Genomic DNA, 144,179 nt, shown 5'->3' with positions numbered 1-144,179 from the left:
TGGTATCACTTATAGTGTGTGTTGTTGATTATAGAAGGAAACTGTGTCCTAGAGATACTAGGTTGATAATGTCCTCAAGAGGAGCTCATAAGGATTGTCATGTTAAACCCTGCAGGTGGACTTAGTCCGACATGATGATAAGGTTGAGTGGTACTACTCTTGGATTAAGATATTAATTAAATGAGTTGTCAGTAACTCACTTAATTAGTGGACATTCGATATCTTAAACACAGGGAGACTAACACACTCATAATAAGAAGGAGCCCAAAAATGTAATTTGGGATTGGTGCGGTAGTTCAATAATAGTTCTCTAGTGGAATGAATTATTATTGATAAAATTAAGTTGTGTGTTCGGGACGAACACGGGATGGTTAATTTTATCGGGAGACCAAAACCAATTCCTCCTCTCGGTCCCTATCATAGCCTCTTATTTATAGAGTACTATATTCACCTATACCCACCCTCTATACCCACCTAAAGGGGGCCGGCCAAGCTAGCTTGGGAACCAAGCTAGGGCCGGCCTAAGCATGGTTTAAGGTGGCCGACCCTAGCCTGAACCCAAGCTAGAGGGGCCGGCCATATTAAATTAAAAAGGATTTTAATTTTAATTTTTATTATGTGGAAGATATAATTTATTAAAGAGAATTAAAATTAAAAATATCTCTCTTGTAAAAGATCTACAAAAGATTAAAGAAAGAGATTAGATCTCTTTCCTTATTTGTAGATTGGTGAGATATTTTATTTTCTCTTTAAAAATTATTCACATATTGTTAAATTAAAGTTATAGAAATTTCTTTTTATTAACCATAAAGAGATTTTTGAAGAGAAATTTTATTTTTAAAATTTCCGGAAACAAATTAGGAAGTTTTAATTTGTTGATTAAAACTTGTCTAATTTATTTCTCCATGTGGTGGCCGGCCAATATAGTTTAATTTGGGAAATTTTATTTTATTTTTCTCAATTAAATCATGTCAAGGAAATTAAGGAAATTTTATTGTAATTAAATTTCCTAATTTGCCTAGGCCAAGGAATATAAAAGAAGGGGTGGGGGTGCCTTCATGAGGTGAACCTCTATTATTTCTCTCCCTCTTTTTGTTCCTTGTTGTGACCGGCCATCATCATCCTCTCCCTCTCTTCCTCTTGTGGTGGCCGAACCTCTCTCTCCCCTTGGAGCTCTCGTGGTGACCGGATACTACTTGGAGAAGAAGAAGAAGAAGGAGAGAAAGCTAGCATCTCTTGGAGCTTGGTTGGTGTTTTGATTTTCTTCCTTGGTGAAGCTTCCTTATTGTTGGCCGAACCTAGCTAGGAGGAGAAGAAGGTGGTTGGTGGTTTCTTATCTCGGAAGATCGTTGCCCACACAATGTCCGAGGTTAGAAGAGGAATACGGTAGAAGATCAAGACGTCTTTCTAGAAGGTATAACTAGTAATTTTTCCTTTCCGCATCATACTAGTTATTTATGGAAATAATACCAAATACAAGAGGCTTACGTTCTAGTATTTCGAATATGTTTTTCGAAGTTGTATTTTTTTTTGTTTTATTTTTCCTTGTGATTTGATTGTTCTTTTCGGTTAACCTAAAGTTATTTTAGGAAATTAAATATTAGATTTCTATAAAAGGTTTTGTCTAGTCGGTGGTGGTTGCTCCCATATCCAAGAAGGCCATGTGCCTCGCCACGTCAGTACTGTGAACCAATTATGGAAATTAATATTTAATGGAATTAATAACTTAAGGTGATTTGGGTCGAACGTGTTAAGTTCCGCAGGAGATCCAAGTCAAAACCTAAAAGAATAAATAGATTAAGTTTTGGATCAAACATGTTAAGTTCCGCAGGCGATCCAAAATTTAATTTAAAAGAACACATGGTAGCTAGGAAAAGGTTCAGACCTTTGTACAAAATTTTTGTACAGTGGAACCTATAGGTTTTCCGAGTAGCAACCAACAATTACATTGAACTTGAACATCCCATCAAATACATAGTCTCTTCCTACAAATATTTTATTCTTAGATAATACAACTCTGTCTGACTCAAAAATAATGTGAAAATCATGCTTGCTTAACAATAATATGGGCACTAGATTCTTTCAAATCTCCGGAACATACAACACATTATTAGAGTTAGGTCATTGCCCGAGGTCATCTTCAGCATCACTTTTCCTTGGCCCATGATGTCCAAGGTTGCTGAGTTCCCCATGAATAGTTTGTCTCCAGTGACTTCTTCGAAGTTGTGGAGCAGCTCCTTGTTGCAGCACACATATCTGGTGGCTCCAATATTGATCCATCATTGTTATGGGTTTGAACTGACCAGGTTCAGTTCTAAGACCACTGCGCAGAGGTCGTCCATTTCTGGTCCCTCATTCAGGTTGGCCTCCTGCTTCTTCTTCGACTTCCTGCACTCCGAAGATTTGTGATCCACTCGGTCAAAGATGAATTACTTCCTAGAAAACTTCTTCTTACCGATGCCTCCTCTGGGTCCCATCTTAGAAGATTTGAGGTTCTTCCATTTCGAGCTTTGAACGTCTTCGACCATGTTGGCTTTCATAGTAGCCTGAGAGAACAGTTTTCTCTCTGAACTCTTGTTGTCTTCTTCGATGCGAAGTCAAACAATGAGTTCCTCCACATTCATCTCCTTCTGCTTGTGCTTCAGGTAGTTCTTGAAATCCTTCCAGCTGGGAGGCAACTTCTCAATGATAGCAGTCACCTGGAAGGTTTCACTTAAAACCATCCCTTCTGAGTGGATCTTGTGCAAGATCACCCGAAGCTCCTGGACTTGGCTGATCACCGTCTTGGAGTCAACCATTTTATAATCTAGGAATCGTCCCACGATGAACTTCTTGGCCTCTGCATCCTCCATCTTGTACATTTTGTCCAGGGACTCCCACAACTCCTTAGCCATTCTCTTCATGTTATACATAGCATATAGCGAGCCGGCAAGGCAGTTGAGGATGCAGTTTTGGCAAAGGAACTCAGAATAAGTCCATGCCTCCACTGCACTGATTGTTTGCGCATCAACATCTTCAGCATGTTTGGGAGGGTCCTCGGTCAAGAACCGAGCCAGATTGAGCGTGGTCAGGTAGAAGAGCATCTTCTGCTGTCATCTCTTGAAGTTCAGTCCACCGAACTTCTCTAGCTTTTTCCCATGACTGATTGACACAGTTCCCATGAGGGGAGGGGGCCTGCACGTGTTGAGTCTGTTGCACCTCAACATTCTGTTCTGTAGTCATCTCAACAGAATCGAATCTGTTTCAAGATCGTTAGATAAAATAATCTGTCGCTGGATATTTTTGGGGACTTAGTTAAATTTACAATTACACAGAATTTAAATTCACTTAACTATTGAAATGACATGAGCTGATAATCTCAGGCTGCCAGTAAGAGTTGGTGTCTGCCAAGTGCTTAACGTAGGCTTCACAGTGGTCGATCGGGTGAGTTAGCTGCTGATCGAGCGAAATAGGCTAAGGCCGACTGAGCGAATCGAAGGCTTCTGCCAATCAAAAGTAGAGGCTTAGGCCGACCGAATGAAGAGTTCGACTGAGTGAAGAGGCTGGCCGAATGAAGAGTTCGACCGAGCAAAGAGGTCGACCGAGAGAAGAGTCCGACTGAGAGAAGAGGACGACCGAATGAAGAGTTAGATCGAGCAAAGAGGTCAATCGAGCGAAGAGTCTGACTGAGCGAAGCTTAAGGCTGACCGAGCGAAGAGTCCGACCAAGCGAAGAGGCTGACCGAGCGAAGAGTCCGATCGAGCGAAGCTTAAGGCCGACCGAGCGAAGAGTCCGACCGAGCAAATCGAAGGCTTTTGCCGAGTGAGTTGCTACCGAGCGAGTCGAAGGTTTCTGTCGAGCGAGTTGAAGGTTTCTGCCGAGAGAGTTGCTGAGTGAACTGAGGCCTGCGATGAACGTAGTTTCCTTGAAATAGATTCGCCCCATGTTCGGTTGTGCTTCGAGGCTTTTGTGGGTCGTCTATTTCCCAGGATACAATGGTGAACCGTGATTCCCACCAAGCATTGATGGTCACGACGAACTGAGTGGTACCCGAACCATCACGGGCACTCCACCGAGCAAAAGTTGCACGAAAGAGGAGGAGAGAACGTAGGTGGAGAGCTTCTGTTGCTTTTTTATGTGCATAACCTTTTGCCTGTGATCACAGCCACGTAATATAGGAGCTCAGACCACTGGCAGCGTTAATGATCATTATTTGCCAGCTATGTAATGCCAACGTTTCACTTGGCTGCAATAATCTTTCTTTAATGCATCAGTTACACAAGCAGTAAAAAGATTTACGTGGAATTTCGCTTGGGCAAATTTTTCCCTGACCAGTCTAACATTCGGTGCGCAGGTCGTGCCCGCACATGAGTCAACATGGTTCAGTGCAATCTAGGCCTTAGATTTGTACCCCTCCCCCTCGCATGAGAGAGAGCCTCCCCATGTATTTGTTCACATCCTCAATGTATGTGAATTAATATAAAACAACCAACATGTCATAAAACTCCCAATGTGGGACTAAAGTCCCATTCACAATGGAGCCTCTTTTTTATTCCACCTCTTCTCCATTCACATCACTTATATCCAACAAAAAATATATTGAGATTTCTAGCCCTTATTTGAAGAAGATATTTTATCAAAGAAGGCAACCTTCATTCGAGCCTGGTAGACGGAACCCTTGGTTCAATTTACTTGGGATAGTAGAAATAGTGAAAAATGCTAGGATTGAGGGGAAGGAGAAATGATCGGAAGAGGATCACAATCCCACATAACAGTCGGGTGGAGTTAGGTGTTAACTTGTGAAGGGGGATCCTAAAGTTGCGAGAAACTTCAGAGAAGAAAGGGTGGGGAGGAAAGCAAAGACAACCTAGAAAGTGATCTTTAAATAGGGCAAAAAAAACCTGGAGGAGGCAAATGGGGGTGGTCATAGACATTGGGGATGATTATCCTATGGTCCTTAGGGATCTCGAAGGTTAACCTAATCTGGCCTAGGTCACCTCCATTGATGTTGGGGCTAATGGAGGTGTACCAGAGGCCGAGGATATGAGGAGGAGTCTCTTGGGCCTTGTAAAATGAAGGAGAAGAGGAAGCAAAAACACTAGGGGTTAGTCAAAAAAAAGTAAAGGGAACTTATAAGAGAGGGCGAAAGGGCAGGGGAAGAAAATCACCGGTGTCAAAAGACCAAAGCGGTTGAGGAAGGGAATGAGTAGCGAATGATTTTTTTTGAAAATCCAAAACCTTAAAAATCCTAAGACCTTCAATCCCTGGTCGTACGTTGAAGCCCAACAATCGTCTATCACATCAGATTATAATAGTAACCTGTCATTTTAGATGTCCTCCTTTTTGCATGCATAAGCCATGTGGTGGAAAGATATAGGAGGCATTTATTAGGGATGAGAAAAGAGTAATCATCATTATTATAAATACTCGTACGTGTATTATTGCGCATTTATTGTAGAGGACACGTCTCTCTCTGAGGAGCCAGTGTAATGGCTGAGAGTACAAATGATAGGACGACATCAGTCTGAGCGGAACAGCCGATTGGAGTTCGCAAGAAGATGCTAACATGCAGCACTCTAGTCAGTCAGACCTACAACCTCCTTCAACTAGATTTGAAGGAGAGGTTTGTAATGAGACGAATAGGGTGGGACCCCTAAATAGGGTATTGAAGTCAAGCATGTTAGTTGATATGGTTGTAAAAGTCCGGATGAGTACTTGAGCGACCCAGCTTTGAGCTCGCCCATAGAGAAGGAGCAGAAGGATTAGTGATAACTTATATTTTGATGCACTGTTTTGGCTCTTATACTTAGCATTTTTACTCTCTCATATGCTTAATTCCATATTTATATCATGTTTTATGAGTTGAGTTTTATTTGGAGCGTTGATGTAATTTTTCATATATTTTCTAATATTTTATCTAAAAATGTGCATCTTATTTGTAGGGAAGCAATCTGGAAGATCTGGACCATCCATAGAGATCATCCTCATCCAAAGAAGAGAGGAGCCCGATTTTAAAAGCTCAATTAAAAAGCCTAATCCAAAATCCCACTCTTAAACCCCAATTTCAATCTCTCTTATTGGACCCGGATCTTTTCCTTTACCCAAAACCTTAACCCGACCCACTAAGAAACGGATCCCCTTCATCTCACGGGGACAGCACAGGAGCAGACCATCTTCTCGGGTTCACGATCTTCTCCTCAGCTAAGGTTCGCGATAAATTCCCCCTTTCTTCTTCCTCACCACCGGCCGGCGACATCTTCTCTTCCCTTGCCACCTGTCGGCCAGCCCTTTCCACCTTCTCCTTCTAGATCCAAGCGGTGACGATAGAAAGCATCCTTGGCGGAAGCTGTGAGCGATGGCAACGACAGCAACCTTCTTCACCTCACCCGAGGGGTTCTCCGGTGTGATCTCCACCATCCAGTTTCCTTCTAGCAGCTTCATCACCTAGGGTTCAGGCGGCGGAGCAAGGAGGTAGCGACGGCGGTTCATTCGATTTCACAACGTAATCCCATAGGCAGTCAACTTCCAGTGGAGAGGTTCTTTGTTGGAAGATTTGTATCATCGTCGTTGTTGTAGAAGTAAGCAGCAAATGACTGGAGCTATTGTTCATTGGTTTTGGGGGTTCCAGAGCCGGGTCCTTGCATGACGGCTAGGGTAGTCCTTGGAGCTGGAAGTGGATGTGTGAATTGTGGTTGGATTATCTTAGTTTTATTGATGTTGTTAATTTAGATTGAATGCTTGTATTGAGTTTAATTCCATGTTTGAATTGCACTAATTTTGCTTAATTTGTTTCATGCATAGTAGGTGTTCGGTGAAATATATTTTTAAATAGTTAGGATCAATTTGAGGCATTCTACTTTGTTTAATTCTTTCTTGTCTTGTTCTTCAAATTTCTTTAAGTTCTACTTCTTCATTTGAATGCAATTAGGATAGATTAGCTTAGGTTTCATTTCATGCTTTATGTTTAATTTTATGCTTTACTTCATGTTGTCTTTTATTTTCTACAATTGTAGTTAGGTTATGTTTAGCTTTATTACTTGCATTGTCTTTCATTTATTAGATTAGGTTTCATTTAATGCTTTGTTATTTCCTTCCTGAGTTTAATTGTGTTGATGGTTAAACCATAACGAAGAGTGACAATGCGTTGTAGATTAATTGTTAACACTTAGTTAGATTTCATTCCAGCACTAGATTAGTTTCCTACTTGCTTTACTTTTCATTTGTTAGCTTTAGAATTAAAATCCAAAACCCCCCATTTTCATATTAAAATCCCTAAAAATAGGAATAACATACAATTCTAGATTACCATCCTATCGTTGCTTTCGTTGGGAGACGACCTGAGTCATTTCTATACTTCATTAGTGTAGTTAGAGGGGGTTCAGAACTTAATTTTTTTTTTGATATCGGTCACAATGAAATAAAAAAATTGGCATCGTTGCCAGGGATGTGTGATATAGCGAATCTGTCACATCCGCTAATCAAATTAACAATGTATTATTCACTGAACCCCTTAATTAAACAATAATGTTGTAGTAACGAGCCCAGGATCGATCCGAGGAACCAACGGTAGAATGTAATTTAGGATTGTCTTTTATTCATATTTTTTTGGGGTTTTCGATATAAAAATGGAGTTGGGGGTTTAAGCTTTAAATCTAAATCTAACAGAGGAAAAACACAGCAATTAAGAAATTAATCTAAAGCAAGCGTGAAACATAACTATGTGCCAATGAACAAATCATTACGCATTGTCACACTACGTTGTGATAAATCCATCAACACACATCAAACTAAGGATGAAATTACGAGACTCAAATAAATCTGATCTAAAGCAAGATGTAAACCTAATTTAGCACTTAAACACTAAACAATTAACCAAGCACAAATAAAACTTAAACTAAGCTTCAACAAGGAAAGAAATGCTAACTACTTGCATAAAAATATAACGAACATTAAAAGAAATCTGTCTAAGCTATAAAACAGTAAGAAAAAGAACTAAAATGAAATAAAATGGTAAACCAATCCATTCTCACAATCAATTCCACAAGTTTCACACTCAAGCCGTCACACAAGAGTGCCAAAGTCGAAACCACCCAACTTTGGACCTCAATGGATCGTCTCAGTTGCGTATCAGCTCAAGGAAGGTTCAACAACACCGACGGACCACCCCCGACGAGCTGAAACAACCCTAAACCCAAGAAAATGCCGAAAATCTGGAAATCTGCCATCCTTGACCTCTGAATCTGGAATGGGAGCTACGGATTGCGAATTGTGGTCGGATGAAGCTCAACAACGCCGGAGGACCACCGCCTAGCGTTTCTGATGGGAATCGGAGCTCAGATTTGGAAGAACACCTCCAAATCTGAGGTGAACAGAGGTATCGAAGAAATGGAGATTGCGCCGGAGGGAACACCCAAATCGGTTCCAGAGAATCGGGATGAAGCTGCTGGGACGTCCTTCACCGAGGTTGAAGCTCGGGAGAATGATCGGAGAAGAGAAAGGGGACGAAATCCGGAGAAAACCACGCCGGGATGAAGCTACTGTGCGTGGAGGAATCGACGAAGAAGCTGAGTACTGTAGCTTCTCATTTAAATCAGATCTGGATCTGTAATGGACGGTTGAGATGATTTCAGGCTAAATCAACGGTGAAAAGTCATCCAAAATCTGATCCGAAGGTACTGATGTTGATCTAGGGTCTGGATCTACCCTCCCATAGTTCGGATCGACAAGATCATCACTGGATGGCCCAGATCGGCCCAGTCTTTATTGAACGGTCCAGATTAAGTCGGGCTGGATCAATAGCTAGATGAACTCAGATCTGCATCAAAACTTCTGGATCTTCATCAATGGCTCAGATCTGCTCCCCATTAAGTTGGATCGGCCAGATCTTCAACGGATGGTCCAGATCTGTCGTATTCTTGATGAACGACCCATAATGCTCAATGGCTAGATCTTCTCGTTTGAACTCCGATTTGAGCCCAATTTCGGTCCAAATAGATCCAAATCCAAGATCCTTTGATGCCTACAAAATAAGAATAAAATATTAGCATCAAATAACACCAAAAATAATATAATTTGTAATTAAGTCCAAAAATACACACTATGCACAAAATGTGATGTAACCATGATTTTAACCTATGAAATCAACATCAAACCATGCATATATGAATCAAAATAATGCAATAAAATCATGGTTATTAAATCCCCCACACTTAGCCTTGAACGTCCCGTGCAAGTAAAGAAAACTAAAAATCATCTCCATAGAAAATTTCCTAGCAATACCTAAAAGATAGTAAAAAGTGTTTAACTAAGATCATCTTAAAATCACTAACAATCATGAATACAATTCAAACAATAATCAATAGGTATGGTAGTTTCAATCCAATTGAAAAATTAAGCAAGTTGCATCTCACAAGGGATTTACCTATTCTAACTCTCACACTCAAACATGTATATAAGTGGAACTCACTCAATGCAACTCACAACATTTCACTACCATAGGCTTGCTTATTTTCTAATTCTCCACCACTATAAACATAGCATACATGAATCAAAAGGATATTATCAACAAGAATTGAAATGGAAGCAAGAAGAGCAATCGAAATGAATGAAATAGGCAAAAGAAAAGAATTTAGTGAAAAATTGAGGAGATAAGAGTATTTGAGGAATATACTTGATGAGTTGACTAATTTTGATGTGTAAAGAGATAAATACCATTTGTCATCACCAATTCAAAATATCAAGCTAACTCCCCTTCAATTTGATGGCAAACAAATAATCTTGATACTCTATCTCCACACTTGATACTCTCTTTTCTTGCCACTGTTTTTTTTTTCACTTCCAGCACTTTGAAGCTAACACAATTCAATATCACCTTATAGAGAAAAGCTCCCTCCCCCACACTTAAAATCTTGGCCGTCTCGGGCAATGAAACAAAACATTCTATCCACTTACTTGAAACTCTTCTAGCCACTGCTTTCCTTTTCATTCTGCATATTTCATTTTTTGTTTCCTTTCTCTGTTTTTGATTGATTTTTTTTTTAGATTCGAATTCCAGAATAAGCCAATTTCATCACTGAACTAACAAACCAAATTCAGATATCTAATTCCCAGTAGCAGTTTCAGAAAACTGCCAAAACCTTCTAACAATTCTGCCATTCTAATTGTGTAATTTAAGTTTATGATGTGCAGCTATTTCTGTAAATGGTTCTGGTTCTGTAATCTGCAACCAAAGTTTCCAGTATCAGGATTTCACAGCTGGATTGGTGTAGAGATAGGAACTTGACTCAGCATTCTTGCAGCAAACAAATTCAAAGATCTAAGGATTCAAGTTCAGCAATTTAACAAGCTCATAATCATCTACAGAATTCACACAATCGCAGCAACAAATATTCAAGATTTTAGTTGGCAGAATAAAGGAAAATGGGCTGTCTTAACTGCAGTGGAGCTGGACAATTCCAGCAATCAGAACTTAAGAACTTAAGAAAACAATTTCAGCAAAACTAAGGTGAGCTTACAGGAATCAGATCTATTAATAGCTGTTACCACTTCTTAATGCATTGGCAATTCTTCATCAGTTATTAAATGCTCCCCTAATGATTCTGAATTGTGGCGAGCTGAAATACTACCTCTGAAAACCTGAATTCCAAAATCCTCTAGCTATAAATTCAAAATTCTATCGGCACTGCACTGCACTGCAATCTAATAAGGCTTAATTTCTTGTTTTGGCATCAACAAATTAGTATACTTAGGAGAGAATATCGTTTGCAATGTAACAATTTTGAAAATCAGCAGAAATCAGAATCTTAGTTCTGTTTGCAGAAATCAGCTTCAACATCAAAATTTGGCACACTAGAACTTAAGAACAGCTTAAAGGATTTGCACTAAACATGTACTTGTTGATACATTGGTTTCATTTTCTGCAAATACTGCCGCAATTTCAAGTTTGGATTCTGGTTTTTCAGAGCTAAGCTTCAGCGTTCAAAAATTCCAGATTAGCATACAATTTAGTTTCTCAATGATTTGAAAATTCAGAGAGGAAGTTGGCACAGCACAAAATTGAACATTTGTGCATTTAAGATCTCATCCCTTTCCTGTTTTATAACTACTTCACACTAACTGAAAGTGATGTGTTTTCCAACAAATGCAGAATCACACAGAAAATTCATATCTTCAACACAGATTCAGAAATCTGTATTCAAATTCAGACTTTGATTTCCTGTCCAATAGCAACCCTTTTCCATGTTACTTTCCCAGCTAAAACTCAACAGCCAGAGTCCTATTCCACCTCAGCCCTTTGCAGCTATCAACACTGAAGTCCCTGAAGACATTCTCTGATCAACAACTGATTTTACAGGTTGGCACCATTACATTACTGCATTTCAGCAATTCTAACATCAGATTACATATACTGTTTTAACTGAAAACTTCTCCTTTCATTGTCTTCCTTCTGCAATTTTGTTTTCATATTCCTATCTTCTACAAATTTGAATTGCAAAACATATTTAAAATTCAATTTCAATGAAGCTAGAGTTGCTGTCATGGAAGACATAATACAAAACTGGGCACAATTCTGGGCACAAATTCAATCCATCTCGAACAATAAAACTCATTAAGATCAATCAGAAGTAATACATCAGTTTCCAAATCTGATCTGTAGCTTCTGTTTTAATTTTCTGTTTAGCTTGAGTTCAGTTCATATCTAATCAGCAACTAGCTTGAAAATTTGGCACAAACTTGCTCATTTCTTGAACATTTCTCACTGTAGCAACTAACAACATTCTTCAGTCTCAGAAATAAGAACTTAAGCAGCAACTCAAAAGAAAGGTGAATTCTGCCTTTCAAAAATTCCAACTTCAGTTATTCAGCAAATTTGCATTGATTCAGCTTCAGCTTCTAGATATGCAGCTAGGTAACAATTCCCAAGTTCAGTGTATCAAATTTAAATGTGCCATTCAGATCTTAACATAAGACTTCAGCTTCAATGAAATTGCAGAAGCTATACAGCAAGATCCAATATTTGAATCTCTTTCTAAGCATTTCAACTCACTGAATGCAGCTGGCTCATTCCAAAAATTAGCAACTTTTGCATTTTGCACTTATTCCACAGTAAGTTTGAACCATATCCAGCTCAAGTTACTCCATCAAAAATTGCAGATTCATAAATCTGACCTAACCACAGAATGGGCAGATTTCTTGAAGTGTTTTGTAGTTACAAGTTCTCCCAACTGCAGCAGAAAAATCAGATAAAGCTATAGGAGCAACCTCTTAGTGTGTTGACATGGAAGATTGCAATAATTGTTTTTTTTGGAGCTCATGAATTCCAACTAATTGAGTTACTCAATTAATTGAGAGCTGCTTCAAAGAGTTTGGTACAAGAGATGATTCCTGCACATATTAGATGGCCCAACATTTAATCCCTTCAAATTCTCAATTCACAGAACCTTATTACAGATTCTGTCCAGCAGGTTGTGAAGAAATGGAAAGGAAGTGAACAACATCTAGATAATCACAGTAGTCTTTACATCCCATTCTAAACCAATCTACAGCATCTAGATTTAGCAATCACTTCAATCTGAATTCCTGCATTTCTGCATAGATTGAGGTTCTGAAAATTTCAGCTGGAATTCTGGATTCTGGAAATCAGGAATTCAGAATTCAATTCATCTAGAATTCAGCTATAATCGACATAGTTCCAACAACTTCAACTGATTCTGATTTCTCATTTATGTTTCTTGTTTCTTGCACATCAGATTTTTTTTTCCTCTGAATTCTTGCAATCTAATAGCTTCTCTTTTCTGATTTCTTCAATGCACTTTTCAGCAGATTTTCTTCAATTCCATGTGATGGATAGTTCCAATATCCTGCTGCTCCAGAATTTCAGCAACCGTTAAGTTGCTTAACTGACATTTCAGAAGGTGTTTTCATGGTTCCAAATCCAGTCAATCCAACAAGTTAATAACCAAATCAGTGGATTTTATCTTTCTGTGGCTTTTCTTCATATAAAAACTAATGTGCAGCTGACCAATTCCAGAAATCAGCACTCTTTCTCAGCAAATCAAATTCAGCAAACCTACCTTCATCACCACTATTTCCTTGTAAAGATTGAAGCACACAATTTGTCATTGAGCATACAATACATTTGCTTGAATTTCTCCATGATTTGAGAGTTTAAAGAGAAAGTTGGCACAAAAGTGGCACAAACCAGTGTACACAATTTTCAGCTTCAATACATGTTATTCTTCTAGCTTCTACATTGCTTTTCCACTGCACCTGAATTGCAACATTGTTTATCCTCCCATAGAGCATTTCTTTGAATTGACTCCTTTTCTTCTCTTGCTCATTTCAGTCACTTCTTCAATTTCAGAAATTAACTTCTAGAATTTTCATGGAGAAGTTGCAAATTGAATTTGCCACGTGTACTTGATTCTCAATTTGATACACTTCCTTTGTGCCACTCATTTCAGCTTTCTTCATCGTTCAGGTCATAAGTTTTGCAATTCCTGCACTGAAAACACAGATTGAGGTTGCAGCAATACAGTTCCCATCTTGCTGATTTATGAAACTTCATGATACTGATTTATGTTCAACTGAAAAGGACATATTTCTCCTTTTTTTTCTTTGCACATTTAGAACGTTTAAAATTCTGCACAGCAGCAGCAAAGGCAAAGCAATCCACACTTCATCAGCTACAGCTCTTGCATTCAATCTCTGATTTTACCACCTCCTGCCCATTTACTAATTCCTTATCACTTGGCAGCTCTCAGCCATTTACAGATCTGTAGGCTGCTTTCAAGTTTCTGAATTCTCAGCAAGCTGCTTTCAAGGTTCTTCTGTAATTTCAGTTTTAAGCATCACAATTTCAGTATGGAACTGAAATAGTAAAAACTTTGGCAAAAACTTGTATCAAGCATGTCACTGCAGCTTGCACAAAATTCCAGCAATTCATGGCATTTTGTTTCAAAGACAGAAACTCAAGTCTTGAAGATTCAGTTATTATTACTGTCCAGATTTCTTATCAGCATTCTGATGTCTCGACTACTTCTCAACACATCCAAAAGCTCAACTTCAGGACTAACTCTAATTTTTGAATTATGAGCTCAAGAATTCCAATTTTAGCAACTTCCTTTTATGTATTTCTGTTAAAAGACATCAGTAACTTTTTTTTTTCTTTTCTTCTCTTGTTTCAAACTTTTCTTGCATTTCTCCTTGAAAGCAAATGGATTTGCGAGAACAAGAACTTCACTTAAACTCTTCTGATTAAAGATTTGCAAGAAAACTTGGCACAAAATCCTGCATTTAGCACTGCAAACTAAATTTCAGCATTCAAAAACTTCTTAAGATGTTGAGTGTATCTCCATAGTATCAACTTCCAAAATTCCAAACTATTGAAACTTGCTCTTTCCAAGAATAGACTCAAAGAACAATTAGATTTAGCATTCAATGCAAAGAACCATCCAAAACCTTCAACATCTTCAAATGTATACTAATTCTCCCCCACACTTAAACCTTGGTCATCTTGCACAATCTAACTCATCAAGAATTCAACCAATACTCTCAACGAAATAATGACAAGCAAAGGGAATCAAGAATTAGAATGCTAAATGAAAATGTTTCAAGAAAATTGTGGAGAAAGAAATTAGAAATTAGGATGGCACAAGAATGACAAAATCCTTCATCTCTATGCATACAAATGCTATTGTGATTTTGAAAAGAAGTTAAGCAAGTTCTAGAGTTTCAATTGCTATGAGTGCATGCCACACAAAAATAAAATAGAGTATAGGATTAAAGTGGTCCTCTCTAGGTATTTTTATATGCTAACAAGCTCAATTGATCAAATTGGAATCCACTACCATTTTAACCAATATCATGTAAGAAAAGCATCCAATCATGCCAAGTGACCTAAAGTTGATGATTAAATTTAAGAGAATTTTACCATCTTAAAAGTATCACTAGAAAAATTCATGGAGAATTTTATTCAAATGACATGCTATGTATACTAAACAAAATGCAAAGTATGAAAATAAAATGCAAAATGCAAAGTATAAAACTAAAGAACGTATAAAGAATTTATTAGAGAAAAACTAAACATAAAGCATGAATTAAAATGCAAGAGCAAGCAAAATTGGAACTAACTCCCCTTTCATTCCCGGTGGTTGAAGAAGGTTTAGAAGAAGGAGCCACCCCGGAAGTTGAGTAATCATGGTTCCAATCAAATCCTTCTTATTACTCATTTTTCCTTTCAAAACTCTCTCCGGAGGTCGTAGGCGGTTCAGTTTTAATACCCACTCCGGAAGCTCATGTTCTCCTACCACATCAATAAAAGAAAATACCTCCCACACGCATGTGGGGTAAAAAGAAAATAGGCGAATATTAGTGTGGGTAAAAGATATTTCAAGAAATGATTCACATCTAATAAAATCAATAAATGGTACCTCTATAAAATTCTCTGAAAAATTACACAAAATACTCACCTTGTCATCTTGAGAGGTACCTGGAGTGGTGTTTGTTACCTCTTTCTCCTCAAATATGCTCAGACTCCAGTTCTGGCGAATGTTCAACTTCATGTAGTGATTCTTGGGTGCTTGGCTCCATAGCACAAGTCCCTACACTTACATCCTCAATTCCTGGTGATTCTTGAGGTAATGCTTCCAGTAAGCATTCCCCTACACTTAAATCATCAATACCTGCATCATTAATAACATCTAGAGCAAGATCATTAGTAGTAGAATCAAAAATAGGTTCAACTACATCATCACAACAATAAAAAGTAGATAAAGAATCTAGTGAAGAAGTAGATGCAGTGTCAGGCCTGACAAGATCTCCACAATCCATCTCCTCACTGGCTCTTTGTTTTTGTAACTGGTTGATGGATGATGCAATTTGATCTAACTGACTCTGTATGTTTTGTATCCTTGAAAATTGTTGCTCTTGATGCTTACTCATTTGATGCATAACTTCATTGAATTTCCACATTGATTCTTCAATTTGTTCTTGTGCATCCTCATACCTATTCCGCTGCTCCATAGGTATGTAGGACTGATAGAACTGAGTCTGAGGCTGATAAAAATAATTCTCCATCCCATCTCCAAAATACTGATGATATGGATCCATGGTCACATGAATTTCCTGTTCTTACACTGAAACACTAGCAAATAAAATCAAAAGACTCAGGAACAAATAAAATCAACACATGAATATATAATCATGAAAGCAATCAAAACAACAATCCTAAAATTACTAAACATTGCATATTACAATTTCTCCCCGGCAACGGCGCCAAAATTTGATATAGCGAATCTGTCACATCCGCTAATCAAATTAACAATGTATTATTCACTGAACCCCTTAATTAAATAATAATGTTGTAGTAACGAGCCCAGGATCGATCTGAGGAACCAACGGTAGAATGTAATTTAGGATTGTCTTTTATTCCTATTTTTTTTGGGGTTTTCGATATAAAAATGGAGTTGGGGGTTTAAGCTTTAAATCTAAATCTAACAGAGGAAAAACACAGCAATTAAGAAATTAATCTAAAGCAAGAGTGAGACATAACTATGTGCCAATGAACAAATCATTACGCATTGTCACACTACGTTGTGATAAATCCATCAACACACATCAAACTAAGGATGAAATTACGAGAATCAAATAAATCTGATCTAAAGCAAGATGTAAACCTAATTTAGCACTTAAACACTAAACAATTAACCAAGCACAAATAAAACTTAAACTAAGCTTCAACAAGGAAAGAAATGCTAACTACTTGCATAAAAATATAACGAACATTAAAAGAAATCTGTCTAAGCTATAAAACAGTAAGAAAAAGAACTAAAATGAAATAAAATGGTAAACCAATCCATTCTCACAATCAATTCCACAAGTTTCACACTCAAGCCATCACACAAGAGTGCCAAAGTCGAAACCACCCAACTTTGGACCTCAATGGATCGTCTCAGCTGCGTATCAGCTCAAGGAAGGTTCAACAACACCGACGGACCACCCCCGACGAGCTGAAACAACCCTAAACCCAAGAAAATGCTGAAAATCTGGAAATCTGCCATCCTTGACCTCTGAATCTGGAATGGGAGCTACGGATTGTGAATTGTGGTCGGATGAAGCTCAACAACGCCGGAGGACCATCGCCTAGCGTTTCTGATGGGAATCGGAGCTCAGATTTGGAAGAACACCTCCAAATCTGAGGTGAACAGAGGTATCGAAGAAATGGAGATTGCGCCGGAGGGAACACCCAAATCGGTTCCAGAGAATCGGGATGAAGCTGCTGGGACGTCCTTCACCGAGGTTGAACCTCGGGAGAATGATCGGAGAAGAGAAAGGGGCCGAAATCCGGAGAAAACCGCGCCGGGACGAAGCTATTGTGCGTGGAGGAATCGAAGAAGAAGCTGAGTACTGTAGCTTCTCATTTAAATCAGATCTGGAATGGACGGTTGAGATGATTCCGGGCTAAATCAACGGTGAAAAGTCATCCAAAATCTTATCCGAAGGTACTGATGTTGATCTAGGATCTGGATCTACCCTCCCGTAGGTCGGATCGACAAGATCATCACTGGATGGCCCAGATCGGCCCAGTATTTGTTGAACGGTCCAGATTAAGTCGGGCTGGATCAATAGCTAGATGAACTCAGATCTGCATCAAAACTTCTGGATCTTCATCAATGGCTCAGATCTACTCCCCATTAAGTTGGATCGACCAGATCTTCAACGGATGGTCCAGATCTGTCCTATTCTTGATGAACGGCCCATAATGCTCAATGGCTAGATTTTCTCGTTTGAACTCCGATTTGAGCCCAATTTCGGTCCAAATAGATACAAATCCAAGATCCTTTGATGCCTACAAAATAAGAATCAAATATTAGCATCAAATAACACCAAAAATAATATAATTTACAATTAAGTCAAAAAATACACACTATGCACAAAATGTGATGTAACCATGATTTTAACCTATGAAATCAACATCAAACCATGCATATATGAATCAAAATAATGCAGTAAAATCATGGTTATCAATGTGTTGCGGTGTTTGGTGATCTTAGGATTATTTTTTCTATTTTCTCTTTTATTTCTATTTCCTTTGTGGTTGCAAAAATTTAAAAACATTGTTAGGGTTTAATTATTTCATTTCTTGTATGCATGTATTCTATCTTGTATATTTTCTTGTGTCTTTTGATTGCATTTGCATGAGTGTTTCAGGTAAGACCAGGAAATTTTTTCTATATCATTAGCAGTTCCAGAGTTTTAGTGTGATCAGGACTTCATATTTGTTAAGTAAAATGGAGAACGACACTGAAAAGACTCTCAGAGAACTTTGGGTATCAGACTTGTCAGATGATTCCTTTTGCATCAGATATTCTGATTTAGAGGCAGACTTCGAGTTATGGAAAATTGTTCATTTATTACCGAAGTTTCATGGATTATTTGGTGAGGATCCCAACTGACATCTACAAGAATTGGATATGGTGTGCTCTACATGGAACCCATTTGGCATATTAGGAGATGATGTTTGACTTAGAGCATTTCCATTTTCAGTAGCAGATTCAGCAAAAGATTGGTTGTATTATCTCCCATCCAACTCTATCACTAGCTGGATCGAGATGAATAAAGTATTTCTGGCGAGGTTCTTTCCTGATTCTTGGATTGTAGCTATTTGGAGGAGTATTTGTGGAATCTAACAATTCATTGGAGAACTGTTTCAAGAATATTGGGAGAGATTTAAAGGACTTGTTGCTAATTACCCTCAGCACGAAATAATCGATCAACTACTGATTATGTAGTTCTATGAGGGATTGTGTCCCATGGACAGGAGTATAGTTGATGCAGCTAGTGAAGAAGCTCTAGTTAACAAGACATCTAGTCAGGTCATGGAACTTATTGAGATTATGACTGTAAATTATCAGCAGTATGAGACTAAACCGATGATTGCTAAAGATGTTCATTCCTTTGCCAGTGTATTCTTGACCAGGATCCCGTATCACCAGCCTAATCCTCAGTATTATCAGACTTATCAGCAGGATAAACATAATTTATTTGCATAAATAGGGTTTGGGAGCATACAACAAGGGACTTCCAAGTGGCCCCAGTATTATCAGCCTTACTTTCAGCATCATCAGCCTAAGCAACATTTTAGGGAGCAGTCACAACTATTTTGGCAACATCAAAAAGCACAATTTCAAGAAAGAACACATTCATCGACATAATTACAATTGCTATCAGATCAACCTACTGCATCAATTCTCGAGGAGATGGATTGTAGAGTTTGTGATATTTTTGACTTTTATTTTGCTACTTTACATGACTCTTCTAGTTTTTTTTTCATTGTGATGCTGTAGTTGATCCTGATAATATTTTTGTTGATGATATTATTGTGCTAGATAGTCTTGATGTTGTAGGTGTTGTTGATGATGATGGAAGTGTAGGGGAGACCCAAAAATCGCTTCCTTTGACTATTCCACCACCAGTTGAGCCTACTTTTGTACTTTTTGATGATGGAAGTGTAGGGGAGACCCTAGAATCACTTCCATTGATTGCACTTGATCTAGAGCCAGATCCTTTACCTGATCAAGATGATTCCACATTCACTGTCTTAGAGCCTCTAGGTACCTATCAAAATGGTAAGGTCAATGTTTCTTCTGAATGCTTAGAAAATTCCATGAAGATAATTCATTTTAATTATATTGAATGTGACACATCTTTTGATTCATGCTCTGTTTATATTGATATTGTTTATAGTCCATCTCACATTACATGTGTGTAAGAATTGCATCTTTCTCTTTTTAGTGCATAGGATTTCTACAGATATTTCATTGGCAGTCAATCACATAAGGATTCATTCTACCATTTGAAGAAGACCCTAACACTGTATGTAATAATGAAGCTTCTGGAGTGGACACTCCAACTAAACCGTCTTCGGCCATCGGAGAAAATTTTTGAGGAGTCGATGGTGGAGGGAGCAGTCCTTGCTTCACTTACATTCATTCCACTTCTAGGTTGAGAATGTTCCCAAGAGAAGCTCATAAGGATTGTCATGTTAAACCCTGCAGGTGAACTTAATTCGACATGACAATGAAGTTGAGTGGTACTACTCTTGGAGCTAGATATTAATTAAGTGAGTTGCCAGTAACTTACTTAATTAGTGGGCATTTGTTATCTTAAACACAGGGAGACTAACACACTCATGATAAGAAGGAGCTCATAATGTAATTTGGGATTGGTGTTGTAGTGCGATAATAACTCTCTAGTAGAATGAGTTATTATCGATGAACTTGAGTTGTGTGTTCGGGGCGAACACGGGATACTCAAGCTCATCGGAAGGCCAAAACCAATTTCTCCTCAAGGTCCCTGTCGTAGCCTCATTATAGCCTCAAGTCCATCCAAATATATGTTGGAGTGTATACTAAAAGCCTAGCTTTTGTATAAACATTTATAAGAATCACATTGGTCAAGTGTCTACATTTATATATACCAAATGTAGATGTTCAATTAGTTTATATTATAGATAACATAGTGTGTGGTGTCACACACAGAAGATCGTGTTATCGGTTCTTTATAAATTATAAACAGTAGCTCACGACTGAGATGGAAAGGAACAAACCATCGGAAAAGTCATAGTGTAATTAGGTATTAGTTTATCTTGACTAATAAATTACACTGATACACTCCAAGTGTATTGAGTAGGACCATTTTAGGTAAGTTCTTTTTGTACTGACTTTATAAAAGAACTAGACCTTAGTTATTATAGAAGTGTGTGCTCTTAATCCTAATATAATAACAAACACATATATTTAGTATTTATTTCTTTGACTTATCAATGGGTGAGATTTAGCTCGATAAATCAATAAGCCTGATAAGTTGAGAAATGATATTACTTATAGTGTGTGTTGTTGATTATAGAAGAAACTGTGTCCTAGTAATCTAGGTTGAGAATGACCCCAAGAGGAGCTCATAAGGATTGTCATGTTAAATCCTACAGGTGGACTTAGTCCGACATGACGATAAGGTTGAGTGGTACTACTCTTGGACTAAGATATTAATTATGTGAGTTGTCAGTAACTCATTTAATTAGTGGACATTCATTATCTTAAACACAGGGAGACTAACACACTCATAATAAGAAGGAGCCCAAAATGTAATTTGGGATTGGTGCGGTAGTTCAATAATAGTTCTTTAGTGGAAGGAATTATTATTGATGAAATTAAGTTATGTGATCGGGGCGAACACAGGATGCTTAATTTCATCAGGAGACCAAAACCAATTCCTCCTCTCGGTCCCTATCGTAGTCTCTTAATTATAGAGTACTATACCCACATATACCCACCTTCTTACCCATCCTATAGGGGCCGGCCAAGCTAGCTTGGAGTCCAAGCTAGGGCCGGCCAAAAGCATGGTTCATGGGTTCATGAGGTGGCCGGCCCTAGCTTGAACCCAAGCTTAGGTGGTCGACCCTATTAAAATAAAAAGGAATTTTATTTTTTAAAATTTTTCTTATGTGGATTCCATGGTTTTAAAAGAGAGTTTAAAATTTAAATCTTTCCTTTTATAATTTTCTACAAAAGATTAAGAAAAGATTTGAAATCTTTCCTTATTTGTAGATTGAAAGGTAGATTTTAATTTTAAGAAAATTTTCCTTTTTTAACCATGTTATTTAAAAGAGAGTTTAAAATTAAATATTCTCTTTTATTAGTTTCTACAAAAGATTAAGAAAAGATTTGATATCTTTCCTTATTTGTAGATTGAAAGGAGATTTTAATTTTTAGAGATAACTTTCCTTTTTGGAAATCATCCACATGTTTAAAAGAAAGATTTTAATTTATAAAATTTCCTTTTTACAAACCACCATGAAGGGAAAAATTATTGGAGAAATTTTTTATAAATTTTTGGAGACAAATTAAGACGTTTTAATTCTTATTATAATTAAAACTCTCCTTGTTTATAGCTTATAGATGTGGCCGACCATGTAATGTTAGAAGAGGAAATTATTTTTAATTAAATTTTCCTTTTCATGGCAAAAGAATTAAGGAAGCTTTTATTTAAATTTCCTTATTTGCCAAGACCAAGGATTATAAAAGAGGGGGTAGAGGTGCCTTCATGGCTAACGACTCTATTCTTTTTCTTCCTCCCTCTCTTCCTTGGTGGTGTGGCCGACCCCTCTTTTTCTCTCCTCTCCTTATTGTGACTGAAACTTCTTCATTGGTGGAGTTCTCCTGGTGGCCGGATCAAGCAAGGAGAAGAAGGAGAGAAAGGAAGCCTAGTCTCTAGCATCCCTTGGTTCATTGGTGGTGGCCGAACCTATCCATCAAGAAGGACTCTTGGTGGCTGAAACCTAGAAGGAAGAAGAAGGTGCTTGGTGGTTCTCATCTCGAAAGATCGTTGCCCACACAACGTCCGAGGTTAGAAGAGGAATACGGTAGAAGATCAAGAGGTCATTAAAGTTTACAAAGGAAGGTATAATTAGTAATTAATTTCCGCATCATACTAGTTGTATTTCTTTTGTATGAATTCCAAACACAAGAGGCATTAGATCTAATTTTTCGAATTAGTTTTTCGAATTTGTGATTCGATTGTTCTTTTTGGTTAACCTAGAGTTATTTAAGGAAATTAAATATTAGCTTTCCTTAAAAGGCTTTGTCTAGGCGGTGGTGGTTGCTCCCATATCCAAGAAGGTCATGAGCCTCGCCATGCAGTCCTGGAAGCTAATTTTGGAAATTAATATTTAATGGAATTAATAACATAGGTGGATTTGAATCAATAGTGTTAAGTTCCGCTTGCGATTTAAATCTAAACCATTAAGAACAAATAAGTTAAATTTGGAATCAATGATGTTAAGTTCCGTCTGTGATTCCTAATTTAACTTCTAAAGAACATAATAGGTTATTTAAGGAAAGGTTCGACACTTGTACAAAAATTTTTATATAGTGGAACCGGTACATTTTCCTAGGACTAACCAACAATATAAGCCCATCTTGGTGTCCAAGAAAGGGGTCGGTCCAATGCTTGGTGACCAAGCAAGGGCCGGCCACATCCTCTTCTATAGGGGCCGGCCCTATTGCTTGGTGACCAAGCTAGTAGGGGTCGACCACAATAATTCAAACAAGGAGGGTTGTTTTGAATTTTAAAATCTTCTCTTTGTAGAAAACTATAAGTTTTAAAAGAGATATTTTAATTTTTTAAAACTTTCCTTATTTGAATTAGGTCACATGTTTTAATAGAGAGTTTTAAAAGTTTTGAAACTTTCCTTTTTTGACCATCCTCATGGTTTAAGAAAAAGGAAGATAAGTTTTAAAATTTAAATTTTCTATCACCATGTTAAAAAAGGAAATTTTATAAGAGAAGTTTTAAATTTTAAAACATGGTTTTAATTTTTATAACTTTCCTTTTTTAACTCTTACTTTAGGAAAGAGAGCTTGTAAAATTTTATAAGAGTTTTTCTTCTTGTAAAATTTTATAAAAAATAATATTCCTTTGCTCTTATGCGGGCCAGCCACCCTTGCTTGGTGCCCAAGCAAGGTGGTCGGCCATATTAAAAAATAAAATCATCAAATTTATTTTTGGTGATTGATTCAATCAAGAGGAAAGAAAAGGAAAATTAAAAGGGAAAAGGAAAAGCTAGAGGAATATTTTAATTTTTGTAAAAATTCTTCTCTTATTTGCCTTGGGCAAGTATTATAAAAGGAGGGGTGAGGAGGCTTCATGAGACATAATTCTTATTCTATTAGAGGAGATCTCTTGGTGGTTGGTCCTCTCTCTTCTCCTTTTCCCTTTGCTCTCTTCTCCTTGGCGGTGGTGGTGGCCGGATTTTAGAGGAAGAGAAAGAAAGCTTTTGGGTGGTGTTCATCTTGGAGGATCATCGCCCACACGACGTCTAAGGCGAGGCGAGGAATACGACAGAAGATCTCGAGGTCATTAGTTTACAAAGAGAAGGTATAATTAGCAATTATTTTCCGCATCATGCTAGTTATTTCTTTTTATAAGAATTCCAAACACAAGAGGCATTAGATCTAGTTTTCGAATTAGTTTTTCAAGCTTGTGTTTTCTTCTTTTTAGAATTTGTGATTCAATTGTTCTTTTTGGTTAACCTAGAGTTATTTAAGGAAATTAAATATTAGCTTTCCTTAAAAGGCTTTGTCTAGGCGGTGGTGGTTGCTCCCATATCCAAGAAGGTCATGTGCCTCGCCATGCAGTCCTGGAAGCCAATTTTGGAAATTAATATTTAATGGAATTAATAACATAGGTGGATTTGAATCAATAGTGTTAAGTTCCGCTTGCGATTCAAATCTAAACCATTAAGAACATATAAGTTAAATTTGGAATCAATGATGTTAAGTTCCGTCTGCGATTCCTAATTTAACTTCTAAAGAACACAATAGGTTATTTAAGGAAAGGTTTGACACTTGTACAAAAAAATTTCGTACGGTGGAACCGATACATTTTCCTAGGACTAACCAACACTATTCACATAGTTTTGGGGGTTCCGAAGCCGGACCCTTGCGTGACAGCTAGGGTAGTCCTCGGAGCTGGAAGTGGGTGTGTGAATTGTCGTTGGATTAACTTAGTTTTATTGATGTTTGTTAATTTAGATTGAATGCTTGTATTGAGTTTAATTCCATGTTTGAATTGCACTAATTTTGCTTAATTTGTTTCATGCATAGTAGGTGTTCAGTGAAATATCTTTTTAAATAGTTAGGATCAATTTGATGCATTCTACTTTGTTTAATTCTTGCTTGTCTTGTTCTTCCAATTTCTTTAAGTTCTACTTCTTCATTTGAATACAATTAGGATAGATTAGCTTAGGTTTCATTTCATGCTTTATATTTTGTTTTTTGCTTTACTTCATGTTGTCTTTTATTTTCTACAATTATAGTTAGGTTAGGTTTTGTTAGTTAGAGCCCTAGAGTCAATCATTTGATGATTGTTGTATGGACTCATTGTATCATATTTCTTATGTATATAAAGACATTTGTTTATGGTTATTATGCTTACTTGTATTAGTGCCAAATAACTAAGTATAATAGCGTCCTTGAGTAGAAGGTTCTTACCTATATCAATCGATTGGTTGAATCGATAGTGAGATGATATAGGGAACACTACTCTTAATCATTCCTAGTCAAGCATTAACATTCAGGGACAATGTTAATGCGACGAGACTAGCATGTAGGTCAACTCGATGACTTGATCTCACAAGTCATGGATATGGAGAAATCAAGTTGACACATGGGTATGTATTGGAGAATGTATACTGAATGACCCGCCATGAGAAAGTATCATGGATCGTTATATGAGTGTCATATACTTTCTCATGTAACTATTAGTATGCCTATTAGTCTTTGGACCTGAAGTCACCATGGTTCCCTACATAAGGAGTTACATACTTTGACTTCGTCAAACGTCACCCGTAACTGGGTGGACTATAAAGACAATTACTGGGTATGTAACAAATTATGTGGAGGGATATGAGTGATGTAGATGAGATCTATCCCTCCTATATGATGGGAGTGACATCATTATTCTTGATATAGTGAGACCACTAAGTGCATGGTCATGCCCAAATGAGTCAATATGAGATGTTGAGCTCATTTAATTGAGTGAGTCTACTTGGGATTCAAGATTTAGTTTGATTAGAGAATGACACGGTCTATGCCTCATATTGACAATCTAGATATCAAGGATAGAAGGACATTGTCATATATTGTGAAGAGTCACAATTAGTAGTCACAAGGTGATGTTGGATCTCAACATTCTTGTAACTTGAGTAGTAATGATGTGTTGCTAGATACCGCTCATTACTTATGCTTCTAAAAGGGTTTAGGAGCATTGCCAACGTTACAAGAACCTATAGGGTCACACACAAAGGGCAATTAGATGGAGATTAGGTTCATTTGATGAACTAAGAGGATTAGGTTCATGTGATGAACCAAATTGGATTAAGAGTAATCCAAAGTAAACTAATTGAGTTGGACTCAATTTGGTTCATGTGTTAAATGAGTCTAATTTGGACTTAGCCTCATTGAGCCAATTTAATTCAATGAATAGAGATTCATTAAATTAAAATTACCTTGAACCAATGGTTAGATTTGATCAACCATGGGAGAGAAGTGGTCAAGTTTGACTTGACTTGAGAGGAAGATGAAAGGTCAAGTTTGACTTGACCATTGCCACCTCATTTGTGAGTTGGCATTAAGTGGGCTAATGATGATATACCACATCATCAAGATTAGCACATGTGTGTGCCACATCATGAGGGAGATCAAGAGTTGTGACTCTTGATATCCCATGGGGTTTAAAAGCCCCTTCTTGAAGTGGTCGGCCACTTATCACAAGTGAGAGTTTCATTTTGCTTTGTGTAACCTCCTTCTTCTTCCTCTCTACCTTTCTTCTCTCCCTCTCCTCCACCATTGCTGATCCTCTAAGGTTGCTAGCACATCTTTAGAGGTTCTCTCCATTGATTTGTTCGTGCGGATACACATAGAGGGTTGTACACTTGACATCCTTGAGATCCGGCGAACCTTGGACGAGCGGGATACGCGAAGGGCTTCACTACAAAGGTATAAGTCTCTTCCTTGTAGATCTAGTGTAGATCTAGGCTAGAAAAACATGTACACGAAGTTTTTACGAAATTTTATAACTTCTCACGGATCCGGTGGCATGGGATTCGGGGTTTTCGCAACGCAAAAAGCGGTTTTTGCGGCCTGAAAAACCCAACAGTTGTATCAGAGCCACGTGCGAAGTGTGTACGTGTTTTATTTGTATTTTTATGAAAAATATCAGTTCTGTAACTTTCTGTAAATTTATGTTTTTTGTGTTTTTATGGGTATTTTTCTCGTAGAAGCGAAGCAACAAGTGTTTGAACACTTGTAGGTTTCGACTACCAAGAAACACCTTCCGAATCAGCAAGGTCTCGCCCAAAATATTTTGGGACAGCGGGCTAAGGCGCTGTAGGATCGCTTAGGAACACTCGTGATGGTTATATCGCGAGTAGGGGTGCTGCCCCTAACCCCGCAAGGGGCTTCGTTCCGCGATTGCGCCCGAAAATCGCTAATCGGGACCGCCGGGAAGTTGCGACTCATAAAATCATAAAAATATTAGAAAAATTACAGAAATTTATGGAAATTACATAATTTAGAATCATGTATCATTTTGTGATGGTCATGGCCCAAAGAACCTAATTTGATTGGAAATATATGTTGTAATTCATAATATGGCCTGTGCGCCATTTTGTGTGTTTGTGAGTGTTGTACTTGATTTGCGACCTGCGCGTCGTGCCCTTCTATTTATATTCCTGTTGTAAAATAGTTTTTAGACTCGAATGTAACTTGAGTTTCACCTTTTGTAATATACAAAATTGGAGCGGTGGAAGGTCCACTCGAGACGGAGTTACGAGGAGGGTGCGAGCAACACATGACGGTCAAAGGGAGGAGCTTGAGGAAGCTATTGACCCTAGGTTGACCAACCGATCTTCTCATTGGCTTGAGAAGATTGTAGTAGGGTCATGACTATTCACAAAATTTAATTAATTGCTTGTGTGTGTGTATGTGATGCATGCTAGATTAGTAATTAATTAGTGCCTTAACGATTAGATTAGATCTAAATCGCGCACATGATGCACCTCCACGATTAGATTAGATCTAAATCGCGTATATGATACACATCGTCGATTAGATTAGATCTCAATTGAGTTAACTCGAAATGCCTACCATGTCGTGATACCCATCACTACCTCGACCACATGTTGTTGTTAAATCTGCCAAAGTAGAGCAACACATATTATCTTGGTAGGGTGCGGAGGGACAATCTTGGTCCCGCCTATCAACGCATGGGTGAGTACAACTCAATTAGATTGAGTAACTAGTTAACTCAATTGGATCGAGTTTAACTATAGGCATTTTCCAATAGTTGGTAGATAGGTCAAAATCACATTTATATTAATTCTTGGGCGATTTAGCCAAAGCTAACTCAAGTTTTAATATATATGCGGATCTTGATCCTATAAACAAGAGTTGCATAGAGATGTAATTGGTAATTAGTTACCTACCGATCATACTAAGTCTTGGGCGATTTAGCCAAAGCTAACTCAAGGCGTAGTATGATGTGGATCTTGTCCCACTTGAATTGTAGAATTCAGTGGGAGCATCATTTAATTAAAGGCCTAAATTAGATGATTAATTGGAATATGATATTTATTTTTCTGCATTTTTCTGTTGTAGATTACCATGTCGTCAAACACGAACTCCTTCTCCCTGTGTTCTGTCCTCGATAAGGACAAGCTCAATGGAGCTAACTTCCTGGACTGGTACAGGAACCTGAGAGTAGTTCTCACACAAGAACGAAAACTGTACGTCCTGGAGCAGCCCATTCATGAGGCACCTCCTGTCACTGCCACGCGAGCTGATCATGATGCTTACAAGAAGCATCAAGATGACGCATTAGATGTGTCATGTCTTATGCTCGCGACCATGAACTCTGAGCTTCAGAAGCAACACGAGTTGATGAGCGCTTATGATATGGTTGAACATCTTCGTCAACTATATCAAGGACAAGCGAGGCACGAGAGATTCGAGATCTCTAAGGCACTGTTTCAGTGCAAGATGCAAGATGAGACTCCCGTAGGCCCCTATGTACTCAAAATGATTGGGTACATAGAAAACCTACAGAGGTTGGGATTCCCGCTTGGCCAAGAGCTGGCCACTGACCTAATCTTGCAATCCTTGCTAGATAGCTATAGTCAATTCGTTCTAAATTATAACATGAACGAAATTGACAAGCCACTGCCCGAGCTACTTAGTATGTTAAGAACTGTCGAGCTCAACCTTAAGAAGGTTAAGCCCAACTCTATTCTGATGGTTCAGAAACACAAGGGCAAGGGCAAGACCAAAGGTAAGGGAAAGTCCCAAGCCAAGGATAAAGGCAAGGCACTGAAACCCAAAGGAGGGGTTGCCAAGGATGCTACCTGCTTCCACTGCGATCAGACCGGGCACTGGAAGAGGAACTGCAAAGTGTACCTAGAAGATCTTAAGAAGAAGAGAAGTGAGACTTCCACTTCAGGTATATATGTTATAGAAGTCAATTTATCTATTTCTTCATCATGGGTATTAGATACCAGATGTGCTTCTCACATTTGTACTAATGTGCAGGCACTAAGAAATAGCAGAGCATTGACGAAGGGCGAGGTGGACCTACGAGTAGGCAATGGAGCACGGGTTGCTGCTGTTACTGTAGGAACTTATTCTCTATCTCTGCCCTCTGGGCTTGTACTAGAATTGGATGATTGTTGTTATGTGTCTGCTTTGACTAAGAACATTATATCAGTTTCTTGTTTAGACAAGAAAGGCTTTTCATTTATAATAAAGAACAAATGTTGTTCAGTTTATTTAAATGATATGTTCTATTGTAGTGCACCTCTGATGAACGGACTCTATATTCTAGACCTTGAGAACCCTATCTATAACATAAGTACCAAACGTTTCAAGTCAAATGACATAAACCAAACCTATATCTGGCACTGTCGCTTAGGTCATATAAATGACAAATGCTTATCCCAGCTCCATAAACATGGTTTGCTGGACTCATTTGATTTTGAATCATATGAGACATGCGAGTCATGCCTACTGGGCAAGATGACCAAGACTCCCTTTAATGGACACAGCAAGAGAGCGACTGACTTGTTAGGACTTAGATATAGTGATGTATGTGGACCTTTCAATGTCGCTACTAGGGGTGGTTATAAGTACTTCATTACATTTACTGATGATTTCAGTAGATATGGTTATGTGTATATGATGACACATAAGTCAGAATTCTTTGAAAAGTTCAAGGAATTCAAGAATGAAGTATAAAACCAGCTTGTCAAGAGTATTAAGATACTTCGATCAGATCGAGGTGGTAAATACCTTAGCCATGAGTTTCGTGACTATCTAGCTGAGTGTGAGATTCTATCTCAACTCACTCCTCCTGGAACACCACAGTGGAATGATGTATCTGAAAGGAGGAATCACACCTTATTAGATATGGTATGGTCTATGATGAGTCACACAGATCTTCCCATGTATCTTTGGGGATATGCTCTAGACACAACAGCCTTCATTCTCAACCGAGTTCCATCTAAAGCTGTAATAAATACACCATATAAGATATGGACTGGGAGAGATGCTCAGGTGTCTTTTATGAGGATTTGGGGTTGTGAGACTTACGTTCGATGTCAAGTCTTGGAAAAATTAGGACCCAAATCCGATAAGTGCTATTTTATTGGATATCCCAAGGAAACGAAGGGATATTACTTCTACATTCCCAGTCAACACAAGATAGTTGTGGCTAAGACTGGGGTATTTCTAGAAAGGGATTTTGTTTCTAGAAAGACTAGTGGGAGTACGTTCGATCTTGAAGAAGTTTAAGATGTGAACCATAGCACTGAAGCCTCGATGGAAGTTGAACTGGAACCACAAAGTGTTGTGGATGATGTTGTTCCACAAGAAGTTGAGGAACAACAACCGGTTCAAGTAGACCTACCTCTTCGCAGGTCTAATAGGGTACGTCGTCAGCCTGAGAGATATTCATTTCTCTTATCTGACCATGATGACGTTGTGCTCATTGAGGATGAGCCTACCTCCTATCAGGAAGCTGTGATGAGACCAGATTTCGAGAAATGGCTAGAGGCCATGAGATCTGAGATGGAATCCATGTACACTAACCAAGTATGGACTTTAGTTGATCCACCTGAAGGGGTCAAACCCATTGGGTGTAAGTGGGTCTTTAAGAGAAAGACTGACATGGATGGACTTATTTATAAGGGTCACTTGCTAGCAAAAGGTTTCAAGCAAATTCATACTATTGACTATGATGAAACCTTTTCTCCAGTAGCGATGTTTAAATCTATTCGGATCATGCTTGCTATTGCAGCGTGCCACGATTATGAGATCTGGCAGATGGATGTCAAAACCGTGTTTCTGAATGGAAACCTGCTCGAGGATGTGTACATGACACAACCCGAGAGTTTTTTAGATCCACAACATACTGGCAGAGTATGCAAGCTGCATAGGTCCATTTATGGACTAAAGCAAGCTTCTCGGAGCTGGAATCTTTGATTCGATGATGCAATCAAATAGTTTGGTTTCATCAAGAATGAAGATGAACCTTGTGTAGGTCCCTTTGAAGGCCGGCAAGAGGGGAGGGGTGAATTTCCCTACAAAATAAAACTCGAACCTTTCTCGGATTTCAATTATATAATGAACACTTGTAATAAATAAGTAAAAGAGACTAAGTAAAGAAAAGCAGACACCAGAGTTTTACTTGGTTTGCAATCAGGGGATTGTTAATCCAAGGAATGTAAGCGCACTATCTGATTCTCCTCTGGGCGGAGTAGCCTCTTTACAACGTTGACAGCACAAATGAAAAGAACAGAATTGAAAGCACAGAAGGAATTGATTACAAGTTCGTTGTTATGAATGTGCAGACCAGTATTATATTTATAGTACTGGTCCGAGCGCCTGGAAGGAGTTCCGGACGCCCTGGAGGGGATAAAATTCTATCCCCAACGATCAGATCACGTTTGACGCGATCCTGGTCAAAATCCAGCTCCGGGCGCCCGGAGGGGTTCCTGGCGCCCGGACCTCTTAAGTCAACTTTGTTGACTTTTTGTGGTCCGGTTCCACTGCTCCGGTTTAGCTCGTTTCGGTCCGGGTCTGTTCGCTCCGGCTCCGTTAGCTTGGGTGATCTCGGCCTTCCGGAATAGGGCTCACCCGAACCCATGTTCCGGCCTTCTCCTCGAGCAGCCTTCCTTCCCGGTTTCTCGTCCCTCGAGCGTCGTGCACGCTCTTCTCGTCCACCGGTGTACTCTTCCGCGGACACCTCGTCCCTCAGACGCACCAAGCCCGTCGGCTCTCTCCCGTGCCGTCCTTCTCGCTAGCCGCGTCTTCCGCTCGATTTCCTGTGTTCCTAAGCTCCTGCACACTTAGACACAAGGGTTAAACAAACGCAGGACCTAACTTAGCTTGTTTGATCACATCAAAATACCTTGGGGTTCCAACAATCTCCCCCTTTTTGATGTGAGCAACCCAAGTTAAGTTAGAGTAAACATATGCAATAAAAACAATTTATATTCAAATAAGTCCAAGTATTTTAAAAAAAAATTATCTAACCTCCCCCTAGACTTAACATACTTCTCCCCCTTTGATCACATAAAAATTGGAGTTATAAACAAGTCTAAGGTAAATTCAAACAAAAATTTTGAGTGTAAAATATTTAAAAATGTCTAAGTAAAGACACTTTGCAGAATTTTTCGTTCAAGAAAAATTTAAGTAAAATATTTTTCAGAAAAAAAAAATTCTAAGTTAATATTCATAAGAAACAATTCTAAGTCAACTTTAAGAAAAATTATAAGGCAATATTATAAAAAAAATTCTAAGATAACTTTCATAAAAATATTTCTAAGTCAATTTTCATAAAAATTTCTAAGATAATAAAAAAATTTCTAAGTCAAGTTGAAAATTTTACCTATTTTCTAACACAAATTGAATAACTCTTTTAAAGCATTAAGTAATTTAAATTAATGCTTTTTCAGTTAGTCAATTAAACTTTTCATTTCGATACTTGGCTTCCAGGTCGTGGCGAGGCACTAGGCCTTCTTGGTTATTGGAGCAACAACCACTTCCTTAGACAAAACCTCATAATGAAATTAGTTGTTTAATTTTCTTGCTGAAAATGCTAAGTCTGACTTTAATTTTAAATTAAACAGGTTTTTGGAACCCAGTAGAGGTTCCTACCTACAGGATTAACCAAGTATTTCCTAGGTATATAGATTTTTGATATATTTCTAATTTGACTTTGATGAAATCTATAATACCAATTTAAACCTCTATAATTTCTAAAAGTAGAAATATTTGAACCATTAGATTTTTTTCAATCTTTCTATTTCTTCTTTTAGCTTTTCATTCTCAATTTTCAACTTTTCAAAATCCTCTATAAGACATGATTTTGCCAAAATTCTCTTTATTTCTAAAATTTCATTTTCTACTTTGGCATTTTTATTTTCTAATTTATACATGGATTTAGTCATTGCCTTAATACCAGAGTAAAGTTCATCAGGGGGTAAGAGGCATACCTCACTTACCATATCAGACTTAAAGCCTGAATCTCCCCCTGCTTCGCTACTTCCATCCGAGGTCGCTCCCCCTTCATCGATGCTGGGATCTGATGTACTTCGTCCTTCATAGCTTGTCATCAGTGCTATCCCGGCATATTCTTGAGCTTCTGATTCGGATGAAGAAGTGTCGTCCCAAGTTGCTTTTAGGTTGTATTTCTTGGGTGTCTTCATTTTGACCTTCTTGAGTTCTGGGCAGTCTTCCCTTAGGTGTCCCTCCTTCTGACACTGGTAGCGCCGTACCTTTCTTCTACCTTTTTGATTCTTTTTATTCTGCATTTTAAATTTATTAGATCTAAAAAACTTTTTAAAGTTTCTTACCACGTACGCTTCTTGATCGTCTTCGGAGTCTGACTCAGGTTCATCCTTGTTGGTTGCGTTCAGCGCCATAGTCTGGGTTGTGTCCTTTGATATCTCTGCATATCTAGTTTCGTGTAATTCAAGGGTAGAAAACAATTCTTCTAAAGTACTTACCTCCAGGTCTTTTGAGATGTAATAAGCATCGACGATTGATGTCCACTCCGGAGTTCTTGGAAACGCGTTGAGCGCGTAGCGTATAGTGTCCCGGTTTGTTACAGTTTCACCAAGGTTTTCGAGACCAGTAACTAGTTCTTTTTCCTTTGCATGTAGACCGGCTACTTTCTCACCTTTCTCCAGACGGATATTCATCAGTTTGTTGAGGAGGATGTCCCTTCTAGCGAGCTTTGCTTCGGACGTGCCTTCGTGGAGTTCCAAGAACTTCTCCCAAAGTTCTTTAGCAGATAAATAGTTTCCGATGCGGTTGACCTCTTGAGGCGGTAACACGCTCAGCAGGTGATGTTCCGCACGGCTGTTTGCTACCGACTCATTCTGCTCCTTCTTTGTCCAATCGCTCTCTTCTTTTTCTTTTCCATCTTTATCTATTGGAGCTACAAAACCATATTTCATAATAAACCAAATTTCAAAATCTATTTTTAGGAATACCTCCATACGACGCTTCTAGTCTGCGAAGTTCCCCTCGAATTTTGGTGGGACGATACTTGGTCCAGCCATCTTGTTGCTTCGATCGGCGGTTAATCCTCCTGAAGCGCCTTGCTCTGATACCACTTGTAGGTCCCTTTGAAGGCCGGCAAGAGGGGAGGGGTGAATTGCCCTACAAAATAAAACTCGAACCTTTCTCGGATTTCAACTATATAATGAACACTTGTAATAAATAAGTAAAAGAGACTAAGTAAAGAAACACAGACACCAGAGTTTTACTTGGTTTGCAATCAGGGGATTGCTAATCCAAGGAATGTAAGCGCACTATCTGATTCTCCTCTGGGCGGAGTAGCCTCTTTACAACGTTGACAGCACAAATGAAAAGAACAGAATTGAAAGCACAGAAGGAATTGATTACAAGTTCGTTGTTATGAATGTGCAGACCAGTATTATATTTATAGTACTGGTCCGGGCGCTTGGAAGGAGTTCCGGGCGCCCTGGAGGGGATAAAATTCTATCCCCAACGATCAGATCGCGTTTGACGCAATCCTAGTCAAAATCCAGCTCCGGGCGCCCGGAGGGGTTCCGGGCGCCCGGACCCTCAATAGCGCCCGGACCTCTTAAGTCAACTTTATTGACTTTTTGTGGTCCGGTTCCACTGCTCCGGTTTAGCTCATTTCAGTCCGGGTCTGTTCGCTCCGGCTCCGTTAGCTTGGGTGATCTCGGCCTTCCGGAATAGGGCTCACCCGAACTTATATTCCGGTCTTCTCCTCGAGCAACCTTCCTTCCCGGTTTCTTGTCCCTCGAGCGTCGCGCACGCTCTTCTCATCCACCAGTGTACTCTTCTGCGGACACCTCGTCCCTCGGACGCACCGAGCCCGTCGGCTCTCTCCCGTGCCGTCCTTCTCGCTAGCCACGTCTTCCGCTCGACTTCCTGTGTTCCTATGCTCCTGCACACTTAGACACAAGGGTTAAACAAACGCAGGACCTAACTTAGCTTGTTTGATCACATCAAAATACCTTGGGGTTCCAACACCTTGTGTCTACAAGAAGGTTGTTGGGAGCACAGTTGTCTTCCTTATATTGTATGTGGATGACATACTACTCATTGGGAAAGACATCCTTTTGTTGCAGTCTGTCAAGACTTGGCTAAGGACTTATTTCTCAATGAAGGACTTAGGTGAAGCATCCTGCATTCTAGGCATACAGATCTATAGAGATAGATCTAAGAGATTGCTTGGCCTAAGTCAGAGTACATACATTGACAAGGTACTACTACGGTTTTCCATGCAGAACTCCAAGAAGAGATTTCTGCCGATGTCACATGGTGTGAGTCTTTCGAAGACTCAAGGTCCCTCATCTAAAGAGGAGAGAGACCGCATGGATCAGATCCCTTATGCTTCAGCCATAGGATCTATCATGTACGCTATGCTATGTACTCGTCCTGATGTCTCATATACTTTGAGCATGACGAGCAGATATCAGTCAAATCCAGGTGAAAGTCACTAGATAGCGGTCAAGAATATTCTTAAGTACTTAAGAAGGACTAAAGAATATTTCTTAATATATGGAGGCGATGACGAGCTAGCTGTAAAGGGTTATAGTGATGCTAGCTTCCAAACTGACCAAGATGATTATCGATCACAGTCTGGGTTCGTGTTTTGCATAAATGGTGGTTCTGTGAGCTGGAAGAGTTCGAAGCAGGACACAGTTGCTGATTCTACAACAGAAGCCGAGTATATTGTTGCATCAGAAGCGGCAAAGGAGGCAGTTTAGATCCGCAAGTTCATTACTGAGCTTGGGGTGGTTCCTAGCATAGCTGATCTGATTGAGCTCTATTGTGATAACAATGGAGCAATTGCACAGGCTAAGAGACCTCGCTCACACCAGCGGACCAAACACATACTACGGCACTTCCATCTCATTCGAGAGATTATCGATAGAGGAGATGTGAAGATTTGCAGAGTACCCACTGAGGCTAACATCGCAGATCCCTTGACCAAGGCTTTGGCACAGAGAAAGCATGATGATCACACTAGGTCATTAGGCCTTAGAGCCTATACTGATTAGCACTAGTGCTAATGGGAGATTGTTAGTTAAAGCCCTAGAGCCAATCATTTGATGATTGTTGTATGGAGTCATTGTATCATATTTCTTATGTATATAAAGGCATTTGTTTATGGTTATTATGCTTACTTGTATTAGTGCCAAATAACTAAGTATAATAGCGTCCTTGAGTAGAAGGTTCTTACATATATCAATCGATTGGTTGAATCGATAGTGAGATGATATAGGGAACACTACTCTTAATCATTTCTAGTCAAGCATTAACATTCAGGGATAATGTTAATGCGACGAGACTAGCATGTAGGTCAACTCGATGACTTGATCTCACAAGTCATGGATATGGAGATATTAAGTTGGCACATGGGTATGCAATGGAGAATGTATACTGAATGACCCACCATGAGAAAGTATCATGGATCGTTATATGAGTGTCAAATACTTTCTCATGTGGCTATTAGTATGACTATTAGTCCTTGGGCCTGAAGTCACCATGGTTCCCTACATAAGGAGTTACATACTTTGACTTCGTCAAACGTCACCCGTAATTGGTTGGACTATAAAGGCGATTACTGGGTATGTAACAAATTATGTGGAGGGATATGAGTGATGTAGATGTGATATATCCCTCTTATATGACGGAAGTGACATCATTATTCTTGATAGAGTGAGACCACTAAGTGCATGACCATGTCCAAATGAGTCAATATGAGATGTTGAGCTCATTTAATTGAGTGAGTCTACTTGGGATTCAAGATTTAGTTTGATTAGAGGATGACACGGTCTATGCCTCATATTGATCAATCTAGATGTCAAGGATAGAAGGACATTGTCATATATTATGAAGAGTCACAATTAGTAGTCACAAGGTGATGTTGGATCTCAACATTCTTGTAACTTGAGTAGTAATGATGTGTTGCTAGATACCGCTCATTACTTATGCTTCTAAAAGGGTTTAGGAGCATTACTAACGTTACAAGTACCTATAGGGTCACACACAAAGGATAATTAGATGGAGATTAGGTGCATTTGATGAACCAAGAGGATTAGGTTCATGTGATGAACTAAATTGGATTAAGAGTAATCCAAAGTAAACTAATTGAGTTGGACTCAATTTGGTTCATGTGTTAAATGAGTCTAATTTGGACTTAGACTCATTGAGCCAATTTAATTCAATGAATAGAGATTTATTAAATTAAAATTGACTTGAATCAATGGTTAGATTTGATCAACCATGGGAGAGAAGTGGTCAAGTTTGACTTGACTTGAGAGGAAGATGAAAGGTCATGTTTGACTTGACCATTGCCACCTCATTTGTGAGTTGGCATTAAGTGGGCTAATGATGATATGTCACATCATCAAGATTAGCACATGTGTGTGCCACATCATGAGGGAGATCAAGAGTTGTGACTCTTGATATCCCATGGGGTTTAAAAGCCCCTTCTTGAAGTGGTCGGCCACTTAACACAAGTGAGAGTTTCATTTTGCTTTGTGTAACCTCCTTCTTCTTCCTCTCTACCTTTCTTCTCTCCCTCTCCTCCACCATTGCTGATCCTCTAAGGTGGCTAGCACATCTTTATAGGTTCTCTCCATCGATTTGTTCGTGTGGATACACATAGAGGGTTTTACACTTGACAACCTTGAGATCCGGCGAACCTTGGACGAGCAGGATACGCGAAGGGCTTCGCTACAAAGGTATAAGTCTCTTCTTTGTAGATCTAGGCTAGATAAATATGTACACGAAGTTTTTATAAAATTTTATAACTTCGCACGGATCCGGTGGCATGAGATTCGGGGTTTCCGCAACGCAAAAAGCGGTTTTTGCGGTCCGAAAAACCCAACAGGTTTAGCTTTATTACTTGCATTGTCTTTCATTTATTAGATTAGGTTTCATTTAATGCTTTGCTATTTCCTTCCTTAGTTTAATTGTGTTGATGGTTAAACCATAACGTAGAGTGACAATGCGTTGTGGATTAATTGCTGACACTTAGTTAGATTTCATTCCAACACTAGATTAGTTTCCTACTTTCTTTGCTTTTCATTTGTTAGTTTTAGAATTAAAATCCAAAACCCCCATTTTCATATTAAAAGCCCCAAAAATAAAAATAACATACAAACCTAGATTACCATCCTATCGTTGATTTCATTGGGAGACGACCTGAGTCATTTCTATACTGCATTAGTGTAATTAGAGAGGGTTTAGAACTTAAAATTCTTTTGATATCGGTCACAACGAAAATCAATTAGCCTAACCCCCTCAAGGAGAGAGAGAGGGTAAGGGTATAATTCTAGGAGTCCTAGTCGGATACTTGTAAAAATCACTCAAACAACCATGGGTGGGTACACCCCCAAGGTCTTCCAAGGAGCTTATTGATGGTTCCCATGTACAACTCCGAGCGAATGTGGTCCATCAGTCGGCTCGTGGATCCAATGGACTTGACCTCTCTCCTCATGTTCGATCGGACTTTCTGACCCATTAGGTCTAGGGCTCCCCAGATTCGATCGGACTTCGAAAAAATTGGGATGGATAGAAAAGCATCACCGAAAGCTCATTAGTGCCCCCAAACCCCAAAAGGTTGATCCCTCATTCACCATTGAGAAACGGCAACCAACAACCTATTAGACCGTCTAGCCCATCATCCCGATATTTCTTTTAATGCCATGTATAACGGTCATTAGAGGATTACTGGAATATTCTCTGTAGCTAGTATAGTAGACGTTTCCACTCGTTATACGTAGAAACTGGTTGGTGCAATTTAGACAAGATGACAGTATGATAGTATGGTTGACCTTATTATAGCAATACATCTCGTTATGTATGCTAAAAGAAACAACACTATATGGGGGGGGGGGGGCGGGGGGCGGTGGGGTCCTTTCTTCACCAAGGGGGGGCTCTCCAAGAGTTCTTCATTTACAATTATTCTGCCTCCCATCTAACTTGAGCATTGGAGTAACTCCGCTAGGACCCCCTCCTTGGCCCGTCTATTGACGTTTTCTTCTCACTTTGCTCTCTGTGATGTGGCAGACTTGTTGGTGGCTTTGGACTCTTCCCGTTCGAGGTCTTCTTATGGTCAGCGCACATATCATCTCATTAGCTGTCCATCTTCATTGACTTTAGATAGAAACAAATGTTCTACGGATTATGACTTAGTTTGATCGAGCTCAACATCTTTCAGTTGGGTAGTTTTCTCCTCTGCATCCTTGAGAAGGAGAATGTGATCCTCTTGGGAGAGACTAGTTTTAGAGAGAAACTTGGCCTTGGACGCCTTCTCCCTCTCCATGGTCCAATTGTAGTCTAAACTGAGATCATGACTAAATCCTGGTGTTTGTAAGATATGATCTAATTAATAATACTATTTTATATTATACAAACTCCATTTTATAGGTTACATTTTATTTTTGGACAAATGTATTTTGCAGGGTTAAAATGCATAAATAAGACTCAGATGAATAGTATATGAGGTGCCTCGGAGGTTAGCGGAGGCACCTTAGAGCTGCATGGAGACACCCTCACATAGATAAACTTCAAGGATAGAAGGTTTCTGCTTGAAGGCGCCTGGAGCGCATTGGAGGTACCTCGAAGTGCTTGGAGGCACGCTCGCATGGATAGAAATCGCAGGCTTCAGAGATGATAGAGGCCGAAAATTCAGAGATCAAGTTTGAGGTTGAAGGTGCCCTGAATACTCTATAAAAGCACTATTCAGTCAGCCACCAAGTAAGATCTTCTATACTAGCTCAAACGATCATTCTGCTACTCCGTCTTCACATTGCGGCTATACTACTACTCTACTACGCATGACCGCTACCGAAAGACTAACATAAACACACAAGCGCATTCGAATTTTCATTTTTTTTGTTGGTAATGAATTTTTATTTGTGTATATTTATTATATCTGTAAAAGGAAGTATAGGCTGTTACACTTTCCTATATTCCTTTGTACACTATTACTCTTCTAGGAGTTTACCAGTAGAGAATTTAGTGGATTTCTCATCGATATGTCCAAGGGGCCTGTGTCTTGGAGTAGGATTCGCTGAAGGCTCTGAACCAAGTAACTGACTGCATTCTTGTGTTTGTTATTATTTTTCTTTTCGCACTTAGTTTATCTTTCCGTTGCACATTCACTTTCCTTTTAATTTCAAAAAATTAAGTTTTTTTAAATATACATGATTTACCCCCCTCTCTTATGTGACCAACGGTCCTACAAGTGGTATCATAGCAAGACTGCTCTGAATTGGTACAACCACCAATCAAGGTTTGTTTTTTTTACTTTTGCTTCGCTCTTTGTTGTTTCAGTTTTAATTTTTTTAATTTATCTGAATTGGTACAATTACCTCTTCAAATAAGCTTTTCCTTGTGAATTCTTCAGATTGCTCGAAATTGGACGAAGATACAATTTCCATTCGATGAAGGTACAATTACCTGAAGACTGACATTGACCAGTGATTTTCCATTCGACGAAGATACACAGTGCCAATAGATGAAGCAACAAAAGTACCACTTGACCTAGAAAATTAGAGCCTAGAAATGAAGAAGAAGATCCAAATCGACTCGGATACAAATCCAACTGAATAAATAAAACCTTTATTTCATTAATAAGTCAAATTAAAAATTAAACTAAAGCATGAGTTCCAAAAGCATGTCTAATCAAGAAAATATAACTTAACAAATTTTATGTATCTAAAAATAAAATTCACTATATAAAAGCAAAACAACATAATTCCTTAAATAAATCTAATAAACTAAAACAATCAATTAATCCAGACTCGGGGTATAAGTCTAACTCAAATAAAAAGCTTAAATCCCAAGATCAAAGCTATAATCAAGTATATTACAACTACAAAATAAATCGACATAAACCTAATAAAAAACTTAGCACAAAATATAAGTTCAATAATTTAGGGAGAGACACCAAATTAGTTGACACCTCAAAAACTCAACCTATCCATTTGGGTATTTGAGACTAGATTGAAAAAGATAGTTTGATCCTTGTCCAACATAGTGCCCGAGTAGGGCAAGATGATAGTACATTAGGGAAGCTTGATTAAGGAGTTAGGTAGGGTAAGGCATACCCGACTTGGTCTACTTAGCTGAGTGAAACTAACTGAAGCTACCTCGCCACATCCTAGACTAGTTAGACCAAGGTTTATCAATAGGGAGATTAAATGTCCAATTCCTTAAAAAAGTTTATCTAAAAGTGGTTGTTGTTCCGATATCCAAGAAGGTCTCTGTACCTCTCCATAGCTTAGAAGCCAATTTTTGAAATATATAATTAATTAACTAACAGTCAAATCTAAATCTAACACAACATCAAATCATCTTCAAAATTTAATTAACTCATCTCACAAACTATAGGAATACCTTAGTTGAACAATTAGACCAGGTGAGATGATTAAAATTAAAATAAAATATAAATTAAATTAAATTAAAATTAAATTAAATTTAAAAATAAATTAAATAAAATTAACAATAAAACATAAACTTAATTTTAAAACTTAATTAAACCTAACTTAAGCTTAATCATGTTATTAAAATTAATAACGACTCCCACTTTTTTAGAAATTCAAGTGGATATTGAATAGTGATTATTCCATACATGTAACTTGAGATCACACTAAATTCACTAAACTAGCACACAAGAGCTTAAGAATTGTTGCTTTTGGAAACAACGACAAACTTAAGGTAATTGGGATAGGTAATATTGAACTCGAATCTAATTTTGCTATTCGAAAAGTATTACTTATCGATAATTTTAAGTTCAATTTACCTAAACTGTGTGATTCTGGTTATAAGGTTAAGTTTTTATCCTCTGAAAATCTTGCTCCCCTAAATCTTGCTCCCCTAAATTTACTAGACTTACAAGAATATGGAATTAGCCTTGAAGGAAATGGAGATTTGAAGTTTGAGCATGCTCATACTTTAGGGCTCTGATACCAATTGTAGGATCGAAAAGAATTTAGATATCTCCACAATAGCATGATATTGTCCACTTTGGGCCTAAGCCCTCATGGTTTTACTCTTGGGCTCTCCCCAAAAGGCCTCATGCCAATGGAGATATCTTTTCTCTTATAAACCCATGATCTTTCCCATGTGTTTCCAATATGGGACTATGTTTGCAACCTTGCAACCCCAACAATCCCCCCCTCAAACAAAGGACCATAGGCTTCCCACGTCCGATCCTCGACCCACCAGGTCTTCCTGCCCCTCGGTCCACCCGACCTACTAGGACTTCCTTGCCTAGTCGCAACTAGGACTTCCTGCCTGGTGTCTGGTCCTCTTGATCCGAACATAGGAGCCCCTATTTTTTTTGTTCGAGGTCAATATTGTACCCACATGGCTCAATCAGATCATAGCTCTTGTGCACAGTCGGCGGTTAAGCCTTCTGGCAGTCCGGGCTCTGATACCAATTGTAGGATCGAAAAGAATTTAGATATCTCCACAATAGCATGATATTGTCCACTTTGGGCCTAAGCCCTCATGGTTTTACTCTTGGGCTCTCCCCAAAAGGCCTCATGCCAATGGAGATATCTTTTCTCTTATAAACCCATGATCTTTCCCATGTGTTTCCAATATGGGACTATGTTTGCAACCTTGCAACCCCAACAATATTGTTGGTGCAGTGAGCACCAGATGATCGAACCTGAGTTTTGATTATGGCAAAGGGCTCAAAGTTAAGTGGTGGTGTTATCTAACAAAGTTCATGGAGCTTGCAGGAAAGTCCTAAGTGATACTTAGGCAAAAGTCCTAGCTGCGGTTAGGCAGGTGAAAACCCTAGGGGGTGAAAACCCTAGGTCATAGGGGGTGGTAACCCTATGCGGAAAGTCTTGGCAGGTCGATGGCTTCAGGCAAAAGTCCTAGGGGGTGGTAACCCTAGGTGAAAAGTCCTGGTGTCGCGAACCAGGTGAAAGACTGGACTAGCCGGGAAGCGGATGTCCAGCAGAAAGTCCAGAAGCGTCGAGTGCTGAGCAAAAGTCCAGTCGATCTGGAGGATCGTACTGGCAACATGTAATCTCTCCTGAGGGGAGTAGGTAAGGACGCGTTCCCCGTAGAGGGAACAGTAGGCGTCGGGTCGACCTAGGGTTTCCGGTTGGAAACCCGAAGTCAGACTCGGATAGTCCGTTGACTGTCAAACTTCATATTTATCATATTTCTATTATGTTTTATCTGCTAACTTTGTGCTGCAGGGTATATTTGGGATTAATGTATCTTGCAGGGACCAAAGTGCAAAGATTAACCTCGGATGAACAGTACCGAGGCGCCTCCATGGAGCTTGGAGGCGCCTCGGGTGCAAAACCTGAAGTTGGCTGCGAAGTGGGGCTGGAGGCGCCTTCATAGGGATTGAAGGCGCCTTGGAGCCTTGATGAAGGCGCCTTCAGGTTGGGATAAGCAAACAGTCAACGGAGGTTATCACAGCGCAGGAACAGGGATAAGTTTTGGGGTTCAAGGCGCCTTGACTGGCACTGGAGGCGCCTTGAACGTCCAATAAAAGGACATCTCGACCAGCAGCTTGAGATATCTTCTTCCAAGTGAACTGGTTGCTACAAGCTGCCTACGAGACGATCCCGAAGTGCTGCAACGACACCTCGACACCCCGGAGCTTCAGATTTAGTCTTTTGGTGTCGGTATAATCTTTTACTGCTTTGAATTGTAATTAGTTTGTAATAGTTTTTGCGAGCTTATAGTTGTTGCCCATGGAAAGCGATCAAGGATCGCGGGCCTTCGAGTAGGAGTCGATCAAGGCTCCGAACGAAGTAAATTCTCCTGTCTTTGTGTGCTTGTTTTCTTTATTCCGCTGCGTTTTAACTCTTACGATTCCGATAATCGTTGAAAATAGCCACGAGCGCTATTCACCCCCCCCCCCTCTAGCGCGTCTCGATCCAACAATAAGGTTAAGTTTTTATCCTCTGAATGTCTAATTAAGCACACAAATAATCCTAATATAAGACTTCAAGGGTTTAGAAAGGACAATATCTATGTAATTAACCTAACCAATTCCTCACTTAAGTGTCACTTGACACAAAAAGAGGAGACCTACCTATGACATAGAAGACTGTCTCACACTCACTTTAGAAACCTCACTAAACTAAATGGTCTAGTTAGAGGATTACCAAAATTATCTAACTTAGACTCAACAATTTATAATGTCGGTCAATAAGGAAAACAAACAAAATCAATCCAAAAACCAACTAATCATACTCAAATCAATTCAATACTTGAATTTTTACACTTAGACTTATTTGACTCACATGGAGTTAAATCAATTAATAGAACCTTATATTGTCTGGTAATAATCGATGATTATTCAAGATTCACCTAATAAAATTCTAAGAAATAAAGATGAAATATTTAAAATTTTTAGTAATTTTTGTAAATAAATAGAAAATGAAAAAGACCTAAAAATTAAAAGAATTAGGAGTGATAATGATGGTGAATTTTAAAACCATAAATTGAACAAATTCTACTTAGAAAATGGTTATCACCATAAATCTTCATGTCCTAAAACATCTTAACAAAATGGAATAGTGGGAAAAAAACATAACTCTACAAGAAGTCACTAGGACAATGTTTAATGAATACCAACTACCCAATATTTTGGGGTAGAAGTTGTAAGTACAACCTACTATGCACAAAATAGAATAAATATAAATAAAAAATATAATAAATATAAATAAAAATATAATAAAATCCTGTTTAAAATCTACTATAATAAAATACCTAATATTAAATATTTTAAAGTATTTTGATGTTCAGTTTATATATTAATATAAGAGAACACTTAGAAAAGTTTACTTCAAAAGTTAAAAATAAAATTTCTATAAGATATTCCCTAAATAGTAGAAGTTAGAGTTTACATAATAGTACACTAAGAATTAAATAAACAACAAATCTAAATTTTGATGAAAAATTTAACTCTAAGGAACCTAACTTAAATCAAACTCAATATCAACCAATTGATTTTATTAGGGCTAAAAATGATCTAGGGGGAGTTAGTAAAATATAAAGCATATAGAAGAATAAGAAGATTAGCAACAACAAGAAAATATACAAGATGATCAACAAGAACAAGAAAATCTACAAGACCAAACTGACTTAAGAACAACAAGAATTAATTCAGGCCATCCAGTTAACCAAATACTAGGTGATCCAGACCTAAGGATTCAAACTATATCATCTTTTAGAAACCTAAGTCAAATTACATTAATTTCTAAAATTAAACCCAAATAGTAGAAGAATCTCTACTTGACCCAAACTAGATTATAGCTTTGCAAGAAGAATTAAGAAATAATGTCTGGGACTTAGTATAATTGCCCAAAAATAAAAAATTCATAGAAACAAAATAAGTTTTTAGAAATAAACTAAATGAAAAGGGGGAAACTGTTACAAACAAGCTAAATTAGTAGATAAAGGATTCAGTCAAATAGAGGGACTTGACTATAATGAAACATATGCCCCAATAGCTAGACTTGAATATATTAGAATGCTACCAAGCTATGCAGCCCATAAAGGATTCAAAGTTTATCAAATGGATGTTAAATCAATTTTCTTGAACAGACTAATCAAGGAAGAAGTCTATTAAGTCAACTACCTGGATTTGAAAGCTTAGATCATCCTGACTATATGTTTAAACTAAAGAAAGCATTATATGTAAAATACGACACCCAAATGATAATAAAACAATAAGGTTATTTGAGGAATAACCTTAATAGAATTTTTAAGAATTTTTAGAAAATTTTCTGAGAAATTTTCGAAACTTGTATGTCGAGTTTAAGAGGATCAATTATTGGACCAAGGGAAAGCCTGTTTAGAATACCAATAAGTGGGAGTTGATTGAGGAATGTACCTAGGGTTTGATTAAGAAAAACCTAAGTTAATTTCTTTTTATTTCCTCCTCCTCTTTTCTCCTCCCGACTCCTCGCGTGCGCCGACCCATCCTCACAGTGCCCTAGCCGACTCTCCTCCCCAACTCGACGGCAAACCCCTCTCCTTCCCCGATTTCCTCCTCACCGGCTGATCTCTTCCCCTCCTCTGCGTCACCGGCGCGGATCAGGCTACTAGCCTCTCCCTTGCGTCGTCGCCTCAGCCAATGACGCCCTTAGAACCTTGAAGCCGCAGCACCGCCTCCTCTTCTCATCGCGGACGCTAAGCACTCGCCAGAAATCAAAGCCACCACCGTCTACTTCCTCTACCCTAGCGTTGATCGCCTCCCTCTGCCCTAGCTCCCGATCGCCGCCGACCTTCTCCCCAGCCAGGATCGAGAGCTCCGACACCGACAGCTACGAGCCCGGATCGCCGTAGTCAGCGGCTGAGTCTGAGATGCAGGTGCCCTGTGATTGCAGCCGCCCACCCTTCTCCACAAAACCGTGTGAAGCCGACCATCGTCCACGCAAGCACCGCGGACACTGCTCTACCGACGACAGCCACCGCCTGTGCCCTAACCCAAATTCAATGAGGCCATTGCCCTTTCTTTTCCCTCTTTGCCACGAGATGCCACAGCCCATATCTTTGATGGTTCCACTAGTCACCGTGAGTAGTCGCTACTCATCGGAGAACAAGAAACGAAAGGTAACCAAATTATTAACCTAAGCATTATTGGTCTATCTTAATTCTGTTTAGAATTTGAGACTGTTAAATTAGGAGGAGAAGGAAAGGTGAGCAGCAAGTTTCTTCGGCTACGAGTCCTACAACAGAGCATTGAGATTTGGGTGAGTTATTGGAATTGATTCAAGTTTATTTATCCTAAGTTGATTATGGAATGCTTAGGGTTAAGGTTGGATTAACTCAAGTTTAGGTGGTGAATTGTTTTATCGAGACCTAAACATATATTGGGGGTTAAGCGATGATCATATTTTGATTGGAGTTACCCTATATAGGTTTCAGGATTTTATTTAGCTATTTGCTATATGTGTAATTAGCTAAATATATTTATGTAATCGCAGGGCATTGATTCGAGACGGACATTGATTCGAGACGGACGTCTCGACGTAGGATTTCTGGTCACAATCGACTGATAAAGACGGGTACTTCTGACTTATCTCTTTGATATAGTTGTTTTAGATATGCATAATAGTATATAGCTAGTAGCAATGATTATGTTTACATTTGCTTTGGTATGTCATTATTTGATTCTTGTAATATGACTATATTCGTATCTGTTATACATTCATGCTTATATCATCTTGATTGTTTCCATGTGTACTCCTGCTCTTAGAAATAATGGCATACATTGACCTACGGTGTAGTAGACTTGTTATTTGTCATATCTGATTTGTGTACTTAGATTTATGATTCCTAGATCATTGTATGAGTTATTTCCTTTTTAGTACATTTTATATGCAGGTGTATACTGTTAGTATCTACATGTTTAGTATCATGCACCATCTTGCATGATTGCATGCTAAGCGATTGTCAACTCCATTATTGTTGAGCACATCACCAGTTACATGATTTGCACACATAACCACTCATCGATTAGTGGTACATCAGGCAGGGTGTGTGCAGTTTGCTCTGTCAGGGCTCCGCTGGTTCGCTCATAGGTAGCGATGACTACAGCGTGTAGCGGGCAAGGATCCCTCCCTTTGACTATGATACAAGGAGATGAGAGCTTAGGCTCCCCCACTATGTTTGGGGTAGGAGGGTAGGTGTACTCCGACAACATCCTATCCACTCGGTCACTCAGGAGCAGTGATGACAGAGTGCACAGTTGTCATAGCCCTACTCACTCGGTCTCACCATCGCGTGTGAGATGGTTGACTGGCGTCTGGGGTGACTGTTGGTTGCTACTCGGAAAACCTAATGGTTCCACTGTACAAAAATTTTGTAAAAAGGTCTGAACCTTTTCCTAGCTACCATGTATTCTTTTAAATTAAACTTGGATCGCCTGCGGAACTTAACACGTTTGATCCAAAGTTTAATGTATTTGTTCTTTTAGGTTTAGACTCGGATCTCCTGCGGAACTTAACACGTTCGATCCAAATCTCCTAGGTTATTAATTTCATTAAATATTAATTTCCAAAATTGGCTTCCAGTACTGACGTGGCGAGACACATGGCCTTCTTGGATATGGGAACAACCACCACCGACTAGACAAAGCCTTTTAAGGAAAGTTAATATCTAATTTCCTTAAATAACTTTAGGTCAACCGAAAAGAATAATCAAATCACAAGGAAAAGAAAAAAAAATAAAAGAACATAACATCGAAAACAAATTCGAAATACTAGAATAACATGCCTCTTGTATTTGGTATTATTTCCAAAAATAACTAGTATGATGCGGAAAGGAAAAATACTAGTTATACCTTTTAGAAAGACCTCTTGATCTTCTACCGTATTCCTCTTCTAACCTCGGACGTTGTGTGGGCAACGATCTTCCGAGATGAGAACCACCAAGCACCTTCTTCTTCCTTACGAGTTTCGGCCATCAAAACTTCTCCTAGGATGAAGAGGTTCGGCCACCACCACCATGCTCCAAGGGATGCTAGAAACAAAACTTTCTTTCTCTCCTTCTTCTTCTTCTTCTCTAAACTTGATCCGGCCACCATATGAATCTCCACAAGAAGGATGAGGTTCGGCCATCAAAGAGAAGAGAGGAGGAGAGGATGGTCGGCCACACCAAGGAAGAAAAAGAGGGAGAAAATAGAATAGAGTTGTTCGCCATGAAGCCTTCTCTACCCCCTCTTTTATAATCCTTGGTCTTGGCTGTTGATACAGTCTGACCTGGCTGTTATTTTGATGTTGACACGGATTTAAGTTTGTATCAGATGTTAATTAAACTCGGTTTGATTAATGATCAAGGTTGATCAAGTGGAAGGGAAAAGTCCAAGTTGGAAACTTGGCACGCGAAGTCGGAGAGGGCTCGGTAGCTCATTCTCCGGACTAGGTCGGAGAGGGCTCGGTAGCTCGTTCTCTGGACCGGACGAAGTCGGAGAGGGCTCGGTAGCTCGTTCTCCAGACTAGGTCAGAGAGGGCTCGGTAGCTCGTTCTCTGGACCTGATGAAGTCGGAGAGGGCTCGGTAGCTCGTTCTCCGGACTAGGTCAGAGAGGGCTCGGTAGCTCGTTCTCTGAACCAGACTAGGTCAGAGAGGGCTCGAGAGCTCGTTCTCTGAACCGGACTAGGTCAGAGAGGGCTCGGGAGATCGTTCTCTGGACCAGATTAGGTCAGAGAGGGCTCGGTAGCTTGTTCTCGGACCAATCCTAGTATCACATAGGCGTTGGATCGGTCAACAGACCGATCCAGTGATACTTTGGATGACTTATCGGTCCGCAGACCGATCTAGTTAGACTAAATTCTCTGATCGGTCTGGTGACCGATCAGGAAACACTCAGTAGCACACTGAGTGTAATCTAATCGGTCTGTAGACCGATCAGGAAACACTCATTAGCACACTGAGTGCAATCTGATCGGTCTGTAGACCGATCAGGAGAAAATGCCGCAGAAGAAAAAGGGTGGTGGATCGGTCTATGGACCGATCCACATCCAATCTGATTGGTCGCCACGACCGATCAGACCATCCTCAGACCGATCAGGCTGTTGTCTGATCGGTCCAAGGATTTGTGATCGGGCAGCTGACCGATCCACAGTTAAGATCATTGTGCATGCGCTTTCTCTGATATTTTCTGATTCGCACTTCTTTTTGCCCATATCTGTTTAACCTTCTGCTGTGAGTCTTTTGGAGATACAGGTTGCAGGTACCATATCAGCGCTTAGTTTCAAATTAAGCCTTATCAAAGGAATGAGACAAAGGATCTTTCCACTGTTTTCTCTGCGTCAAATGCATTTGAAGCAGCAACGGCTACAGGTTGCGATTGGCTGTGTTTCTGGCAGTGATCAGGCGGCGATTGGCTTAACTCCTGGTGATTGGTTCAAGCTCAGAGGCACCAGTGAAGACCGTGGTTCTATTGGTGTGAGCTCAGAGAATCAGAAGAGGAAGAGAAGCGATTGGCGACGTCGTAGCTTGCAGCAGGGATTCGGTGCAGGTTGGCAGCGATCCGGTGCAGGCTGATCGAATGCAGAGACATAAGAAGCAGTGTATGCTGGAGAGAAGAATAGAACAAGAAGCAAGAAAAACGCTGTGTGTTTCGGTTGAGAGCTTGCTGTGTTCTTGGACTCTGTCTTCATCATCTCCGTGGCTGTGAGCTTACTTCGATTTTCTTTGAGCCACTGTGATCTGTAAGTCTTGTGTGCTTCATCTTAAATCTGTTCGAAGACTTTGTTGAGAGGTTTCTCCACCGAGAAGGAGAGCTTCATTAGCCGGAGTCATCCGGGGTGTGATCTACCGAAGATCAAGGACTCGTCCACCTTACGGACACGCCGAGGAGTAGGGGCAAGTTATCCCCGAACCTCGTAAATCTGTGTGTTAGTGTGCTTGTTTCCTCTTTGTTTTAGTTTCCTAATTCCGCTGTGCTAACAAGTTTCTTTGTAGAAATTTGTGTTTAAGTTTTTAAGAGGCTATTCACCCCCCCTCTAGCCATCTAAGATCCTAACAAGTGGTATCAGAGCGAGGTTCTCTTCATCTGGACTAACATCCTAAGGAGCAAGAAGATGGCCATGAAGGAAGGATTCAGCACCAACAGACCACCCTTCTTCGATGGAGCAGATTTCCAGTATTGGAAGAGCCGCATGGAGTATTACCTCAAGACTGATATCTCCATGTGGTTCTCGGTCAAAGAAGGATTCACACCACCGAAGGACGAAGAAGGTAAGGAACTCGATTCATCAAGGTGGTCTACCGAACAAACTCGTAAAGGACAAGCCGATGCCAAGGCGGTAGTCACCTTACAATGTGGGATTGCCAAGGACCAACTCGTCAAGGTAGGTCCATTCTCGAGTGCAAAAGATTTATGGAACAAGCTTATCGAGCTCCAAGAAGGAACTCGAGATTCTCGGATAGCCAAGAGGGACCTATTCTTGAATCAACTACAAAATCTCACCATGAAGGAAAACAAAACGGTAAGTGAACTACATGGGAGGTTCAAAGAGATCATCAATGGTCTCCATTCCGTGGATGAACGCGTGGAGAATCGCGATCTTGTAAGGTACGCTCTAAAAGCCTTTCCGAGGAGTGCCTTGTGGTCATCTATGGTAGATGCCTACAAGGTCTCTAAGGATCTTTCAATTGTAAAGTTAGATGAATTCTTATGTGAAATGGAACTTCATGAATTTGCTAACAAAGGTCAAAAGGAGAAAGGTATAGCTTTGGTTGCAGGAGAAAAGAGCAAGGATGGGAGAAGAAAGAAAGAAAAGAAGAAGGAGAAAGAGATTCCTTTATCTTCATCCTCCTCCGAGTCCGATGATGAAGGTGGATCATCATCAAGCGAGATGGCAAATTTTGTGAGGAGGATCATGAGAAGAAGCAGGAGATACAAAGGTAAAACTGTAGATCAAAATATTGATAAGTCTAACGTTACTTGCTATGAGTGTAGCAAGAAAGGACACTATCGGAGCGAGTGTCCAAAGCTAAAGAAGGAGGAAAGGGCCAATAAAAAGAAAGCCCTCAAAGCCACATGGGATGAATCTTCCTCAAGCTCATCGGAGGAGGAAGAGAATAAGGAGAAGAGTACTCGGCAATTGGCACTCATGGCAAGGGAGGAGTCCGAGTCCGAAAGTGATGACTCAAGCACTTCAGCCGCGGCTTCATCATCTTCGGATGATGAAGAGGTAACCTCTTCTCACTTAGAAAAATGCTATAAGACTATTACACATTTGTCTACCTTGCTTAAAAAATCAAAAACAGAAAATAAATCATTAAAAGAAGAAGTAGAAAACTTGAGGGCCCTTAGGGAAGATGAGGTTGATGACCTACATCTAGAGGTCCTTGAGGATGAGAACAAGGCCTTGAAGGGTGAGGTTGAGAAACTCAAGAAAATGCTTGAAAAATTCTCAACTAGCTCTAAGACCCTAGACATGATTCTAAATGCTCAAAGGGCGGTCTACAACAAGGCTGGATTAGGATACCAACCTAAGGAGTCTAGCTTTATTTCTTTAGTGACAAGAACCCAATTTCATAGATCGCATGTTTCTAGGGTTCATGAGACTAGGAAGAAGGTAACAAAGGCATGGGTGCCTAAGTCTTTCATTGTAGATGCATTAGGTCCCAAGATTTGGGTACCTAAAATATCTATCTTTCGTGTCTTGTAGGCATTGGTAAAGGGGGAGCGTCTATTAACTTGGTTTGTTGATAGTGGATGCTCCAAGCACATGACCGGGGATAAGTCACTATTTTCTACCATTCAAAACAAAAATAGAGGTAATGTGTCATTTGGTAACAATGGTAGTCTTAAGGTTATAGGAGTTGGAGACACTCATATATCCGAATATCTCCAAATCAAGAATGTCCTTCTAGTCAAGGGGATGACTTTTAATCTCCTAAGTGTCAGTCAATTGTGTGATACGGGTTACACAATTGAGTTTCATTCAAGTCAATGTCTAGTCAAAAACATTGACACACTTGACACGGTACTAGTAGGCACAAGGGTAGATAACATTTATCAAGTTTCTTTTAAAAGTGCTACTAATGCTCTTGCTAAGTGTTTCATGTCAAAAGAAGAAGAATCGTGGCTTTGGCATAGGAGGTTGGCTCATGTGAACATGAAGAATATCCGGAAGCTGGTCAACAAAGGGTTAGTGCGAGGCTTACCAAGCATCAAGTACCAAAAGACCAAATTGCGTGATGCATGTCAGAAGGGTAAGCAAACTAAAGCACCTCATAAAGGTAAAAGCGTTGTAAGTACAACTACTGCCTTAGACTTATTACATATGGATTTGTTTGATTGCAGTAATATTATTTCATTAAATGGAAGTAGATACTGTTTAGTGATTATTGATGACTTTACTAGGTATACATGGACTTTCTTTTTGAAAACTAAGGATCAAACCATAGATATTTTTATTTCCTTTTGTAGAAGAACTGAAAATGAAAAATCAACAACAATTAAAACCATTAGGAGTGATCATGGTGGGGAATTTCAAAATCATAGGTTTTTAGAATTCTGTCAAGAAAAGGGATATAGGCATGAGTTCTCTACTCCAAGGACCCCACAGCAAAATGGGGTTGTGGAGAGAAAGAACCGAGTCTTACAAGAGGTTGCACGAAGTATGCTCAATGAGTACTCACTACCGAGTTACTTATGGGCTGAAGCTGTAAATATAGCTTGCTATGTGCAAAACCGAATCCTGATACATAGGTTTTTAGGAAAGACTCCCCATGAACTTTGGTTTGGAAAACTCCCTACAATTAAACATCTTAGGGTGTTTGGTTGTAAGGTGTTTATCTTGAACACCAAGGACCATCTTGGAAAATTTTCGGCCAAGGCTGATGAAGGGATACTGGTCGGGTACTCGCTCACCAGCAAAGCCTATCGAGTCTACAACAATAGGACTAAATTGATTGAAGAGTCCTTTGATGTAGCTTTTGAAGAAATCCCTAACTTAAATGATCAATCAAGGGATGTAGGAGATATTCAATTTGAACTTAGAAGGCTAAGTTTGAATGATCGAAATATTGAAAGAGTCGAAGTTGACTCTGATGATGATGAGCAAAGGCAACAAAGAACTCAATCTGATCCTTTGCCTGATATTGAGTCCTTGCCTGTGCCTAGTGAGACCATTCATGAGGCACCACCAACACCAAGACAATCTAGGATAGCCACTAGTCATCCCCAAGATCAAATTGTGGGAGACATCCAACAAGGGGTTAGGACTAGGTCATTCTTTAGAAATGAGTCTAATGAAGTCGCATTGATTTCAGAGATTGAACCAAAATTAGTTGATGAGACATTGCGCGATCCTGATTGGATCATAGCTATGCAAGATGAGTTAGGTCAATTTGAAAGGAGCCAAGTGTGGGACTTAGTTCCTAGACCTAAGAAGACCACCATTATTGGAACTAAATGGGTCTTCAAAAATAAGTTAAACCAAAAGGGAGAAGTCGTAAGAAACAAGGCGAGACTTGTAGCCAAGGGCTATAGTCAAGTCGAAGGCCTCGATTATGATGAGACTTATGCTCCCGTGGCACGATTAGAGTCCATTCGTTTAATGCTAGCTTTTGCTGCACATAGAGGTTTCAAGCTCTATCAAATGGATGTTAAATCTGCCTTCTTAAATGGCTTTATTAAAGAAGAAGTCTATGTTGAACAACCACCGGGGTTTGTGAATACCGAAGTTCCAAACCATGTGTACAAGCTCAAGAAAGCACTTTATGGGCTTAAACAAGCACCACGAGCTTGGTACGAAAGGTTGTCAACATATTTACTAGAAAAGGGTTTTGTAAGAGGCCAAATAGACCCAACACTATTTCTGCGTAGAGATGGTGAAAATATTTTTGTAGCCCAAGTGTATGTCGATGACATAATTTGTGGCTCAAATAACAAGGGCTATTTGAATGAATTTATCACTCACATGGAAAGTGAGTTTGAGATGAGTCTAGTAGGAGAATTGACATTCTTCCTTGGACTTGAAATCAAACAAACTCGAGATGGAATTTATGTCCATCAGACGAAATACACTCAAGAGATGCTCAAAAAATTCAAAATGAATGACTCTAAGGAAGTATTCACTCCAATGGCGACAAACACTCGTCTTGACAATGATGAGAGTGGGAAACCAGTTGATCTAACGCAATATAGAAGCATGATCGGTAGTCTTCTATATCTCACAGCTAGTCGACCGGACATACTTTTTGCTGTGGGCATGTGCGCTAGATATCAAGTTTGTGCCAAGGAATCTCATTTAACTGCAGTTAAGAGAATTTTAAGATATCTCAAGGGCACAATTAGAGTAGGTCTTTGGTACCCTCGTACTGAGTCTTTTGACTTGATAGGTTATACCGACTCCGATTATGCTGGGTGCAAATTGGATCGGAAAAGTACTAGTGGGGGTTGCCAATTCTTAGGATCATCATTGGTTAGTTGGTCAAGTCGGAAGCAACATTGTGTTGCTCTCTCCACGACCAAGGCTGAATATATTGCCATGGGAGAGAGTGTATCACAATTGTTGTGGATGATTCACACTCTAGAAGATTATGGACTTTCGTATAAGGGAGTGCAAGTGTTGTGTGACAACATTAGCACAATAAACCTAACGAAAAATCCAGTCCATCATTCTAGGACCAAACACATTGAAGTGCGTCACCACTTCATTAGAGATCACGTAGCTAGGGGAGACATTGCACTCACATATGTTGAGTCAAAGTCAAACCTAGCCGATATTTTCACCAAACCCCTTCCGGAAAATGAATTTAGTCATTTAAGGAGGGAATTGGGAATGTGTTTGGCTCAATAAGTCATTTTGGCCACATCATGATCAATAAGGACCATTAAAATGACAAGAGAAATTAGGAAATTAATTTGGGCAACTTGGGAACATCTCACACAAACTATAAGGTTTAACAAAATATTTTTGTTTGCTAGAAATGGGGTGAGATGCTAGGATCAACCAAATTATTCAAAATGTATCATGCACCCCTTGAATAATTAGGTTGAAGAGACATAAATTGAGTATGGGGAAGACCATTACATAATTCATGTGTATTTGGTTCCTAGATCTTACTCATATATTCCAACCAAGGAATCTTGGTTGGACTTTTGCCTAGAAATTATCTAATTATGGTTGATGGTTGATGTGTTGATTGATATTATTGTTTGATTCATTTCATGACTTTGATTGATAATAAGATAGGTTGTTAAAGGAAATAATAGCAACTTGGATATATTTTGACAAACTTGTAACTACTCATAGCAAGGATATATGTTGAACCGATAGTCTGAGTCAGATTTATTACCTTGGTTCACTATAGATCATAGTTTCAGCAAACAAACAAAACAAACTTCTCTGGTTTTGAAACTTTGAGATTCAACACATTTGTTATGAAGTGACTGAAACTTTCGAGCCCTAAATAATTCCAAATCATTAGAGCTCATCATTAGGAAATATTCATTGGTATCACTGAATATAATCTGTGGACTCTTCAGATCATAGGCTCTGAACTTGGAAGTTGTTGAACCAAGTTTCAGAGCCTTCGATACAAATTTCAAAGACTGAAATCACTGATTATCAGACACTGATCGGTCCAGGGACCGATCAGGATGATATCTGATCGGTCACTACGACCGATCAAGAGAGTTCCACCTCTGGCGCGTATCACTGATCGACCTCTGATCGGTCCGGGGACCGATCAGGAGGTTCCCTGATCGGTCTCCACGACCGATCAGGAGGCTCTGGCACGCGACCTCTCTGATCCATATCTGATCGGTCCGGGGACCGATCAGGAGGTTCCCTGATCGGTCTCCACGACCGATCAGGACACTCCCTGACCGATCAGGACGTTCCCTGATCCGTCAGGATTTCTCCTGATCGGACAGTCGTCTGATCTTATGACCTGATCACCCTCTTTAACTTCCCCCAATCCTTCGTCCTCTCATTTCACGCCGAAAACCCTAGCCGAACCACTCCTCAGTCCCGACTCTTCTCTCTATCTTCTCCGAAAGCCTCAAATGTCGCCCAGGTAACTTCCTTTCTCCCCGAAATCTGTTCATTTTTGGCATTTTAGTTTCTTTTCACAGTGTATTGTTGTCTCGGTTCTCGACTCTGTGGCTCTCGTGAACTCCCATTTGCCCCGACCATGTCCCATTTTTGACCTATTTAGGAAGAAATCAGCCGGTGAGGGTACGTCTAAGTCATCTGCTGAGAAATCCAAGTCCCAGGCACCCTCCCGACCTCAACCTTCCTCTTCTTCGAGATTCCCGAACCGACAATTTGAACAAGCGTTTCAACAGAGGACATTCAAGCTACTCCCATGTCGATCTGTGGATTGAAAATACATGGATGAGTTTTGTCCCTCTGTATCCGAAACCCTGGCATATTATAAACTTGACTCGTTAGTCTACCTAGAAAGGGACATCAATTGTGACCTAGTATCTGAATTCTACAACAATCTTCATCAGACCAGTGATGGTACTTATAAAACCAGAGTCGCTAAGAGAACTATCGATTTCTCCATCGTAGAATTCTTTGGGTATCTAGGTTGCCGAATGTGTTCAGGAGATCCTTTTCCCATTTATCCTAATTTACCAGAACAATTACCTCCTCCACTTGATGTATCACCTGACACTATCTATGAGTATTTCTTTGGACACCCTAGACCGGATGGACTGGATGAGTTGGATGTCGAGTTTCCTACTTTTGCAGCTCTGAGACTATCTCCTCCTGACTATATTCTTTTTAAGATAGTCACAAACTGTTTTCTTCCAATCACATCCAAACCTCTGGCAGAGATCCGACCATACCACTGCCTGATGCTTTATGGTTTGCGTCGGCGTCTCGATTTTGATATCATGTCGAGCATCTATTCTTCGATCATCTCATATACTCAGCCTAGCAGCTCCACTGTTTATATGCCTTATGGGCATATAATCACATATTGGCTCGAGACCCTTCAGATTGATATCTCTAAGGGTAGGATAGTGAAGATGGTCAAACAGGATTGCAGACTTGGAAAACGGGCATTTTCCAAGTCCGGTATCTTGGGACAGAATGGGACTGTTCGATGGAAGGATGGGAGGGGTCTGGGAGAGTTACCACGGGCACTTCCTCGACAGGTTGCTGCTCCTCCTCCTGCTGCTGATGAGGCCGATCCTGATCAGCGCTGGCAGATCGCTGAGCTAGAGAGCCGCTTCGATCAGCACGATGGATCTACGCAGTCAGCAGTTGGTGATGCAGCAGCTGCTTCTGGGCTGGATGGCCAACTACCCACCTCCGCAGCATTTCTCGGGTCATCCACCTTCGAGCTCCAGCATGCCGCCTCAGGGCTACGTGCCTCCCGCAGATGATGATGAGGTTCGTCCTGTTGAGGATATTAATTGATACATTCTGTGTGTCACTTTGCCTGTCTGTGTTTTGGATGTTATTTGTTGGATATCTTTATCTGACCTGGATACTTATGCTACTCATATATTTTTGCTATTCATTTGTCTATTTCTTGTTTTTTCTTATGCTTCAGCTCATATTAATATGTTGTTCCTATGCCATGACTTGATTGTATCTTATCTCTTTCTTACTGTCATATAATACACTTAGAGGGAACTCTAGGTGCATTAAGAAAAAGACAGTATGGGTTAAGGGGGAGCCTTTTGAGTCTTGTCACCCCATTCGCACCTTTTCGGTGTTTGATAAAGGGGGAGAGGATATCTAAGTTTAGAGATGTATGAAGGTTTGATTTTAGGGGAGAAGATAATGAGGAGGATCTTGATTCCCGTTATTGACTTCCTTACATCGTGGTGTATTCATCTTAGGGGGAGGATCTTGATTCCCCTAAAATTATGAAAATAAGAACATTTCTGATCTAAACTTAAATCGTGTTGTCAAACAACAAAAAGGGGGAGATTGTTGATACAGTCTGACCTGGCTGTTGTTTTGATGTTGACACGGATTTAAGTTTGTATCAGATGTTAATTAAACTCGGTTTGATTAATGATCAAGGTTGATCAAGTGGAAGGGAAAAGTCCAAGTTGGAAACTTGGCACGTCGGAGAGGGCTCGGTAGCTCATTCTCCGGACTAGGTCGGAGAGGGCTCGGTGGCTCGTTCTCTTGACCGGACGAAGTCGGAGAGGGCTCGGTAGCTCGTTCTCCGGACTAGGCGGAGAGGGCTCGATAGCTCATTATCCGGACTGACGAAGTCGAGAGGGCTCGAGCTCGTTCTCCTGACTAGGTCAAAGAGGGCTCGGTAGCTCGCTCTGCCCGACTAGGTCGAGAGGGCTCGGAGCTCGTTCTCGAACCGGACTAGGTCGGAGAGGGCTCGGGAGCTCGTTCTCCGAACCGGACTAGGTCGAGAGGGCTCGGAGCTCGTTCTTTGGACCGGATTAGGAGAGGGCTCGGTAGCTCGTTCTCGGACCAATCCTAGTATCACATAGGCATTGGATCGGTCAGCGGACCGATCCAATGGCTATGGATGTCGATCGGTCCGTAGACCGATCTAGTAAGACTAAATTCTCGATCGGTCCGGTGATCGATCGGAAACACTCGATGCACATCGAGTAATCGATCCGGCCCAGACCGATCGGAAACACTCGAGCACATCGAGTAACTGACGTCAGACCGATCGCAGAAAATGCCGCAGGGGTGGTGGATCGGTCATGGACCGATCCATATCCAATCGATCGGTCACCACAACCGATCGATTATCTCGCACCGATCGTGCTATTGTCCGATCGGTCCAGGATTTGTGATCGGCCACCGACCGATCCACGCTAAGATCATTGTGCATGCGCTTTCTCCGATATTTTCCGATTCGCACTTTTTTGCCCATATCCGCTTAACCTTCCGTGAGTCTTTTGTAGATACAGTTGCGGTACCATATCGCTTAGTTTCAAATTAAGCCTCATCAAAGGAATGAGACAAAGGATCTTTCCACTGTTTTCTCTGCGTCAAATGCATTTGAAGCAGCAACGGCTACAGGTTGCGATTGGCTGTGTTTCTGGCAGTGATCAGGCGGCGATTGGCTTAACTCCTGGTGATTGGTTCGAGCTCAGAGGCACCAGTGAAGACCGTGGTTCTATTGGTGTGAGCTCAGAGAATCAGAAGAGGAAGAGAAGCGATTGGCGACGCCGTAGCTTGCAGCAGGGATTCGGTGCAGGTTGGCAGCGATCCGGTGCAGGCTGATCGAATGCAGAGACATAAGAAGCAGTGTATGCTGGAGAGAAGAATAGAACAAGAAGCAAGAAAAACGCTGTGTGTTTCAGTTGAGAGCTTGCTGTGTTCTTGGACTCTGTCTTCATCATCTCCGTGGCTGTGAGCTTACTTCGATTTTCTTTGAGCCACTGTGATCTGTAAGTCTTGTGTGCTTCATTTTAAATCTATTCGAAGACTTTGTTGAGAGGTTTCTCCATCGAGAAGGAGAGCTTCATTAGCCGGAGTCATCCGGGGTGTGATCTACCGACGATCAAGGACTCGTCCACCTTACGGACACGCCGAGGAGTAGGGGCAAGTTATCCCCGAACCTCGTAAATCTGTGTGTTAGTGTGCTTGTTTCCTCTTTGTTTTAGTTTCCTAATTCCGCTGTGCTAACAAGTTTCTTTGTAGAAATTTGTGTTTAAGTTTTTAAGAGGCTATTCCCCCCCCCCCCCCCCCCCCTCTAGCCATCTAAGATCCTAACATTGGCAAATAAGGAAAATTTAATAAAAACTTCCTTAATTCTTTTGCCATTGAAAAGGAAATTTTATTTAATTAAAAATAATTTTTCTTTTCAATTTACAATGGCCGGCCACACCATAAAATTTCCAAACAAATAAAATTTTAAACACAAATTAAAACTTCCTTATTTGCTTCCGGAAATTTATAAAAAATTTCTCCAATAATTTTTCCCTTCATGATTGGTTAATAAAAAGGAAATTTTATAAATTAAAATCTTTCTTTTAACATGTGGATAAAAAGAAAGTTATCTCTAAAAATTAAAATCTCTTTTAATCTACAAATAAGGAAAGATATTAAATCTTTTCTTAATCTTTTGTAGAAACTAATAAAAGAGAATTTTTAATTTTTAAACTTTCTTTTAAATAATAAACATGATTAATAGGAAAGTTTTTACCAAAATTAAAATCAACCTTTTAATCTACAAATAAGGAAAGAGATTTAGCTCTTCTCTTAATCTTTTGTAGAATCTTATAAAAGGAAAGATTTAAATTTTTAAACTCTCTTTTAAATCATGTTATCCACATAAGAAAAAAAATTTAAAATTAAAATTCCTTTTTATTTTAATAGGGCCGGCCACCTAAGCTTGAGTTCAAGCTAGGGCCGGCCACATGAATTCACCCATGAACCAAACCATGGCCGGCCCTAGCTTGGTCTCCAAGCTAGCTTGGCCGACCCCTATAGGATGGGTAAGAAGGTGGGTATGTGGTGGGTATAAATCTCTATATACAAGAGGCTACGATAGGGACCGAGAGGAGGAATTGGTTTTGGTCTCCCGATGAAATTAAGCATCCCGTGTTCGCCCCGAACACACAACTTAACTTCATCAATAATAATTCATTCCACGAAAGAATTATTATTGAACTACCGCACCAATCCCAAATTACATTTTTGGGCTCCTTCTTATTATGAGTGTGTTAGTCTCCCTGTGTTTAAGATGTCAAATGTCCACTAATTAAGTGAGTTACTGACAACTCATTTAATTAATATCTTAGTCCAAGAGTAGTACCACTCAACATCATCGTCATGTCGGACTAAGTCCACCTACAAGGTTTAACATGACAATCCTTATGAGCTCCTCTTGGGGGCATTCTCAACCTAGATTACTAGGACACAGTTTCCTTCTATAATCAACAACACACACTATAAGTGATATCATTTTCCAACTTATCGGGCTTATTGATTTATCGAACTAAATCTCACCCATTGATAAATTAAAGAAATAAATATCAAATATATGTGCTTGTTATTATATTGGGATTAAGAGCACACACTTCCATAATAACTGAGGTCTTTGTTCCTTTATAAAGTCAGTATAAAAGAAACGACCTCTAATGGTCCTACTCAATACACTCTAAGTGTACTAGTGTAATTATATAGTTAAGATAAACTAATACCTAATTACACTACAACCTTCCAATGATTTGTTCCTTTCCATCTTGGTCGTGAGCTACTGTTTATAATTTATAAGGTACTGATAATATGATCTTCTATGTGTGACACCACACACCATGTTATCTACAATATTAATTGAACAACTACATTTATCATAAATGTAGACATTTGACCAATGTGATTCTTATTTCTAGATAAATGTTTATACCAAAAGCAAGGCTTTTAGTATACATTCTAACAGTGACCATGTCATTTCTGCATCATATGCATCGATTGCATTTATTATTTGTGCTTGCTGCATTATGTATGATGCATTTTGGTGGTTGCATATGATTGATATGCATACAGGTGACATTTTGTATCTGGTCTGATGACCCTTATTTCTGAATAGGAGGTTCTGGTGAGTACAGTTTCTTCAGCCTTTTCAATCTGCATTTCCTACTTTTGTTCAAGAAACTATTGTTGGTGCAATCTCCAGTAGGTCAAAGTTTGACCTAGTTGACCAAGCGTAAACCTTGGTCATGGTTTCGATGTTTGACAATACAGAAAGATATGTAGACATGGACAATGCAGGTGCAGTTGTCCATGCGGAGAGATACTGATCAGGGTCTGATCAGGTTGGATGAAGAAGAGTTAAGTAGGTCAAGGTTGACCGGATACTTGACTGGGAAGTCCTAACTGGGATGTTAGGCAGTTCGGAAAGTCCTGGTGAGTGAAGCCAGGCAGTCGGGAAGTCCTGGCGAGTGAAGCCAGACAGTTGGAGAAAGTCCTGGTGAGTGAAGCTAGGCAATTGGGAAAGACCTGGTGAGTGAAGCCAGGCAGGGGAAAGACCTAGTGAGTGAAGCTAGGCAGTTCGGAAGTCCTGGTGAGTGAAGCCAGGCAAGGGGAATCCAGATGGGTCAAGGTTAACCAGACATCTGGTGAAAAGTCCAAGTATGGAGACTTGGCACGGGTAAAGTCCAAGTATGGAGACTTGGCACGGAAAAGTCCAAGCAGGGAGCTTGGCACGGGAAAAGTCCAAGCAGGGAGCTTGGCATGGGAAAAGTCCAAGTATGGAAGCTTGGCATGCGAAGTCGGAGAGGGCTCGGCAGCTCGTTCTCCGGACTAGGTCAGAGAGGGCTCGGTAGCTCGTTCTCTGGACCGGATGGAGTCGGAGAGGGCTCGGTAGCTCGTTCTCCGGACTAGGTCAGAGAGGGCTCGGTAGCTCGTTCTCAGGACCAAGTAGGGTTTAGGGCTGGGAGCTCTAAACCTGGATCGGTCTGGTGACCGATCCAGTGATACGCTGGGTTATCTGATCGGTCTGGTGACCGATCAGTAACCAAACAGAAGCATTCTGTTGCTTGTCTGATCGGTCAGCAGACCGATCAGTGATTGATCAGAAGGAGATCACCTTCGGGAGGGAAAGGTCCTGATCGGTCATGGGACCGATCAGGGAAGGACCTGATCGGTCCTCATGACCGATCAGGGAAGGGCCTGATCGGTCTTGTGACCGATCAGGACCCTTGTGGACCGATCAGGATGAAGCCTGATCGGTCCACGTCCTAGCCGTTGCGTAGCAACGGCTAGTCTCTTCTGTGTCTTCTTCGCAGGTTATAAAAGGGGTTGAGGAGCTACTGTTCCAGGGTGTTACTTCTTCCTTCTTGCCCCTGCTTCTTGCTGCACTTGAGCTTTGCTGAGCTCTCTGATTCGTGAAGCTTCGTGTGAGCTTCCCCGGCTGGTCAGCTGCTGCTGTTCTTCCGTGAAGTTGCTGCTTCGACAACGGAAATCAGTCGAAGGCAAGCAAGGTGTTGTACATTCATATTGTTTGTATTTCTTGCTGTATTTCTATCTTGTTGTTGCAAGTTATTGTGGCGAGGTTTCTCCACCCAGAAGGAGTTGTTATTAGCCGGTTTTCTGGGGTCTCATCCACCGGCAGATTGATAGGCTTCGTCCACCTTACGGACACGCCGAGGAGTAGGAGTATCATCTCCGAACCTCGTTACATCGACGAGTTTGAGGTTTGCTATTCTCCGTTGTCGTTTCTTTTGTTTATTTCCGCTGCGCTAACCTTGATTTGTAGAAAGAAACGAACGATTTGGGGTCGGCTATTCACACCCCCCTCTCTAGCCGCGATCATTGATCCTAACAAGTGGTATCAGAGCAAGGTCGCTCTTCGCCGGATTAACACCCGAGGGAGCACAAGCTAGAGAATGGATCTACTCGGAGAAGACATCACAATTCCACCCTTCTACGATCGCGACGACTTCGCGTATTGGAAGGTAAGGATGAATTATTTCCTTATGACTAACATTGAAAATTGGAGTTGTGTACAATTAGGTTTCACTCCTCCGATGGATAAAGAAGGAAAACCTCTTGAGAAGAAGAAGTGGACGAAGGAGCAAATCCACCAATCCACAATCAACGACGAGGTAATGAAAATATTTGAATTCTCATTACCTAACGATATATTGTGTAAGATAGGTGGTTACAACAATGCCAAGGAATTGTAAAACAACTTGGCCAAGTTTCATGAGGGGAGCTCCACTTCAAGCCATGAAGAGGAGTCAAGTGAGCTAAGTAGCTCACACCATGGAGATGTGGAATTAGAAGTTGAGGGTTACTCAACATCTAAGGAAGAAGAGGAGGAGAGTTCTTCCTCAAGATCGGAGCAAGAAGAAGAAGCTTCTATCTCCGGAAGGGATGAGGGAGAAAGCATACAACCATCCTCAACCCTAGGTAACTCAAGCATTTTAATTTCGAATAAATTACACATAATGTGCTTTGAGTGTAGGGAATATGGACATTACAAGAGTAAATGTCCAAAGAGGATTATAAAGCCTCCACCGGCGCCAAAGGTCAAGAAAGCCGGAGTCCCGATACGCAAAGGCAAAGAGCACGTGGTGTGCTTTCAATGCAATCAAAGGGGACACTATAGGAGCCAATGTCCGAGGGGGAGGCAATCTCACAAGGATAAGAGACCGAGCACATCGATAGGGGGAGCTAAGGCAAACCCTAAGGTAATCTCTAAGGCACATTATTGCAATACTAGTAAGATGCATGCTAGTGGTTTGATTGCAATTGACAATAATGATAAGCATGATAATTATAGAAATCGATACACATGCTTAGGTGCCAAACATGTGAGCCTAGATAAGGATAATACTAGAAATACCAACCCTAGGATTAGTTCATCTAAGGTTAGGGAGAACCTAGGTAGAAACCCCAAAACAACTAGACACATGCCTAGGAATACCTCAAAGAAAAATGAAAAATTAAAAATTGAGGTATTAGAGAAGGAGAATCAAGTCTTGAGGTCAAGACTTGATACTTTGGAAAAGGCTCTTAAGAACTTGGAGAAGTCATCTCTAGGGTTTAAGGGTCAAAAACCAATGTCCAAGGACAAGAAAGGTTTGGGTCACAAACCTAAGTCCCAAATGGTCAAGCCCACTTATCACAATGTTCCATTTGATTATGGAACAAAATCTAGGGCTAGGAAGACCATCACCAAGGTCACAAGGGGAGTTACCCCTAGAGTTGATCTTGATGAGTCCCAAATGACCAAGGCTTCAAAGCCTAGGAGGGTCATTAGAAGGGTTGCTAGGGAAGTCATCCCTAGTGAATACTTAGTGAACCCAATGAGCTCCAATAGGTATTGGGTTCCTAAGAGCATGATTCCATCACGCTAGATGGATTAGAGTGTGCCAACCTTACTTGAATAGGTAGTTAACCTAATCATGGCAAAAGGTGGCACTTTGGGAATTTTCAAGGTGTAATCAAGCCTTGAAAATGAAATGTAAAGTTATTCCTAAGATAATTAGGATGTGCCAACCAAATTTGAGGAGTTGTCTAGAGTCAATCTAATTGGCACATAGTGATCTAAACATCTTTGGTATATGATTTGAGGTCTATCACACTTAGGAATATAGAATTTATGGCAAAATGATCAAAATTATCAAAAATGGCAACTAAGGCTAGAATTAGGTATTTTCTATACCTTTACATGTTATTTTTCATATATTGTTTTCCATATGCCATGTCATGACATCATATTTAATCTATGATCTTTTGAAATGTCATGATAATGCTTAGGTTAGTTAAATGTCATGATTTATTTAAGTTTCATACTTTATGCCATGACATCATGACATTGGCACATGTTTTCATTTATGATATCATTATATGTCATGTCATCATCTTGTGCATTAATGATCAATTAACTTGATTTAAGGATAAGAAACACAATTTGATATGGAGATCAAATTGTTGTTTAGAAAAATGCATGAGACCTTAGCCTAAGATAACCTAAACCCATATCTCACATCAAAATTGACTTGAATGTGTTTGATACACCTTAGATGTGTGTGAGATATTAGGATTATGAGTTAGGATCAAGGTGCATAGTTCTTGTACCTAGATGAGCCTAATTCGAAATTGGGGATCATAGGGAAAGTTTATGTACAAGTCATGTACATTTAGCCCTAAGATTGTGGTCCTAAATTAAATGGTTTAAAATAATTTCAAAATTTATTTGAAAAACCTTGATGAAGCTTTTCTAGTAATAGCATTCATCATTGAGCAAAGTGATACAAAGATGAGTTAACTTTGAGCTATTTCAAAGACTTGTGAACTTTGTATCAAGATTGAAAAATGGAAGCTATTTTCATAGAAAACTATTTTTCCTTGATAATATATGTTATGAGAAATGTATCCTCAAAGTTTTACAATTTTTAGAATTTTCTGGAATTTTCTAGGAGTTTCTGAATTTCGGGAGGAAAATCAGAAATTCTGATATCAGACTTGTGGACCGATCAGAGAGGATTTTCTATGTGGATCGGTCACTGGACCGATCCAGAGGAAGCCTGATCGGTCCGGTGACCGATCAGGGCGTGCCAACTTGCTGAAATTCGACTGGTTGTCTGAAATTTCAGCTCGGGAAGTGGTGTTTTAGGTTTCTAAAGGTTTGGAACTCTCCAAGACATTGTTGGTGCAATGGTCAAGGGGGAGTTTTACCTATTGGTCAAGGGGAGTTGACCTTTAGGGGGAGTTGTCATGAGTGATATGGGATTATCACTAAATTGACTATTGACATTAGTATCAAGGGGGAAATTAAGGGTTTCAATGAAAGGTATGGGACTTTCATTAGGAAGAAACTCTTAACCTTAATATTCACTCTTTTTGATGTGTGTCAAAAAGGAGAAGAATGTCTAGAGAATGTTCAAGGAAGAACATTGGAGTTAGTGGGAGAGTTTGTTGATCACGACGAGTGAAGTTGTGAACAACGATAACTTACTCTTCAGGGGGAGAGTTTGTTGATGTGTGCCAATAGGGGGAGAATGAAGGGTTTAAGTTAGGCCTTCTTTATCTAAGAAGGAGGTTGTAACTTATGTTTCATTACCTAGTGGCATGAGTCCAAGTATGAGGCTATTGGATTAGCCTAACTTAAAGGTATTGTCAAACATCAAAAAGGGGGAGATTGTTGGTGCAATTTCCAGTAGGTCAAAGTTTGACCTAGTTGACCAAGCGTAAACCTTGGTCATGGTTTCGATGTTTGACAATACAGAAAGATATGTAGACATGGACAATGCAGGTGTAGTTGTCCATGCGGAGAGATACTGATCAGGGTCTGATCAGGTTGGATGAAAAAGAGTCAAGTAGGTCAAGGTTGACCGGATACTTGACTGGGAAGTCCTAACTGGAATGTTAGGCAGTTCGAAAAGTCCTGGTGAGTGAAGCCAGGCAGTCAGGAAGTCAGACAGTTGGAGAAAGTCCTGGTGAGTGAAGCTAGGCAATTGGGAAAGACCTGGTGAGTGAAGCCAGGCAGGGGAAAGACCTAGTGAGTGAAGCTAGGCAGTTCGGAAGTCCTGGTGAGTGAAGCCAGGCAAGGGGAATCCAGATGGGTCAAGGTTGACTAGACATCTGGTGAAAAGTCCAAGTATGGAGACTTGGCACGGGTAAAGTCCAAGTATGGAGACTTGGCACGGAAAAGTCCAAGCAGAGAGATTGGCACGGGAAAAGTCCAAGCAGGGAGCTTGGCATGGGAAAAGTCCAAGTATGGAAGCTTGGCATGCGAAGTCGGAGAGGGCTCGGTAGCTCGTTCTCTGGACCGGATGGAGTCGGAGAGGGCTCGGTAGCTCGTTCTCCGGACTAGGTCAGAGAGGGCTCGGTAGCTCGTTCTCAGGACCAAGTAGGGTTTAGGGCTGGGAGCTCTAAACCTGGATCGGTCTGGTGACCGATCCAGTGATACGCTGGGTTATCTGATCGGTCTGGTGACCGATCAGTAACCAAACAGAAGCATTCTGTTTCTTGTCTGATCGGTCAGCAGACCGATCAGTGATTGATCAGAAGGAGATCACCTTCGGGAGGGAAAGGTCCTGATCGGTCATGGGACCGATCAGGGAAGGACCTGATCGGTCCTCATGACCGATCAGGGAAGGGCCTGATCGGTCTTGTGACCGATCAGGATGAAGCCTGATCGGTCCACGTCCTAGCCGTTGCGTAGCAACGGCTAGTTTCTTCTGTGTCTTCTTCGCAGGTTATAAAAGGGGTTGAGGAGCTACTGTTCTAAATGTTACTTCTTCCTTCTTGCCCCTGCTTCTTGCTGCACTTGAGCTCTCTGATTCGTGAAGCTTCGTGTGAGCTTCCCCGGCTGGTCAGCTGCTACTGTTCTTCCGTGAAGTTGCTGCTTCGACAACGGAAATCAGTCGAAGGCAAGCAAGGTGTTTTACATTCATATTGTTTGTATTTCTTGCTGTATTTCTATCTTGTTGTTGCAAGTTATTGTGGCGAGGTTTCTCCACCCAGAAAGAGTTGTTATTAGCTGGTTTTCCGGGGCCTCATCCACCGACGGATTGATAGGCTTCGTCCACCTTACGGACACGCCGAGGAGTAGGAGTATCATCTCCGAACCTCGTTACATCGACGAGTTTGAGGTTTGCTATTCTCCGTTGTCGTTTCTTTTGTTTATTTGCGCTGCGCTAACCTTTATTTGTAGAAAGAAATGAACGATTTGGGGTCGGCTATTCACACCCCCCTCTCTAGCCGCGATCATCGATCCTAACAACTATATCACATAATTATTACTGTTAGTTATATCTTATTATGCATGTCTATCCGGTATCCGCTGAGTTCTTGAACTCACCCCGTTGATTATTCTTATTTTAGATTGAAGCCGTCAAGAGGTTCCAGCTGCTAGTCCCCTTGCCACAAGGATTTTCGCTTTGGTCTTTTAGTCTTCTATTTATTTGTTTAGAGCTATGTTTCAGACTTGTTCTAGTTTTGCACTCTGGATTTTGTGTGTTTTGTCTTAAGACCTTGTAATGGTTGAACTTTTGCTTGCTCGATGGATTTTCCATCTGGTATGTTTAGCTACGCGCCTGCCAGTAGGCAGAAGAGGTAAGTTTGGATGTTGTTTTCGATTTCTTTTCATATTGTGATGACAGTTGGAGGTTGATATATTATAACTGCATGGATTGTTTGTTTTTGTATGTCATATATATTCCAGCCATGTTAGCTGATGAGTGTGAGCCCTTAGGGCTTTGTAGTAATGTTTCAGATTGTCACCCATACAGGGAAGATGCTGTCGAAATTTCTTCTGGCAAGGACTTCCCCGGGCGTGACATTATATGGTCTTAAATAAGCACCTAGGGCTTGATATGTAGGTCAACCTCTTATCTAATTTTTAAGGGATTCAACCAAGATCGAGTTGATCCAATTCTTTTTTTGAAACGCCTTAAGCAATACATTTTTATAGCTAAAGTATATGTAAATAATATAATTTTTTAATCAACAAATTCAAAATTTTTATAAGAATTTATCATGTTAATGGAACAAGAATTTGAAATGAGTCTAGCAGGTAAATTAATATTTTTCTTAGGTTTATAAATTAAACAAATAAATGAAGAAAATTATATTTATTAACAAAAATACACAAAAGAATTGCTTAAAAAATTTAGAATGGAAAATACTAAAAAAATAAAAACATTAATGACAACCAACATAACCTTAGATAGTGATCTAAATGGAAAACTAGTAGATCCAAAATATTATGGAAGTGACATAGGTAGTGTATTATACCTAACTGTAAGCCGACCTAATATTCTATTTGCAGTTAATATGTGTGCTAAATACCAAACTTGTGCTAAAGAATCTCCCTTAAGTAATGTTAAAAGGATCTTTAGATATCTAAGAGGTACATCTAATATAGGAATGTGGTACCCTAGAACAATAGATTTTGAACTTACAGGATTTTCTAACTTAAATTATGTTGACTACAAACTAGATAAAAAAAAGTACAAGTGGGAGATGTCAACTACTTGGACCATAACTTGTCAACTGGTTTAGTAGAAAATAATATTATGTTACTTTATCTACTACTAAAGTAGAATATATAACAATGGGTGAGTGTGTAACACAATTATTATGGATGATGCACACATTAAAAAAACTTAAATTTAGAACATAAAAATGTAAAAAAAATTATTAATAATATAAGTTCAATTAACTTAATTAAAAATCCAATGCGTCATTCACGAACAAAGCATATTTAAATTAAGCATCACTTTATTTGAGATGATGTTGTCAGAGGAGACATTAAGCTCAACTATATTGAGTCCAAGTCAAATCTGCCTGACATCTTCACTTAACCAGTACTAGAATCCGAGTTTAGTAATTTATGAAGAAAATTAGGAATATGCACGATAGGTAGGGCTGTGCAAAAAAACCGACAAACCGAAAATCGGACTTAAACCGGTAGTTTACCGGTTCCGGTTAACCGGTTAACCGGTTTTAACCGGTTAATCGGTTTTAACCGGTTCTGGTTAACCGGTTAACCGGTTCGGTTTTCGGTTTAATATTTTTTAAACCGGTAAACCGGTTAATCTGGGACTAATAATAAGTGATAAATAAATCACGTTGACTGATTAATGTTTTATGCATTTTCTTTTTACTAATTAATCATGTTGCATGTTTGCCAACACTCTCAAACACCTAGCAAAGTTTGCTGTTACAATATATATTAAAAATAAATAAATAAATAAAATTTCTAATGCTTGTAGTTCCTTTAGGTGGGACGTCGAAGGCTCAAAGCCAATATCCCTTGACACCTCAACCTCACTAATGAATTTTCTAACCCATTTGGTCATTTGGACGCTCGAGTTCACACATGGCTCAGTTATTGAGCATCACACACATGGCTCGATTACACCTTAAGCTCAGTGCCCCACTGCCCCTTCCTCACCAGCGACGGTGAAGAAGCAAACAATGTTGAGAGCCCTCCCCACTCTCCTCGCCGTTGCTGTCGTGTTGATTTTGGTGGTCGGCCAGGCTCCATTGGCACGCAGCTACAACATCACCAAGATCCTAGCAGCTCACCCAAAGTTCTCCACCTTTAACCACTACCTCACCGTTACTAGGCTGGCAAACGAAATCAACTGCCGGCAGACCATTACCCTCCTTGCTGTGGATAAATCCTGCATGGCTGACCTCCTTGCGAAGCATTTCTCCATCCTCACCATCCGAAATGTTCTTGCCCTCCACATTCTCACTGATTACTACGGTCTACGGGTCCAAGAAGCTCCATCAGCTCACGTTTACTGCTTGCCGGTTGGGCTTTAGTCCACTTAGCTGGGCTAGGCTTTAATCCACTTAGTGGCACTTAACAAGCCTACCGGTTCTCGGTTGGAACCGGTTAACCAACCGGAACCGGTTCAACCGGAACCGGTAGAACCGGTAATAATACTGGTTGGTTAACCGGTTGTCTATAAAATACGCTTAACCAGAATTAACCGGAACCGATAAACCGATTAACCGACCGGTTGAACAGGCCTAACGATAGGCTAGAACTTGTTCTGTTTTCAAATCATTTTTTATGTTTCAAAAGATATGTTTTATAAAACTTATTTTTTATTAAAGCTATGTTTTTAAATTTAAATTTTTATAGACTTAGCCTAGGTTTTCTCCCTAGAAAGTATACACATATAATTTTAGGCAGTCGACATCTTATAAGCACATTAGGATTACCTTTCTTGTGTATTCAAATATTTAAATGATGTGAGATGCATAAGGTTTTGCCTGGACTTCAGATGCTTATAAAAATACATCAATATAAGTCTGGGCGAAAAATACCATAGCACATTATTTAAAACTTAATTAAAATTTAAACTTAGTTAACATTTATTTTAAACTTAGTTAAAACTTAAAATATAACTTAGTTAATTTAAACTTAGTTATAATTTAAAACTTAGTTAAAATTTAATTAAAATTTAGTTGGAAATTTAAAACTCAGTTAAAAATTTAAACTTAGTTAAAACTTAGTAAAAATGTAAATACTTAAGACTTAGTTCACAATTAAACCCTTAATCAAAAATTGGTTAAAATTTGAATACTCACTTTTAACATTAAAAAAAGCTAACGCCGCTATACCCAAACCAACCCGAGACACCCTGAATCACTAAAGGTGTCCCAGTTACAACCACTCGAGGCGCCTTGAGTAGTCTGAAGTGCATCCTATAAAGGTGGAAAATTTCCTGTCGGAACACAACTAAGGTGCCTCCAAACCTAACAGAGACACCCTCATTAACTTAATGAAGTGATGTGAGCCCGCAAGTATACGGGTGTCGTCAAGTCATAAAATATCGATCCCACAGGGACTAATTATAAGCACTAGTGATTATTCATGGTGAATTAGCTAAAAGATCAAAGATTATTGAGAGTCACACATTAAGAGAAGAGAAGTAGATTAAGAAAGAAAAAGAAATAGAGAGAGTGTCGAGGAACTTGGCTTGGGAAATATTTTAGGAGTTCGGTTTCATTGTGATATCAATCAATGTAACATGGATCACCTATTATCGATCCTCCATTCCTATGCACTTATAAGAAGTAGATTCATTATCGGCTCCTCCCCGCGGATGTCAAGCCGGAATGTTATCTTTATCTATATCCTATGCTACTAAATGGTAGTGATTCCTATGAAGTCCGGTAACGAGATACCCCTGTCACGAGAGCCCCTAGATTATAATGTAACACCCAATGGATCCCTAGCAATTTTATGAATTATTTTCCCATGATTAAAATAGGCTTTATGTAGATTTTTTTCAAAAATAAAAAGAAATAGAACCAAAAAGAGGCATAATCAAGGTTTGAACCTTGGACCTCTTGTTAAATGCATGTATGTGATAACCAGTAGCCTCAACAGGGGTGTGCTGTTAGGAAGAGAAGGAACATTGTAGTTAAAGGTAAGGAAAGACTCCCTTTCACTAAGAAGGAAAAGTCTAAGTTTTCTTCTTCTTCTTTCAATAAGAAGTGGGTTTTGTTTTCTTCCTTCATAGAGAATAAATAGGAAAATAAGAAAGGAAAACTTCACTTTTGCTTCCCTCTCCCTCATTCCTCCTCCTTTCACCGAAATCTAAAGTCCTTCTCTTCATTGTGGCCGAATTCAAGCCAAGGGTTTCTCTCTAGGAAAATTTCACAAAGCAAGGTTACTTCTCTTAGTGGATTAAGCGATAGGAAGAAAGTATTCGCTTACCTACAGTACAAGTTTCTCTCGTATGTTTTAGGTTTTAAAAGTTATTTGAAAATCTAGAGATCTACCTACAAGTTTCGGCCAAGACTAGATACAAGGTCTAGAGCAAAGTTTTGAAATGAAAACATGCTTGTTTATGCTCCTTCATGATATATGATCTCTTATATGTTGTTAGTTAAAGTTTTATGCATCATGTGGTATTAAAAGTTTAGGAACCCTACCTACAAGTTTCGGCCAAGATTAGATACAAGGTCTAGAGCAAAGTTTTGAAATGAAAACATGCTTGTTTATGCTCCTTCATGATATATGATCTCTTATATGTTGTTAGTTAAAGTTTTATGCTTCATGTGGTATTAAAAGTTTAGGAACCCTACCTACAAGTTTCGGCCAAGATTAGATACAAGGTTTAGGGCAAAGTTTTGAAATGAAAACATGCTTGTTTATGCTCCTTCATGATATATGATCTCTTATATGTTGTTAGTTAAAGTTTTATGCTTCATGTGGTATTAAAAGTTTAGGAACCCTACCTACAAGTTTCGGCCAAGATTAGATACAAGGTCTAGGGCAAAGTTTTGAAATGAAAACATGCTTGTTTATGCTCATTCATGATATATGATCTCTTATATGTTGTTAGTTAAAGTTTTATACTTCATGTGGTATTAAAAGTTTAGGAACCCTACCTACAAGTTTCGGCCAAGATTAGATACAAGGTCTAGGGAAAAGTTTTGAAATGAAAACATGCTTGTTTATGCTCCTTCATGATATATGATCTCTTATATGTTGTTAGTTAAAGTTTTATGCTTCATGTGGTATTAAAAGTTTAGGAACCCTACCTACAAGTTTCGGCCAAGATTAGATACAAGGTCTAGGGCAAAGTTTTGAAATGAAAACATGCTTGTTTATGCTCCTTCATGATATATGTTGTTAGTTAAAGTTTTATGCTTCATGTGGTATTAAAAGTTTAGGAACCCTACCTTGAAGTTTCGGCCAAGATTAGATACAAGGTCTAGAGCAAAGTTTTGAAATAAAAACATGCTTGTTTATGCTTCTTCATGATATATGATCTCTTATATGTTGTTAGTTAAAGTTTTATACTTCATGTGGTATTAAAAGTTTAGGAACCCTACCTTGAAGTTTTGGCCAAGATTAGATACAAGGTCTAGAGCAAAGTTTTGAAATGAAAACATGCTTGTTTATGCTTCTTCATGATATATGATCTCTTATATGTTGTTAGTTTAAGTTTTATGCTTCATGTGGTATTAAAGGTTTAGGAACCCTACCTTGAAGTTTCGGCCAAGATTGGATACAAGGCCTAGAGCAAAGTTTTGAAATGGAAACATGCTTTTTTATGCTTTTTCATGATATATGATCTCTTATATGTTTATTAGTGTAAGTTATCATGCTTCATGTTATATTAAAAATTTAGGAATCTTACCTTTAGGATTCGGCCAAGAATGGATAAAAGGTTTAGGAAAATTTTTTGAAACCTAACTATATTTGTTATGCTTCCTCATGATGTATGATCTTTATATATGGTTGGTTTAAGTTTTCATGTTTAAGTTTTCATATTTAGGGTTTGTAGGAAGTGCAAAACCCCAACCATGCATGATAATAATTTTTCATGATATGATATGGATTTTTATGTCACCATGTTATATGTTAGGTGCACTTATGCCATCATGTATGTTTTCCTCTATGATAAGCTATATGTTATATGCACCCTATGCCATTATGTTTATGCAACGCTTATGTATGAGAAAAAAAGCCTAAGAGATGCTTCCCTTAAGTTGGGATTAAGAGCACTCTTCATGATATGATAAGAACATGATATGCCATGATATGACAAGAACATGATATGCTATGATATGATAAGAACCATGACATGTTATTTTACTTTGTATGGCTTGTACCGGGGATGGGCTCCTAAGTTGCCCCTAGGTCGATGGTCTATGAAACGAGCCTAGTAAAAAGGGATGGGCTCCTAAGTTGTCCCTAGGTCAATGGTCAATGAAACGGGTTTAGTTCCTAGCAGGTTCAAGATTAGCTACCTTGGATTTACTTAGGATGCGCACATTCATGTATGTATATAGTACAAAGCCGGGCCCTCATGTTGAGATTATGTTCAAGTATTTATATGATATGTTTTCAAAGGACATCTTGCATATACTCATTTCATAACACATGTTTTCAAAAAGACATCTTGCATATACTTATTCATGACAAATGTTTTCTTATGTGTTAGTAAGATGTTTCTTGGAAAGAATATGTTTATGATGCTTTGACGATCACGCTACTTACTTTATGTATGATCTCTCACATGCTATGTTATGATTTACTTACATGAGTATGACCCTACCTTATACTAGTATGCAAGTTGATATTATATGAGCATGTCACCACTTCATGATTAATGTATGATTTATGGTTTTGTGAGTATGAAAGAATCTTACTAAGCCTATGTGCTTATAGTTTAATGTTTTCCTTGTACTGCAGAAAAAGGTAAAGAATGGCTACACTAAGAGGAGCAGCAGGAAGGGAGAAAGATGTGTGTGGCAGTGACTTAGTGGAATAGATCCATTGTGTCTCAAAACTTATCTATATATCTAAGTTGTGCATGTGAAACTTGTTTTGACCTTATTCTTATGCTTTTGATAATAACTTGAGCTCGTATGGATAGTTATGCACTTATGTTCTTCTTGTTCATGTTAACAAGCTTATGATATCATGAATCATGTCTTAAATGGTTGATATTAAATCAAGTTATATGCATGAATACTAGGATGTTCACATGTCATGTTGAAGGGATTAGCTTGTTAGCATGTTTAATATGTGATATGATTATATTGTTCGCATACCATGGTTAGTTAATATGCATATGATCAAATTGAATCTTTAAACCTTGCTTCCGCTGCCATGATTTTCATATATATATATGTGTGTGTGTGTGTGTGTGTGTGTGTGTGTGTGTGTGTGTGTGATTCAAGTAAGTAGCCCCGTCCCTCCCTTAGGGTAGTAAAAGGGGCGGACGTTACAGTTTGGTATCAGAGCAGGTCTGCCTTTCCACTACACACACATCAAGCCTCCATCCTGCCGCTGCAAGTAAGAATCTCTATGTCTACCCTACTTCTTTTAATTATGATAAAGAATGCTTTAGTATAAGTATACATGCTTACTCTCTTCTTTAATTATGATAAGAAATACTTTAGTCTAAGTATGCATGGATATAGGTTAGAATGGTAATCTTATGCTAGCCTTGTTGTTGTTGATGAAGATAAGAATGGCTAGAAGACGCAATACCAGAGCTGATGAGGCAGTACCTCCACCTGATCTGATGCATGTGGATACCGAGCTCCAGCGTCAGGTTACGGAACAAAAGCAGGTGATTAATGCTCTGATGAATCAGCAGGGAAATCCTGCTACCCTACCAGGAAATCAGAATACGATACCAGTCGTACCTATGGCTGTGCCAGTACCACCAGCACCAGTACCACCCGTGGGACCTGCTCCAGTGGTTAGACAGGAGGTATACCTGATTCAGTGGCAGAGACTGAAGCCGGAAACCTTCTCTGGTAATTGTGAACCATGGGACGCTCAAGCCTGGTTCAAGACTGTAGAAAGCATAGTAGAGCTATTGGACTGTCCTGAACACGAGAAAGTCAAGTGTGCATCGTTCTGCCTTACAGGAGATGCCAGAATGTGGTGGGACAGAGTTAAAGCAAAATGACAAGTGAATCAAATGCGATGGACAGACTTCGAAACTGAATTTTTCGAAGAATTCTTCCACATGCGAGTGATAAACAAGCACTATGACGAGTTCACTGAGTTCCGACAAGGTGACCTATCAGTCAATGAAGCTGTGAAGAGATTCAATCGACTAGCGCGCCTATGCCCAGAGTTAGTCAGTACAGAAAGAGAAAGGGTCAGACTTATGCTGAAGATGCTCAGACTCGAGATAGCTCTGAACGTGGCTGGCGGAGTTAATAGACCGCAAACTGCCGAAGAGCTAATCAGCAGTGCCCTGATCACCGAACACTATTTGAAGGCGTTGAACGAGGGCAAGAGTCAAGCCCAGACGGGAGGACAGAAATCTCAAAGCACCACAGCCAGCTGGAAAGGAAACCCCAATGGTAAGAGAAAGCAATGGAACGACTCTAAGGGTGGTCCAGCAAGCAAGCAACCCATGTTCCCTCAGTGTACCACGTGTGGGAAGAAGCATCCAGGGATATGCCGTATAGGCACAAAGAAGTACTACAACTGTGGATTGGAAGGACATATGTCCAGGAACTGCCCTACTCAGTTTCAGACACCTCCTCAGCAGTATGTCCAGAACTGAGGTGCTCCCCCACAGCTACATCAGATGCAGACTGCTATAGAAGGAACTTCTATAAGCCAAGGGAGATTGGAAGCTCTGCCAGTTATGACGAATGTCAGGATCTTCTCCCTCACCAAGGAAGATGTGGCGAATGATTCTACGGTTGTCACAGGTCAGATATTTATTTTTAGTCAGCATGCTACTGTATTATTTGATATGGGGCAACACACTCGTTCGTCTCTACACCTTTCACAAGGAAGATAGACATGCCACCACAAGTTTTAAATTGCAAGTTCTTAACAACCCTGCCTTCGGGAGAAGTGATGCCTTCTACTCATGTGCTACGAGCCGCACCTATCAGAATCGCAGACAGAGAACTCTACTGTGATCTGATAGTGCTCAACATGCAGGATTATGATATTATATTGGGCATGAATTTTCTGAGCAAGTACGTGCTTCAATCGAGTGCCGAGAAAGAAAAGTGATTTTTTAGCCTGAAGCAGAACCGACGTTTGAATTTGTTGGAAACCGAATGGAAAGTGTGGGTTATGGGATAAAAATTATGTCCGAGCGACTCTCTACCCTGACAATAGCACCGACGCTGTTCGACGATATATTAGGGAAGCAAGCCCGGGACTCAAGCCTCCAAAGGATCAAGCAAGAGGTTCTAGAAGGAAAGAATGATGGATTTCGGATCGCTGACAACGGAGTATTATACCTCAGAGATCGGTTATGTATTCACGATGATCCAGAGTTACAAAAAAGTATATTAGAGGAAGCTCACGCAACTCCCTATGTGATGCATCCTGGATCCACCAAGATGTACCAAGACCTGAAAAAAGAAATTCTGGTGGTTAGGTATGAAAAGAGATGTGGCCCAGTATGTCAGCACCTGCTTGACCTGCCAGAAAGTCAAAGCAGAACACCAGAGACCTGGAGGAGTACTGCAGCCAATTCAGATTCCAGAATGGAAATGGGAGGACATTTCTATGGATTTCATCTCAGGACTACCCAAAACGACGAATAGATACGATGTTATATGGGTGATCGTGGACAGATTGACGAAATCCGCCCACTTCCTAGCAATCAAAATGACCTACTCAACTGAGCAACTGGCTAAATTATATGCTAAGGAAATTATCAGATTACATGGGATTTCGAAGACCATCATTTAGGATAGAGATGGTCGCTTTGTCTCTCATTTCTGGGAATGTGTTCAGAAGGCTCTAGGTACGAAATTATTATTCAGTACTGCCTTCCATCCTCAGACGGACGGACAAACAGAAAGAGTGAATCAAACACTGGAAGATATGCTATGAGCTTGCGCCTTAGATTTTAAAGGGAGTTGGTGCAGATATCTATACTTGGCAGAATTCGCCTACAATAATAGCTATCAAGCTACTATTGGAATGGCGCCCTACGAAGCTCTGTATGGGAGGAGATGTAGGTCCCCTATATGCTGGTATGAGAGTGGTGAGAAGAAGGAGATGGGACTCCGAACGGATTTCATTGACGAAACCACCCGGGCTATACAGAACATCCGCCAAAGAATAGAAACTGCTCAAAGTCGGCAAAAGAACTACGCGGATAAGCGGCGTAGACCGTTGGAATTTAGCGTTGGGGACTCAGTATTTCTCAAGGTAGCTCCTATGAAAGGAGTGATGAGATTCGGAAAGAATGGTAAGCTAAGTCCACGTTACGTGGGACCATATCAGATTCGGAAAAGAGTCGACAAGGTGGCTTATGAATTAGAGCTACCCCCGGAGATGTCGGCTATTCACAATGTGTTCCATGTTTCAATGCTCAAGAAGTGCATTACCCGAACAGACCAAGTGATCGAGCCACAGACAGTACAAGTTCAAGAGGACCTAAGTTATGAGAGTTGACCTATCCAGATATTAGATCGAGAAGTTAAAAGACTAAGAAATAAAGAGTTGCCCTTAGTAAAGGTCCTGTGGCAGAATCAACGGTTCGAAGAAGCCACTTGGGAACGCGAAGACGATATGAAACAAAAGTACCCGGAGTTATTTTAAGTTCGACGACGAACTTTTATGAGGTATGGGGGATTGTAATACCCATAGGATCCCTAGCAATTTTATGAATTATTTTCCCATGATTAAAATAGGCTTTATGTAGATTTTTTTTCAAAAATAAAAAGAAATAGAACCAAAAAGAGGCATAATCAAGGTTTGAACCTTGAACCTCTTGTTAGATGCATGTATGTGATAACCAGTAGCCCCAGGAGGGGTGTGCTGTTAGGAAGAGAAGGAACATTGTAGTTAAAGGTAAGGAAAGACTCCCTTTCACTAAGAAGGAAAAGTCTAAGTTTTCTTCTTCTTCTTTCAATGAGAAGTGGGTTTTGTTTTCTTCCTTCATAGAGAATAAATAGGAAAATAAGAAAGGAAAACTTCACTTTTGCTTCCCTCTCCCTCATTCCTCCTCCTTTCACCGAAATCTAAAGTCCTTCTCTTCATTGTGGCCGAATTCAAGCCAAGGGTTTCTCTCTAGGAAAATTTCACAAAGCAAGGTTACTTCTCTTAGTGGATTAAGCGAGAGGAAGTAAGTATTCCCTCACCTGTAGTACAAGTTGCTCTCATATGTTTTAGGTTTTAAAAGTTGTTTGAAAATCTAGAGATCTACCTACAAGTTTCGGCCAAGATTAGATACAAGGTCTAGAGCAAAGTTTTGAAATGAAAACATGCTTGTTTATGCTCCTTCATGATATATGATCTCTTATATGTTGTTAGTTAAAGTTTTATGCATCATGTGGTATTAAAAGTTTAGGAACCCTACCTACAAGTTTCGGCCAAGATTAGATACAAGGTCTAGAGCAAAGTTTTGAAATGAAAACATGCTTGTTTATGCTCCTTCATGATATATGATCTCTTATATGTTGTTAGTTAAAGTTTTATGCTTCATATGGTATTCAAAGTTTAGGAACCCTACCAACAAGTTTCGGCCAAGATTAGATACAAGGTCTAGGGCAAAGTTTTGAAATGAAAACATTCATGTTTATGCTCCTTCATGATATATGATCTCTTATATGTTGTTAGTTAAAGTTTTATGCTTCATGTGATTTTAAAAGTTTAGGAACCCTACCTACAAGTTTCGGCCAAGATTAGATACAAGGTCTAGGACAAAGTTTTGAAATGAAAACATGCTTGTTTATGCTCCTTCATGATATATGATCTCTTATATGTTGTTAGTTAAAGTTTTATGCTTCATGTGGTATTAAAAGTTTAGGAACCCTACCTACAAGTTTCGGCCAAGATTAGATACAAGGTCTAGGGCAAAGTTTTGAAATGAAAACATGCTTGTTTATGCTCCTTCATGATATATGATCTCTTATATGTTGTTAGTTAAAGTTTTATGCTTCATGTGGTATTAAAAGTTTAGGAACCCTACCTTGAAGTTTCGGCCAAGATTAGATACAAAGTCTAGTGCAAAGTTTTGAAATGAAAACATGCTTGTTTATGCTTCTTCATGATATATGATCTCTTATATGTTGTTAGTTAAAGTTTTATGCTTCATGTGGTATTAAAAGTTTAGGAACTCCACCTTGAAGTTTCGGCCAAGATTAGATACAAGGTCTAGAGCAAAGTTTTGAAATGAAAACATGCTTGTTTATGCTTCTTCATGATATATGATCTCTTATATGTTGTTAGTTTAAGTTTTATGCTTCATGTGGTATTAAAGGTTTAGAAACCCTACCTTAAAGTTTCGGCCAAGATTGGATACAAGGCCTAGAGCAAAGTTTTGAAATGGAAGCATGCTTGTTTATGTTTCTTCATGATATATGATCTCTTATATGTTGATTAGTTTAAGTTATCATGCTTCATGTTATATTAAAAATTGAGGAATCTTACCTTTAGGATTTGGCCAAGAATGGATAAAAGGTTTAGGAAAAGTTTTTGAAACCTAACTATATTTGTTATGCTTCCTCATGATGTATGATCTTTATATATGGTTGGTTTAAGTTTTCATGTTTAGGTTTTCATATTTAGGGTTTGTAGGAAGTGCAAAACTCCAACCATGCATGATAATGATTTTTCATGATATGATATGGATTTTTATGTCACCATGTTATATGTTAGGTGCACTTATGCCATCATGTATGTTTTCCTCTATGATAAGCTATATGTTATATGCACCCTATGCCATTATGTTTATGCAAGGCTTATGTATGAGAAAAAAGCCTAAGAGATGCTTCCCTTAAGTTGGGATTAAGAGCACTCTTCATGATATGATAAGAACATGATATGCCATGATATGACAAGAACATGATATGTTATGATATGATAAGAACCATGACATGTTATTTTACTTTGTATGGCTTGTACCGGGGATGGACTCCTAAGTTGCCCCTAGGTCGATGGTCTATGAAACGGGCCTAGTAAAAAGGGATGGGCTCCTAAATTGCCCCTAGGTCGATGGTCAATGAAACGGGTCTAGTTCCTAGTAGGTTCAAGATTAGCTACCTTGGATCTACTTAAGATGCGCGCATTTATGTATGTATATAGTACAAAGCCGGGCCCTCATGTTGAGATTATGTTCAAGTATTTATATGATATGTTTTCAAAGGACATCTTGCATATACTCATTTCATAACACATGTTTTCAAAAAGACATCTTGCATATACTTATTCATGACAAATGTTTTCTTATGTGTTAGTAAGATGTTTCTTGGAAAGAATATGTTTATGATGCTTTGACGATCACGCTACTACTTTATGTATGAGCTCTCACATGCTATGTTATGATTTACTTACATGAGTATGACCCTACCTTATACTAGTATGCAAGTTGATATTATATGAGCATGTCACCACTTCATGATTAATGTATGATTTATGGTTTTGTGAGTATGAAAGAATCTTACTAAGCCTATGTGCTTATAGTTTTATGTTTTCCTTGTACTGCAGAAAAGGGTAAAGAATGGCTACACTAAGAGGAGCAGCAGGAAGGGCGAAAGATGTGTGTGGCAGTGACTTAGTGGAATAGATCCATTGTGTCTCAAAACTTATCTATATATCTAAGTTGTGTATGTGAAACATGTTTTGACCTTATGCTTATGCTTTTGATAATAACTTGAGCTCGTATGGATAGTTATGCACTTATGTTCTTCTTGTTCATGTTAACAAGCTTATGATATCATGAATCATGTCTTAAATGGTTGATATTAAATCAAGTTATATGCATGAATACTAGGATGTTCACATGTCATGTTGAAGGGATTAGCTTGTTAGCATGTTTAATATGTGATATGATTATATTGTTCACATACCATGGTTAGTTAATATGCATATGATCAAATTGAATCTTTAAACCTTGCTTCCGCTGCCATGATTTCCATATGTATGTATATATATATATATATATATATATATATATATATATATATATATATATATATATATATATATATATGTGTGTGTGTGTGTGTGTGTGTGTGTGTGTGTGTGTGTGTGTGTGTGTGTGCATTATTCAAGTAAGTAGCTCTGTCCCTCCCTTAGGGTAGTAGAAGGGGCGGGCGTTACATATCAATCACAGGAACACGCTAACACTCAATAGCATAGAAATAGAAACAACAATAATATCTAATTCCCTACTTCCTTGTGGAGGATTGCCCCTCCTTTCAAGGCAATTCCATAGATGTCTGGAAATGAGATACTCTTGTCACTAGGACCCCTCAGTTATATAATATAGGGCATTCCCTCTGCGGGATTAGCAAATCAACACAAATATTCAATTAAACATGGTAATTAAGTTCAAGCGCAATGCATACACATAAGATCAAATAGATACAAGGCTTAGCAATGTCATATAGATAGGAAATTGACAAATCCATGAGTTCTAATATCAATTCATATCACAATTACTCCCTTAATCCTAGAATAATAGATCTACTCCATAACATGGAGGAAAGAATCCAAAGATATTGGAATTAAAAGTATCAAAACCCAAATTAGAAGAAGAATGGAGAAGAAGCTTATCTGATGCATTGAGTGATCTTCGGATCTAATCCTTTGCTTCTAGAGTCGATGAGATGACAAAAATAATTTTGGATCATCAAATGAAGTGCGGAGAGGGTGTAGATCAGAACCAAGATGGATCTCCCAAAAGGAAAAACCTTCCTCCCTTGAAGAAGAGGAAGAAGTCCCTTAAATAGGGCAGGGCACGGGCCAGGCACCCGTGCCATGCCACAGTCTTGTGGAATCCACATGGCCACACCCTACCTAGGCTTTGGTCTAGTGGCATGGTCGTATAAATTCACTGTTAGAGTGTATACTAAAAGCCTAGCTTTTGTAAACATTTATTTGTTGAAATAAAAGAATCACATTGGTCAATATCTGTATTTATTTGTTAAATGTAATTGTTCAATTAATTTATATAGTAGATAACATGGAGTGTGGTGTCACACTCAGAAGATCATGTTGTCGGTTCTCTATAAATTATAAACAAGTTGCTCACAATTAAGATGGAAAGGAACAAACCATCAGAATAGTCGTAGTGTAATTAAGTATTAGTTTATCTTGACTAATAAATTACACTGATACACTTTAAGTGTATTGAGTAGGACCATTTAGGTAAGTTCTTTTTGTACTGACTTAGTAAAAGAACTAGACCTTAGTTATTATGGAAGTGTGTGCTCTTAATCCTAATATAATAACAAGCACATATATTAATATTTATTTCTTTGACTTATCAAAGGGTGAGGTTTAGCTCGATAAATCAATATGTCCGATAAGTTGGGAAATGATATTACTTATAGTGTGTGTTGTTGATTATAGAAGGAATCTGTGTCCTAGTTATCTAGGTTGAGAATGTCCCCATGAGGAGCTCATAAGGATTGTCATGTTAAACCCTGCAGGTGGACCTAGTCCGACATGACAATGAAGTTGAGTGGTACTATTCTTGGAGCTAGATATTAATTAAGTGAGTTGTCAGCAACTTACTTAATTAGTGGACATTCGTAATCTTAAACACAGGGAGATTAACACACTCATGATAAGAAGGAGCTCATAATGTAATTTGGGATTGGTGTGGTAGTGCGGTAATAACTCTCTAGTGGAATGAGTTATTATCGATGAACTTGAGTTGTGTGTTCGGGGCGAACACGGGATACTCAAGCTCATCGGAAGGCCAAAACCAATTTCTCCTCTAGGTCCCTGTCGTAGCCTCATTATAGCCTCAAGTCCATCCAAATGTAAGGCTCTTATTGGTGTCCAAGAAGTGGGTCGGTCCAATGCTTGGTGACCAAGCAAGGGCCGGCCACATCCTCTTTATAGGGGCCGGCCCTATTGCTTGGTGACCAAGCATGTAGGGGCCGACCAAGATTAATTCAAACAGGAGGGGTGTTTTGAATTTTTAAAATCTTCTCTTTGTAGAAAACTATAAGTTTTAAAAGAGAGATTAAAATTTTTAAAACTATCCTTATTTGAATTAGGCCACATGTTTTAATAGAGAGTTTTAAAAGTTTTAAAACTTTCCTTTTTTAACCATCCTCATGGTTTAAGAAAAAAAAGGGAGATAAGTTTTAAAATTAAAATTTTCTATTATCATGTTAAAAAAGGAAATCTTATAAGAGAAGTTTTAAATTTTAAAACATGATTTTAATTTTTAAAACTTTCTTTTTTTAACTCTAGAAAATAGAGCTTGTAAAATTTTATAAGAGTTTTCTTCTTGTAAAATTTTATAAAAAAAAAATATTTTTCTTTCCTAAATATGGTGGTCGGCCACCTTGCTTGGTGTCCAAGCAAGGGGGCCGGCCAATCTCAATCCTAAACCAAATAGGATTGATCACAACCATTGATTGGTGATTGATTCAATCAAGAGGAAAGAAAAGGAAAAATTAAAAGGGAAAAGGAAAAACTCTTGGATGATTTTATTTTGTTTGTAAAAGGTTTTTCCTTATTTGCCTTGGGCAAGTAATATAAAAGAAGGGGTGAGGGGGCTTCATGAGACACAATTCTTATTCTCTTGCTTGGAGATCATCAAGTGGTCGACCCTCCCTCTCTTCTCTCTTTTCCCTTTTGCTCTCTTCTCCTTGGTGGTGTTGGTGGCCGGATTTTAGAAGAAGAGGAGAAGCTCTTTTGGGTGGTGTTCATCTTGGAGGATCGTCGCCCACACGATGTCCAAGGTGAGGCGAGGAATACGGCAGAAGATCTCGAAGTCATTAGCTTACAAAGAGAAGGTATAACTAGTAATTTTCTTCCGCATCATACTAGTTATTTTCTTTGTAAGAATTCTAAATACAAGAGGCAATTAGATATAGCTTTTCGAAATAGTTTTTCGAGTTTGTGTTTTCTTCTTTTTCAAATTTGTGATTCGATTGTTCTTTTTTGTTAACCTAGAGTTATTTAAGGAAATAAATATTAGCTTTCCCTAAAAGGCTTTGGTAGGCGGTAGTGGTTGTTCCCATATCCAAGAAGGTCATGTGCCTCGCCATGCAGTCCTGGAAGTCAATTTTGTTGGAGCAATCCCAATGGTTCGTGGGACCATGTGTTTTGGTGTTTGGGCAAAGGGTTTAAGTTAGGTTTACCCTTGTTATTTGATATGTGTACTTGAGTTGTGCAGGACTGCAGGTGACACATGTGACTCAGGTTGACAGCTTCGGGTCCGGTGAAGGATGGAGCATCCGAGGGACCATGGACAAGGCAGCAAGGACAATGGCCGAGGGAAGCGACTTCGAGGCATACGCGAAGGATGGCATTGGAGACAAGCCGCGGGCTTGGATGCATCCGAGGGACGAGAGCCAAAGGAAGTAGGCTTGAAGGCAAGAGGTCAAGGTTGCAAAGAAGAGTCAAATGAGTCGTGAGGGTACGAGTGCATGAGAGATTGTACTCGGAGTAAAATCCTAGTTTTAGGGTTTTACTGTAGCGGCACTGTAGCAGTTACTGTAGCGCACTGTAGCAGTTACTGTAGCAGTCGACTGGTGTATGGACCAGTCGACTGATGCACTGTAGCAGATAGCCGTTGAGAGAGCCGTTGGGCTGGCATCAGTCGACTGGTGCAAGGACCAGTCGACTGGTAACGGGCAAATCAGGTTCTGATTTGTTCCAAGCTCTATAAGAAGGAGCTTGGTATGGCCGGCCAAGGCGACGAAATTAGACTTGGTTAAAGACTAATTAGTAGTCACCAAAGTGCTCAAGGTTCCCTTGTGTCCAAGTGTTGTTGGTGAGTGTTGTGGTGAGGTTTCTCCACCCACAAGGAGGTTGAGCTAGCTGGAGTTTGCCGGGGACTAATCCACCGACAGATTGAGGGATCGTCCACCTTACGGACACGCCGTGGAGTAGGAGCAAGTTATCTCCGAACCACGTAAACGAACGTGTTAGCGGTTTGCATTTCCATTCTTGTATTTAGTGTTTAGCTTTCTATTTGTGTTTGTTTGTATTCCGCTGCGCTAACATCATAGGAAGCAACGATTTGGGGGTGCTGTCTATCCAACCCCCCTTCAAGCTGGCCACTGATCCTCCAACAAGTGGTATCAGAGCGAGGCCGCTCTCCATTGGACTAACCGCCAAGGAAGCAAAGATGACCGGCTTGATTGAACCGCCAAAGTTTGAAGGTAGAAGCTTATGGGACATCACATATTGGATGATGAAGATGGAGGTCTTCTTCAACACGGATTGGAACACCATGATGGTGGTCAAAGAGCCGTTTGAAGTCCCGAAGGACAAGAAAGGGAAGAAGCTCCGACCACGACATTGGACGGAGGAGCAAACCTCTCGGTCAAAGACAAACGACAAGGTAATATCTATATTAATTGATATTTTGCCTTATGACGTAATGAGCCTTGTAGGTAAATACGAGAATGCTCACGATTTGTGGAGCAAGATAAAGAAGGCTCAATGGGAAGAACCTATGCATACACAAGAAGAAGAAAAATCCGAAGAAACGGATGAAGAAGCTCAAGTAGAGGAGGAGCAATCGGAAGGTGAAGAGCACTCAACTTCCGAGGAGAAAGAGGAGAAGGATGAAGAAATACCATCCACTAGTGTGGATGAGGAGACATCCTCAAAGGTTGAAGAACAATCCAAGACAAGCGAAGAAGAAGAAGTCTTGGAAATCAACCTAGCAAGCACCTCCACCGAAGTGAAGTCAAAAGACCATATAATATGCTTCGGGTGCAATGAGAAGGGGCACTACAAGAGTAGATGTCCATTGGGTAAGAAGAAGGTAACTCCTAAACCCAATCAAGTTATTTTGAATACTAACATGGGTTGTAGGAATAAAGAAGCCCAAAAGAAGAAATGACACATAGTGTGCTTCACGTGTGGTGAGCGGGATCATTACCACACCAAATGCCCAAAGAAGAAAGAAATCAAGAAGTTGGCGCATTTGAAGAAATGGGAGAAGAAGAGGAGCTCAAGTCAAGGGGGAGCTTCAAGGGTAAGGGAGGTATACCCTAATTTGAAATGCAATGCAAATTCTTATGTTCTCATGCATGCTAGGAAAAATAATGATTATCATTATGTAGCAATGAAAAATTTTGGATTTAGATATCATGATCGGAATAGGGTAAATGTGGATCATAACCCTAGAAAATCTATGCATGATAAATTTAGAAATGGTAGACCCAAGGAGACCCAAGGCATTAATCCCAAGAAAGGGATACATATGCCTAGAAAGGGTAGGTCTAGGAATGTCCAAGGTAGACATGTTGACTCTAGGGTTAGAAACCTAGAAAGGGAGAATCAAGCTTTGAAGGCAAAGCTTGATGGTTTAGAGAAATTCCTTAAGAGATTCACTATTGGATCTAAGGGATTAAGTATGGTGTTGGGTAGCCAAAAATCCAACAATGATAGATCGGGCTTGGGATACCGATCTAGTCCCTCCAAGGCCAAAAGGAGACCATGTGCTAGGGTGGCACATGATAAGGGCAAGGGAGAGTCATCCAAGGCCAATAAAAAGAAATATGCTAGGGTTGCATATGATTATGGCAAGGATGATGTGTCCAAGGTCAAGAAGATAAGGAGATCTTCTAAGGGACATCATTGTGGTTTAGCCACAATAGATGAGTCACCTAAGGAGGTGACTAAGGTAAAGAGCTCTAGGGGGAGCTCCAAGAGTCAATTTGGGACCCATGACCAATGGATCTCAGGTGGGTTCTACTTGGGGGTCTAGAGGAGCCATGGAGTGTGCCAAGTGGTTTAGAGACGGACTTGAGTCTCAAACCTAGGGAATTGACACACATGGTTTGTGTTTCATGCAAGAAATATGACAATTGGGGTCATATTGCATGATAATTGGTTTTGGATGTATAGATGTCATACAAACCAATGCTAGGGATGCATTGTGGGTTGGTATGGGCAAATACATCAAAAGGAAGCCAAAACTAGGACTTTAGGTCAAGGTTCAATTGAACCATTTAGCTAGTTTTGGATTTTGTGTCAATCTTGGGATTGGTAATAGATACATTTTGTAATGTATTTTTCCCAAGTAGACAAGGGTACAATAGACCTCTCCACAAAATTTGGAAATTTTTGGAGGTCTAGGGAATTTCTGGTGCATTTCTGAAGTTGGCCTAAAAATGTTGATTTTTGCAGAAATAGGGTACCAGTCGACTGGTACAGATACCAGTCGACTGGTAACAATGTTTTTGAGCACAGAATGGTTCTGTAGGCTCATTTTGACGAGGTCAGTCGACTGGTGTCGATACCAGTCGACTGGTAACAGTGTTTTTCGACCACAGAATGCTTCTGTAAGGTTCTGTCGAAGGGGGCAGTCGACTGGCACTTGGGGCAGTCGACTGATACCAGTCTGAAACTGTTTTCAGTATTGGTTTGTGACCATGTCAACTCACTTAGATGTATGGGATCCAAGAAGGATTAATACATGAGTTTAGGGTCAGTTTGGATGATAAGTTTTCAACAATTGGGATATTGTTAGAGAACTTTTTGGATGTTAGGCAAAGGGGGAGAAGTAAGGTTTAGTTGGAAAAATCTTTGGTGTCTTTGCGTAGGGGGAGCCTTGTGATAGGTTCTTAAAAAGCCTTGTGATAAAATCCTAGCTCAACGGGGAGCTTAGGTGTAGGGGGAGCCTTGTGATAGGTTTCAATGCATCTTTGCATTTTGTTTCGGCGGTTGCCAAGTGTATAGCCTTGGCAATGTAAGTCCATTCAGCGGTGTAAGTCCAAGTGTGTAGCCTTGGCATCGTAAGTCCATTGTATTAGCATATTTATTTGCTATTTGTTTTCCCTAACTTAAACGTATTGCCAAATACCAAAAAGGGGGAGATTGTTGGACCAATCTCAATGGTTCGTTGGACCATGTGTTTTGGTGTTTGGGCAAAGGGTTTAAGTTAGGTTTACCCTTGTTATTTGATATGTGTACTTGAGTTGTGCAGGACTGCAGGTGACACATGTGACTCAGGTTGACATCTTCGGGTCTGGTGAAGGATGGAGCATCCGAGGGACCATGGACAAGGCAGCAAGGACAATGGCCGAGGGAAGCGACTTCGAGGCATACGCGAAGGATGGCATTGGAGACAAGCCGCGGGCTTGGATGCATCCGAGGGACGAGAGCCAAAAGAAGTAGGCTTGAAGGCAAGAGGTCAAGGTTGCAAAGAAGAGTCAAATGAGTCGTGAGGGTACGAGTGCATGAGAGATTTTACTCGGAGTAAAATCCTAGTTTTAGGGTTTTACTGTAGCGGCACTGTAGCAGTTACTGTAGCGCACTGTAGCAGTTACTGTAGCGTACTGTAGCAGTCGACTGGTGTTTGGACAAGTCGACTGATGCATTGTAGTAGATAGCCGTTGAGAGAGCCGTTGGGCTGGCATTAGTCGACTAGTGCAAGGACCAGTCGACTGGTAACGGGCAAATCAGGTTCTGATTTGTTCCAAGCTCTATAAGAAGGAGCTTGGTATGGCCGGCCAAGGCGACGAAATTAGACTTGGTTAAAGACTAATTAGTAGTCACCAAAGTGCTCAAGGTTCCCTTGTGTCCAAGTGTTGTTGGTGAGTGTTGTGGTGAGGTTTCTCCACCCACAAGGAGGTTGAGCTAGCCGGAGTTTGCCGGGTACTAATCCACCGACGGATTGAGGGATCGTCCACCTTACGGACACGCCGTGGAGTAGGAGCAAGTTATCTCCAAACCACGTAAACGAACGTGTTAGCGGTTTGCATTTCCATTCTTGTATTTAGTGTTTAGCTTTCTATTTGTGTTTGTTTGTATTCCGCTGCGCTAACATCATAGGAAGCAACAATTTGGGGGTGTCGTCTATCCAACCCCCCTTCAAGCCGGCCACCGATCCTCTAACAAATTTTGGAAATTAATATTTATGAAATTAATAACTTAGGTAGATTTGAATCAATAGTGTTAAGTTCCGCTTGCGATTCAAATCTAAACCATTAAGAATAGATAAGTTAAATTTAGAATCAATGATGTTAAGTTTCGTCTGCGATTCCTAATTTAACTTCTAAAGAACACAATAGGTTATTTAAGGAAAGGTTCGACACTTGTACAAAAAATTTTGTACAGTAGAACCGGTATGTTTTCCTAGGACTAACCAACATTCACACGGTCAAGGTTAGCTCCGGCTCTAGAAAATTTACACTACCATGTGGATCCATACGGCCAAGGTTTGCTCCTTTGTTTAGTGGCACGATAGTGTGAAATCTATTGGTGCAATATCCTTGGGTTAAGGTTGACCAAGTTGACTAAGCTTGAGTTGGCTCAAGCTTGAGTCTTAATGTTTGGGTTTTGATATTTGATAATATATGGAGATTACAGGTGCAATCATCTGATTGGGGAGATTGTTGGTGAAATTTTCCTCTGGTCAAGGTTTGACAAGTTTGATGTGAAGAAGAGTCAAGTAGGTCAAGACTGATCAGTTACTTGACTACGAAAGACTTAACTGGAGGTTAGGCAAAGGCAAATCCAACAGGAATGTTGGCAGAAAGGAAAATCCAAGTGGGTCAGTGTTGACTAGACACTTGGTGGTGAAAGTCTCAATAAGTGAAGTCAGGCAGTGGAAAAATCCTGATGAGTGAAGTCAGGTGAAAATCTTAGTGAGTGAAGATAGGTGAAAGTCCTGGTGAGTGAAGTCAGGTAGGTGATATTCCCAGTGAGTGAAGTCAGGCAGTGGGAAAATCCTGGTGAGTGAAGCCAGGTGAAAATCCTAGTGAGTGAAGCTAGGTGAAAGTCCCGGTGAGTGAAACCAGGCAGATGAACAGATGGAAAGTCCTGGTGAGTGAAGTCAGACAGATAAAAAGTCCTAGTGAGTGAAGCTAGGTAGATGGAAAGACCTAATGAGTGAAGCCAGACACATGGAAATCTAGGTGGGTCATGGTTGACCGGACACCTGGTGTTGGGAAGTCCAAGTAGGTCAAAGGAGTGATCGGATACTTGGCACAAGGAAATCCAGATGGGTCAAGGGTGACCGGACATCTGGTGGAAGGAAGTCCAAGTGAGTCATGGAGAATCGGACACTTGGCACGAGACGATAAGTCTAAGTGGGTTAAAGTTGACCGGTCACTTAGCACAAGGAGAAAAGTTCAAGTGGGTCAAAGGATTGACCGGACACTTGGTGAAGAAGTCTCAGCAGGTCAAGGTTAACCAGATGCTAGGCATGAGGAGTTTCAATAGACCACGATTGACCAGATGTTAGATTTGGGAACCCTTGAGCTTGAGTTAAGCAAGTCAAGGGTGGTCAATCGATCATCCCATCGATTGAACGAAGCCCAATTAATCAGTCGATCGATTAGGAGAGTGTTGTGATAGACAATAGCTCAATTGATCAGCCGATCGATTGTGAGCTTGAATCGCTAGCACAAAAGTATCACTAATTGATCAGCAGATCAATTGGGCGCCGTTAATCGATCGATTGGGGCTAGAATTCTCACGCGGCGTGAGGAAGGATGAATCGATAGGGCGATTGATTCAGGCCTTTTCTAGCGAGAGCACAGAGGCGCTCTAAATCGATTACCTAATCGTTCCAAGCCTCCCCAATTGATTGACCAATCGATTGGGATATGACAGTTGTGGATGTAGCAAGCTTTGAACAGTTGGGATGGCATGGATCTCACGTGGCAATCGATTGAGAGCAAGCCCAATCGATGGGGAGCCCTAGAGGTGCAGTGTATAAAGCCGTGGCAAGCTTTCTTCTCAGGCAGTCCTCTCGAGCCTTCTTCCAGCACACGACCTTCTCCGCCTACTCTCTGCTAGTTCTTGGAAGCTCTTAGGGACAAGTGTTGTTGCACTTCCAAGGTTCAAGAGGCGATCTACATTGACAAGGTCAAGCAAGAAGAGGTTTTTACTTTGTATTCTTGTATTTTCTTCTTGCGTGTGTTGTATCTTGTTGTGTGAGTTTGTACGAGATTTCTCCACTTCTGGTAGTTACCGAGAAGGAGTATTTTTCATAGTGGAGAGTGTGTCATGTGTGGATCCTTGGATTAGTCACATTTTCTTGAGGTGGATACCAAGTAAATCCTAGTGTTAGCGTTTGCTTGAGTATCTTCCACTGCAACAACATCATCATCAAGCGAACGGAGCTATTCCCCCCTAGCTACAAATCGACCCTAACAGAATCCACACGACCAAGGTATGTTCCTTCTCTATTTGGTGGCATGGTCATGTGGGTTCACAAGGCCGGTGTCATCTCCTCCTCTAGTATGCGACACGGCCGTGTGGAATCCACATGACCAAGGTCTTTGTTCTTCGTTTATTCTCTAAGTCATCTATAAGCGTCGTTTTCGCTCCAAAGGTGCATCTTGTCAACAGAAAAATATACAAAAAGTAGATCTCTAACAAAGAAGAGAAATTATTCTGAAAATATAATAAGAGGTGTAAAAAATGCATAAATTAAGCATAAATAAAGTACGTAAATATGCCTTAAAACATGCATAAATGTTATATAATCTAGCACATCACAACCCCAGACTTGAAACTTTATTTATCCTCAAGCAAAATGTGGTAATTTAAATTTATGTACTCCTATAATGCATCATAATCCCTAGTACACTAGTTTAACTCTATCAACTAGTTTCATTCGTGAGCATGATTGTGGAGTAACCTAAGTATGACCTAGACATAAGTTCTTGTGCATGGTGCAATAAGTGACCCAAACTTTTCAAGTTTCAATCTCTATCCTAGTCAAGTCATCATTCAATTGAATTCTTTATATTTTCAGTGATAGAAACTTATGTGTCACACACTTAGTTTATATTTCTTAGACTACACAATGTCTCAAAGGACAAGGATTGCGTTAAATTATTTTTTTAGATATATTCATGTTCAAAAAATCACTGATCTCAATATATTGCGTTAAATTAATATTTGATAGTATTTTTACAATCAAAAGAACTAGACGAACACATAGAAACTGGTTTCATATTATTTCAAGGTCCCTCGGTCCATCAGCCAATTTCAGCCGAAATCGGCTGATGGACCTAGAGACCTTGAAATAACATGAACTAGTTTCTGTATGTTTGTTTAGTTCTCCTAATTGTAAAAATACTATCAAATTGATTTGGGTATTTTGTAAACTTATCTATTGGGCTCGGTATAAAGCTATATTATTTACAATAATTCTATGTACAGCTTTTTACCCTTATCCTCAAATCAATTCGACTGGAAAAATAAATCAATTGAATCGATTTCATTCTGTTTGAAAAATTCATCAATCGGTTTCAACCAAAATCAGCTGATAGACCTAAAGATCTCGAAATGATATGAAATCAACTTCTATATGTTCGTGTAGTTCTCCTAATTATAAAATGACATCAAATATCAATTTGACTCAATATATTGAGAGCAGTGATTTTTTAAAATATAAATGTATTCAAAAAACTAATTTATATTTAAAAAATTACTGCTCTCAATATTTTCGGTTAAATTGATATTTAATAGTTTTTTTATAATCGAGAAAATTAGACGAACGCATAGAAACTGATTTCATATCACTTCGAGATCTCTATGCCCATCAGCTGATTTTGGCCAAAACCGGTTGATGGACTTAGAGACCTCGAAATGACATGAAACCAGTTCCTATGTGTTCGTCTAGTTCTCCTAATTGTAAAAATGCTATCAAATATTAATTTGACCGAATATATTAAGAACAGTAATTTTTTAAATACGAATGTATTTAAAAAATTAATTCATATTTAAAAAAATCACTACTCTCAATATATTATGTCAAATTGATGTTTGAGAGAACTAATATAATCATAAGAACTAGAAAAACTTATAGGATATAGTTTCACTTTATTCCGAGCTCTCTAGATTCATCAATCGATTTTGGCCGAATAAACCTACATTAATTTTATTTAGGTTCATTCGGTCATAGTTTTAAAAAAAAATACTGCTCTCAATATATTGCTTCAAATTGATATTTGATGGTCAAATTAATATTTGATAGTATTTTTACAATCAGGATAACTAGACGAACACATAGAAACTAATTTCATGTCATTCCTAGGTCTCTAGCTCCATTAGTCGAGCTGAAATTAGCTGATGGACCTAGAGAGCTTAAAATGACATGAAACCCGTTTCTATGTATTCATCTATTTCCCATTATTGTAAAAATACTATCAAATATCAATTTGACGCAATATATTAAGAGCGATGATTTTTTAAATATAAATATATCCAAAAAAAATTAATTTATATTCAAAAAAAAATATTATTCTCAATATATTGAATCAAATTAATGTTTGATATCATTTTTACAATAAGACAATTAGACAAAAACATAAAAATTAATTTCATATCATTCCAAGGTCTCTAACTCGATCAATCAATTTTAATCAAAATCGATTAATAAATTTTCGAATAAAATGAAATTGATTGAACTGATTTTATTTTTCAATCGAATTGATTTAAAGATGAAGATAAAATAAAAAGTAGATACATAATTTGATAATTTTAAATCTATAATTCATTTTATTATTAAAATATTCTAATTAAGATTTTTTCTATGTTGACATATTTTAAAAATTATTCTTTTTTTTTTTTAAGTAGCTTTCCTAGATTTAAAGAGATAAGATAAAAAAATATATTTATTTATTATTCAGTTGCAAATTTTTTTTCTTCTAAAAACTATAATAAAATGCGTTCCAAAACCATTTTCCATCATAAAAATCCTTTAAAAAAACTAAGGTAGACAGCAAAACAATTAGAAACCACTATCCATAGCACAATTGTGGACAGGTATGATGACAAGAACTTGGAGTGCTGAAGAATTCTGACGTCTTCCTCTCATCAGCAGGAAAATGCCAACTAGCTTGAGCTAGCTAAATTGGTTAAGTCTTTAAAAATTAATCGTCAAGATTTTAATTTTAAGATCAAAACAAAATCTTTCGATCCAAATGCGCATAGTGAAACGAACATCTTAAACAAGAACCAATTACGAGGTGATTAAAACCTCGTAATTGCAGTAAAACCTGAGTGTAACATGAGTAGCAGCCCTTTAGTTGGAGGCACGAGGTGATTAAAGAATCAATATAAATGATTTTCCTGGAGCTTCAAGCATTTTCACCATCCTCCAAGTACGAAATTTTCACTTCTTGAAAATGAGAACAAGAACAGGAGCAGTTGGCCGGTTAAGCATTTCAAACTCAATGCTTGTCCAAGCTTCAACTGGCAAATCAGATGCAAATCCTTGAACAGCCTCCAGTTCATCCCTATCAAATGAACAAACAAAAAACAGCATAATAAAAAAAGCATGAGAACATGAATGAATGAAAAGTTTTAACTGATGATAGCCTTCGGTCATTTGACATGGGGAAATTAAACGACTACATGGCGACATAAGGAAATTGCTTAGAAAGACAATAGCAGCAGCAGTTGAACCTCAAAAATAAGAACTTGGCTTAGGAAATATTATTAACCAAGCGGTGTACATCTGTCAAGACTAAATAGGAGTAGGATGTAGCACCGATATATAAGATTCGCCAACAGTCAATGGTTAAGCCATAAAGCGCAACAAATTTGGCATGGAAATGTGATGTAATTGAAATTAAAATATGAGAAAGGGAAATACCGAAAAATAATAATCAAAGCAATGGGCCTTCAACAAAGACTCAGAAGAAAGCAGCTAGGAAAACCAAACAAGTAGCAGAAAAAGGAAAGAAACGGATGATTAACCTTCCACCAGGATGCCCAATGTAGACCATGACGCTAATAAGTCCTCCAGATTGCAGAACTTTGCAGGCAGCATGCAAAGCGGCTAGTGTTGTTCTTGGCGATGTAAGAATTGTTTTGTCTCCTCCAGGCAAATACCCCAAATTGAATGCTACGAGCCTGAAGGTGAACAACCCGAAGAATAAATAGATGTAAACATACAGAGTTCCTCATTTGCAAAACACAATTATGATGAGCTTTACTTGAAGATCATCTTTAAGTTTCTCTTACAATTGTTTTCATCAAAGAGTTATTTCCAGAATATAATTAAAGAGGACACAAAGAAAACCCACTTCAATTCAATTTACAGCAAAACTGAACAATCTGTGTGTGTGTTGCAGTGATTAACCCGAAATATATTCCAACAAACTCCTCAGATATAATAACAAACATCATGCCTGTTTAAACCAGTCAGAAATTGTTATATAATCCTTAATTATGAGCCATAGTTGATGCAGTCAAAAACCAATTTCTCAATGATAGGTGCATATCGTGGAGGCACACTGATATTTCAACTCTTCATATCCCAGCCGTTTTGGCATTGGATATTTGCATCAGACTCAGAAACATAGGGTACATGGATATATTTGTAACAAGCACACACTGAATACTATACAGACATTAGTTGAGATAAATTTTACGATTCTAGTTGACAATGTAAAATAGTATCTCATCTTCATGATAACTTGAGAAGAGTACAAAGCTCAAACCACTATTTCTATCAATGGAATAAAAGAGAAACTCAATTGTTAACCAATGGTATGAAGTAAAAGGACAGCCATTTAGATGCATGCTAGCATACCTCAGTACATCATAGTATAGTAACAATTCAATTCAAGAAGCTATCACCTGACTGGGGTTTCTTGGACAATATCTTCAAGTTTGCTGTGGCAAAGCTTAAAGAGCTTCACTAGCTTCCTCTGCATAAGCAACAATTTAATCATTATGTTAGCACAATACCAACAACAACCAAGTTTTATCTCACTAGGTGGGGTCGGCTATATGGATCCTTTTACGCCATTGAGCTCTATTTCCTACTATATCATCATCTATACTTAAATAAATTTTATTTTGTTTTATTGTTGCTAACTAAGCCTTTTTTAGTCTTCCTCTTCCTCTTCCTCTTTTGATATGTGCGTTTGTCATAGTTTCACATTAGTACAATGAAAATCTAAAATGGAAACTAACTAGAAAGGTCTAAATAACAGAGAAGCTAATTTATTGATCTGTGTTACTATTAAATATTACATTTATCCTTTCTAAAAACAATTCCAGATCATGCAAGGTTCAAATAAGTTTTTTATCTTGACAAATGGTTCAAACAACCAGAGAATATGATTTGGAATATTTAGTACCTTGTTTTCCTCAACTGATATTTCCAATAGAGAAGAGGTATTGTCTAATGCTTCTTGTTGAATGTCTAATGCTTCTTGTTATCATGCAAGGTTCAAATCAGTTTTCATCTTGACAAATGGTTCAAACAACCAGAGAATATGATTTGGAATATTTAGTACCTTGTTTTCCTCAACTGATATTTCCAATAGAGAAGAGGTATTGTCTAATGCTTCTTGTTGAATGTCTAATGCTTCTTGTTATCATGCAAGGTTCAAATCAGTTTTCATCTTGACAAATGGTTCAAACAACCAGAGAATATGATTTGGAATATTTAGTACCTTGTTTTCATCAACTGATATTTCCAATAAAGAAGAGGTATTGTCTAATGCTTCTTGTTGAATGTCCATTCCAAAAACACAGCCATTGTACGATTCATCAGATACCATCGTGAGCAATGCCAATGTATCATAGCCATTGCCACATGTTGCATCAATTACAGTGTCTCCTTTCTGAATGATGCTTTTCCAAACTCTGACAAAGAAACTCACATCAGAACATTTAAAAACCCACTAAAAGAAGCTAAAAGGTAGAGCACAAGTCAACAGTATGCAAAACAAAATACTCCGAGAAGCCAAAACAGATACATGTTAGCAATTGATATAGTAGAAGATTGAAGACTATTAACAATTAGTGTTCTTTAAAATTATCTAGCTATCATAATAGTAGGTAGCAACATATTAGGTATACTAGAAACAACTTGCAAAAAATAAAATTAATAGTGATTAAGACAATGATGATGAAAGACAGACACGATACTACAACTTAGAACCTTGATGATTTATTTTTTTTGTGAATTATTGTGATCTTTTTATTGCCAAATGAATTTTTTACCAAGTCTAGATCTGTCCTTTTTTTACTCCTTAAAGCCACTCATTTTTCGAAATTATCCCTTTCTTTAAGTTGAGCCTACTTAAATTAGGTATAATTTGATTAAGTTTTAGGCCTGGGGTTATGTGTGGCGTCCAATATGTGGAGCTAACATTAGAAGATGTCATAGTATTGAAGTGTGACACCTAGTACTCCTTGCATCCGTACCACAAGCATGAAGAGAGAAATAATGCAACAAAAAATTCAGATAATGACTCACAATGTATATTTTTTGAAAAATAGAAATAAGATCAAGGAGGATGAGGTAGAGGTCTAAAGGAGTTTTAGGGTTTTACACTGGTGTAAGGAGGGGAAGTCATACAATCACATCAAACTGTAAGGATTTGAGAAAGAAACTTAACCCTAGAAAAAGATTCTTCTCTATTACAGAATTGAAAGGGATGAAATATTGAATTATTGTGCTATGAGAGAAGTAATGCACGATACCTATAAGATTAAACAAAATACCCAATAACTGAAACACCCAGTGTGAGACTACACTCACAACAAATGCAACTAGCAACTTCAACAACCTAATGACAATGACATTAATAAGTTGTAGATCTTCGGACATTATGAATAAATTATATACTAGTTGAGAGAAATTGTAGAAAACATAGCAACCTGTTAGTGCTTTAGAAAACATAGCAACCTGTTAGTCCTTTAAATATACACATCTGATTCATCAAGATTGGAAAGGGTTGAAAAATAAAATAGAATCACATTTTTCAGGCCTTTAATATAAGCAGACCATTAGACATCACATGAAATCACAAGTTTCAGTAGCATATTAAATATAGAACCAACTATACTCTTTGAACTCCAATAGCACCATCAACCTTCTCAATCACTATCCTTCTAAAATAATCACTATATAGATTGGAAAAGGCAAATTAGTGAATAAAGGTAACGTATGACATATCATGTTCTTTCCACTTTGAATCTCAACATTGAAACCCAACAATAGTTTGATAACAGGCTTTGATCCTTAGCCTACATCCAAGATCATTAAATTTAGAAACATATCCTGATTCACCATCCTTACTAAAAAAAAATCACAGAGAAAGAAGATAAGAAACCAGATAAAAGAAATGACAGATATAATTGGAGAAACAATGTTTAAAAGTATATATATTTGTACTTTAATCAAGCAATCTTCAGTTCATTATGATATCAATTGCTGACTATTTCCAGTAAATTGTTTCAACTATACTTAATAAGTGGTTCCAAACCAACTTACTTTGGCCTATTCAACATTTATAATTTAGGAAAGGGCTTGATACGAAGTACTCCTATATTGCACAAATCATCTGCCTAATTATATAACTGAATACATTTGACAAACTGATTATTCTGAATCCTTCAGGCATGTCTTCTCTTATACACGAATCAGAAAAACACTTAAGTACGACACTGAAAATTAGAACAAAAGATGGAGTGCCTACGAATGAGCTACCTCCGTTGCTTTCTTCTTTCCGGTAATAAATCCCATAAAAGCGTTGTCCGTTCCTAAATCAACAATAAAATGATTAAAAAAACAATTTTTTTTTATCAAAATAGGAACAAGTGCTAAAGCTTCACACATATTAGCACAAGAGTGGCGGAAAGAAAAAACCACTATGGCATAGAAACGAAGCACAGCAAGATTGGTCGTATACCTGCTATAGGAATCTCATCGGAGTCAGTTTTCTTGTAAGAAGCCATCGTCAGGTGAGATTTGATCGACATGCTTCGACGGATTAGAGATAGGAGAGGAAACGGAGAGTTAAACCTTCGGAAATGGGGCGACAGTAGGGTTAGCGTTTCCATTGAGAGTAACCTGACAGCAGAAGTCGCAAACCCTTCTTCTTTTTTTATTTCTTTTTTATTTTATTTTTGTTTAAGTTAACCTCAGATATTCAATTTAATTTTGATTGATTTTAATTCGTCCAAACTCAGACTTATCTAACAAATCGGATACGTAGGAGTCAAATTGATGACCCAAATTAAATACTTTAAACAAAAGGAGAAATTTCATTTTAAAAAATAAAAATAAAAATCTAAAAAAAAAAAACCTCAATGCTTTGTAAAAACAAAACAATACCGCTTTAATGGCTAGAAGGCTCTCTTCGGCTACGAGTTACGAGGGGCACCTGGTATTATTATTATTTTCTTAAAACATGTCACATCTTTATTTTCATTACTATTTCAATACAAAATAACTAATGTAAATCCACCAAACCTATCCCAAAGTTACATGTCACATCTTACTCTTTAATTAAAAATCTAACCCTTTAATAACCCTCAATTAATTTATAATTTGGTGAAATCTAAATTAAGTTATATTAATATTTTTTTTATATCAAAAATAATTTCAAAACTTATTAGTAATTTCAACTTGTTATTCTTTTTAAATCAAAGACATATCAATCCATCTGTATTGATTATTCTGGCATAACTTGAGGTATGATTAATAATTTAATTTCTATAATCTATATTGCTTCTCGCCGCCTTAATCCTCATAGATTTTTTATCGTTCTCTCATCCCTTCTCCCTCTCTAATTTTTATTATAGCTTTCTGCTTTTTATCATTTTTATATTACAACGCATCAATCCATCTGTTTCAACTCTTCTACATATCAATACAGCCTCATCAATTCATTTGTATCTCATCGATTCTTCAGGAAAAATCACAGTGACATTTATCTATCTCTATATTTCATTAGTTTTTCGAATGATATAAGATATTCTTGTTACATAATTCAAATTATGATTAATAACCTAATTTCTATTTTATTTTTGGATTTAAAAGGTTGTTTAATTACTTGAAGTAAATATATATTTTATAAAATTTACCCATATTCATACATTATATTATTAGTGAGATTATAAATTTTAATTTTTATAAAAAAAATGCAAAGTAAGATTTTATAAATTCAAGTAATTTGCAAAGTAATATTTCTAATTGTCACACTATCATGATAGGATAAGGTGATTACATTGACCTCCTTCTAAGTCTGTCTCCAGATTATATGAAAGAAAATAAATTAAAGAGTCAATTTATAACTTACTGTCAAGTGGCTAGGAGATGAGAAAAATTTTTCCTCAAAAGATATGTATCCATCGGGAATTGATTCTTATCTCATTGTAATAAATTTGTCATTCTCTAATTAACTAGATATCCGTGAGGATTCTAAAGTGAAATAATTTTCTTTGTTTATCTAATGGGAAAATAACTTTCTCCCCTACTCACGGTCACCTCTTGCAACTGAGGGAACAGACAGCATGTGAAGTCGCTTCATACGTCAACGGGAGATGCTACCTCCCTTCATTTAGATATGAGACTGATAACGAGGAATGTTCGAGCATTACCATATTTTCCCATAAGTATGTCAACGGAGTTGACCCTGCGCTCCTATGGGTGACGAACCTGAGGTAGCCTCATGAGCCCTCGGCCAACGGACCCATGTGAGGTTGCCTCGTGCAGCCTCGTGCGACGGACCTATTCGAGCCTCGAGGTCGTCTGATACGACTGGCTCATGCGGTCGTGACACTGCCGCCCATGGTATTTCATTTTTTTTTCAAGTGTTGAATAATCATGTGACAAAAGGTGAAACGCTTGTCCCCAGCATCCCGGCTAGCCCACCCTAGGAACAACATGAAGGAGATAAATCACAGTGATTGAGAAGACAAGCAGATGAGAGGGTGAGTTACACAGGGTGCTAGGATTTACACCCTGCCAGCCCTGAGATTTGACCCGGGATCTCATGTAGATGATGCAGGGGTATTCCCTAAGGCTCACATAGCTAAGAGGATCAATAATCGAGCCAGAATAGTAGACAGGGTAAACAAGGGATAACTCCGGGATACGTCTGATACCCGACTTTCGACTACTCCCGACTCCCGGCTATACTTGCCGACTACTCTAGGCTACCGACTGACGACTCTCAACTCATGTTTCAGACTCTCTCAAACTAAATTGAAAGGGCCCTATCTATCAAGAATTAAAGCAACGAACCGTTATGTTATTCCTTGAGGATATGGATAATGCAGCTGTTATCATGAGAAAAGCAGAAAACACATCTATTTACCCTGACATAAATGGATCGTAATGGTCATTTATTTTGGAGAACGTGGCCACGATAGCAAGAAACAAGGGGGCACAAGAAGAACGTGACGGAGAGTTCTGGTCCTATAAAAGGTAGTCGACTCTCATGAGCAAAGGTAAGTGCACATAACCTAATTTCTAGCAACTACTTTCTTCTTCACCAAAAGTTGACCCATTTTCTGTAAGTATTTTTCCTTGCTGGACGGAAGCCACGTCACCCTCTTAACAACCAATAAAAGCAGCGCATTACTGATAGGTCAAATGTCTCTGTTCCCAAGCAGGATCAATGGCAAACAACCATCTACTTACCACCTCAGCTATGCGCGTGGGGACAAGTATTGAATAATCATGTTGATTGGGTTGTTTATCAATTTTTTTTATATTAAATTTCTTTCTTTCCTCAAGCCTCCTTCAAAGTCTAAGAAGTATTCATTAAAAAAAAATAATAACAAATTTAGGGTGACCAATTCGATCATATGAAAGTTTCTTACTAGTCGTCAAAGTAAATCAAGAAGCACTTATGGCAGATAGTCCAAAAGTTCAATATCTTGTGGTTGCGCACTCTATTTGGAGTAAAAATTCCTATAATGGATTGTAGTTGGGATCGAACCGCAAATACTTAAGTGACAACTTGACACTCTTCTACTGCACCATAACCCCAGGGGCCACAAATTAGATTTATAATAACCCAGACTATGGTACAATGACAGAACATCCATATAATCTCCTAGATTCCCAACTGCAACTCATGGTAAGACATTTTGACAAGTTGAATTTATCAGCATAATCAATGAAAAACTTCCACGGTGATTGGTCGGTAAACCATCTGTAAAACATAATTCAAAGTCCATCACACGAAACCTTAGGTTAACGCAGAAGTTCCCAACTTAATTACTTAATTTAACTAAAGTAATTCACACATCAGTGGAAAGAAAAAGTTCGAATGAGAAATTTGTCGAGAAAAAAATTGGACTATAAACAAGTAAATAAATTACTTGTATTATATTCACACTTCAAAGACACTACAACACTTTTGAGGATCACTCACAATTTTAGAGAGGAAAAGAAAAGGAAGATGAAGAACAACTTTCAACTTGAAGACTCTATACTTTTATTTTTCGTTGGTGATGAAACAAGAATACAGGGGGAGTATTTATAGTACTCACCATACAAGATACATAGTTGATCAGAAAACTAAATTCTATCTACCAAGAAATTCTATCTCTATCCATTGGATGAGAGAAATACTTTCAACCATACATTTTAATTCTTATCAATTAAATTTTATCCATTGAATGAGAGAAATACTCTCAACCACACATTCTAATTTCTATCTGTTAAATCTTATCCATTGAATGAGAAAAAAATACTCCCATCTATATTTTTATTCTTATTCGTTAACGGGTTGGTATTGATCTTCAACACTCCCCCTCAACACCAACCCTTTGTACTGTGTTGAGTTGATAACGGAACATCTTAAATTTGTTGGCGTTTAATCCTTTTGTAAACACGTCCGCAACTTGATCATCTGTATTGATTTATCTCATCTCAATTTCTCCTTGCAGAACTTTTTCTCTGATAAAATGATAATGAACTTCAACATGCTTAGTTCTTGCATAAAAGATTGGATTTTCTGCCAAACGAATTACTGATTGATTGTCATAATATACTGGAACTACATAATCTACTCGTTGATATAGATTATTCATTAGTTGTATTATCCATGTGCTTTCTTGAGCTGCCATTGATGTTGCTCGATACTCAGTTTCAGTAGTTGACAATGATATAGTTGGTTGTCTTTTGCTCCACCACGAAATTGTTCTAGAACCAAGCTTGAATACATAACCAATTGTTGATCTTCTTGTGTCACAATCTCCTGCATAGTCAACATCGCAGTAGCCAACTAACTTGCAGTCTTCATTTCTTTTATACAAAAGGTCATAATCAGTTGTGCTCTTTACATATCTTAATATTCATCGAGCTGCTTCCAAATGAGTCTTCTTTGGATTTTGCATATACCGACTTATCACACTGACTGCATAAGAAATATCAGGTCGAGTTAAGGTTAAGTAGATGAGACTGCCTACCAATTGTTGATTCATAGTTGCATCTTCTAAACTTTTCCTTTCATGTGCACCCATTCTGATATTTGGCTCCATGGGTGTCGAGATCGGCTTGCATTCGAGCATTCCAAACTTTTTCAACAAGTCTTTGGAATATTTTTGTTGACAAAGAAATATTCCATTTTGTGTGCGATCAATCTCTAAACCAAGAAAATGCTTAAGTTGCCCAAGCTCTTTCATTTGAAAGCAAACTGATAAATTCTCCTTTGTTTGAAAAATTTCTTCTTTGTCATCGCCTGTTATGACTAGGGCATCCACATATACTAACATGATAGCTAATTTTCCTTTATTTGTTTTGATAAATAAGCTGGAATCTGTAGATGTTACTAAATAACCACTTTGAGTTAGAAATTCAGTAATTTTACCATACCACGCCCTGGGTGCTTGTTTCAATCCGTAGAGTGCTTTCCGTAGCTTACACACATATTCAGGATGATGTTGGTTCTGAAAACCTATTGGTTGGATCATATAAATTTTTCGATCCAATTCTCCATGAAGAAAAGCATTCTTCACATCCATCTGCCATAGATTCCAGTCTTTGTTGGCTGCAAGTGCAAGAAGGATTCGTACAATTGTAAGTTTTGCCACTGGACTAAATGTTTCATCATAGTCTAGTCCATACTGTTGAGAGAAACCACGAGCTACCAATCGTGCCTTGTGCCTCTCGATTGACCCATTTGGACGACGCTTTATTTTGAAAACCCACTTGCAAGAAATGGGTTTCACATCTCTTGGTTTTGGTATGAGATCCCAAGTTTGATTTTGCTGCAGTGCATCAATCTCTTCTTTCATAGCTATCACCCACTCAGGACTTTGCGACGCTTCTTCAAATGTCTCAGGCTCTGTTGCTTCTTCAACTATGGCTGCATTGACATATTTTGGATTTGGCCTTCGTGTTCTGATTGACCTTCAGAGTTGAGATTGTGGAGTTGATTCTTCCATTTCACTAGGTCTCTCTTCTTCATTTGGTTGTTAATATATGCCGGTTTGCCAAGGACTCTGAGCCACTCCTTGTTCAATATCATTGTCATTTGTATCTCTTGATTCATCTGAACTTAGTTGAAGTTGAACAATATGTTCTCTCATCTTTTGTTGCAATTTGTCTTCGAGGTTTTTAGAATCTGACAACACCTCCTTAACGGGATTCCACCAAGAAGATGCTTCATCAAACACTACATTTCGTGAAGTGTAACATCTTCCACTTGTTGGATCGCAACATTTTCACCCCTTTCTTTGGCTATCATATCCCACAAAGATACATCTAATAGCTTTCTTGTCGAACTTGGTTCGTAAGTGATCAAAAACAAATACATAACATACGCAACCAAATACTCGAAAGTAGCTAACTGTAGGTTTTATGTTCCATAATTTCTCAAAAGGTGAAATGAATTCTAACCTTGGTTGAGGAAGTTTTTAATGACAAAAGCTGCAGTCCTCATTGCTTCAGCCCAAAATAGTCCAGGTACATTCTTGTCGTGCAACATACTCCGACAAACTTCTGCAAGATGTCGGTTCTTTCTTTCTGCTACACCATTCTGCTGTGGTGTGTTGGCACATGTGTACTGATGGTATATTCGACTTTCTCTTAAGTATTGGGAAAACTCTCTTGAGCTATATTCCCCCCGTTGTCTGTACGTAGACAACAGATCTTTGTTCCCAATTCTCCTTCGACTGATTGTTTGAACTCTTTAAACTTGGAAAATGTATCAGATTTTTCTTTCAGAAATAAGATCCAGGCATACCTTGAGAAGTCATCAATGAATGTCATCCCGCACACATTCAGAATAATTCTTTACTTTGTCTCCATCCTTTTTAGATCCATCACCAGCATGTCGTTTGAAGTTGCCCTTACTTTTATTGGTGTAGAGCGCTTCCTCCTCACCCTTTAGCGAGACTTCTCCCATTTGCTTAGCCATAGCTTCTTGGCCTGCAAGTAAATTTTCAATCTCAAGAAGTGATGGTTGTGTTGGCCATCCTTGTATAGCAGCAACAAATCCTCGATATTCTGGTTTCAAACCATGGATAATTATTCTCTTTATCCTTGTTTCCCCAATAGGAGCTTCTAGATCTAATTCTGAAATTTCGCAACATATCGACTTTACCTTGTGAAAGTATTGGGCAATCGTTTTGTCACGTTGCCCTATTGCTAGTAGCTCATTCTCCAGGAGTTGCAATCTTGCATCATTCTTCTTTGAAAAGAGTGTAGCAAAGGTATCCCATACTTCCTTTGGTGTTTTGGCATCTCGGATGTGCTCCAACATTTTTTCTTCAATTGTGATTTTTAAAGCAAACATTGTTTTACCTGCTTTGATCCTCCATTTTCGCAAGATGCCATTAGTATCTTCTGCTGGTTGCATGACTTCACTACCACTAACAACCTCCCAAAGATCCTGACCTTGTAGGTAGGACTTCATACATGTTGTCTACGTGTTGTAGTTTTTGTTGTTGAGTTTCTTGACTCCTCCTATTACTTGAAGGTCGCCCATCGTGTCGGAAAGATTTTGATTATGCCGAACAAGTTTGATTAACAAACTTGTACAATATAAACCTCCTCACGATTCAAGATAACTCCACTAAGAACAATCCCTAATCGTTCAGCTCTGATACCAATTGTCGAGAAAAAAATTGGACTATAAACAAGTAAATAAATTACTTGTATTATATTCACACTTCAAAGACACTACAACACTTTTGAGGATCACTCACAATTTTAGAGAGGAAAAGAAAAGAAAGATGAAGAACAGCTTTCAACTTGAAGACTCTATACTTTTATTTTTCGTTGGATGATGAAACAAGAATGCAGGGGGAGTATTTATAGTACTCACCATACAAGATACATAGTTGATCAGAAAACTAAATTTTATCTACCAAGAAATTCTATCTCTATCCATTGGATGAGAGAAATACTTTCAACCATATATTTTAATTCTTATCAATTAAATTCTATCTATTGAATGAGAGAAATACTCTCAACCACACATTCTAATTTCTATCTGTTAAATCTTATTCATTGAATGAGAAAAAATACTCCCATCTATATTTTTATTCTTATCCGTTAACAGGTTGGTATTGATCTTCAACAAAATTATGCCAACCAGAAGAAAAGGAAGCTGTGGATTGAACACCAGAAGTTCCTTAAAGAACAAATTGAAACAATTCACATCTATTTTCTCCTTTTAGTTGGAAATGTAACATTACAGAGCAAGTAGCAAACAAGGAACAGACATCTTCCTCATAAATCTCACCTCACTTTGAAAAACCAGAAGAAGTCCCTCATGCTGCAGAAGATGCGGAACATGGAGTTAGATTGCTTGATTCTCATCTTCCAGAGGCTGAGACTCCAAGACTTGGCCTGGAGCGTGCCATTTGTGTGCAAAACATGACACAGAGCCTTCCTCGACCCTGCCTGCTGGAGAGTCCTCGACTTCACCAGCTTGGATTTCATGTGATGGAGTGACTTCACCACCAAGTTCATGAGTCAGTTCTCTATTCGACGCTTCTCCTTCTCCGGCTTCTTGATGCTAGCGGTCGCACGAAGTCGCGGGACTGTCATTGCGCTCAAGTTCCCTGTTTTTGGAGCTTCCTTGAAGGACTTGTATCTTGCTTCCAATCAGTTGAGTGATCATTTGAAATGCACTCCATCTTTGTGCTTGAATGTAACATGATGATGCCACAATTGAATGTAACATGATTGCATAATTTGCAGCTGTCCGAGGCCGAGAGCAGTGGCCTTGCCCAATCTGTCCTTGGTAGATTAGTCTCAAATGCCTGGGCTCGTCGGGAAATGGAAGGGACTGGAGCAGCTGCTAATGGAGTCGAAACCTTCTTCTTCCATTGTCGAGATGGTCACTCGGATCAGCCTCAGCAGCAAAAGGTTTTGTAGTCTCAGAATGGCAGGCTCAAACAAGAAGACACCACGGCAATCGTTAACCATCTTCCAAGGATCAAACACCTCAACCTCAGTAAATCTTATTTGCCAAGGGAGCAGTTACTGGATCTGATCAATGGCTGCAGAGTTGCAGTCGCTAATAGTTGACAATTGTGTTGGTTTTGAAGCTGATGAGGAGATTTTCAAAAAGGCTTCTGGTATTGAACTTCTCAGGCACGAGGGCTGCAGGTTACTCGATCAATTCGCTTATGATACAGATGAGTGTGATCCACTAGATCTGCTAATCTTGTAGAAGATTGCAGCTCTTGTATAAAACATCATCATCAACTTTTCAAGGATGCCAAAGCCTTACAACTCAGCAGATAATATATTTAATAGACTCAAATCTTGTATAAATATTACAGCCATCAGCTTTGTTAAACCAGATAGGTAGGCCTAATATACACTTTCAATTATTTGTCACTCCATTCTAATTACAGAAAGGTAGTTTCAAGGTACAACAAAATGAATAAACAAACGAGTCAACTACATCTGCCAGGTTAGGCAAAATTGTCAGCATTTCCTTCTGCTTAGGTGGTGATTTGTGTTACCTTTGAGATGACAGACAAAGGAATTATGGCCTTGTGGCCTTGGTTGCCATAAAGCCCGATTCTTCCGAAACTAGCATAGGTGCTATTCATTGTGGCATTCAGCACAAGAATTAAGCTCTGTTGCTGCCCGCTTGCGATAAAAAACTGTGTTGGTGTGACTGAAAAGGAAACTCCATAAGGAGAACTCCAACTGACAGTATAATACTCATCATTTGCTATGTTAGTAACTGTCCTCACTATAACTCTGGATCCATTGAGAAACGAAACTGTGACCGACGGCAAGTTCAGGTCTGAGCCTGTCATGCTGGAAACCCCGCAAGCGTGGCCAGTGTAGTTCAGTATTACAGGACTAGATCCATTGATGCCACAGAGAAAGGAAATGAAGTCATCATAACCTGAATACAAATAGGTATCCACTAAAATCTCTTGCTAAATTCTACTTGCAATTGAAGTAAAAGTTTAACAGATCATTGAATGATTATAAGTATTTGTTTCAGAAATTTATGGATTACCGCTGACCTGTATCAAAGATGAGTCCTGGGTCTAGAGCAGCTGTTGCATTAACAAAGCCACTGCCCATGTCAAAGGGTGTCGCCGGTAATTCGCTGGAATCTGGATTTCTGTAAACTCGTTGTGCCATTATGGGGCCACCTTCCCTCTCGTAGAGTGTAGCAGTCGTGGAGAGTGAGGATGCAACAGCTGCAGCACTAGCGCTTGGAAATTTCTGTTTGATAAGAGCAGCAAGCCCTGCAATGTGTGGAGCTGCCATACTCGTACCGGATATCATTGCAAAACTTTCACCTGAGTGTTTTTAAGTTAACGAGGAAAGCTCAAATCAGAAGCCACTTAGTCCTTAGTATTGGATTCATGAACATCTATTGTCCTTATCCTATCGATGACTACCACTTTTTATATACATTAACATAATTCAAACATCATATCCTGATATAATCATGATAAAATAGCTACAATACACTTTGCCGAATGGTAAAGTACCTTGAAAGTCAGCAGAATCAGTTCCTAATGAGCTCCAAGCACCCCATATCAAATTGCCAGGAGCTATGAGATTAGGTTTCATGATATCAGCATCAGTTAGTGAGGTGTCTTCTGGATCTGGTCCTCTGGCAGAATAGTACATGACTTTAGGGGCAGAGATGCTGTAGTTAGCTTTAAGACCACCTAATATGTTGGCTGTGCCACCAAACTTGATAATGTCTTTGGAGGTTTCATCTCTTACTAAGGAGCTATTATAGTAATCTAAAAATATCTGGACAGCAAAATACAAATAAATAATCATCAAAAACTAGGAACAGACACATGATCAAAAAGAGTTAGTAAAATAGAGCTATGAATCTCCTGTTTTCTGACAATACAGAATGTCTATAAACACAAAATGGCATGGAGGTTAGTGTTTAGTAGATATGAAGCACATAATGAAAATGCTCAGATGTCGATGATCAAGAAGTAAAAACTCAATATTCCTAGTACTGATACCTTGGAATCATCCGTAGAGGGTATTACCACACCAGGCATATTCATAGGAGTTGGGTTAAGATGAAACCCAGTAACGAAGGAATCCATGTAGAATATTACTCCGACTGCACTAACATTCTTTGCCGTCTCTAGGGCCTGTTTTATAGACGATAGACCCAGAACAAATCTGATAGAATAACTGCAGATCAATATTTTGCCATCAGTAAGATCTTCATTCATATAACTAGAATCTTGGCATTCTCCCAAGAACTCGCTCATTTCGGTTGTGCCATTTCTCAGAGCATGAATAGCAGTGATAAGAGGGTACATTGAACCACTGTCTGTTCTAGCTATAGTATGCAAACAATGATAGTGATGGTCAATTTTGTGTCCATAACAAACAGAAAAAAAAAAATCCAAGTAAATTGAAGTCAATTTAAGGAAGAAAAAAAAAATATACTTACGAGCAAGTCCAACTCCTGAGATTGTTAGATTGTTTCCAAGCACTAGACAGTTATTATATACTCTATCATGAGCTGAAGCACCCACAGTAAATATCCAAGGACTAAAGGAAGATACACTCTTAGGTGAAGGTCCGGTGTTCCCTGCTGCTTGCACAACAAATATTCCAGCTTTTACAGCTGAGAGTAATGACATATCTATAGGATTGAAAAAGGTCGCTAGCCCAAAAGGACGCCTATTTGGCGTGATTGATAAACTTATGATGTCAACACCATCTTGAGCTGCCTGAAGTTGCATGTCACACAAATTATTATATAACAAATTGCTGTTTTATGCAATGAATTATAGGTACAAATAACTAGGAGGCATTTCTCAGCTATGGCCTGATCCTCCACAAATGCTAATATTTCATTAACTTATGCCAGAATCCACCAAAATAAGATGAGATGACAGATATATCTGAAGAAAAATATTTGATTCTGCAAATCATAATGGATAATGAAGTTCAAGCTGACAAAATTATTGTGCACTTTGAAGTTGTGTTAAGGAAAAAGAATCTTATTCTCGTTACAAATAAAAGAAAGAAATTCCCATCTTCAATAGATGCAGGAAATAGCCTAGAGATTAGAACAGCAATTGGATGGCCTACCTCCACATCATTCTAGGAACTTTCAATATCCTCTTTCTTGCAAAAGTTTCAAAGTTAGCATTGTCAAAGGATAAGGATATATTTATATTTTAAAGAAACACACTCAAGTTTCTAATTTGTGGAGCTTGAATTCAATCTATTCCTCATCAACTTCATTTTGATCGCATCCAAGTCACAGAAATATATCTAATTAGGTGACAAAAAGAGGGTGGTTACATAAATACAAAGTAAATTTAAATAGCTTTGATGTAATTTATAGCTATTTCAAAGATACTCAAGTATCTAATTTGTGGATTTCAAATTCAATCTAGTCCTCATCAACTTCATTTTGACCGCAACCAAGTGTCAGAAATATATCTAATCAGATGACAGAAAGAGGGCTGTGGTTACATGAATACTCGGTAAACTAAAATAGGAAAAAGTTATGTCGTTTGATTTGGAAGTGGAATAACTGATGCATTTACCTGGTCAATTGCAGCAACAACATCAGCTGCAAAACCACCAAAGCTTTTGTAGAGAGCTTTATAGACAGCAATGCTGAAGAAAATTTAATCACTCAAGACAATCATAAGTAGAAAGGCATTATAAAAGATTAACACTTCAATAGGTTTGACTTACTGTGCACGAGGAGCCATCCCACTGGCATTTCCAAAATGATGTCCAGACACAATTACAGGAACACCATGGTTGCCAGCAGCAATAGAAGCAGTATGTCTGTATGCATAGAGAAAACATAGCATAAATAAAAATAAAAACTTGAAAAACAAAAGCAGGTCAATGAAGACACCTCTTTATTAGTTGTCTCTGACTCTATGGATCATATGATTCTATTGATTTGTAGTGCTGCTGTCTAGCCTTCTTAAACAGAGATACTTTAATAGTTTATGTCTGTCTACGTAATTTCAAAGTGTGAAGTCTTTGCTATTCTTATCAAAGTTTGTACTGAATCTCTTTGTTTGTCTCTTGGGAAAAGTAGAAGGAAAAGTAATCTAACTTTTTTGCAATTTTCATTATTCTTAAAGGGACCTTCGGCATGTCATGAGCATGGCAAAATGATGTATATCTACATATTTCTTTGTGGATACTTTATGTTTAGTTTGACATGGATACTCTATTTGAGTGCCCAATACATTGATCCAGCAACAGGTCATGTATGTTAGGAACATCTACACTAAACTGATGCCTTCGCAGGGAAGAACTACCAGGGTAAAATGTATTAAGCTACAGAAATTGTAAAAGATGATTCGACTTATTAAGTGCACGTAGTGACAGAAATATTAAGCTAGAATTAAATTTATTTTTGTTGATTGACAACAAATAATAGTATTTCAGCTGAACCAACTTAAAATGAAAGAAAGTAGTATGTGTCAGAGTGAACGTAATGTAAGAGATTTCAGGGAAGTGTCTATGCCTAAGGCACCAGAAGAGATTGAGAAGAACAAGTCATTGAACGGAAGCTGTTCTTGAAAAGTACTTACGTTCCATGCCCATCACCATCAAAAGGTGAAGCATAGTCCTGAGTCACATTGAAGATGCCCCTAATAATAGCAGACGCTGCAAAATGGCGAGCACCAACAAGCTTTCGATTACATGACCCAGATGGAAAATCCCTTGTGACTTCACAAACCCCAGAAAAATGAGCTGGTACAGGATATTGATTGATAGAAAGAGAGTCGGAGAAGCTTGGATGAGTTGGATCAATTCCTGTGTCAATAAACCCGATTACAATTCCTTCTCCTGCAGATTCTGGCCCACCTTCTTGAACCCAAGCTCCTTGAGGCAGACCTAGAAATTGAGGAGTATGTGTAGTTGCAGTCCTAACTGAAAAGTCCAATACTAAGTTTGCCACCTCATGCCTCCTAGAAAGCTTGACTGCCTTCAAAAGGTCGACCAATTCAAAATACAAATTGAGAAGTTGAATGCACCAACAATAACTAAGATTGGTTCTGAGATCATTGCTCATAATATAGGAATAAACAAGTCAAGAAATTTTATAAAGAACAACAATCATTACATAACTAGTAAAATACAACAAAGCTGCCTTGCTATTGATCTTTGGTCAGAAAAGCAATAATGGGATACTGTGCACTTTCATTCAATAAACCTTTAGCTTGCATCCCTGAATAAATTGGATATAAATGTTGAACAGAAATTCAATGTTCCTTTACAACGTCAGAATTTAAGTTCTTGCAAAAATGACGAGGCTCAGAAAATGTAGTTTTCTGAAATTACCTCACAAGATTGTTCTCAAAACTACCATAAATTAGCTAAACTGAAATAAAATAATTGATAGAAAAGTAAATGTTGTGTCGACAATAGTTTATAGCTGGACAACTAGGTAATATTGTAGCAAACGGTTATTATGCTCACCCCAGGCGTTCCTCACAGCCCGTCCACAGGTTATGTGAAGGGAGGTAAATTACGAGGTTAGTTTATAGCCGACCGCCAAGTAGCTAGGGGTGAGAGAAGTTTTTCCCCTAAGAGCATGCACCCATTGGGAATTGATCTCTGCCTCATTGTAATAAATTTGTCACTCTCTAGTCAACTCGACACCCCTTTGGGAACTGGACAATTAAGTAATAGCACATATAAGAAGTTAGTGTAGCAGAGATGATAATGAGAAGAATGTGAAAGGTTACTAGAAAAAGATAAGCTATTTTGGAGCAATTAGATGCACCTCAGATAGAACACAAATGAAAAAAAAAGACTTGAGATAGTCCATCCGTAGGTTATTTGAAGGGAAGTAAATCACAGGATCAGCTTATAGTCGACCGCTAAGTGGTTAGGGGGTGGGAGGAGTTTTTCCCCAAGGGCATGCGCCCGTTGGGAATTGATTTATGCCCCATTGTAGCAAATCTACCACCCTCTAGTCAACTGGGCATCCCATGAGGACTGGACAATTAGGTAATAGCACATATAAGAAGTTAGTGTAGCAGAGATGATAATGAGATGAATGTGAAGGGTTACTAGAAAAAGATAAGCTATTTTGGAGCAATTAGATGCACCTCAGATAGAACACAAATGAAAAAAAAAAGACTTGAGATGATAGTGGTGTCAAAGGCAATCATAAATTTTGTAGTTAGACAAGTTGAATCAATTATAGGCACAGGAAGTAGTTGGCAATCAAAGAAAACCTTTAAACATGTGAATGAAAGTGATAGAGATGTGTTGAATATTACTATGGCCTTGCATGACATTCAATGAACACATGACTTGTTATTGCAGTAGTGATTTACAGCAATACAATGTATTACCTGTTGAGATGTAATAAGCACAGCAAAGCCATTCATCAGGTAATGATAGCTATACAGCTTCAAATATTTCTCCCCTCTCAATGCCCTCCTTAGCAGCGAATCCTGGAGGCGAATGAGATATGAACTGTAACTTGTATCTGTTCTTGATGCGTTCCTGGAGCTAGGACATAGGTTAAAAGTCTTGTCATTTTCAAGAATTAACTCTGCATCCCAGATGTTCAATTAGAAGCTAATGTGAATTGTGAACAATAGAAGTGCCTTCCAGAATGAGACAGCAGCCTTAAAACAAATACAAAGAGAATATAGTATCCCAATCGCTTTCGTGGCTCGAAAAAGAGTAGAAAGATGCAACCGATAAGAAAATTAAAAACGAAACAGAGGAAAAAGTACTGACATTGGTTTGTTGAGGGTAGCGAAAGCTCCCGAGTTTCTGGCACCTACTGCACTGCTCCCTAACCTCCTCGCCTGATCGTAGTAATGAGCTGTGGGCAGCTGCTTCATGGTGACAATGTACACGGCCGCATCCTCTTGACAAAGACCTCCCGCCCACAGACGCCACAAAGCGAGCACCAGCAGCGACACCCCCCAAAGGCCCTTCATTTATCAAAGCCCCCAAACCCTCAAAGCCCCAAACTCATTCCTCAAACAATAGAACTGGAATCCCCAACCAAAACTCAATCTTGAGATTTCTTATCCACTTCCTCCACGAAAAACCCAATTGGAGTCTGGAGAAGACAGAAGAAGAGAGCGTTGAGAGCGCCAGTCCAGAAAGCCTAACGGAGTGGGGAAAGAGAAGCGGAAAGAAAAAATAGCATCCAAAGAAAGCCCTTTCTGCTTTTCCTCTTTTACTTTCCGAAAGAGTGTGAATCTCTTTTTATATTTGCTTCCGCCTGTGAAGCCTCGGCTATACCACCAAAGGAGAAAAAAGAAGCAGAAAAGCCAACAGCAAAGCGAGCCACAGGCAACAATATCAGCCAAAGCAGAGCAAGGAGAACATGGTGGAGTTAAAAAAGAGGAACGGGAAAGAGAGGGGGAAGTTGTCCAATCCTCTTTCTCTCTCAGCCCTCAGCAGAGAGGGTTCATCCCGTTGGGTGATGCTGGCGTGTAGGGAAAATTCCCGGTTTAGTCCCAAATTATTTGATTGTTTTCCGGTTCAGTCCCTGATCTTATTTGTGACCTGATTTAGTCCCATTTCTTTTTTATTTTTTACCCATTTGATCTTTCCGTCAACTAATAGTTAAAATTAACGGAACAATCGAATCAATCCAAAAAAAGCACATCAAGCTTAGTTTGCTGATGAAGAAAATAAGTATGCTGATGAAGAAAATACATGAAGTATCGCATTTTAATCTTCCCACAAAATACATCAAGCTTAGTTCTCACACTTGTTTTTCCAAGTAGGCACAATGCCACTGAAACCTCCAAAAAAACTAACATAAACTAATATGAAAATTAAAACTGGATACATAACAAAATCACATCTTCTTGATGGAATATCACTTCCAACAAAATCACTTCTTCTTAAAAGATTCCTGAGAAGAATTAGACTTGACCATGGGATTTGCTGGCAAAGACGATGACTGTTCAACTCTACCTCGAACACCAGCAGAAGCTTGCAATCGTGAGACTGTTGTAAAGCTGACACCGTCTTTAAAAAAAGCAGGTGTATGAATATTCAATGATTGGTTAACCTATAACAATATAAACAAAACAATTATATTACATCAACCATATCATTTGAGAATACATTGGACTAGTATGAGTAATATTAAATTAAATTTTTTTAAAAACTTACATTTATCAAAGATATTGAACCTGAATTCCCTTCAATATTAACTCCAACTTGCCGTGCTCTTTTCACCTACATATAAGTACACAGAACCAAAGATTTCTTAAAGAAGGCAAAATAAAAATACAATAAAATAAGTTTTCATTTTTGGTACCTGTAGTTTTTCTTTTCTAGTTGGATCCAAATTATTATTTGGTAAAATAGCACTTTGTTGTGTCATGGGCTCTTGTTGTACAGCTTCTTGGTGTTGGACATTTTCAGTTCGGTTACAAGTCCTTTTGTTGTGTCTTGATCCACCGCATAATTTGCATTTTGTAAATTTTTTTACACCTCTCAACTTATTTTCAGAAGGGGGTGGTTCATCTGGTTCCCTTCTTCGCAATTTTGCAGGTCTTCCAACTTTTTCTTTGTATACTGGGGGTAGTGGGGGCGTCAAATCACATTGAGGCCACAAGTCTGGTCCATTGATAGGCATTATTCGTGCTGCATAACATCTTTTATATGTCTCTACCAAGTAATAAGGATGGACATATGCCTCTGGATCATCTTTTTTGCACCAAATGGCGCATACAGCGTGCTTGCAAGGAATGCCTGTTAAATCATATTTCCTACAACTACAAGACCTGCTCAACAGATCAACCAAATGTTGATCACGTCTATCATCTGACCTTGTTATCTGGTAGTGCATTTCATCTGATTTCATGGGGGAATACCTAATAGCCTCCACATAGATCTTTTCTAACACATCTCTGATCTTTGAACAAATTCGACCTTTCCATTTCTCAGCCCTCTCTCTATTTTTTTGAAATCTGCCCATCAAAAGATTTCGTATTATCTCAAACATCTCAATTATTGGCTTCTCCCTAGCATCTAATATAAAGCTGTTAAAACTTTCGCACATGTTATTCAACAAGATGTCTGATTTAGAAGTGGTGCTGAAATATGCCTTACACCACTGGCTTTCAGGTTTGTTCACCAACCATCCATATGCTTTTGTATCAATGTCTTTTAACTCAGCCATGTGCACTTGAAACTCTTCAATTCTTGTTGCCTTTGCCGCAGCCCAAAAGGCGATCTTAATCGCTACACTCTTGAATCCATCACGTTTCATATTGCTCTCTAAATGTCTCACACAAAATCTATGTTCAACATCAGGAAACAATGATTCAAGTGCAGGAATCAAACCTTTTTGCTTATCTGACATAAATGCCCAGGTATGTGGATCATTGCCAATACCAATGTCTTCATCTAAGAGGCGAAGAAACCATGTCCAACTATCTTTTGTTTCACGCTCAACCATTGCATAACATATTGGAAATATATTATTATTTGGATCTAGCCCCACGGCCGATAACAATTGCCCACCATGTTCTACCTTTAAGAAGCATCCATCAACACCAATGATACGCCGACAAGCATTCTTAAATCCTTGCTTACACGCTGAAAAATAAACATATAATCTCTGAAACCTTGGACCTTCATCATCCTCCGTCAACTTCAAAACTATAGTAGCCCCAACGTCAGATCTTTTCAATTCAGCACAATACTTCCTTATTTGCTGAAATTGCTCCTCGACAGAACCTTGCACCAATTTCAGCGCCTTTCTCTTAGCCATGTAGGCAGTCTTCCTCGAAAAATCTGATTGCAGGATGGTAGAAATCTCTTCCCTAAACTCCAAGTGTCCCAATTTAGGATTTGTGCTGAATTTTTTAGCAAAAGTTTTTCCCAACCATGTTGAGTTGACACACTTGTTTTTAAAATCCCGAACACAATGACTGTGACATCCATCAAAATTTCTTACTTGCCAACAGTTATCATTAGTCATCTTCGCAACATGGATCATCCAACAGCAATTATCATCATTGCACTTAGCCCAAAGCCAGATATTATCATTTTTTACAAACTTCACAGGTCTTCCTTGTCTAATGCAATGACTTTCAATTGTGAATTTTGCTTCTTTTTTTGAGTTAAAAACTAAACCAAGCTTCAACTCTAGATTTTCAAAATCCTTCTTTGGATCAAACAATGGATAATTTTTAACTTCATCCTCATCAGAATCATCAAGACTGTTTAAATCATCACTGTCTGCACAAATATCCGCTTCACTTTCATCCTCACGGACAACCATTTTTCCTTTCATAGAGTCTATATCATTGCTAGCATAAAAATAAATAAATAACTCATTTGCTGGATTGAGATATTGAAGAATGAGATATTGAAAAGTCATTCATAAAAAAATAAATAAATAAACAAACAAAAAAACTAACATAAACATAAAAGTCACTCATTTGCTGCTTTCAATTTTTCCAATTCTCATTCTCGTGAAATTTTCAAGTTTCTCATGAATATAAATCCTAAAGATTGAAAAATCAAATTGAAAACAAACGAGTAGAGAATAAAAGTCTTACCTTGAGCTTGTGGAGGAGTGTGGAGGAGGATTGCTAGATTGAGGTGACAAATTGAATGGAGGTGTGAGCAGATCTTGGATGGTGAGAGGTAGCGCCGAAGATGACGATTTGAGGAGGAGGATCAATTTCTCTAAAGAGGCATTAGGGTTTTTAGTCTGGGCTTTAACTATTAGTTGACGGAAAGATCAAATGGGTAAAAAATAAAAAAGAAATGAGACTAAATCAGGTCACAAATAAGATCAGGGACTGAACCGGGAAACAACCAAATGATTTGGGACTAAACCGAGAATTTTCCCCTGGCGTGTATGACCTCTCGCTTTCCCTGCAAGATTCTCTCTCCAACGTTCTGAACGTTTGGACTCAAAAGCCTGCACCACTTGGGTGGTCGTGTATCGATCCATCAACCAGGGAGGAGCCGTCGTCACTGTGCAATTGGGTTCAGCATTAACATCACTAATCTGTGCTTCCCTGCAAGATTCAAATCAGTTTCAGAACCGTTTCCGCGTGATCATAAAGATTACTTACTCAGGTTGATTGCAACTGCTCGAATTCCAGGACTGGATTGGTCCAAAATCTTGGATAGACGGCAGAATCTAGCAGGCTAAAACGACGAGATTGGGCTCCACAGACAATAACACGGGGGTGGTGGAGCGCTGAACGCTCGCTTGTCAAAAGGAACAAACAATTAAATTTTATTTTGCTCTTATATATTTTATCTGTTTTTTATTTTACATTTCATTATTTAAAATATTACAAAACTACGAACAAAATATAAGACAAAAATTAAAAAGGTTTTTTTTGCTAAAAAACATAATAGAGTGTTTCACCATATTTTCAGTGCCAAAAATACTCTTAATCTAATATATAATTAGTAGATGCTATAATATGTTAAAATAAAACAGTTCAATTTAGTTAAAAAAAATATATATTGTATAATGACCACTTTTGTATTATTTTTTTTATTAATTTAATTAAAATTATTTTAAAACTATTATAATAGCTATTGAATACATGTTCCAATGCTGCTTAAATAGTTTTAAATAATTTTTTCAATACTAAAATGATTTTAATTAAATTTAAATAATTTTAATCAATTTGATATTATATATATATATATAAAGCTATTTTTTTAAAAAAAAATATGGTAAAAGACTCTTCTTTTTGAGAAGGAGATAACAATAACTAAGAACATCTTTTTAATTTTTAATCAAAAATATATTATTTTTATTCTAATTAATTTTTTAACTAATAAATTATCAAAATAACTCTGATAATTAACTATTTTAAAAAAATTCTCAAGATTTTGTTGGCAGCATTTTGGCATTAATAATATATATATATATTAAAAAAAGTTTAACTAGGTAATATCAAATCTAAAATGATATCCATAGAAATTATATATATATAATCCTACTCTGCTACAGACACGCTACAATATCCTGATTCATTTTTTTTAAATTAATATTTTCTTAAAGAGAAGTACTGTACTCCGTGAGAATCTAAAATTTTTAATCTTAAACACTATAACCAAAAAAGAAAGTCTAAACCCTGAAGGGGAATCTAGTAGCTTAAATTTATTATAACTTAACCCTTAAATCCTAAAATCGTAAACTCTAATTATATATAATATACTCCGTAAGTATTTAAAATTTTTAATTTTAAAAATTATAATCTAAGAGAGAAGTCTGAACCCTAAAAGGAAAATCTTATTCACTAAAACTTATTATAACATAATTCCTAAATTCTAAAATTTTGAATTCTAAATAAATATAATATATCGTAAAATAAAAATAAATAAATAAATAAAACATTCTTGATTGACTTCAAGTGCCCTAGGTCCGCAGGGTTGCGTGGCATAAAATTCGCAACATAGCAAATTCATATATATATATATATATATATATATATATATATATATATATTTTTGATTTTAGGGCCAGAGGTTATTTTAATTAATTTATAAATTATGAATGACAAACTATAATATTTTAAACTATATGGGTAAAAAATGAAAAACAGAGAAAGTGTGGGAGTGAAAAGAAATTGTGTGGATACACATACATACCTCTGCTGCTCAAAGACCAAGCAACACTGACGCAACAGCCCCATCTCATTAATACTCTTCTCTCTCTCCTCTCTTGCCAAATTAAAATCCGATCAATAGAAATGGTGGCATGTTGCTGCAGGGAGCCGTTGGGGATGAAAGGTCGGTCCAGTCCACTTCTGAGATTTGGTGGGCAGTGCTTTAACTTGTTTGGTAATGGCGCAACCTGTGACGGAGGCATTGCGATTTTAATGCCCGTGAGCTTCGTTTGTCTCATCGAATAATTTGTAGTGGCAGCGGAGTGCTGCAGCCTGTAGCTAGTTTTAATATTCGCCTGGGGCAAAGAGACAAAACAAACTGGAATTTCTATCCATCTAGCTAGTTTTATTTTCCAACTCTTTTAATTCAGTGGACCAAAACTGACAACACTCACTAAGCTTTTAGAACCCGAATCGGTCCGAGATTAAAGGATTACTTTTGGCCGGTTGGATACCAATGGAGTCGATTTTCTTCAAGTTGGGAGGTCGGTTCTGCTCTATAGGTCAGCAGGTCGGACTTCAATGAGGTTGGTTGTTGTCAAGATGACTTACTTCTTTCGAAGTCGGTTGTTGTCAGGATGATTTCTAAGGAGGCTGATTATCGTTAGGAGGTAGGCTTCCAACTGTTGAGCACCAGAAGAATTTTCAGATAGAGGTCCGGAAAGATTCAAGGAGGATGTTAGAAGGGGTCAAGGTGAGTCTTTTATTTCAAAGCTCATTAAGTCAAATCTCAAAGAAAAATAGAGAAAATGGAATAGTAATAATTAAATTGCTTGTTTTGATGTTGCAACATATTGTTGAAAAAATTGAATGAAAACGTGACGTGTGGGTTGTAGTCCCACAACGATAGAAAGCAAGGCTTTCCGACTGATTCGGAACAAAGGGGGTTGGAAATCCAGGGCCCGGATGACATCAACCCGAAGGGTCTTTTTGTGAACCCCATTATTTGTAACATCAGTCAGACAACTTGTTGGTCAGCATACAAGACAAGGAAGGTCATCCGCTTACCTGCACGCCACGTGGCAAGCTTGCCTGCTCGCCACGTGGCAAGCTTGCAAGCAAGCCACAACACGTGGCAAGCTTGCAAGCAAGCCACAGCTTGCTGGCATTTTTGGCAAGCATGCAAGCCACGTTGTGGCTTGCTGGCAAGAATGCAAGCCACAACGTGGCTTGCTCATTGTGCTTGCAACGAGTTTGCAAGCAGATCAAAAGGCCACAGAGGTCTATATAAGACCTTGAGCAGAGAAGCAAAAGGCAGAGAGAAAAAGAAAGAAAAAGGAGAGAAAAAACTCAAGTAATGTGAGCTTTGTCCTCCTTGAATCCCCATGTTTTCTTCCCTTCTGTTGGGTATTTTTCCTTGCTCAACAGAAATAGTGATAGTTTTCGGATCTAGTTCAGATCGTCACGACAACCAGTGCTCGGTTGTGCTCGTGATCCTGCCGTTTTATCCTGGGAGACAGACGTCCACCTAATCCTCTGAGTACCGTGGAGGGGCCGAATCTGTTTTAAGGAGACAGCGCTCTGCTGGACTCGGCATCCACTTTGAGTTCGTGTTGCAGCTCCTGACATCCTGTCAACAACTCTCGGTAGCAACTTGGCGCTGCTCGACAACTCACGGTGTCCGCGACTCACCTACTTGGCGCTTGGATCGACTCAATAGAGTCGACAGTTTGAGATTATCTGCTCAAACCTTCTTGATTGTAAGTACTTGTGCATTTGGTATGGACTCAGAAGCGTGAAACAGAGCTTCTGAGACGATCACAACAAGATTGTAACGGGTTTATTCCCAACAAAACTTAAAACAGATTCGTTCTGTTACGATGGCGGCAGAAAATGTTGAGATGCAACAGGCTCAACATGTGCCGGCCTCCTCCGCCCCGATTGGGAATGTGCCAATCAATCACGGGGAAAAGCCAGAAAAATTCACAGGAGTGAATTTCAAGCGGTGGCAGCAGAAGATGTTCTTCTACTTAACCACGCTAGGTCTGGCACGTATCTTGACCGAGGAAATTCCCAAGGTTGTTAAGGGTGTAGATGAGGTGAACACCCTCCTTCTGCTCGACAAATGGAACGAGTCTGAGTTCCTTTGTCGAAACTACATCCTTAACAATCTTGCCGACTCACTCTATCTTGTGTATTGTGAGATAAAAACGGCAAAGGAACTGTGGGAATCTCTGGACAAGAAATATAAATCGGAGGATGCTGGGGCCAAAAAGTTTATTGTTGGTCGTTTCCTGGAATATAAGATGAGTGACTCGAAGTCTGTAATCAGTCAAGTCCAGGAGCTTCAAGTACTCTTACAAGAAATTCACTCAGAAGGTATGACTCTGAGCGAAACCTTCCAAGTGGCAGCTATCATTGAAAAGCTACCAACTGGCTGGAAGGACTTCAAGAATTATCTGAAGCACAAGCGGAAGGAAATGAACCTGGAGGAACTTGTTGTTCGCCTTCGTATAGAAGAAGACAACAAGAATTCGGAGAGAAAACTGTTCTCTCAGGCTACTGTAAAAGCCAATGTTGTTGAGCACGGACAAAGCTCAAAACGGAAGCATCCAAAATCTTCCACGACGCAACCCAAAGGACAAAACATGAAAAAGAAGTTCTTAGGGAAATGCTACAATTGTGATCGTATGGGTCACAAGGCTTCAGATTGTAAAAGGCCAAAGAAGAAAAAACCTGAGGCCAACCTGGCGGGAGAACAGGATATGGATCTCTGCGCCATGATTTCTGAAGTGAACCTAATAGGTTCCAATCCTCGGCAATGGTGGATTGATACTGGAGCCACCAGACATGTGTGCTGCAACAAAGAGCTGCTCCACAACTTCGAAGAAGTTACTGGAGATAAACTGTTCATGGGGAACTCAGCAACCTCGGACGTCATAGGCCAAGGAAAGGTGGTGCTGAAGATGACCTCGGGCAAGGACCTCACTCTGAACAATGTGTTGTACGTTCCGGAGATTCGGAAGAATCTAGTGTCCGGATCACTTCTGAGCAAGCATGGCTTTCGCATTGTTTTTGAGTCGGACAGAGTTGTATTGTCCAAACATGGAGTGTTTATAGGAAGAGGCTATGTATCTGATGGGCTGTTTAAGCTCAATGTAATGGCCATTAGGCCCGAGATAAATAAAAATGAAAGCTCTTCCACTTATATGCTTGAGTCTTCGTGTTTGTGGCATGGTAGACTAGGACATGTTAACTACGATGTGTTGCGTAGATTAATAAACATGCAAAGCATACCTACATTCCACCTTGACCCAAAACACAAGTGTGAGATTTGTGTTGAAGCAAAAATGACAAGGTCATCCTTTCAACATATTGTAAGAAGTAATGAACCACTTGACCTAATCCACACTGATGTGTGCGACCTAAAAGGTACTCCAACACGTGGTGGTAATAAATATTTCATCACTTTTGTAGATGATAACACAAAATACTGTTATGTGTATCTTCTCAAAAGTAAGGATGAAGCTATAGAGAAATTTGCTCTCTATAAGAATGAGGTTGAAAACCAGCTTAATAGGAAGATTAAGGTGGTTCGAAGTGACCGAGGCGGCGAATATGTGTCACCGTTCGCTGAGTTGTGTGCTGAACATGGGATCAGACACGAAACAACAGCTCCTTATACTCCTCAGCAAAATGGAGTTGCTGAGCGAAAGAACCGAACTCTTAAGGAGATGATGAATGCTCTTCTCTTAAGCTCTAGATTGCCAGAGTCCATGTGGGGGGAAGCTGTGTTAACAGCTAATTACCTTTTAAATAAGGTGCCCCGGAAGAAAATAGATAAGAGCCCTTATGAGTTGTGGAATGGAAGACAACCGTCCTACAAATATTTACGAATGTGGGGGTGTCTTGCCAAAGTGTTGGTGCCTGATCCGAAAAGGATTAAGATAGGACCAAAGACTATTGATTGCATATTTATTGGATATGCACAAAACAGCTCTGCGTATAGATTTTGTGTGTTTGAGTCACACATACCGGAGATACACAAGAACTCAATAATCGAATCAAGAAATGCCTCATTTTTTGAGCATGTATTTCCTTTTAAGACCCGAGAGGATGCTAGCTCCTCAAAACGGGCATATGAAACACAAGACAAAGAAAAAGATGCTGAACCAGTGAAGGTTGAGCTTAGACGGAGTAAACGAGCTCGAGTAGAAAAATCCTATGGATCGGATTTTATCACTTTCATGCTGGAAAGTGAGCCCCGGAGTTACTCAGAAGCAGTAAGCTCGTCTGATGGCCCTCACTGGAAAGAGACAATTGCATCTGAGATAGAATCTATCTTGCAAAATCACACTTGGGAACTCGTGGATCTTCCTCCGGGAAGTAAACCATTAGGTTGCAAATGGATTTTCAAGAAGAAAATGAAATCAGATGGCACAATCGATAAATACAAGGCCAGATTGGTAATCAAAGGATATCGACAACGAGAAGGCCTTGATTACTTCGATACATATTCTCCGGTATCGAGAATAACTTCCATTAGAGTATTGTTAGCTATCGCCGCTCTATGGAATCTCGAAATACATCAAATGGATGTAAAGACAGCCTTTCTAAACGGGAATTTAGAAGAGGAAATCTATATGGACCAACCTGAAGGATTTTCTGTACCAGGACAGAAAAACAAGGTCTGTAGATTAGTGAAGTCATTATATGGCTTGAAACAAGCACCAAAGCAGTGGCATGAAAAATTTGATAATGCCATGAAGGAATGTGGATTCAAGATCAATGAATGTGATAAATGTGTCTACATGAGAGCCACAGAGAATGCCTATGTCATCTTGTGCCTCTATGTAGATGACATACTTATCATTGGGAGTAATGATAAGATAATCAAATCCACTAAAGACATGTTGAACTTAAGATTTGACATGAAAGACATGGGCCTAGCTGATGTAATTCTAGGAATCAAAATTCTTAGAACGACAGAAGGACTTGTTCTTAATCAGTCCCATTACGTGGACAAGATTCTTGAGAAATTCACCAAGGGTGATACTGCGTTGGCACGAACGCCATTAGATACGAGTCAACATCTATCGAAAAATCGAGGTGAAAGTATCTTGCAGATAGAATACTCTCGAGTGATTGGAAGTCTGATGTACTTGATGAGTTGTACACGACCAGACTTAGCCTACGCAATAAGCAGACTGAGCAGATACACGAGTAATCCCAGTATTGAGCACTGGAAAGGGATAACAAGAGTACTGAGGTACTTAAGGTACACTCGTGAATATGGACTGCATTATACAAGATATCCTACTGTGATCGGAGGATACAGCGATGCAAGTTGGATATATGATATACAAGACTCTAAGTCTACGAGTGGATATGTCTTCACTCTAGCTGGTGCAGCAATTTCCTGGAAATCTTCTAAGCAAACCGTAATAACCAGATCCACGATGGAATATGAGTTTGTAGCTCTTGACAAATGTGGTGAAGAGGCTGAATGACTACGACAATTCTTAGAAGATATTCCACGATGGCCAAAACCTGTGCCGGCAATTTGCATACATTGCGATAGTCAATCAACAATTGGTCGGGCACAGAGCCATCTGTATAATGGTAAGTCTAGACATATACGTCGTAGACATAATACCATTAGACAACTACTCTCAACTGGAGTTATCAATGTTGACTATGTGAAGTCAAAAGATAACCTAGCGGATCCGCTAACCAAAGGGTTAAATCGAGAGTTAGTTGCAAGCTCATCACAAGGAATGGGCTTGATGTCGTTATCAGCGATCAGTACAGAGGACACCCAACCTATGCTGACTGGAGATCCCAAGAACTAGGTTCAAAGGGACAACTAATCTGCACTGACTAGACACACTGTAGGGGAAGCCCCATGAAACAGTGACGAGACCAGGATAAGCCGATGGGCTTTTAATGATCAAAAAAGAGTAGATGGTAACTCTTGAGGGATCACCTATGTGAGAAAGAAGTGGGGCCGCTTCGAAGAGAATTGGAGGCACAATTCTGAGAGCTTCTCACAGAACCAGGCGTGTTCATGGCCAAGAACGAACACACTCATAAGACCTGAGCTATATCAGGGAGAGTCTTGGGTAAGATCTGTCTATGCTTACACCAACGGCCGAACAGTTCAAAGACATCACGTCTACTAATCAGCCAGTGAGCAAACAGAGTTTACAAGGGAAGGTTCAAAGGGTAACACTTACCTATCCTATACTCGACTCAACTGTCGAAAACTATCACAAATCCTTGTTTTCATTCATGTGGGGGATTGTTGAAAAAATTGAATGAAAACGCGACGTGTGGGTTGTAGTCCCACAACGATAGAAAGCAAGGCTTTCCGACTGATTCGGAACAAAGGGGGTTGGAAATCCAGGGCCCGGATGACATCAACCCGAAGGGTCTTTTTGTGAACCCCATTATTTGTAACATCAGTCAGACAACTTGTTGGTCAGCATACAAGACAAGGAAGGTCGTCCGCTTACCTGCACGCCACGTGGCAAGCTTGCCTGCTCGCCACGTGGCAAGCTTGCAAGCAAGCCACAACACGTGGCAAGCTTGCAAGCAAGCCACGTTGTGGCTTGCTGGCAAGCATGCAAGCCACGTTGTGGCTTGCTGGCAAGAATGCAAGCCACAACGTGGCTTGCTCATTGTGCTTGCAACGAGTTTGCAAGCAGATCAAAAGGCCACAGAGGTCTATATAAGACCTTGAGCAGAGAAGCAAAAGGCAGAGAGAAAAAGAAAGAAAAAGGAGAGAAAAAACTCAAGTAATGTGAGCTTTGTCCTCCTTGAATCCCCATGTTTTCTTCCCTTCTGTTGGGTATTTTTCCTTGCTCAACAGAAATAGTGATAGTTTTCGGATCTAGTTCAGATCGTCACGACAACCAGTGCTCGGTTGTGCTCGTGATCCTGCCGTTTTATCCTGGGAGACAGACGTCCACCTAATCCTCTGAGTACCGTGGAGGGGCCGAATCTGTTTTAAGGAGACAGCGCTCTGCTGGACTCGGCATCCACTTTGAGTTCGTGTTGCAGCTCCTGACATCCTGTCAACAACTCTCGGTAGCAACTTGGCGCTGCTCGACAACTCACGGTGTCCGCGACTCACCTACTTGGCGCTTGGATCGACTCAATAGAGTCGACAGTTTGAGATTATCTGCTCAAACCTTCTTGATTGTAAGTACTTGTGCATTTGGTATGGACTCAGAAGCGTGAAACAGAGCTTCTGAGACGATCACAACAAGATTGTAACGGGTTTATTCCCAACACATATTACTTTTAAATAGAGAGAGAAAGGATGACAGGATTTCCATACTGACAGATACCTCTCTTGCTGATCGGCGCCTCAGCAACTGCTAAGTCGAAATCAAAGTTTCAATTTGAACGGGCCAAACTTAGATGCAACTCGAACAGAATTTACTTGATGTCTTATATCAAGGGCAGACTTGACCCAAACACAATTTGACAAGACCTGAGCTTGGCTTGGCTTGACCCGAGCTCGACTTAATCGGATCCGAGAAATATTATCGAAAGATGAGAAAGATTTATATGTGATCTCGTCCGAAAACTGAATGGATAAACGACCAGTAAGAGAGCAAGATTGTCGACAGTGGAAGGACCTGGAGTTGGAAACCGCGGACCTGTGCATCTCACAAAGATAGCAAACATGAATGTTAAAGCAAGAACAGGGAGGTGTCATGCTCCGCGACCGACGACTAACATCGGTGTTGATTTCAAATCCAAGATTAAAAAACAACCAGACTCAGTAGTATAATAATTACCAAAGAAAATCAGTCTTTTCATTCCCAAAATAAACGATACACTATTTTCACCATTCGAACGAATTAAATTATATTCACTTAAATCAATAGCTCATTATTATAGCTGAATTCTAATCTTCCTGTCAGTAATTAGAATGGATTCACCATCCTCAGAACTCGACTTACTCTTGATCCTCAATCTCATTCTCGGTTCCAATTTCATCTCTAACTGAAACGGATTGTAAAGAGTGAGTAATTTGGAAGTCACTCAACAAGCGAGGGATAAAACACAAATACTGTATGATACGGGTTATAACAAGCGAATTCAGGAGATGACGTTGTAGTCAAAGTCAAGATGATATGACGATCAAAGTCAGGATAGAGGGGTCTTCTACACTTGGTTTTGTTGATCGCCCAGCCTCAAAGTTCTCAGGGCTTGCCTGTGCGACCCTACAATAGGACGTTCGGATAAAGATGACTGACTATGAACTTAGTCGAATATAATGACTCTAGGGTTTTACTCTGAAACTAAAGAGATAATGCGCTCGGCCAGTAAATGACCTGTCGAGTTCAAGGAAGCTCGGTTGGATGAAAGGTCATCCAAGCCCTAAGCACTTAAGCCTTCTAAAAACTCTTTATACTCACACAGTCAGATGACAGGTTGGTCGGGCTCAAGATACTTAAGACTCTCTGTGTATGCCCGGTCAATCAAAGGTCGCCCGGGCTTAGCACCCTTAGCCTCATAAAATGCTCAATACACAGGCGAGCGTAAAAAGGCTAGTCGGACAAAGGCCGGTCGGGCTTAGCATCCATAGCCTCATAAAGTCCTCAATACTCAAGCGAGCGGAAAAAGGTCGACCGAGCAAAGGCCGGTCGGGTTTAGCACCCTAAGCCTCTCATAAAGTCCTCAATACCCACACGGGTGAAGAAAGGTCGACCGATTTAGCACCCTTAGCCTCATAAAGTCCTCAATACCCACACGGGCGGAAAAAGACCTGACGTGCAAAAGCCGGCCGGGCTTAACACCTTTAGCCTTATAAAGCTCTTAAATATTCGATCGGTCAGATGAAGGCTGGTCGAACATAAGTTCCTCTGTATCTGCCCGGTCGGGTAAAAGTCGGTCGGACTTAAGAACACTCAACCTCATAAAGTTCTCAATATACACTTGGGCGGGCAAAACTTGATCGGACTTAGAGGCACCTGCCCTCTAGAGGATTTACATGAATGTTCGGCCAAGCAAAGGTTGGTCGGGTCTAAAATTACTTGATATCACATCGCCTCTTGAATGTTGTTTTAATATACAGTTAATCATATGGTCTCTCAAATGAGTTCTTACCATACTTTGGACATCATATCAGTCTCTGAATAAATTTTTATGGTGTTTAATACACGACCAAACAAATTAATACAAAGACAGGCATAAATAAGGTTGACCCCAGAGATCAACCGAGATATACTCAGTAGACAATTCTTGACAATATTATCATAGATTACCAGAATTTATCAAGGAATATTCTTTTGAAGCTTTCTTTGAGGATTATTATGTCTCTCATAAGCCAGCTAATCATGACAACATATTTCTCTAATCGCCTCAGTAATGGCACGAAGTATAAACGACAAAAGATGGTACATCAATGGATAAACAAAAAATTCCTCGTATAATCATTCCGAGAGGTTCAGATTGCACACTTTTTATCACCTAACAAACTCTGACAACTTGAGATTTCTCATGATTACTGAGGTTATGAGAGGTGGTATATAAAAGGAGGTCCTCTCCATTGGCAAGGTACGCAATTAGCATCATCTACACCTTACGCTCGCATAAACACTTTCTCTTCTGTTCGTCATTCTTTCATCCAGTATAGTACTGATTTGAGCGTTGGAGGACATTGTCAGGGACCCCTTCCCTGATCTTTGGTCACTAACATTTTATTGGATCATCTACCTGTGCACAGGATCAGAGGAAAATTTCATTTCAAGCTAAAGAAGTCATCCACTAGTCAATAAATCATACACCAGAGCCAGTGGACTATTTCCCTAGTATTCGGACAGGATCACTGTAGTTTTTTAAAATAGTAGTTTTTCAGTAGTAAAATAATAATAATCTCAACACAAATGTTACTTAGGCACTAAAATTAAATCATTTCCCTCGTGGCTTAAACTAATATCAGTCCTATAGAATTATCCCTCCTAGAGGAAAGGTCGGTAATCAGTAATAATTCAGTAATTAATAATATTCAGAATACGTATCTCTACCATTTAGTTCATTAGTAATTTAGTGTTCAAAATCTAGTAATGAACAATCGAAAATAACATTAGAGAAATAAAATAAATTTTAGAAAATAAAATTATCATTTTTGGAACTTATAATTTATATAATAAACCCACTTACAACACTTCTTAGAAATTGATATGGCAATAACTTCTCCTTCTTTGCCAAAATAATTATGCCACGAATATGTCTTCTAGTCTTCTCTTACTAAGAAAATTTTCCTTAGATAGGTGTGTATATGATTATTTATAGGGGTGAAGTTTTGATCTCTCACTAACCCCCTTATCTGTATTTCCCCATAATCCCACTAACCCCATTATCTCCACGTTCTCATGATCCCAGTAACCCCGACCATTATCTCCATGCCCCCATGATTGCCTTCATTACTACTTTTATTCAAGAGTTACAACTCCTCAGATTTGACCGGCCTTCACTGGGGATCTATAGCACAGGCACTCTGATGCGCAAGTCAGAATCGTAGTCCTGATGAAAAATGGAGAAGAAGATGAACAGTAGAATAGTAGTGTGGATACATGTGTGCATGCGTGCTCGTACCTGGCCAACGGAGATGACCCCTTTTTGTACAGCCTCTCATAACTTTCGCAATAATGAAGCGTCAAAGAATGCCCGGTGTCAGAATATGTCGGGTGGTGGAGGATGTACAACAACCTTTCCCTATGCAGAGGAAGGTTTCGTTACATATATATGTCAAAGTAGTGGAATATTCTATGGTGAGTAGCCATTATTCTCTGACAATGTTGTCTCCTAGAGGGAGTCTGATTGGCTCTGGGGGTGATCGAGTTTATGCTGGAAGTCATGCCCATGAGAAGTAGGTAGCTGAGCCCCAGAGGTCTGACTAACTTTGGGGTTAATCGAGATTATGCTAGGAGTCATGCCCATGAGAAGTGGGGAGTTGAGCTCCGGAGGTCCAACCAGCTCTGGGGTCGATTGGGTTTACGCTAGGAGTCATGCCCACGAGAAGTGGAGAGCTGAGTCCCGAAGATTCGACCAGCTCTGGGGTCAATCTGTTGGGTTTTTCGGGCCGCGAAAACCGCTTTTCGCGTCGTGGAAACCCCGAATCACCCAAAGCCGTAGATCCGTGCAAGGAAAATCGAACGAAATACAAATACGAGTTTCGAAATCTTTAGATCTACTCCTAGATCTATGTGTTGAGAACTTTACCCTTGTTGTGTGCCCTTTCGCGTTCCCGCTCTTCCAAGGAGTTGCCAGATCTCAAGACCGTCAAGTGTCGGTCCTCTAGAAGTATCCACACGGACACGTAGGTGGAGAAACCTCACACAAAAGGTGTGCTAGCACCTTGGTGAGATTCGGCCAAGCAAAGAGGAGAGGGAGAGGGAGAGCTTGAGGAAGAAGATACCCACTTGAATGAAAAATGAATTTCACATTCAAAACCAAAGTGGCCGGCCACTTCCCTTGTGTAACTCCCCATTAAATGCAATTAATGTGAAGTTATTAAGAAAATGGCTTTGTAACTTTCATGAGGTGGCAACCATGATGATGTGATGCATCATCATTGGTCCACATCAATGCCAACTCACCAATGAGGTGACATAAAGTCAAGACAAACTTGACTTTTAAACTTCCTCTCAAGTCAAGTCAAACTTGACCAAATCTCTTCCATGGTTGATCTAATCTAACCATTTGATTCAAGCCAACTTAATATAATGAATCTAATTCACTAAATTAAGTTGATTTAATGAGTCATAATCTAAATTAGACTCATTGAATACATGAATCAACTTGAGTCCAACTCAAGTTAGCCCAATTAGGATTACTCTTAATCCAATTTGATTCATCAAATGAATCTAATCCTCTTGGTTCATCATATGAACCTAATCTCCATCTAATTGTCCTTAGTGTGTGACCCTATAGGTTCTTGTAACGTTGGCAATGCCCTAAACACATTTAGGAGCATAAGTAATGAGCGGTATCTAGCAACACATCATTACTACCCAAGTTACAAGAATGTCGAGATCCGACATCACCTTGTGACTACCAATTGTGACTCCTCACAAAATAATGACAAGTGTCCTTCTATCCTAGACATCTAGATTGATCAATATGAGGCATAGACCGTGTCATCCTCTAATCAATCTAAATCTTGAACTCCAAGTAGACTCACTCGATCAAATGAGCTCAACATCTAATGTTGACTCATTTGGGCATGGTCATACACTTAGTGGTCTCACTCTATCAAGAATACCGATGTCGCTCCCGTCATATGGGAGTGATAGATCTCATCTACATCACTCACATCCCTCTACATAATTCGTTATATACCCAATAATCGCCTTTATAGTCCACCCAGTTACGGGTGACGTTTGACGAAACCAATAACTCCTTATGTAGGGATCCATGGTGACTTCAGGTCTAAGGACTAATAGTCATACTAATAGCCACATGAGAAAGTATATGACACTCATATAACGATTCATGATACTTTCTCATGGCGGGTCATTCAGTATACATTCTCCAATGTATACCCATGTGTCAGCTTGATATCTCTATATCCATGACTGGTGAGATCAAGTCATCGAGCTGACCTACATGCTAGTCTTATTGCATTAACATTGTCCCTGAATGTTAATACTCGACTAGGAATGATTTAGAGTAGTGTTTCCTATATCATCTCACTATCGATTCAAATAATCGATTGATATAAGTATGAACCTTCTACTCAAGGACGCTATTATACTTAGTCTATTTGGCACTAATACAAATAAGTATAATAACCAAATAAATACCTTTATTAATATACAAGAATATGATACAATGAGTCCATACAATCATCAAATGATTGGCTCTAGGGCTCTAACTAACACAATCTAGTTTACGCTAGGGGCCATGCCCATGAGAAGTGGGGGAGCTGAGCCTCGGAGATCTGACCAGCTCTAGGCCGATTGGGTTTACGCTGGGAGTCATGCCTATGAGAAGTGGGGAGCTGAATCCTTGAGATCCAACCAGTTCTGGGACCGATCGAGTTTATGCTGGGAGTCATGCCTATGAGAAGTGGGGAGCTGAGCCTCGGCGATCCGCCTGGCTCTAGGGCTGATCAGATTTACGCTGGGAGCTATACCCATAAGAAGTGGGGAGCTAAGCTCCGGAGGTCCGATCGGTTCGGGGGCCATCGGTTTTACGTTGGAGCCATATCCATGAGAAGTGGGGAGTTGAGCCCTGGAGATTCGATCAGCTCTGGGGCTAATCAGATTTATATTAAGAGTTATACCCATAAAAAATAAGAAGCTGAGCCCCATTAAAAATATTTCATTTAAATATATATATTAATTTTGACTGTCACCTCATCTTAAATTAAATTTTAACTTTAACTATTATATTATTTTAACTATCAACCTTACATTGACCACTGATAATGTTCCGTATCAACGTTCAAAACCAACCAAAACAATACTGCTGTCACTGTGGTTGAACCAGTAATTTGTTTTTGTATTTTCTGTGAGGAATAAACTTTTGATGGTTTAAATAAGAAAATACAGCACCCATGTAATTTTCCTGTGACATGGTCCTAAAAAAAATTAACAATGATTGAAGCGTGGCATCGTTTCATTTCCTGCGCTTTCTTCGTCGAGGAATGCGAGCGCTTTCTCTAGTAATACAACTAATTAATATAACAGGGACAAGATGCTAATTATTTAGGGACATTTGGATAATTATTTAGTTAAACCTGCATAGTTAGATGCTAAGTTAGTAACATCAAGATGCATAAATAGAAGTTTAAAATTTTTAATATTCTGAATGATCACTTAATAGCATTTGTTTTTTTTTAATAAAATAAAGATAAAATAAAATGCATGATTAAAGATTTTTTTTTTTATTTAAAATACATGGTCAGCTGCACAAGAGCTACTTGATATCTGGCACCCAACACTAGAATTTTTATGTTTCTAGCCACAAAAGGATTATCAGAGACCAGTTTGTCTGATAGTTTTATTCTAATTGATAGAACCCCACAAATCACAATAGTTACATAAATAACAGATTTTATGATCAGGAATTGGCAATTCACAACTTCCTCTTGCACATTGTTGATAGCACACAAACATGGATAAAAACAATCACCAAACCTCACAAAACCAACTACAACAGGCAGTTTTCGAGCTTCAGGCAGCGAACTCTTCTTCCTCGGATTCCACTTCGTATTCCTGAGCCGTCGCGTCTTGGTACTGCTGATATTCGGCTACCAAATCGTTCATATTGCTTTCTGCCTCAGTGAATTCCATCTCATCCATTCCTTCACCCGTATACCAGTGAAGGAAAGCCTTCCTCCTAAACATCAGAGTGAACTGCTCGCTGACTCGGCTGAACATTTCCTGAATGGCAGTTGAGTTCCCAATAAACGTCGACGACATCTTCAGCCCTTTCGGAGGGACGTCACACACACTAGACTTGACATTGTTCGGAATCCACTCAACAAAGTAGGAGGAATTTTTGCTCTGGATATTGAGCATCTGTTCATCCACTTCCTTTGTGCTCATCTTTCCACGGAACACGGCTGAAGCAGTAAGGTATCGACCATGTCGTGGATCGGCAGCACACATCATGTTCTTAGCATCCCACATCTGCTGTGTCAGCTCGGGCACAGTTAGCGCGCGGTACTGCTGCGATCCTCTCGAGGTCAAGGGAGCAAAGCCAACCATGAAGAAGTGAAGCCGGGGGAAAGGAATCAAGTTCACTGCGAGTTTTCTCAGATCAGAGTTCAGCTGACCAGGAAACCTTAAACAGCATGTGACACCACTCATGGTAGCAGAGATAAGGTGATTCAGGTCACCAACTGGCAGATATAAATATCAAAGAAAATATCAGAATGCAACAAGAGTAGATGTTACAAGAGAAATGGTACTTAAGAAAGTCGATCAAACTATAGGAATGTGATAACACATACAAAGTAGGTGTCGACTTACAGCTGGGTGTGGCGAGCTTGAGCGTGCGGAAGCAAATGTCGTAAAGAGCTTCATTGTCAAGGACCATACTTTCATCGGCATTTTCAACAAGTTGATGCACTGAAAGAGTAGCATTGTATGGCTCTACCACTGTCTCCGAGACCTTTGGCGAAGGAAACACCGAAAAGGTGAGCATCATTCGATCAGGATATTCTTCGCGAATCTTTGAGACAAGGAGAGTGCCCATGCCGGATCCAGTACCACCTCCCAAGGAATGACATAGCTGGAATCCTGTAAGTTATAGTAGTATATGTAGCTGGTGAAATTCTGGTGACAGATTGATCATGAGTATGAAACTGAAAACAGTATGAAAATCAAAATACAAATTGTAGCTCAAATTGGCTAATCCAAATAATTAAGTGAAAGAGAACGACTATGTTCTTCAGAAAAAGGATGTAAATGAACATTTCTAAAGAGAAAAAAGGATTTATCTTTAAAAAAAAGTTCACACAAACCAAAATTTTCTAATCCAGAGTCGATTCTGAATTTCAATAGTAGCTAAAATTGGGAGATATTTGGTCTTAACTTTTGAAAATGATTATTAGTTATCTTTGTAGCCTTGTAAAAAGCAATACTGCATCAACACAATCAATATCCAAATTCATCATCGTAACTCTTGTTTATCCCAACTATTTGAATTTTATCCTTTTATTGAGCTAGCAGTATGTTTAGAATAAGATCGGTTAGTTCATCTAGTACCTTTGATGTATATCAATGTCAATAGGAAAATGATTTGTCAAACTTCAAATAGCTCTAAGAATAGCAATAATAACATCATACATATATATATTTTTCACATTAATACAATTACTATACAATTAACACCTAACTTTTAGAAAGCAAAAAAATGATATGCTAGCCCAAAGAAGTTTGTCTGCAAATTCGGAAACTCTCTTCTTTGAATGAAAGACAAAATAATTGACCACTGAACTTTGATTTGCATTAGAACACCAATAGTAAAACATGAAAAGTTTGTAATTTTGGTGACAAATGTTCTTTAACCCTGTTGATCTCATAGCCTAAAGAAAGGGAATGCACAAAAGAAGTTCCCTGTAAGCCAATTTCTCTCATCTACAGATACTTCCAATTTAGCTAGTGAAATCAGGAAATGATTCAGCTTTCTATGCTTTGAACTAAAGATGAATAGCATGACAAGGAACGTAATTACACATGCAATTTGCAGAAAATTTAGTTTCAAAAGTAAAGTTCTGTTGCGAATTCCTGCAAATTCTCCTCTCTTGTTTTTTTCACGGAGAATTGGGGAGGCAAGAATTTCGAACCTTGCAAGCAATCGCACTTCTCGACCTCGGCGCGCACGACATCGAGCACGGCGTCGACGAGCTCAGCGCCCTCGGTGTAGTGGCCCTTGGCCCAGTTGTTCCCAGCGCCGGATTGACCGTAGATGAAGTTGTCGGGGCGAAAGATCCGGCCGAAGGGCCCGGAGCGGACGGCGTCCATGGTGCCAGGCTCGAGGTCAACCAAGACGGCCCGCGGCACATACCTCTGTCCGGTGGCCTCGTTGAAGTAGACGCTGACGCGCTCCAGCTGCAGATCAGAGTCGCCGGCGTACGCCCCGGTGCTGCTGATGCCGTGCTCATCGCAGATGACTTCCCAGAACTTGGACCCGATCTGGTTTCCGCACTGTCCCGCTTGGATGTGGAGGATCTCCCTCATCTTCCTGCGCGAAGGAAACGGCACAGAGGACGACGAGGAAGTGGCGGCGCGGATGTCGGCGAGAATTCAGTGGTGGACCCAAGAAATTAGCTCGTCTTTCTGCTCTAGATCGGGGACTTTCTGACAGAAGCACTTTAATTCAGAGGAGGCTGTAGATAAACATAAGATTTATATAATATCTACGAATAAAATTATTTATAAACTTATATAATTACCAATTCGCATTTACTTTAAAATGTCTTAATATATTATATAATTTCTAAAAATAAGATTTTAAACGATATATATTTTTAAAAATATTTTTTAGCATTCTACAAACTTATTTATTTTTTTCTTAATTTTAGGGAAGGTATTAGGTGAAACATCTGACTTTGGTGGAGCAATAAACTTTAGGGCATCTTTTGGAAATTGCCAGAAAAATATCAATACTTTTATAAAAAAAAATATTAAAAAATTCAGACGGTGCGTGGAGCCCCACCCATACATCAGTGGACGGTGTTTAAAGCTGGTCAAATTTGTGCGCCTTCCCAAACTTCCAATCCGATCGAAAAGCTGCCGCCCATCGAACGGCTCAGCATTCTTCTTCATTCTCCTTGATCTTGTCGGTGCAGATGGCTTTCCTTCGATCCAACGTAAGTTGCATTCTCTTTAGATTGTTATTCCTTTTCCTTTTGCAATTCTAGGTTTATTGATGAAAGCAAATTGTTTTCCCACCTCCTCATCTGACAGCACCCTCTCCTAAATTATCTTTATACCCCTTTTTCACCTTTAAAATAACAACTCCTTCACTTATATTTTTTTATTTTATTTATTTGTTATTTAGTTTTTAAAATCAATTTTATTTGTTATTTTTTCATCAAATATTTTTATTTTTTTATTTTATATAATTTTTAATCTATGTCAAAATATGATCCTTCCTTTAAATTATCTTCATAATCAACATTTCTTTTTTAATATACATTTTCATATATTTTTTTATTTTATTTAGTTTTGTTTCTTTATTTTTATTAGTTTTATTAGTTTTATTTTTTATTTTTTTCATCCATTTTTATTTTATTTTATTTTATTTTATTTTTGACATATATCAAAACCTCTCATTCATTTAAATTACTTCTCCTCAAACCCTTAACAACTTCTGATATATATCATAACTTTCCTCTCTCTTTAAATTACCCTCTAACCTCCCCTCCTTTTAAATTATCTCATCACACTCTTGACACAAGTCAAAATCTTTCTTTCCTTTAAATTACACATCCTCCAACCCTTGATACATGACACGTGTCAAAACCTCTCACTTCCTTTAAATTACCTTCTCTTCAACCCTCGACACATGCCAAAATATTCCTCCTTTTAAATTACCCTCATCCAACCCTTTACACATGTAATAGGTATACCACCAAATGTGTCAAAGCTGAATTTGTAGGCATTAAAATTTCTATTTTTATATATTTTCATGTATTTTTTTATATCTATAAATGTGTTTACTAATTGTTAATTTGAATAAAAAATTATTTGTAAGTTATAAATGTGTTTACTGTTAGTATTTTTGTTAGTTCATATATATAATTTTTATTTTAATCCATATTTTTTAATTTTTACAAAAATAACCCTTAAAATTTACAATAAAAAATAAACAAAGATTACAAATATATAATAAAAAATTATTCAAAAATAAAATTGAAAAAAAAATAAATTTAGTTAAAAAAACAAAACTAAAAAAATTAAAACTAAAAAACGTTAATAAAAAAACGTGAATGAAGAATAAGGAAAAGGGTACAAATGTAAATATAATTATATTTTATGATGGGCTCGGGGAGGGGAGTGTGTCGGGGTGGGAAAAATAGCTCTCTTGATGAAATGATTTGGAATGGTACATGATCGAGTGTTTACATCTTGTTAGATGTGAAGTTAGTATGATGTATCTTCTATGTGGTTTATTGTTCTCTTAGCAGTGGGTTTGTTTCTGCTGTTTTTTTTGTGAACTTTGTTTAATTTATGTGTTCATTCGAGTAATGATATTAGTGACTTCTGATGTGTGATTCATAAGCAACAATGTTCAATATCTTTCCTTGAATGTTTTTTTTATTATCTTTATTGATATCAGCATAAACATTGCGCTTTGCATTTACGATACACTAAATGTTCTCAAGGGGCCATTGATTGATATGTTTTTTAGTGAGGCTTGAGCCTATAAAGATTCTGGTGTGAGTTTTCTATGGCTTCTTAGTCTAGCTGGTAGCTGGTTTTGGTTGTGGATGTGCTAAATGGTTAAATCTCAATGACCCTTGGATAGAGAATAGAATTAAAGGTGAAACTTCAATTTGTATGGGGCTTTCTATGGTCTTTCAGATTATCTGGTACTTGGTTTTGGTCAGTCGACCAAGCAATCGACAAATTCTTGTGAACAAAAAAGTTATGTTACAAGATGAGATGATGTTGAGTTTTAATTCACATTATTTCTTATGCTTTTAGTCCCATATTGTTAAGCCAAAAAAGTTAGAAAGACTTATATATGGAGTCCTTCCATCCATGCTTAGCAATGTTAAGAGGACTTACACGCATGCGCGGGCTGAGCCCAAATCAAGTAGTTTCGGGGGATTCGAGTCGTGCTCCTTCTTAACTCACTCCGAACAAAGCAAAGCATTCCTCCTTCTTCTTCTTCTTTCCAAGTTCTGAGGTTTGATTCTGCGATCTGAGGTTGAGTCCGAGTGCGGCGTTCGTCTTGGAGTGCACCTACGAGAGGTTGTCGGATCTTGGGAGGATTTTGCCGGAGAGTCTCTGCACCGTGGACGACAATAAATTATCTAAAAACAGTCGGCAAGTCCGACGCTTCAACCGGAGATATACAAATTCTTAACCTTACCGTTTATTGCATGTTTGTCATTTATTGGTGCAATTATAGATTACTGTGTTAGCGTAATCATATCACAACAATTTTTAGAGAATTTATTGTAGCATCAATAGACATGATGAATGATAGGGTAACGGGGTCTGATGAGACTAGCACCCGACCCGAAAGATTTTTCGGGCAAAACTTCAGACGTTGGCAACAACAGATGAAATTTTGGCTTACTACGCTAGGGCTATTCTCCGTTATAGAAACAGATCCTCCTTTACCTGATGAAAAGGAACCTGCCTATAGTGCTGCCTTACAGAGGTTTAAGCAAAGAGATTATCTCTGCCATGGGAGGATCCTGTCTGCCCTCTCAGATGCACTATTTGATGTGTACTGTTCAACCTCTTCAGCTAAAGAGCTGTGAAAATCTTTGGATAAAAAATACAACTCCGAAGATTCTGGTTTAGAAAAGTATACTGTGGCAAAATTCCTAAACTTCAAAATGGTTGAAGGCAAATCTGTAATTGAACAGACACATGAATTCCAAGTTCAAATTCATGGTCTTGCCGAAGGAGATATGTCATTACCCGAAAAATTTCAAGTCTTATCAATCATCGAAAAACTGCCTCCGAGTTGGGAAGATTTTGACATGACTCTTAAACATCGGAGAGGTAAAATCTCTCTAGAAGATTTGATGATTGCCTTAAATATCGAAGAAGAACATCGAAAGCAACATAAAAATGATGATACAAGAATGCCTATGGATTTTATTCCAAAGGCAAATGTAGTAGTCTCATCTGACAAGAAGAAATTCAAAAATCAGAAAATGAAGAACAAGATGAAACCCAAACCAAAGGTTCAAAAGAAAAATGTAACCAAGCCGTGCTGGACATGTGGACAAATTGGACATTATGCCAAATTCTGCCCTAAGCGAAAAGACAAGGAGAAAAACCAAAGCAATACGTCCAACATCAAAGCACAAGCAAATGTCGTGACTGCTAGTGACGACACCAGCAATAGGTTTGTTACCTTCAAACCCGAACTAAACTTTATCTATCAACCTAATGAATGGTTAGTTGATACAGGTGCAAATGTGCACTGTTGTGCTGATCGCTCTGCCTTCCTTACTTATCAGGTAATTGAAGGCACTTCCGTAACCATGGGGAACCATTCTGCAGCTAGGGTGTTTGGGATAGGACAAGTTGACCTGAGGTTCACCTCTGGAAAAGTCCTGTCACTGCATGAGGTGCATCAAGTTCCAGCGGTCCGTCGGAATTTGATTAGCGGGTCAAAGTTAGTCCGTGCTGGTTATGAGTTGAACTTTAAATGTAATAAAGTTGTAATATTACATTTAAGAACCTTTATTGGAAAAGGTTACCTTAATGAAGGTTTATTTAAACTCAATGTAAAAAATGCTACCTTAAATAAATCTACTGATATTGGTTGTTCATATAACATTGAGTCTTATGATATATGGCATGACAGATTAGGACATGTCAATTTTAATACCGTGAAAAGGATGATGAACCAAGACATGATTCCTAAGCATGCTATAAATGATAAGAAAAAATGTGAAGTTTGTGTGCAATATAAACAACCCTGAAAACCATTCAATAGTTGAGAGAAATTCTGATATTTTAGAATTGATCCATACTGACTGTTGTGAGTTTAACGGTGTAATAACGAGAGATCATAAAAGGTATTTCATCACCTTCATTGATGATCACTCTCGTTATTGTTATGTTTATTTGCTGAAAACTAAGGATGAAGTTTTAGATAAATTTATGATTTTTAAATCTGAAGCTGAGAATCAAACAAATAAATATGTTAAGAGGTTAAGGTCCGATAGGGGTGGAGAGTTTACCTCAAACCTGTTTCAAAAATTTTGTCAAGATACAGGTATAATTCATGAGGTAACTACTCCATATAGTCCTCAATCCAACGGTATAGCAGAACGAAAAAATTGAACCCTTGAAGATATGATTAATTCCATGTTAGGCAGTTCTGGGTTACCCAACTTCATGTGGGGGGAAGCTCTATACACTGCATGTCATGTGTTAAATAGAATCCCCATGAGGTCTAGGGATAAAAGCCCATATAAGCTTTGGAAAGGCCGGAGGACAAGTTTGAAATACCTTAAAGTGTGGGGGTGCCTTGCAAAGGTACTAGTACCTGAACACAGAAGGAAAAAACTTGGTCCAAAGACCGTAGATGGTATTTTCTTGGGTTATGCTCAAAATAGTATTGCATATAGATTTCTGATTATTAAATCATAAATTTCTGAAATAGATGCAAATACTATTGTCAAACTTCGCGATGCTACATTTTTTGAGGATATATTTCCTATGAAGACAAGAACACCTCAGTCTATATCTAGTATTCCTACTAGAGATAAGTCTGCTTCCGAAGAGGCCCCATTATTCGTAGAAGGTATACCTTCCTCAAGTCACTCTAGACTAGATGAATCTAGTGAGTGTACAGAACTGAGAAGAAGCAAGAGGCAACGTGTGTCTACGGATTTAGGCCAAGACTTTATCACCTATAATATAGAAGGTGACCCTGTGACATATAGAGATGCTATGGCTTCTCCTGAAGCTAAGCACTGGAAAGAGACCATTAAAAATGAAATGGACTCTATTATCTCTAATGCCACTTGGGAGTTGGTAGATTTACCTCCTGGGTGTAACACTATAGGATGTAAATGAGTGTTTAAAAGAAAACTAAAACCTGATGGGTCAGTAGATAAATTCAAAGCCCGCCTAGTTGCTAAGGGATTTAAACAGAAAGAAGGGATTGACTATTTTGACACTTATTCTCCTGTTACTAGAATTACTACAATCCGAGTGTTGATAGCATTGGCATCCATATATCATCTTGAGGTTCATCAAATGGATGTCAAAACGGCATTCCTTAATGGAGATCTTGAAGAAGAGATATATATGGATCAGCCTGAGGGACATGTAGTTTCTGGAAATGAG

General features: G+C 39.0%; 4 protein-coding genes and 1 long non-coding RNA gene across 7 annotated transcripts; all 5 read right to left on the bottom strand.

Annotated features, from left to right (window-relative positions):
- Positions 1–95,772: 95,772 nt before the first annotated feature.
- LOC122027870 (putative rRNA methylase YtqB) lies at positions 95,773–100,845 on the bottom strand. Its single transcript, XM_042586887.1, has 6 exons — positions 100,566–100,845; positions 100,353–100,416; positions 98,319–98,511; positions 97,495–97,565; positions 96,610–96,765; positions 95,773–96,146 (listed from the first exon to the last, which is right to left on the bottom strand). Exons 1-6 carry the CDS (start codon positions 100,714–100,716, stop codon positions 96,023–96,025), a joined length of 759 nt encoding a protein of 252 aa, XP_042442821.1. The 5' UTR covers positions 100,717–100,845; the 3' UTR covers positions 95,773–96,022.
- Positions 100,846–109,354: 8,509 nt separating this feature from the next.
- On the bottom strand, positions 109,355–116,518 carry LOC122026999 (subtilisin-like protease SBT2.3). Of its 3 annotated transcripts, none has more exons than XM_042585780.1 (10): positions 115,829–116,518; positions 115,435–115,588; positions 113,659–114,056; positions 112,799–112,894; positions 112,645–112,717; positions 111,534–111,816; positions 111,091–111,419; positions 110,593–110,863; positions 110,116–110,397; positions 109,355–109,991 (listed from the first exon to the last, which is right to left on the bottom strand). In XM_042585780.1, the coding sequence occupies exons 1-10, from the start codon at positions 116,032–116,034 to the stop codon at positions 109,576–109,578; spliced, it is 2,508 nt and encodes an 835-aa protein (XP_042441714.1). In that variant the 5' UTR covers positions 116,035–116,518; the 3' UTR covers positions 109,355–109,575. The 3 variants fall into 3 exon arrangements, with proteins under 3 accessions (XP_042441714.1, XP_042441713.1, XP_042441715.1); XM_042585779.1 differs by having other exon boundaries at positions 115,435–115,594; positions 115,829–116,517; XM_042585781.1 differs by having other exon boundaries at positions 115,435–115,713; positions 115,829–115,971.
- Positions 116,519–117,103: 585 nt separating this feature from the next.
- LOC122026217 lies at positions 117,104–117,480 on the bottom strand. Its single transcript, XR_006124069.1, has 3 exons — positions 117,378–117,480; positions 117,230–117,295; positions 117,104–117,125 (listed from the first exon to the last, which is right to left on the bottom strand). It is a non-coding gene; the product is annotated as an uncharacterized LOC122026217 (long non-coding RNA).
- Positions 117,481–117,730: 250 nt separating this feature from the next.
- LOC122026570 lies at positions 117,731–119,351 on the bottom strand. Its single transcript, XM_042585307.1, has 2 exons — positions 117,864–119,351; positions 117,731–117,814 (listed from the first exon to the last, which is right to left on the bottom strand). The coding sequence occupies exons 1-2, from the start codon at positions 119,349–119,351 to the stop codon at positions 117,731–117,733; spliced, it is 1,572 nt and encodes a 523-aa protein (XP_042441241.1).
- Positions 119,352–135,714: 16,363 nt separating this feature from the next.
- Positions 135,715–138,512, bottom strand: LOC122027210 (tubulin beta-3 chain-like). The gene is made up of 3 exons (XM_042586128.1): positions 137,972–138,512; positions 136,653–136,922; positions 135,715–136,522 (listed from the first exon to the last, which is right to left on the bottom strand). The coding sequence occupies exons 1-3, from the start codon at positions 138,363–138,365 to the stop codon at positions 135,852–135,854; spliced, it is 1,335 nt and encodes a 444-aa protein (XP_042442062.1). The 5' UTR covers positions 138,366–138,512; the 3' UTR covers positions 135,715–135,851.
- Positions 138,513–144,179: the final 5,667 nt, after the last annotated feature.

Source organism: Zingiber officinale, chromosome 10A (genome assembly GCF_018446385.1).
Source record: "Zingiber officinale cultivar Zhangliang chromosome 10A, Zo_v1.1, whole genome shotgun sequence".
Taxonomy (NCBI): domain Eukaryota; kingdom Viridiplantae; phylum Streptophyta; class Magnoliopsida; order Zingiberales; family Zingiberaceae; genus Zingiber; species Zingiber officinale.
The sequence above is the reverse complement of the archived record's forward strand: the minus strand, read 5'-3'. Positions and strand labels throughout refer to the sequence as shown.

Bases quoted from the DNA above. Each gene is read 5' to 3' on its own strand.
- LOC122027210 (XM_042586128.1), bottom strand. From the start codon at position 138,365: ATGAGGGAGATCCTCCACATCCAAGCGGGACAGTGCGGAAACCAGATC. The intron at 136,923-137,971 runs GTTCGAAATTCT...TATAACTTACAG, and splicing joins GAAGTGCGATTGCTTGCAAG to GATTCCAGCTATGTCATTCC. The intron at 136,523-136,652 runs GTAAGTCGACAC...TATATCTGCCAG, and splicing joins CAAGCTCGCCACACCCAGCT to TTGGTGACCTGAATCACCTT.
- LOC122027870 (XM_042586887.1), bottom strand. From the start codon at position 100,716: ATGGAAACGCTAACCCTACTGTCGCCCCATTTCCGAAGGTTTAACTCT. The intron at 97,566-98,318 runs GTACTAAATATT...TTGCTTATGCAG, and splicing joins TATCAGTTGATGAAAACAAG to AGGAAGCTAGTGAAGCTCTT. The intron at 96,147-96,609 runs GTTAATCATCCG...TTCATTTGATAG, and splicing joins ATTGGGCATCCTGGTGGAAG to GGATGAACTGGAGGCTGTTC.
- LOC122026570 (XM_042585307.1), bottom strand. From the start codon at position 119,351: ATGGTTGTCCGTGAGGATGAAAGTGAAGCGGATATTTGTGCAGACAGT. The intron at 117,815-117,863 runs GTTGATCTGTTG...ATGATTTAACAG, and splicing joins ATAGACGTGATCAACATTTG to GCATTCCTTGCAAGCACGCT.
- LOC122026999 (XM_042585779.1), bottom strand. From the start codon at position 116,034: ATGAAGGGCCTTTGGGGGGTGTCGCTGCTGGTGCTCGCTTTGTGGCGT. The intron at 115,595-115,828 runs GTCAGTACTTTT...CCTATGTCCTAG, and splicing joins GCTACCCTCAACAAACCAAT to CTCCAGGAACGCATCAAGAA. The intron at 110,864-111,090 runs GTATCAGTACTA...TTTGCTGTCCAG, and splicing joins CCTCTACGGATGATTCCAAG to ATATTTTTAGATTACTATAA.